This window comes from Phyllostomus discolor, chromosome 4, assembly GCF_004126475.2.
Source record: "Phyllostomus discolor isolate MPI-MPIP mPhyDis1 chromosome 4, mPhyDis1.pri.v3, whole genome shotgun sequence".
Taxonomy (NCBI): Eukaryota; Metazoa; Chordata; class Mammalia; order Chiroptera; family Phyllostomidae; genus Phyllostomus; species Phyllostomus discolor.
The window spans coordinates 63,962,880-64,107,058 of NC_040906.2; the positions used below are offsets into that span (position 1 = coordinate 63,962,880).

General features: G+C 37.2%; 2 protein-coding genes across 2 annotated transcripts; one reads left to right on the forward strand and one right to left on the reverse strand.

The window, feature by feature from the left end:
* The first annotated feature begins 10,944 nt into the window (after nt 1-10,944).
* ERMN (ermin) lies at nt 10,945-18,431 on the forward strand. The gene is made up of 3 exons (XM_028510535.2): nt 10,945-11,536; nt 12,191-12,283; nt 15,852-18,431. Exons 1-3 carry the CDS (start codon nt 11,296-11,298, stop codon nt 16,346-16,348), a joined length of 831 nt encoding a protein of 276 aa, XP_028366336.1. The 5' UTR covers nt 10,945-11,295; the 3' UTR covers nt 16,349-18,431.
* A 332-nt stretch (nt 18,432-18,763) lies between these two features.
* GALNT5 (polypeptide N-acetylgalactosaminyltransferase 5) lies at nt 18,764-67,918 on the reverse strand. Its single transcript, XM_028509408.2, has 10 exons — nt 65,827-67,918; nt 54,123-54,289; nt 51,766-51,885; nt 45,868-46,003; nt 39,377-39,496; nt 37,673-37,790; nt 36,395-36,718; nt 31,710-31,790; nt 28,646-28,807; nt 18,764-24,889 (listed from the first exon to the last, which is right to left on the reverse strand). Exons 1-10 carry the CDS (start codon nt 67,275-67,277, stop codon nt 24,749-24,751), a joined length of 2,820 nt encoding a protein of 939 aa, XP_028365209.1. The 5' UTR covers nt 67,278-67,918; the 3' UTR covers nt 18,764-24,748.
* Nucleotides 67,919-144,179: the final 76,261 nt, after the last annotated feature.

The window sequence follows — 144,179 nt, forward strand, 5'->3', positions numbered from 1 at the left end:
GAAAAATATTTTAGAATAATTGATGTGCTCATGATTTTCCAAGAGGATAAAGAACCTGTAGCATTTCTCAAATTTATTTGATTACCAACCTGTTTTTTAATTCTAACTCTGCCATTTAAGAGTTGTGAAACAATAGGCAAGATATGTAACCCCTGAGGATCTTAGTTTTCTCATTTATGGAACAGGAATAATGATGAGTACTCCGTAGTAATGCTATGGCAAGTACACGAAAATAATGCTTGGGAACACTTGCCATAGTGCTAGGCACAGAAGTGCTGAATAAGTGTTTGTTTTAAAAATTTTTTTCTAGGCATTACCTTTAAAAAGACGCTTAAGAATGGATCATATTTAAAGTACTGAACAATTGATATGATTTGATCAATTACTAATCAACAAGATATTGGTCTAAGACCAACCCTTGGTTATCAGTTTTAGAGATGTTGGGAGGGTCCAGGTGTGGTGTGAGGGAAATGGCAGGCACTGACAGAGGGACTTGGAACAATGTTTTTTTTTTTATCAATAATAGTGAAAATATTTCAATATTTTAATGCACAGTGTGTTTATAATAGTATATAGCTGCTTACTCTTAACTATGAACCTAGACAAATAAGAATATGTTCAGAGAGGAATGTTAAACAGTATATACATCCCAGTACAGTGTTACGTGAGGAACAGCTAAAGGAACCAGAGGTATTTGTCCCAGAAGGCAGGGAAAGGAGGAGGGCCTGAAAGCTGTCTTCAAATATCCGCAGGATTGCCAGATGGAAAACAAATTAGACTTGTTCTGTGTGGCTCCACAGGCTTCAATCAAGAACAATCAGTCTGTATTATATAAAGGAAAGTTGCTAAGAAAGTAAATCCTATGAGTTCTCATTGCAAAAAATGTTTTTCCTTGTTTTCTTTCTTTTCTTTTTATTGTACGTATATGAGAAATGAATCTAGTTAAACCTAGTGTGGTAATCATTTCACAATATATGTAAATTAAACCATCATGCTGTAAAAACCTTAAACTTATACAATGATGTATGGGGGTTAGGAAGCATAGTATTGCTTATGAGGCCGTGTACCAGAATCACCTAGATTTTTATTTTTAATGCATATTCTGTGCCTAAACCAAATCAGAATATCTGGGAGTGTGGTCTAGAAACCTGTGGGGTTTTTTTTCAGTTTTCAATCAAGCTTTTAATGAAAAGATCATAAAGTAACAGCTTCTTATCACCGTACATTAAGAATGTGCACTTCTGAATGGAGAGATCAGTCTTTGGTAAATTGCTTTTCTATGACACTTGAGGGCTGCAAATTTGCAGCTCTGACCTGAATTTACCCAAACTGTCAAGGGAAGTGAACTCAAAGTGATGACTGACAGAGGCAGTGGCCAGTAAGGAGTGTAATCAGAGTCCCTCCCCCTTTCTGGGAAGGACATAAAGTAGAACACGATCCCTTTTCCAGTTCCAATTACACAAAACAGCTATAACCCAACCTTCCCCTCGAGGTATTTAGGAATGGGCCAGTGCCCAACCTGGGGTCCCCCAAGGGTAAATCAAGTGATGGGTAGGTACAGAGAGGGTCCCCTCAGCACCTGGCCCCACAGGGCTCCATCAAGTGGAGAGTCTCCCCCTTTACTAGAAACTTGTGTTTCCAATGAGTCACCCTGGGGGTTCAAGGCCAACTGTAGTTTAAAGACAACTGAGTAAAGCAAGAAAAAGCCCACTTTTCCTTATCAGAGCAATGGGTTCATTTCTAGGGCATATATTTTTAGACACCAGCCATTGAGCTCTGAAGAGGATCATCGTTCACAAGGGCCCTGAGAGGGCAGTTTCTATCATGGTTTCAGTTTCTCAGATTAGGAATTATAGCTTTCATGGGTTCAATGATTTGCCCAAGTTCTCATGGTGAGGGGTGCACCAAGGGATGGGATGGGGTCTTCCTGGCCAGAATTGTGGTGTGTTCCAAAACAGGTCAAACAAGTCGCTTCCTGTCTAAGCACATACTTCTTTGCTGAGGCTTTCTGTTCTGGTAAACCTCTAAGTTAGTCAGAGCTGATGTAGAAATCCCTCTCCATAAAGAGTATATTAGCAAGTGTATACAAGTATTCTACTGAGAGGACGTGTCCGGAGGGTGGGTGAAAAACAGAACACTTTGAGAACAGTTTCTGTGGGTCTGTGGAGCTGTGTTCATTTATTTTTCTGACTTAAATTCTTCCTATCTACCAGTAGGTGGCATCTTCCATATCTATACCACAATTCTACAGTGTGGAAAACACCACCACTTTGATCTTGAATCCCTAATATTTAATTAAAATAGATTTAAATAGATTTATAAAGGAAGGATGAAAAATGGGGTCAGGAGTATGTTCAAATGAATTTCACTATCACATTCTATTGCCAGAAACCTCTGTTGTTAACTCAAATCGTATGTATACAGCCTAGTACCAAATTAGGTGCTATGCTTGTCTCCACAAAATTGCAAAAATTAGTCACACAAAGTTTTCAAGGAAGGACACAAAAATATATTAATAAATAGCATTATTACTACTGCTCAGCTCTCAGTATATGTCAGACACTGTAACAGTTGATTATAAGACATACCTAGGTTTTAGAGGAGGAAAATAGGGAAAATTTTTGAGACAAAAAATGTGGTAAAATATTTAATAACTTGTGACTGTGCTCCACTGCTGCCTTCACACAGTGAGCCAGGTAAGCTACATTCAGACTGTAAGACGCATCCCCTTTCCTCACAAATTTGGGGGGAAAGTGCATCTTATAGTCTGAAAAGTACGGTATGTATATTTTGTTGTGCAATTTAATAAAAACTTCTGTGAGACAGGCATTTTCCACATGCTGTAAGATTCTGAAAGTTAAGTAATTTGCCCAGCTTTTCAGTGGCAGGACAAAGATTTAAACTGGGGTCTTTAAATTACAACATAAGCTTTTCTGATAATTAGGTAAGACAGTTGCCTAAATAATGCAAGGAAACATGAAAAAACATAAATTGCTAAGGTGCTCAAAGAAAAGTAACAGTAGAGCATTTGGGTCAAAGTATCATACAATACTTTGTAGCGGACGTAATACTTGAGATGGGGCTCTGCCTTTGCAGAGAGAGTGAGGAGAATGCTAGGTGATGTGGGGAAGCAGGTGTTCCAGACATAGGGAAAAGAATAAGCTAAGACATGGGCATGGAAAATTATGTCTGGTAATATGGAATAGTTGTCTGTGGCATGGGGAAAAAAAGAACTGGGTACTTTGGGTGACAAGCCTGAAAAGTCACTGGATCATATTATAAGGAGTTTGTACTTAATACGACAGCAATGGAGTGATGGCAAAAGCTGAGTTTGTGTGTGTGTGTATGTAGGAGATGTTGGCAAATCTTTTAAAATTAATTTTTTTCATTGGACGTTTACTATGACCATGTGATGCACTATAGGATTTACAATATTATCTCAGTTTGGGAGTGGGGAGCAGAGGATTGGAGACTGAAGGTGGGAGACTGGTTTGAAGACTATTCCAATGGCCCACACAGACAATTCCAAGAGGGTGAATTCACTTTATTGTGTGGACTGCATTGTGTGAGTGTGTGTGTGCTCTACTCCCCACATTTCTCTGAGTTGCAAGACGCTTAAAGTACATTTCCTGTCTGGCTTTGAGTTCTTGGGGATGAGTAAGCTAATCAATAAATAGAGCTTTAAAGTCATTTCTTTCCTCATCTAAAGGTCAGGAGTACAGCTGTCCGATATTCCTTTTTTGGACTCAACAGGAAGTCTTTATGAGAGATTCTAATATATCTGCAGATTTATTTCCATCACTGAAAGCATGTGAATTTTTTCTGCTTTCCCTCAGTCAAAGTTTATGGAGCTAAATTATCAGAGGCATCTTAGGAGAAATTGTATTTGCTCGTGATCACATCATTCACACCTTCTTACAAAGTCAGAGAGGACTTGTTTTTAATTTGTTCCTTACGGAAATATGTGTTTAATTATTTTGTTGTGTTTCTTCACTGAAAAATATGTTGCCTTAAACTCCTAGTGACATTCAAAATAGTTTAGGAAGAAGGCTACTAACGGTGATATTACTTCCACTCAGCTCTGCTTCCCCAGGAGGATGATAAATGTTTTCAAACTACCAAAGAGTATGCACACGCATACAGTGCAAAATTCTCTCTCTGTGCTTTTATAAACACCAGCACCAATTCCATTCCTATCTAGCTAACACTTATAGAGTCCCCGTGAACAGAGAGACTGTTCTTTCCATTGAAATGTATTAAGAAAAATCCCACTGTAAGTAAAACAGAATTATAATTGCTTGGCTTAAACATCCAGAAAGCCTAGTCCCTAGGGGGAGCACTCTTACATCTGCTCTCTAAGTTATGACCAAGAGAGGGAGATTATTTTATTTTGTGGGGCTTCCCACTTGCTTACTTGTGCAATTGCTCTGTAATGGTCTCATACACAATTCATTCTTTGCTCTATGGATTCCTGTGAGAGAGGGATCAATGGGACAAGGTCTACAGAGTCACCCTGTTATCTCACACTTTGTTAGCATCAATTTGCACAAAGCCAATGCACTGGGATGTTTGTAGCGGCCACACTACACTAATTAGTCACACACTAATCCTAATACAAGGGAAGGAGGATGAAGCCATAGTACTCACCCATGTTGTGTATTATTAGATAAAGCAGATGCCACCATTGTGCATCCCCTGCAACAAGCCATTCTAAAGGATGCCATTGCTGAGGGTTTCCTGAGGACTGCAGGAAGGAATAGGACTGAAGCCACATTAGGTCTAAACTCCACTATGTGCACCCTCTCAGGAGCAGGCACGTCACAGTCCCCACATGGCTCCTACTGAGTTAAAAAAAGAAGCTTTCAATTATCTAACTTCACCTGTCTCAGAAGTAATTTCAGAGTTTGGCTTGTTATTTAAAAATCCATGCATATGTAGATGAGATATGCCCTGTTTTTCCTGGAGACTTTCCTTCTCAGACAACAGTAAAACCATGTCCAGTCTTCACGGAGGAGCGATGAGAAGCAGTGAGAATCCTTTAGCCCTTATCATGAAGCTGGCCGTCATTGCTGTCAACTGTCCCCTTGAGTCTTGATTTAGACCATTTCTGACTGAAGACTGAATGTTAAGAGATTCGGTAGAAAAATATCAGGATGCTAGAGTGTTTGTAATTTTCTTACAGTTCTTTATAACCTGCTACAAGCTTCAGTCAAATTTGGAGTGTCTGAAAGATGAAAGAGAAGCAAATACAACCTTATTAGCAGAGGTATTTTTGGCCAGTAAGAAGCAATTCATGATAGTTAAATACCAAAATACTTACCCCACAAATGGTTGAAAGAGCTGAATTTTCTGCCCCTAGCCAGTCAATGAAAATCCAGCCAGAGGATCACGAAATGCAGTGTATTGGTTTCCTGTTACTGCTATGACAAATTACCACAAATTTAAAGACTTAAACAGTCCAAATTTATTTTTTCCAATTCTGGAGGTTTGGAGTCTAAAATCAAGGTGTTGGCAAGGCCGTATTCCATTCGGATGCTCCAAGGGAGGACCTGTTTTCCCGCCTTTTCCAGCTTTCACCAGCCGCCTGTGTCTCTGGATCCCCTGCTCGTGTCCCTCCGCCCTCCTGCTGTGGGGTCACAACCAGCACCACTCTCTTCAACCTCGCGCCCCTTCATCAGGACCTGCGGGATTATTACCTTGGATTTGATCTGATAATCCAAGATCATCTCATTTTAAGAGTTTTATTTTAATCGTATCTACAAAATCCCTTTCATCACGTACGGCAACATTCACAGGTTATGGGAATTAGGACTTGGCTGCCTTTGGGCTGGTCATCATTCAGCTGGGGACTTAAAGAAAGACTGGACGCTCAGGTCCATACCTCCTAATAGTCACCTTCCTTGTAATCAAGAGAGAAAGGTTACGTGTGACATTGTTTAAATCCTTGGATCCAAATACGTACGAAGCCAACTCGGGATTTTCTGCAATGCGTACAGGCCTTACTCGAGGTACCAGAACAGCAAAGCTGGGATTTCACTCCAGGTCATCCAGTACCTGAGTATGGACTCAGGAGCCTCTTGACCACTCTAGGGGTCACTGATGATAATGTTCATTTGTCCTCTGTTTAAGAGGGCCTCTTAATTCTTGCTTAGTGCTATCCCTCCTCCTCCCTCACCTCTGCTTGTCTGGGCCACAGGGACTTACACCGGCTCCTTCAGAGCTCTGCTCTCCGCTAATCCTCACCAAATCGTCAGCCTTTTTCTTCCAGTGCTTTCTTGATGTGCAGTGACTCCCTGGATTCTAGGACCACAAACAGATACACTGTTCCTGGGTCTAAGAAAGGCTTTGTTTTAGAGAAATGATTGACAACCTCCCCTACCCCACGCATATACCCCTACATTGAAAAAGCATGCTGAATTTCAAATTCTGTCACATTAAATTATTCAAACTGATGTGCTATTCATTGGCTTCTCGGAGAAATTGCTCTTTACTCTGAGATCTTGTATCACCAAAACGACAGCTGTTGCTTTGCACTGGGCATAAGTATAAACATGAGGTACTGCAATGGCACAAGGCAATCAATTAATTTAATTTATACTAAGTGGCAGGCAGTTATTGTTTCTAAACTAAAATACATGATTGATTTCATTGTATTATGACACTTTATATTTCTGTCTTTTCAATTTGTATATGTTAATCCCTTGAGTGAACCATTTCAGATTATCCTATCTCCTGAGGGACATTCAGGGTTACACACTTCCTTGAAGCATTACTCTGTTTCCTATGGAAGACTCTATGGATTACTGTGGAGAAAGGTGGGCTAAAAGGGGCATTTGTGGGTGAGAATGGGAGGATGAAATGAAGCAGCAGCTATTTTGCAGCTCACACAGGCTGTCTCTGGTCTATCTGCTGGTTCACCTGTGCATGGGGCCACACTGGGCCTGCACGTGCTCCCCCCTTCCCCGCATCTTCCTTCAGCTTCTCTGAGTCTGGGCTCCAGACAAGGGGATGACTTCTCCTGGAGGACTCTGATGCCACCAAGGTCAGAGGCAGTGAGAAATGACACAACACAACGTTTAGTCTGACCTTGTGTGTCCCGGCTTGTTCTTCTCGCTCCAGGTTGCTCTTGCCCTAAACATCCATTTTTCCTTCCTACTTCCTGCCCTGTAGACTTTCAGTTCTGACACCAGACTTGACAACAGACTTAAGAAGACAACTTAAGCAGCAGCCACAATTGTGTAAGATCAAATCCCTTAGGAGAGATAGATCTCTTAGTGGTTCTACCTTTCTGTGTCAACCCTGCTGGATACAATAACCCTGTCTCAACTCTGCAAATATCTGCTTGTGTAAACATTGGCTCCAAGCTGCCAGGATAAAAAAGCCCATCTTTTAAATACATTTCAGGTTTGTAACTCAGTGCTTATTGGCTACATAAACTATAACACTCACTTGTGGCTTGACTTCTCACATATTATTAAAGGTCAGGAGCTTATGACTTTTCCTCAAATCTCGTTTCTGGACCTCATATAGCCTTAACATCAATCATTTCGAGTTTGACAAGTGGAATGTAGATATTTACATACTTTTATTTTGATACTTCACATTCCCACATGAAAATCCTACCATTATCATATTTTGTTATACATTTGATAATTCTTACATGGCAGGATGCCCTTCACTGTTAAGTATAATAACTAGAAAAAAAATTCAGTAAAGCATCTAAAAAAGTCATGATTCACACAGTGGAGATTATGCAATGGTGTTTGAATTAAGGATCATTAGTGCAAATTCTAATATACGTTACAGGTAATGGGTTCTTATAAACAATGGGTGGTAACTTACCTCTTTGTAGATAAAATGCCCTATGTTTTATTTTTTAGCTATGTAGACTCATCGTGGTGCTAAATGTATCTCCTGTTGCCAACTACTTGCAGGAAAAATAGTACATGTTGTGAACCAGTCACCTGACCCCCATTGTTCTGCAGGACAGCGTAGCAACACTGGTTTTTATAGAGGGGAACACCCTGGTTAGCTGATGCTGCTGATATATGAGTCATTTCTCTATTTTTCAAAATATAAAATAATTCTAATGCCAGGAAAAACATGTCAAAGCATGACATGAAAAAAGAAGATACTTAAAAAGTTAAACTCCCATAAACTCTAAGCCAGAGGTATAAATTGCAGGCTGCTATAAGGTCACAGAAATCTAGGTGTGGGAGAGATAAACTAAACCTGTGCACCCTGCTGTGTGCTGGAATTGGAGTGCTTGGCAGTCTCTAGGGAAACGAGAGGGACTGGAGACAGGTCTTTAAGGCTACTATGAGCATTTCTCTGCATGTTGTTGCTGGGCATTGGGTAGGACTGGTGTCACTTCCTGTTCTTAAGGTTCTCACAATCTAGTATTCCTGGCTTTGATGTTGGTTTCTGTATTTTTCCATCTAATTCCAAGCAGTATTTTCTTTACTGCCTTAGACCCTGGGCTGTTTCCATTCCATGTCAGTGGGATGGATTGACCTGGCCTTCAAGCTTCAGATTCTGATCTTTGCATTAACAGATTAATCTTTTTATTTCTGGTGATAGGAAACTCCCTGGCCCTCCCAACACGGTCCTTGGCAGCTTGAACTTCTATCTTGGGAAGGGCTTGCTGCCACCCCAGGCACTCTGCTAACTTCTCCTGGCCACAACTGCTTCTGGAACACTTTGCTTCCAAGGTGGTTAATTCATCAAGCTGGAGCTCAGTGGGACTTACATAAGCATCCAGGCTAGATGGCACCATGCTGCAAGTGCTCACTGGTAGTCTTTCTAGCTGTGTGAATTGAACAATTTCCTTAATCTCTCTCTGCTTTACTTTTCTAGTCTGTTAAAGGGGATAATAATAGTACCTACTTTACAGGGATTTACAAAGATCAAAAGTGTTATTATTTGTGAAGCACTTTGAATAGTACCTGGCATATAATAAGTTCTGTATAAGTGCTTGTCAAACAAATTAAGAACAAATGAATGAAGGATAACAGGCTATGCCACCCAACCAAAATATATCTCTTCGGCATAAGGATTATGTTGAGTTAATTGATTTTGAGAAACAGCAGGCACTGGGGAAGTTCTGAAAACAAAGCCAGGGGTTTAAGAACGTCCCCCTTTTGTGGGGGAAATGAACATTTACAAAGAAACTCTCTATAAGTGTGTCTCCCTCTCTGTACCAGCGAAAGAACAGTGACCCTAAACCACAAGAGGACCTAATCAGTGGAGAAGGCATAACAAAGTGCGTAACACACCTGGCCCTGTTCACTCTGCTTTTCCTGGTGATCCCCCCACCCTCCTCCTAAAACCTCTCTTCCTTTCGTCTTTAGTTGAAAGTGGCATTTCAGTTGGTAGTAGCTTGAGACGTCTCAGGAAGTTGCTTGGTTTCCCTGGGTATCTCCTATGCATATGTGAAGTGTACATGTTAATAAACTTCTGTTCCTTTTTCTCTTGTTTTTCTGTCTTTTATTACAGGGCCTCAGCCAAGAACTTAGAGGAGCAGAGTGAAAATTATTTTCCCTCTCCTACACAAACAAATAATTAGCATGTTGGGGAGAAAAGAGCTGGTGATGACAAGGGAGAGACATCTAGGATCTATTAGAGATGTCTTGCAGGTTCTTGGGAGAAGGAAGGGACAGAGTCATGTATTTGTCATTCTTGACATAGACTTTAATGAGCTCAGCCTAGATACAATTTTAAAGGTGATAAATTTACAATTACTATCCAGACTTTCTTCTACTCTAGAAAAGAACTGAAATGTATTCTCTTGGGAGTAAAATTTATTTGATAGTATATATATTTTTTATTGAGTACTTACCTACTTCAAGGCAGATGCTACAGAGTGGGGACACGTGTAATAAAAGTACACATGGTTCCTGCTCAGACAAAGCTTCCATCTAGTTGGTGAAACAGGCACTATAGCTAATTGTGCCATCACTAGTTTAGTAACATGTAAGGAGTACTCTGGAGGACAAAGACAGTGCATACAAGAGTCCTGTCTTAAATCTGTGGATCAGGGAAAGTGTTAAAAAAGTGTTATTTCATCCTCAGAGCTGAGACTTCAAGGAGCTGGTTAAGACAGGGGTTTGACCGTGAGGACGAGAAGGCTTTCCAAGGAGGTGGGGGCTGGGTTTGGGAGAGGGAGCATGGCAAAGGCTCTGGGATCACTTTGTACTATATGTGATCCCCCCCAAAAGAAAGAAAGACAGAAAGAAAGAAAGAAAGAAAGAAAGAAAGAAAGAAAGAAAGAAAGAAAGAAAGAAAGAAAGGGAAAAGAATTGATGTCTTCTTGTAAAAGGGAGGTGTGGTGGTGGCAGATGTTTTACATTATCACCTGTTTCCCCAAAGGGCAGGCTGTGTTGGTGTTATGGCATTTTACCAGCATCGTGCAGTATCGGTAGGGAGAGTATTTCTGATCGAGGGAGGTGAAACTTTATGGAGGGAATTATGTTAGGGTTTTAAAGGATGAGTTGGGCTTCAATAGATATAAATAAACTACAGAATAAGAAGCTATAGACCAAATGAATTACTATAAAATTGTAACATTTTGGTATTAGCAAGATGGCAGAACTTTTTGTTTGTTTTTTGTTAAACCTTTTCTCTGGGCTCCTGAAAGCAGACCAGGGGAACCTGCTACCAGAACCACTTCTAATAAAGCTGTCTTGTTTACAGGTTTTTGATAAGCTGTCTTATTCTTGAATAAATAAGAAACGATGCCATTGTTCCCTACAAAATAGCTGAGGTTTTACTTGAACAAAATCTGTTTGGAAATGTTAAGCTGGTTACACAGAACTAATATGCCTCAAGGTGGTCATTCTCTCTGGATTAAAGCTGTGGAACAATGGTGGCTCCTGTTACAAGGAAAATGACAAAGGACCATTATGAAGAGGGACAAAAATCTCTGTTCCCAGAGGGGGGCTGACAAGCTGAGAGTTCCCCTCTACACACCAACACAAAAGCCTGATTGCCTCAGATTGTTTGTTTATGTAAATCAAAAGGCAGCCATTAATTCTGCAAGTGGGACTGCTAAGCAACAAAGAAAGTGGCGGTTGGCCGATTAGTGGGCTGGTGGCAAATCTGACAAATCCTATTGCCTTTGTTCCAAGTTCCATCTGGGCACCTGTAGAAAAAAGAAGCTTGTTATTATGCACTAAAGAAAATGTTCTTGGAGTAGGAGTTGGAACTACAGGACTTGAAGGCAACAAAGCGTATCATCAAGGATCTGTTTACTCAGTTTCCTCAAAGATCTCTCTAAGTTGGACTCAACTGTACATCATGACAGATGCTCCAGTGACATTCAGTCAGGTGGAGTGTAATGGAGATATACCACCTGAAAATGGTAAACCACTGATCACTGAGGCCAATGAGGCAGTCAGTGATGTGGAGAGCACCCCACCCTACTTCAGGGCAGAACCCAGTCTTGCAGACTCGCCCACAGAAGGAAATCAGGAGAAAAGTGAAAAACTACAAGGGAAGAGAATGCTGAACTGGTCCATGGATGAGAAGATTCTAAAAGGTAAAACATTTTCCTTCTCTTCAATTTGCTTGATTTGATTTGTAAGCTCACTCTGGATTCTTTTGATAAACTGTTAGGACAGGAATAAGCTGTACATTTTCCCATTCCCATCCTTGCCCAAATGTGGTCCCTTTTCACAAGGGGTTGCTTAGCACAAGGACTAAACCTGTGCCACAGATCCAATCCAGACTTATGTATTTCATAACTCTGGGACCCTGGACAACCGTCCTAGCCTCCTGAAGACTTAGTTTTCTCAGTAGAAGCCAGAAGAATGGTGCCAACATTTGTTGGGTTGTGAAAATTGGTTAAATGTTAACTACTGTTATTTACTAGTATTACGGACAGCTCCATTATTATTTGAGGAATAATTTCAAGTTTAATTTCAAAAGGAATTCAGAATTTCAAGTTTTTCTTCTAAATATACCTTAACATGTTTGCATGATGGTTATATACTTTAAATATTAAAGGAAGATTATCATTATGTATACAATTAGAAAGGAACAAATGAAGAAATGAGGCAATAGAGTAAAATCATTATTTTAAGTGACAATTAAAAATCAATGAATCTCCCTAGTTACAATCTAAAATTATATTTAGTTAACCCTGAACTACTTAAATATTAAAATATTAATCTTTGTGGTTTTTTTTTTTCAGAAAAACCAGAAGAGAATCTCTTTATTGTTCATAGGGCCATCACAGATCTTTCTCTCGAAGAAACAAGTGTTGATGAAATGGCACTCAGAGAAGGTAAGAGGAACCTGTCTCCACTATGTACACAGCACTTGTTTGACTGGCTATGGATGACAGTTTTGGCAAGGGATGGTGCATGAGTGTGGTGTTGAGAACACAGTCCAGGCAATACCTTTCATCCCTCAAAGCCACAATAGGTGGATAGGGGAATCTTCATTATCTGGGGTTCCACCTTACAGAGTATTCTAGAAGCTTCAAGACTGACAATGTATCTGTCTCTTACTAAGCTAGTCCACTAAATCAACCTTTCTTTTTGATTTAGTGTCTCCAAATCTGCATCAGGCACCTTGTGTAAATGTAAATGTTAATCCTAAAAGTTTGCCATTAACATACAATTTAAAATAATCTTATAAACTTATTTGATCTAAAAGAAAATTCCAGTCCTCTGATCTAAGCACAAAATGGTTACCTAATTCTTGTTAAAGAAATCTCCCAGGTGATAAAGTTTATTTTAATTGTGTTTTTCAGAGAGTATGAGAATAAAAGGAACACTGATTTTTAAAAAAAATTTTTTTTAAACAGTCATTTTTTTAAGATGTTATTTATTTATTTTTAGAGAGGGAAGGGAGGGAGATAGAGAGAGAGAGAGAGAGACAGAGAAACTTAAATGTGCGGTTGCTGGGGGTTATGGCCTGCAACCCAGGCATGTACCCTGGCTGGGAATCGAACCTGGGACACTTTGGTTCCCAGCCCGCGCTCAATCCACTGAGCTACGCCAGCCAGGGGAACACTGGTTTTTAAGTGACTGTATTATGTTGCAAATAAAGTCAAGAGACTAAGAGATATACAATCTTTTAGACTTCTCTTCTAAGGAAACACCTACATTCAAGCAATTTCCAAATACAATGAAGGATAAGAATCTATTAATTAATTATTTACTTCCTCTCTTACAGCCATAACTGTCTTATTTCAAAATTGAAGTCAGCTTGTTAGACCTAAGCAATTTAGTTTAGTTAGCACCTTAACAGGAAAAATATTATAGGCATTATTGGTTGAATTATTAGAGCATCACATAAAAAGTAGATGCCAAGGAAGACACAAATGTGGCTGGCAGTTTCCTGGATTTGTCCACATTTCCTGGACACCTGTCAGACTGCCCACCATCCACATGCAGTGGTCCACTGTGTGGGCACAAGGAAGAACGTAGTAAGCAACAGGCATTGTCAACAAGCTCTTACATTATCACAGATAATTTATCAGGCTTAAGCCCCAGTGAAATGGCTAAACCTCTTTGCCCTAGTCTTTCTGCTCCCAATTAGTTCTTGGAGGCAGGATCACGATCTTCCACCTAGAGCCCTTTTCAAATTTCTAATCAGAAGTCCAATGGAGACCAGTTTTTTTAAAGGATCTTTCATTTTTATTAAATAGGAAACAAAAGCAGTCTGGATTTAAGGTAGTGGGTCTCAGTGTGAATTGTTCCATGAATGAATCCTTCTATGTTTGGAGGAACATATGTTTTTCCTGTAAGCTAGAGGTATGTATACATTTCGTTGTCTTTTATTTTCACAATGGCAAATAGCTATAAAGTCTTCAAAGAGAATACTCCTAGTTCAAAAAATAGAAAGATGCTAAAAATATTGAGGAAAAACTACAATTTAAATTCAAGAAGTGATTTTATATGTGACGACTCTATGCCCGAGTCATGAATATGAGTGAAAAGAACAGTTTCTTTAGTTCTTGTGGAAAAGAAGAACACAAAACAAAGCTCAAGATGACAGCAAACATCCTAATGCATACTTATTTACAGTGTAAAGAACATGACTGGGTACCTATGTACACCTAGTCAGAAGTGATAATCCATCTTTAAGTCCATTTTTGTAAGTTTGCAATTTGATTCCTATAGTTGGGGAACAAATAGAAAAATAAAAGAGGAATGAAAAAAAAATTTTTAAAGATTTTATTTATTTATTTTTTAGAGAGGGAAGGGAGGGAGATAGAGAGAGAGAAACATCAATGTGCTGGGGGTCGTGGCCTGCAACCCAGGCATGTACCCTGACTGGGAATTGAACCTGTGACACTTTGGTTCACAGCCCGCACTCAATCTACTGAGCTACGCCAGCCAGGGCTACTGAGCTATGCCAGCCAGGGCTGAAAAAATTTTGATGGAAATGAACTTGTGAATATCTTTCAGCGAAAATAGATAATCGTGGAAGGGAATGGCAAAGAGAAACCTCATCTGTCACTTTTGTTAAAAACTCTTACAGTGTTGAGAGGGATCAGCGAATCCAGGCCTGACAAGGGACTCTGCTCAGGCCATGTTTCTGAGTCACGCACTTTACACACCGCAGCTTCCCACACAAGTCCCCTAGGAGTGAAAGCTCCAAGAACTACCTCTACTCTCATAATTGATTCTTTTTTCCATTCATAGTAAATATTGTTGAGAACACCCTCTTATGATCTGTTTGTAAAGTGAAGTGTGGAGTGGATTAAACTCCTTAAAAGTCAGAGAAATGGACATCACATGGAGGGTTTTCAGTGGGGGGGGGGGAAGGGAGGAATAGGGGGAAAGGTACAGGGAAGAGGAAGCATAATTGGTAGACATAAAATAGATGGGGAGAGGTCAAAAATGGTATAGGAAACAGAGAACTCAAAGGACTTATATGTACAACCCATGGATGTGAACTAAGGTCAGGGAATGCTGGAGGGTTGGAGTGTGCAGGGTGGATAGGGGAGAAGGGGGTAAAATTGAGAAAACTGTAATAGCATAATCAATAAAATACACTTAAAAATAAAAAAAAATAAAAGTCATGACACAATACCAGACAACTTGAATTAATTAGTTGTCTTTAGGGACATGTTTAAAACAATAGGCTAATCTAGCACTATGTAGATACGACCTCAAAATTATTTTTAAATCTTGGCTGTCTAGGAATTAATGGCAGGAATATTAGACTAAAGCGTGCCTGGTTTGGTGGGTTTGGTGTTTCAGTCAGCTGTAGCTCCTGACTTTGGACCATCTGTGCTCCTCCATTCCCCCCTTCACACCTGGCACTTTAGGCCAGCTCTGAGAAGCGTGGTGGCAGGTACTAAATGTGCTCCTGTGAGCATGGCCAGAAGTGGGCGGTCATTGTTTTTACTATTGGAAGAAATCCATTTTTTCTCCATGAGATACCTAATTTTTCTCGAAGTGTGTGTGTGCCTGTGTGCGTAGATAGAGGTTCAAATGTTTATTTTATATATTCACATCCCATCATGACAGTCTAAACAAAATTTTTAGAAGTGTGTCTCAGGGAGTACCAATTTCACTCAGTACTGTAGCCCACAACAACAAAAAATCCATAGTCAAATTAAATTAAGTTGTCAACTTTCTTGGAAATCTACAATGTTTATTAGCATGGCGTGAATAAATTCTGAAGAAAATTTCTTAACTGTGTTTAATTCAGTGTTTTCCAAACTAATTGAATGGTATAGTCCATCTTATTATATGAAATATATTAGTAACCCATAACATAATATTTCATAAAAAATATGTGGGGAAATGATTGTCCAGAAATATAATTTGGAGAATAATTTGGAGGATTTTGGAACCTCTGCACATCTCAACTACCAATTGATTTTGCTACAGGGCATCAGTGGGAGAAGATTCCTCTGAGCAGCAGTAACAAGGAAACAAGTGGACAAAAGGAAAGAATTGTTGAGCAACCTCTAGAAGAAAGAGAAGATGAGGGTAGGAAGGACATAGCTTACCAGGAAACTGAAATTGAATGGCTGGGATTTCGAAAGCCTCGCCAAGTTGACGTGGTACCTGAAGAGGAGCAAGAGGTTTGGGATGAAGAAATTAACAATGAAGACGATGATGAAGATGAAGTTCGAGTGATAGAATTCAAGAAAAAAAATGAAGAGTGTCCTCCCTTAAAGGAGGAAGGTGATCCAAGTGAGGACTCCCCACTGAGCAGCTCCAGTTCCCAGCCAGTGACACCCGATGAGCAGCCAGCTTTTGGGAAGAAGAGTGATATTTCCAGAAGTTCTTATTCAAGATACAATACAATATCCTATCGAAAAATCAGGAAGGGGAATACCAAGCAAAGAATTGATGAATTTGAGTCTATGATGCATTTATAAACTAACTGAATCTGAGAAGTTCTCAGGCCCACTAATGCAAAAGCTAATTCTATTTTCTTGAGATGTATCTTTGTGTGCCTTATTCCACTTATAAGCTTTAAAGCTGTGGAAACTTACTTTCTGTTTTTCTGTAGAATAATGTGAAAATAACCCAAGACAAAATTCAGTCTGGCAACTTGAAATCAAAACCTTTACATTTATTTGTGGACATTTGCTTTTTAAAATTTCACTAACATAGCATTATGGGATAAGCCCTAAACAACCAGAACCCTGGGGAATCTGGCATAATTTGGCTTTAAAAGGACCAGTGCTGGGAAATGTATTCATTGAATGAAGAGACCTATTTGAAATGGTTCCTACATTTCTTCTGGGGTCTTACTGTAACTTGAAGCTTATAGAAAGTCTGTTGTTAACTCTTTCTTAACTTTTAAACATTATTTTATAGACTCTGGCAATAAACTTTTGAAAATACTTTGCCTTTCCTATTATCTTCGAAAAAAATTGAAATGGTTTCCTTGGTATCCACAGAGTGAAAATTCTGTATGGGCCTTCTTCCTCAGTGTTACCATTCACTGAATTTTCTCACTAGAGGAGCTGAGCAATTGTTAGGAGACTTCTGTGTACTAAATGTTGCCTTTATGCTCTCAAGATGAATTCAACCCATTGTGAAGTAGACATAGGGAGGGGCTATAAAATTGATGGGCAATAGACTAGGGTTTTATCAGATAATTTTATTTCTGTGATGGAAAATAAAATCTTGCCTACCAAAATTAATGTCATTAAAAATGAAAATGAGAACTTTATCACATTTTAAGGAAAATACTCTCCCCTTATTATCATGCTTTTCTTTATTAATAATATGTCAGAATAATTTTCTTTCCTAAGAAACTCATAAAACTCTAGTCATAACTGTACCAGTTACTATGAAAATGGAAGTAATTAGCTTAGAATATTCTCAAAGTAGAGTGTGAGTATATATTTTTAGTGAGAAAGCTCTGATAGTTGTTGGGAATATATAATTTACTGGACCTCAGCCCAAATCAGATGCTTAAAATTGTGCCTATGGAGTTTAATCATCCAGTGTGTCAAATAATGTATTGAATATTTATGAAAATGGAGAGTCTATATTTATATAGATTTCTTAGAGAGTTTCATAATTTTTTTATTTCATGCCTCCATATATATTACCCTGTACTTTCTGTCACTCCAGATAAAGATATTTTTTGGCCCTGCAAATAAAAAGACAATTCCTTATTGTCTGAATGTAATACAGTCTCCATTGTACTATTCAACCCTTTGTTCATTTCTTTTTCATTTTGTAAAAAAAACCCAGTTTAGCTCTTCTTAGATTATTGCTTATTTATGTGTAACAAATCCCACACATTTTAATGGCAATTTCTTTAATTCTTCCTGGTCATATAATATATTTCCATAGTATCATATACTATTATTTAGTGTTTACAAGACTCACTTTTGAATTAAGATTGCAGTGTTCTTTTTATTCTTTCAAATACTTTGCAACTTGATCATATAAAAGTTCTGCCAGCCTTAGACTGTAGAACCTGTAGATTTCATTCTTGACAAGGCAAGTTTTCAAAATAAAGCTAGGAAAATCAGGTCTTTATTGAAAAAACTTAGGTAGAAAAGTGATATACTAGGATAATTTCCTGTTTATTTAGATCCTCTAAATCTGTCCATCTGGACAACCTATTTTATTTTCTGGATTACTGATGACTTCTGCAATTTTCTACCTAAATTTAAAGCTCAGTGCTGTGTTATCCTTCATAGAACAGGGGCATATTGTTAATCTACCATTAGCAGAGCTCGTATTTTAAATTATTCCAGGGGAGGTGATGATGCAGTGGTGGGCTATAACCATGTGATATGGCCAAGCAACTAGCTCTCCTGGGGAATGCATATAGATGACAGATAGATGATAGATAGATAGATAGTAACGCTGGCCTTTTTACTTTTGTACTCTTTAACCAGATGATTAACCAATCATGAAAAATTTTGTCAACAAAACATTTTTCAGCGTATATTCAAAGAATAAATACTTAATGCTCATGGGTGAGGCAATGTACGTGCAAAAGAAAAACTGTTCTTTGTCATTGCCTTATGCCACTGTCTTACACTAAGGCCATGGAGTTAAGTGACCACTAGTAACACGACACTGATGGGTGGTTGTTTGGTTCTTTGTAACCTAGGAAGGACACGGGTCTAGTTCAGATTGCATGAGGCATATTATCATATTTGAAACTCACATGAGACATATTAAAATACAAACTGCTAACTACGCAAGAAAGTTTACTACTTCTGTGATTCAAGGTTCAGAGTTGGAAGAAGGACTCTAGTACCTCAGGAAGGAGAATTAATTTATTGTGGGAATGCTGATATTTCTTACATGATTTTTTATTTTCCTTAGTTGCTGGGTGAACAAGAATTAATAATAGCTCTATTTCTTTGTCAATATAAAATTTACCTTTAATATAGTGCTAACTTTGAAGACACAGAATATGTCAGAATCTATCTATCATCTATCTATCTGTTAACAAATAAATTAAAGAACTTCTGTGTCTGACTTGTTCTCAATAAAAGTTTGTGTCCTTCTTTTTGGTGCCTAGGTTTTATTTTCTTTAGCTGCCCTTTAAGATTGAGTAAAAACATTTGCATATCAACAACTATTAATATGATCAATAAATGCTGCTTCAGAAAGCAAGAGAACACATTATTTTAATTCATTTGTATTAGTATATCAGAAGGTATTAAGATGATTGTACATGAAATTGCAAGAAATTTGTAATGGGTTCATGAAAAGTTTCCATTACTTTTATAGGAACTGGGCTATTGTTTTAGATGCATTACTCCAATAGTCGAAAAACATATCTTTGTAGTCATTAGGTAATACATGTAAACTACACCGGCATTTGTACAATAGTTGTTTCTGCATATTTACATAGGGTAGTATTTTTTGAAACACTTTCAAATGGCAAATGGACATTGAAGTTTTTCAAAGTGATAGAAAAAGAAACATTTAAAATAAGTAATAGTAGAGAATAATGTGAAAAGATGAAGCACCAGAGTATCATAAAGAAGAAATACGTTTGACAATATGAGAAAAGCAACTACTTATTTTAAAGCCTGAACTTGCATTGTTCAATAGGAAAAAAAAGGACTACAAAAAGTAAGGTCAGAAGTTATAGCAAACATTTAACAATATTAAAATATCGGACTGTAACATAATAAATACGAATACCAAAACATGTACGCCTCGCATGAAGAACACAAGGTGACCAGGCCATACACCCAGCACAAACGCAATGACATAGGCAGAAGTCAGCTGCAGACATCACTCAGATACATGACAAACTGTAACTCAAATGAGGGTGTCTAGTAATTATTTGGCAGTTAGAGAACTTTCTGGAAATGAATTTGAAAAGTAATTTAAATTTGTATGTAGAAACTTAAAAATTAAACATCACATGTTTGAGACCTTCTTTACAATACCTTCAGTTGGTCAGAGGCAGAAACATTGGGTATTTAAAATGTTCAGATTAATTATAAATTCTTTTATACTCCATAATGTTAATCTAGTTCTCCCATTAACAAATGTTTTCAAAAACAAAATTCACTATATTGACCTTTGCCTTCTCTTGTTTTTATGTTCACCTCTTATAGTTAATAGGTATAAAACTAGCAACATTTGGGCCGTTGGTTGAAAGAGAAGAACTAAGGTATGTATATAACCCTAACTTGAATAAGTGGCATTTTGAATTTAAAGTTTGATTATTCCTTTCAGGTATGAAAAACTGAAAGTGAGAGTGAGAGGTCAACCTGAACTTCTGTCCAGAAGGCCAGATGAAGACAAAGCTATGCATTTAAGAAGAGTTAAAAATGTCCAAAAGTATTTCTTAATTTTCTTTATTTTAAGTAGAAACTCTTGGTTTTACTATTTCCCAATTAAAAACATAAAATATAGAGACTCATATATACATACATAAGCTTATAAATAAATATATGTGCATATATGTATATGTGGACATATACAAATATACACATATATTTACAAAGATTGATGTGTTTTTGAATGGTAAAATACAGACAATCTATGCTTTATTTATATAGAGATTTATGATGACCAATATTCTTAAACTGGAAAATATCTATCAACTGATAATAAAATAGAAAACCTCTGTTTTAAAAGAAAATATTTCTTATTTGATGGCAACTGTCATCATTAGGAACTAAGCATATTAAAAGTTGCTGTATTTGCTGGAAAATGAGAATTTCATGTGTGTTTTTGCAAAGCAAAGTTTCACATAAGTTTGCAAAAAGAGCCTAGTGGGAGTGGTAACTCTTAGGTGACTCATTAGGTTGAAAACAGAGACAGTAAGTTTGCTTAGTGTATGGTAATTTTCATTTCCTTTCTTGTAGACACAGGCACCATGAACACCTAACATACCACCCATCAAAGCTCATCAGGAGTATATAATACATTACATGGTTTATTCAAACCCATCCACGAAATGGCTATTTGCCAAAAATAAATATTTTCTACATTAGCTTTGGTTAGTGATCCTGTTCTCTTTGCAAGGCATCTTAGCTTGCAGCAATTGTTGAACAACCTATGCAAAAGTGGTTGCAAAAGCAGTATGGTGACAACACAATGAAAAAAAGTTACAAGTCTTGGTTTGTGTTTTAAGTCGAAGGATTCTTCAACTTTTCATTTCCCACCTGTGTTCAGATCTGTCAGCTGTGATTAACAGTTGGGGGAAGAAAAAGCTGGCAATATTATTCACAGAGAAGCAATCTCTCTATGTCCACCTCTTCCCCTCATGTTTGTTCCTGGAAATGGAAAGGATTGTGTCCAGCATGAAGTCAAATAAGTAGACCACTGCAAGGCACGTGGGGTTGCTCTCCTTAAGTCTACACTTCAGTTGTTTAACAGAAAAGGGCGTAGCTTCTATTTCCTTTCTGTACAACGTTGATGAGAGAAAACAAAGTGGTTTCATTCCACAACCAAGGGATTTTAACAGAGCCCCACTGAGCTGACTGCCTACTTAGAAAAATATAATCATAGCAGTATGGTGTAGGGGAGAAGACTCTCTCTCTTTTTCCTTTTTTTTTTCATTTTTTTGATCCAGATAGGATAGAAACTGGGTTCTTATCTCTCACAAAGTGGGATGACGGGATGGCACTAGACAATCCCTCTTAGCTATCCTCTTATCTTCATGATGAGGAGAACCAGACCCACTTCACTGAGTTGTGCACAACAGTGAGATGGGGTACAAACTGTGCCTAGCACACCATAGGTACTTAACCGTAATTAGTTCCCATTTTTTCTTTTTACTCCTTGTCATTTCCTTGCTTTAATCCAAGATATTGGGGTCTTCATCTGAGGCATAATTTATTTCCTGTGTTTGAACATAGAAATTAAAGATGTTAAAACAAATAAAGATGGTACTATCTGGTGTTCCTCAACCCCATTCTCTTGCAGGAGAGCCCCTTGGAAATCATTCTAAGTTACTCATGAAATCAAGGTTGACTAGGGAAATTGACTTCCTACATTATAACTATATCTTTGCCCCTCTACAATCCCTATTAGAAGCAAGGCATTTAAATATCTAAATAATGTTTCCAGATTAGTGCAGAGAAGCTGACACTATGCTGTGACCATGACACATGGTGGATTTGGCCTGGTGAGTGACGGCTGATGAAATGTCAGCAAGCAGAACTGTGGAGACTCGATGCTGGTGATAAAACATGGTTGTAGCAACAACAGCTGTGCCATCCTTTGGGGAGGGGAGGGTGGAAGCTTTGGGTAGTTGTTGAAAAAGAGAAAGAACTGGGCAAACTGAAAGGCTCAGAAGCACTCAGATGGTTTGGTAAGTTAGTTTTTGGTTGAATGAGTTCTGTTAACTATTGACATAACCACACTTGTGTTTAAGTTAATGAGACACATAGACATTTCTCTAAGAAGGGCAATAAGTCAAGCCAATCAGGGGAAAACTGTGAAGTACCCAATAACACAGCCCTCTAAGGAAAAATTCAGGGCTGATAAAGACCCTAAGGTGCCCCATCCAAAGGTTTCTTATTAGAAGTACCAGAAGACCTTGAGGCATTTGTATCTTTACTACAGTCTTCTGAAAACAAAATTTAGGGGGCAATGCTAAAAAAATCTTGGTAGTAGATTTCAAAATTAGTCAAAACTGTTAAGCTTAGGCCTATAAAACTCTTAACTAGTGATTAGTTTTTTTGTGTCGTAGAATAACTGAGCAAATATATGCTAAAAGTTGTTTTTAAAATTCTACCCAAGAACAACTATGTGATATATGAAAAAAACCCTTTGTTATATTGACAATATATATTCAAATATATCTTCATATAGTGCATACGTCAAGGTAAAGTCAGGAAGTGCATACACTGAACAGACCATAAGAAGGTTTTCTGAGAAAAACATTGAAACTTCTTCTGCTCTTATACCCAAAGTGAAGTGTATCCAAAACATAATTCATCCTTTTATGACAAGAGGTGGAGTTTTTGGTATAACAATAGAGTCTTTAGACTGGGGGACAATAAACCTGCAACATTTCTCTGTTTGTGAAGAATTGCATGAAGCACTCAGCATACTCAGTTTGGTCGGCAGTTCAGTAAGGCATCTGGCAACCACCTTGTGTTTTATGGCCTGCATGGCTCTGTGTGGAGAGAGTTATCTCATAATCTAGTCATTCTCTGATCTCATCCGCAATGTCAATTATTTGTAAAATGCATCCCAAATATGATGTAAAAAAGTAAAATTTGCCCCCTTCTGATTCTTGTTTATTGGTCTGCTCTTATGAAATTAGCTGAGAATTAAAAATGAACTTTAAATTGGAAGGCAGAACTAAAGATGCTCAGGTTTATCATCAGCTCAGCTGAACAAAGGTGGGTATTTTTTTGTTGTTGTTTTGCTTTTTTTTTTTTTTTTAGATATTAGCAGGCATATAGTATGATTACCCTCCAGGACCCAACTCAGGCAAAATGGTGTGTGTGTCTCTTTCAGAGAAATGCTGTGGCACAGATTTGTTCAGGCCAGTGCTCTGGGGCACGAGATTGAGCCTTGTCTCTGGAGATTCACGTTCTAATCCTGATTCTCTCACTAACCGGCCTGGGATTTCAGACAAGTAACAAGTCTTCTAGGTATCAATTTTCTTATCAGAATGAATGTAAAGGATATCAGGATTTCTAAGATCTTCTCTGATATGCCTAAGTGTTCACATGCCTAACATTAGGGGCTCAGTTCAAATCAAAGGAATATTGAACTTGCCCCCAGTGTTATCATTAGCTCCTTATCTGAGGCTTTATTATCCTCCATTATTTTTGCCAGGTCTAAAGCGTTTTCTTACCCTTTTTCCTGAAGATTGCTTACCTCATTTTATTCCCCTTATTTTGTTTTCTTCACTTTATTTCCTTTTTAAAATCTTTAGAGCCCATTTTTAGCATATTTATCCCCTAAATGCTGCTAAATATAAGGCAGTATTTTATATAAAAGAACCTTAATATTTTTGCATGCCCTATTTCTCTTTCATTTCAACTCCTCTTACTTGGTCCTGCATTAGTGTGTTCAGTGATTAAATGTATTTCCGGTTACTACAATGTGTTGTGATCAAGCCTCTTTTACTTTGCCATTTTTGTTTCCTTTTTAATATTCACGTGAATCTACGAAGTTAAGTGTAGTTTTAAAAGCACAAAATAAACTGAAGCTATGTTCACATCTAGATGGAATAAGTATTTGACTCCCCACTTAAACAATTTTCCATTGACTCATCTTGGTAAAGAGCACTATGTAGTAGTGTAGATCAAATGCTGCCGTCAAGGAGTATGATATCAATACTATCACAGACTGTAAGGTAAACCTGCATGTAGCCTGGGGAGTTTCGCCAAGTGATAGCTGTGTGTTTCTGCGGTCTTCCAGCCATTGTAACTAATCTGTTTTTTTTTTTATGAAAAAATAGTAAATAAAGGACCAATTTCTCACTGGTTTTAACCTACTTTGTGGCCAAAAGAGCTGATTATTACCCAACACAGTCATTATGATTATGATTGTACTTCCCCAAGTACTTCTGTCTTTATTCGCGGGTGCTTGGCGGGTTGCTTGGGGAAACTTAAAGGCTGATACTAGCCCAGGGCAGGAAGCAGGCAGTTCAAAAGGGTTCCTGGTGCTGAAGAAGGACTCCAATTCAATGTAGGACTGTTTCCCTGAGTTAACATTTGGTATCTCAAATATGATTTTTAAAAATCTTCCATTCAAGTGTTATTCATTTTGAAAATTTAAATTACTGTGGACAAACATAGTCACTGAGTTCACTATCTTTTTCACAGTGTTTGATGGCCTCACTAGACAAAAACATCAATTCCTTTTCAGTCTTCAAAATACTTTTCAAATTTCCACTTTTGATATGGCTTCTTTGGGTCACAAGGAGCAACTTTCAGGGTCTTCTGAGAAAAATTTCCTTCCAAGCATAATAGCTGATGATAGTTTGCAAAAACAATGTGATTTACCTGCAGAGAAAGAGGATCTGGGAATGAGCCACAGACTGAATTTGACCAGTGAGATGTAAAGAAATGGAAACCAATAAAAAAATAGGTATTTACATTTTTGATTATTTAGGAATTATCCTAACTAAATTAATAACATAAACACAGGCTTTAGACACTATTAATTTTGTCTCTCTCTCAAGCTAAGTTCTCATACTTCAAAGATGAATTTTCTGATCATATGGCTGATTACTATATTATTTAAAGAAAATATTACCAGATGGCATTTGCTATATTTGATGGATGATGGCCCATCACTGATGGTAGGAAAGAAAAAAACACATAACATGACAAATAGTGAGTTAGTTCATTTCTTAATTAAATCCATGCCTTAGAATGCAAATTTAAAATACAAAGTGCTAGAAAAAATGATATATTTAATTTACAAGATCCCCACCATAATCCCTGAGTACATAATGCCTGATGTCCAGAAAATTCAGATGTAATTAGGAAAAATATCAAAGGTACTTCAGGGTTCTATTATTGCTTAATATTTATTGATATGCTAGGAATATCAATAATCTACTTAGAACTTGCTCATGGCTTTATAATTTTTTTTACCTATCATACTTCTCAATTATCCAGGACTATGACAAAAATAATTTTAAATATATATATGTATATTATGTAATACTTTGTAGTCGACCATCCTGAGTGGCGTGGGCCCAGCCCCAATGGCAAACATTTACTGCAAAATAGCTTCCTAAAAACCATGCTAAACCTTCCAAGGATGAGTGTAACCAGTTCAACTACTTTTGCCTTTTCATTTGCAAATATCCCTCTTCTGTGATGTGATTAGCAGCATTGGCTCCTTTGTTTTCTGTGAAAGGTAACTACCTAAGTGAACCTGTGTATGGTAAATGAGGACCATCATGTAATGGGCGGAGAAACCCAATAAAGGGCTGTCATGGTGGAGGCCAAGGCTTTTGCTCCCCTTGAGAGAAAAGCCATGCTGTCCCTTTCCCTCTACTGGACTCAGGGTCCGTGTGAATGTCTCATGTCATCCATAATGATGTGGACACTGCGAGGCAGTGTCTGCATCAATACCTTAAAAATATTATCAAATGGGGGGGGGCTTAAAAATAATTTATTTTACAGATACTCCTACAAAAATATGTTAGAAAAAAATAGACCTCTGGTAAAATCATTCTAAATGCTTTTATCTACTGGAGCATTTGGGATGTAACTGATTTAACTTAGATTACCAAGTGTGACCTCTGCACTTATAGGGTGCCCCCTGTACCATCATGGGCATCACCTGGGAGCTAGATGGGAATGCTGAGTCTCAGTCCCACCATGGACATATTGAATGAGAATCTGCATCATAGCAAACTCCCTTGTGGAACTTTGGAAATATGGTGTTTATATAAGCTCAAGGTCTTTGTGAAGGAGTTAGGCTTGAGCAAAATTATTCTGAATTATCTACAATATTCTGCTGGTGGATTGTAAAGAGGTAACTAAATAACTGGTCCCCAGCCCAAAGACACTTGCTGTGAGGACTAGTGGTAGAGAGGTTTTATATTTCCCAAATCCTAGAAGCCACCCATGAAACTATTCACTTTTATGTGGCCATAACCTGAAGCATTTGGGGAAGGCTCACCTAGAGAAGATCTTTTAAATGCTGATTAATAAATGTATAACTTGAATAACTCATTGGTATCCAGAGTCAAGCTTACTATTACTATTCCTCCTTCCATGAAGCTCCTAACTCCTAATGCTTTCTGAAAGGAGAGAGATGCTCCTGCCATTCATAGTCTTATTTCCACTGCTTTTGTTTTTTAAGACTTTTATGTCTTGGGGGACTTAGAAGTTTAAGTATGAAAACTACCAAAATACTGAAAAAAGAATGACAGCTTTCAAGATACTCATCTCCATGACATCTAGCAGCATGAGAAGGGGAACCCAAGGCGGAAGGTAGCTATATACTGTGTTACAAGTCACAGTCACAAACAAGGTAGCAGAATAGCTGTCTAATTTCTGCCATCTTAATTAAATCACCTTCTTTATAAATTGGCTTACTGTTTCAGGAGGCTGAAATTAAACTTATGTAAAAATCAGTTAGCTCTGGCCAGGTGACTCAGTTGATTGGAGTGTTATCCCACGCACCAAAAGGTTGATGGTTCAATCCCCAGTTAGGGCATATACCTAGGTTGCAGGTTTGATCCCGGGACATGTATGGGGACTGTCTGATCTACATATCTCCTTTCTCACAATGATGTCTCTCTCTCTCTCTCTCTCTTTCTCTCACTTTCTCTTTCTCCCCTTCTATCTAAAATCCATGAACATATTTTTGGGTGGGAATTCAAAAATAAAATTAATCAGCTAATAAGCCTGAAGTTTCTCAGTGGGGCTAACCCAGTTGGTAAATAGCCCTATGTGACTTAAGGATGGACTGTTTCTAAATATTTCCTCACCAGCCTAAAATATTTTCTATTTTCAGATTCACTTCTGGAGATAAGGATTTTGTTCTCCTTCCTATATTCTCTCTCTCTTTTTCTTTTTCCTTTTCTTCTTTCTCTGCCCCCCCCCCCCTTTTTCTTGCTCCCTTCCTCCTTTGGCACAGAGTTAGGGAAGCAAGAGGTAAGATGTAATTTATTTGGTATATATTTATAGAGTTTTCCAACACTATAAAACATAAAAATAGCAGTTTATACACTAGTAATTCCTCATTTTTTAAAATAATAATAACTATTGTCACTAAAGTGAAAAAAATCTTCAGGAGGGATTAAAATGTAACAGAGAAAATCTAAATGGAGATAAACTGGAGAATGTGTGGCTCAGGCCCTGATTTGGATCCTGGGCAGGAAAGAAAACATCCTGAAGAGAGTAGTCACTGGCTGTGATATCACAAGGAATAGAGGCACTCCAAGTAAAACAGCATGCTTACTTTGGGGCCAGCCCTGAGCAAAATGATGGTCTCCATATCTCACTGCATTTAGTGGATTTGGTGGCTACCTTCTACTGAGATAGTGGAGAACTTGAGAAGGCAGGCCTGACAGTATTTCTGCCACTCCAAGATCCTACATGAATGCGTCTGACTTTGTACCCTGTTAAAATAGAATTGGGAAAAGCTGAGAGGATTTTGTATGAATAGGGTATTACAGGGGTATTCTGGTAAATATTAATCACTGGACCTCTGGAAAAATACCCCCTGACTTGTAGCATGGATATAAATACTCCCATCATGGCTGCTTTCAAGTTACTAAAGCAGTATCACTGCATGTGCGCTTGGTAAGCAGGTAGGAGCTGACTCCAGCACCCCCAGAGAGCCCAGGCCTCTGGAAACTGAGTGCATGAGATGTGTTCCTGTTGGCAAGAGGCAGAATGTGCATCCAGATGCATACTGAAATGCAGGGCTTATGAGGAGCACACTGCTTCTTGCTTTCCCCATATACTCTCCCAATAAGGCTTTCTGGTAAACAGTGCAAACCCATTCTCACCTATAAGCCTGCCTTTTGACATTGTTAACTGACTGAAGCAATGGCTTTTAGAACCAGATCATGAGAACTACATTAACCAACAAAACCTGGTGACTACTATTTAAAATAACTGATTTTAAATAAATTTGTAAAAGAAAAAAAGAATTTGATGATTTACAAAAAATGTGTTTATCTCTCTGTAAGAACTTTTACATTGCTTTTGTTGTCACATACTCTCTTGTGTCACATTTCCTTTAAAGTTGGATTTGTGGTAAAGAAGGGATACAAAGATTGTGCTTACCAGTCCCGAATGAAAGACAGATGTTGACTTATGCAGCCATTTCAGCCCTTTGTTTCTGTTGTCACAAGGGTGCAGCCTCAGGGCTCCCTTATCAGGGACAGGAGCCAAGCACCATTCTTCGTGTTTGATGAGTCTTAACCAGGTGTAATTAAATTGTTGTAGCTGTGGAAGAAGTGAGTAAGAGAAAAGTCACTTCAAGCAGAAAACACAAGTTGGTTAGTTAGTTGCAATAATTCAACTTAGTACAGTTAGTACATTCATGTACATAAGTGTCATTTCAGGTGCTCTGGGTCCCAGACAATGCTGGTGCTTGAAGTACTGGAGCATGCAAGCACCACAGGATTATGGCCTTGAGCCACTGGGGCTACAGGGAGATCTAAATCACAGCTCTAAATCACTTTGGCAGGAATTACTACGTTTCTTTGTTTAATACTATCTAGACAATTGGACTCTTAGAGGGAGTGCTAAGAATCTTCCTTGTGCTTCCCAGCACAAGGGGTCAACAGGTTGCTGCTGTGTGAGTGCCCCCAGTTCATAGAAACTGCTCTTGAAGAAGTCTGGTTTTGGGGAGTCACCAAGGTCTAAAATAAAAACTGATTCAGGTAATAGAACCACTTTTCAATTTCCACATATTTTCTCCAGTTATCTACAACTTAGTACTATCTGCCTGTTTGATATACTATAAGGCTCTGGTTCTGTGGGAAATTGTTTTACACCAATGTAAACATATTAGGGAAAAATAGGCTAAATGTTTTTATCTCCTGAAGTATTTGGGATGTAGCTGATATTTAACTTAGATTACCAAGTGTCCAGGTGTGTCCTCTGCACTGACAGGGTGCCCCCTGGACCATCAGCACCATCACCTGGGAGCTAGTTGGGAATGCTACATCTCAGCCCCACCATGGACATATTGAATCAGAATCTGCATTGTAACAAACTCCTCAGGTGATTTGTGGGCACATCAATTTTGAGAATGTGGAAGAAAATGGGGTTTTATGGAAAATAACCTTGCAGGGTGATCTGATCATAAATTCCCCACTGGGCAGATCATGGTGGGTATTCACCCCTGTCCATTTTTCTGTTAGCACACCTTTGAGATATTCCTTTAAAGACCCTTTCTTCTAAATGTGACCACTGTTTCAGACCTCTGTTTCTAAGGCGTGAGAGCACATGATCTGAACTATCCTGTAATCCAATCCCCTCCTTGCTTTCTCCCACATATAATCTTCCTCACATATCCCCCTTAATCTCAAATTCATAAAAGAAACTGCAAAATGGTTATTCTCTGGAGCATTTGAGATCTTATTCCCTGGCATATGCCATCAGTTTGGCTCAAATAAAGTCATAAAAATTCTCTATAGGTTTGGATATTACTTACATTGACAAGAAGCATGGACATATGTCATAATACAAGGAAGCTATGTAGCTACTAAGAGAAGCTGGATAGTACCTTGCAGAGCAACATCTTGACTGGTTGAAAAGTTAACTAAAGACTTTTTAGGTAAGATGAAATATGGGGCTTGATGTTTCAATCCTAGGGTTTTATATCTTTTGCACTTTTTTTTTTGATATATGCTGTAGTCATGGGCTTGATATTAAGTCTCATTAATTCTGGCAAAAATAAGTTAATTTCCACCTTTTCTTTTTGTTAATTTACAAAAGGTAAAGTTCCTTTACCTTTTATTACTCAAACAAACCACAAGAAGCAGGAAGTGAAAAAAAAGTTACAAGACAAAAAGGGAGACGGGCATTTGGGGGAGGCAGGGGTTGCATAATTCATACCTTTTCCTCTTAGCATCCGCCTGAGAGACTCAGTGGTTATTGAGACCAGACTTTGGGTTTTCAGATAAAATACTGATTAATAAATCAGACCCAGAAAGTCACTAAGTGATGAGTCTTGAAGGATTGCATTATTTAATATTTTGTTTTCATATAATTTGGACTAATTGTTGTTTTTGTTTTACAATGTGTGAATTATTTCCTCTTTGAATCATTAATACACACAAGTTATTTCTTTTAGTTGATTTTGACACTTCTTTTTCATGTCTCCTTGTCTTTCCCAATTAAGAAAGAGTTCCCTTAGCTGCATGTTTACAATCCATAGCTGGATTATAGCCACAGAGATGACAAAAATGCGTTTTCTTCTAATAGCAGCTTAAGAGGTAGAGATGGGATGTGCTTGAAAATAAAAGCAGTATCTCTAAGTCAAATCAAAGCAGTAAGTTTCAGCAAGCCTATATTATCATCTTACAAATAATTTCTCTAACAAAGTCACGGACACTTTTGGGGGACTGACTTCTACTGATGAATGGATATTCTTGTGAGTTCTATTTGGCACCCAAACCAGAAACTGTCCCCACAGAACAAGAAGGGATAGGGACCACACGATGGAGAGGAAGGTGCCGTCTCCCGGAGCAGTGGAGTCCCTGCTCTCTTCTCCTTCTCCCAACCATTGTGCTTGAGTCTGTGGGAGTCTGCTGTAGGATTTCCCACCATGGGTCATGGATTTTGTGATTTACATTATTTTCTTAAGATATAAAATAATGGGGGCAGGGGATAGAAGTAGAGAATGAAATTGCTCCCTGAGATTAATTCTTTAAAAATATGTCCTGTCTTTTTTTATTACTTTATCTTTATATGTAATAGGTTATTTTTCACTTTTTTTGTTTCTGTTATAGTAGTGAACATTTGTGGAGCATTAAATGTTAGGTATTATTCTACATCCTTCAAAATATTGCCTAATTCAATCCTCACACTAGCTTTAGGGTAGGCACTCTTGTCACTGCCATTTAGCCAAGGTTTAAGAGACTTACACAATTAGCACTCTTTGCAAGCGATGGAGCCAGAAACTGTGTTCCTGGTGAGCTGACTTCAGTACCCACATCTTTACATTTAGTGGTGGAGCTTCTCATCACCACCCTCATGATTATATAAAAATTAACTATAGTTTCTATAGGAAAAAATAAATTTCTAGGGATCTGATGAATGTGTCACACCCTCCATCATCAACCACTCCAGTGTTATCAGCTGCACCTGTGGTGAGAGAGACCCCAGCTTGGCCTACCTCGCTGCCTCCGTCACAGTCTCCTAGGGTGGCTGTGGCATTCTCAATGGAAATGCATTTTCCCAAGGCCACGTTAATAAGCTGGGAAGCAAAATATAAGATGTACATTAAGAAAAAATATTTTAAATTAGAGCAAGACATTGAGAAAACACAGAATATACAACTACCATAGGGTTAAATGATAGTTAAGTTAATAGCTTAGCAGTACTTAGCACTATAAGATTTTAGTGGTTGCTATCTCTAACAGAGACATAATGTGATCTTGCTAAAGTACAGCTTCAATCTGTCAATTTAGGCCTGTGATTTAGCCACAGAGCCAACAAACAGAAGCTTTTAATTAACCCTTGCCTGCAATGCTGAATAGGGAATGAGCAAAAGGTATGGGAAGGAGTTATTTTCTTGACTCAAGTTTGGTGCATATATTAAAAGTCATTGCATATACTTACAATTTAATCAAACCAAGAGTCACAGGCTTTCTTGCCAGGCTGACCCCTCCAAGCTCTCTGACTGCTTAGGCAGTGAATCACAGATAAATTGAGTCCTTCAAGAACAGCAGATTTCCAGCTGATTCCCTGTCAGAATCTTCCTAATGACTCAGGCAAGCTACAATTGATTACAGGAAAGTCACGAAAGCTAATACAGAGCCAAGCTTAAAGGCAGTTCCTGGCAGGCCCCCAGATTTTTAATGGATTTGCAGGGTCAAATATGGAGGCAGCTTTCTATAAGTCACCATTTAACGCAGAAAAATGTTGATTATCTTGCTCCCTTTGACATCCTGGGCAGGGCTAATGAGATGGTGGGTCAATAGTGCAATTTAGACTTCTCCGATTTGTAGAAATGCTGTGTAGAAACATGTTTCTACTCTGGAAAGCCTGCTGACGTGGGAGGCAGTGAGGTGCTAGTTGCCAGGGACACTGTTAGTGTGCTTCCCAGTTCAAGGTGCCGAGCACAGAGCTTCCAACTCTGGGGTGCGCGTGACGCAGGCTGTGTAGCTCACAGAATTGCCAGCATTCTTAACCCGGTGCTCAGTGGGTTGTCCTCACTTTTACATGCATAGCTTAGCTGGCCAGAAAGTGAGGGGCACTTTCAGGATCCAGAAAAGACAGAGTTAAAAAAAAAAAAAAAACCTGAAAACTAAAAGCAAATGGAAAGACTGCAAATAATGTAAGTAAGGGACTGACATTTTAAGGACAGGAGAAAACTTGGCCATGGATAAGTCAGAGAGGTAGAATTGTGGTCTTCCATATACAGATGAAAAACCAGAGTAAGACCGTCAGTGGAGTGATGTCCTGGGAAAACAATTTACCCATTAAGGGAGTGAACAGAGAGGCACAGGGAGACCACAGGGAGGCTAGGCTCTGCCTGGGCTAAAATCTTACAGTGGCCTTCATTTGGGTTTGAGATGCACATTTATACTACTTGTATCGCATATGAACCCTGATAGAGCTCAAGACACAGAAACAACATAAAAATAGTACCGAGTCGGTTAGTTCTGGGGCGGCTGGAATACAAAAACCATTCTAGAAGGACAGGAACTCTGTCCGAAATCCTCAAAGAAAGCCCCATTCACACTTCAAAATGGCAAAAATGGAGAAAACCATCCACCATCAGTAAATGGGAGCAGTCATAATGCACAGGAGTCAACCACTGTGAACTGCAGAGAAGAGAGTTAACAGAGATGCACGAAGGTAGAATAATCCTGGAGATTAAAGAAAGGAAGTGCTTTCTCAACTGTTCTTTGGATCTTAACAGAGATAAATATGAACTCCTGTACTTGTGGATTGTTTAAAAAATATTCTGTCTTCGAGGGGGTTTGGAAAACTGGCTGCAATGCAACTGCACAGGTGGTTTTCCTCCCGAACTTCCCAGAGCCTTCAGTGCGTTCATGTTGCTGCTCTGAGAGGGAATTTCTACGAGTGGTTGCCAAATGTATTTGACCAAGGATTCCTATTTTTAGCAGCACAACTAATAACATTGCCCCGAACAGTATTTAAAAACCCCAGGTTCAACAGATTTCTTTGTATTTATTTTGTATAATTTCTTCCAACACTGAAAGGCATTAGAAGGTAAGCGAAATCTTTTCTATCTTTGCCCCCCCTTCCCCAGTTCACCTGAAGATCTGTTTCCCTTCCCTCTTATCCTCTTATCAGAGATTACTGGAGAAATTTCCTGGAGACACTGCTTTTCTTCATAACAAATAGTCCATAAATTGGTAATAAATTCTTATTGTGTATTCATTATGAATGACTTTTAAAATGGAGTCTTTATTTTATTTTTAGAGAATTGTACACATGACTTTGTGATAAACCATTTAAATCTCTTGTTTAAAACATCAGGTACTATATTAATTTTAAACTTTTCATTTTGAATTATTTTACTGCCTAATTTAGAAATGGGAGTTACTCCCACAGTTTATCACAGAATTGTTAAGCATTACGCTATAGGCCATTTGCTAAGAGTTTTATCCACTATAAATACACACTATTGGTGAGGGTATTTTATTTATGCCAAATATTTTCAGTTTAATAAGAAATGATTTGTTCTCATTTTTAAAAAATAACTTCACTGGATTTAATTCCTAAATATATAGGTTGAAAGAAGAGCAAATGTGAAGCAAGTAACAAAAAGTTGTGGAGTTCATTTTCTTGGAACTTTTTAAGATTGTCTATCCAAAACAATGGTCTAGTTAATCTTACTCTGTGTTGCTTGGAGAAAGGTCCTATTTTTTTTTTTTTTTTATGGTAATAATGCTCCCTACTGGTTGCTTCAGGAGGAAGCAAATGGCATCTTTGTTAAAATTTGTCTAAGAAAAGCAACAAATAGTGAGGAAAAATAGAAGAAAACAATTTGTTAAAATCATTTAAAATATTTTTCTTTTGCATTTGATATATAATAACTCCGGCATCAGCAGATGGCTGTTTCTTTAGGAGAGTTCTTCAAAAATTTTGTAGGCAGGCAAACCAGGCAGCCTGGCAGAGGAGGCAAAAGACAGTTTTTTAGTTCCCTCTTGTGGTTAAAGTTAAGTAATACTCTTGCTGAGATTTTGTGTTAGGACCAGAAAAATTACTATGGTAGCATTTTTTTTTTTTCTTTTCTGCTTAAGAGATAGAATTTAAAAATATATAAATTTATTTTACAGACATAAAAGTTTTAAAACAATTTTATTTATTTATTTTTAGAGAGAAGGTAAGGGAGGGAGAAGGAAAGGAAGAGAAACATCAATGTGAGATAGAAACTTCGATTGTTTGCTCCTCGTATGTGCCCCAAGCAGGGACCAAACCTACAACCCAGGCATGCACCCTGACCAGGAATCAAACTAGCAACCTTTTGCTCTGCAGCACAAAGCCCAATCAACTGAGCCACACATATCGTTTGAATAGCGTATAAATCCAGGTCATTTTTCCTAATGATTTCTCTAAGAGAAAACATCGTATTGAACCACCTCAAGTAGTGCTATTCTATTTTGACCTATAGAGATGGAAATTTTATAATATATTACATACAAACAAGTCATATGTACCCATTTGTCAGTTGAATTTTATAAAATCAGAACAAATTTTCATACTAGTTTCCTCTCTTTCAAATTCTTCCAGGATCTCCCTGTACCAACCAGGAGAATGGCTTTACTAAGTCCTTGTCATCAGGAAATTTGTTAGGAAGAGAGTGGTTGGATTGCAAAATCTACTTTCTAGGAAGAACTGGAAAAAGTTGGCTTTGTTTTCTCTCTTCCTTGATTTTTTCTTAGCTTTGTACTCTATCCAACCTATCTAGCTTGGTTTCTTCCCTTCAGTACATTACATTGTGCCTTGGAATTTTCTTTGCTATTGTCTAACAATTTTTTATTTTCAACCCATGTTGGAAACCTATCAAACTCTGATTAAATCATGTCATCCCATTACTTAACCCTACTCAATAACTTACCATTACATTCAGAAGAAAAGGAAGGGAGGGAGGGAGGGAGGGAGGAAGGAAGGAAGGAAGGAAGGAAGGAAGGAAGGAAGAAAGGAAGGAAGGAAGGAAGGAAGAATTCTTACTCTGCCTACAAAGGCCTAAATAATCTGACTCCGTCCTGCCTCTTCAATTTCACCAGGTGCCATTCTTCCCTCCTTCACACCCTGACAACAACATTCGTCTTTTCCCAGTCCTTGAATGCCTCAGACAGTCACCTGTCTTAGAGTTTCTGCACAAGGGTACCCTCTGCCTGGGGCTCTCTTTAGAGCTTGGCTGACAGTTGGCCTTTCAGGCCCAGCCTTCAATGCCTCCTCAGAGCTGACCACTCTAACTTAGAAGAATTTTCATTTGTTTCTGGTTCCCTAAATGAGAGCTATTATATTTATTTATACTTCATTTTCTTGTTTGTTTATAATCTTTTTCTCTTCTCAACTTGAAGCTCCACAAAGAAGAGGTCAAGCCTACATTATTCATCTCCTTATTACCCAGTTTTGAAATATTGCTTTGTTTATTGATACTCAATAGATATTTGCTGAATTAATCATCAACATGGCTGCCTGGAAGCCTTCCTCAACTTTCCCTTTATTTACTCCTCACCTCTGCTTTGTCTCATCTGTATTCGTACTTGCTATTTATTCATAATCTACTAATATTATTCTTTCCTACACATTTTCAAAAGTGTTTTGGCACTTTATTTGTATGGAGTCAGACTTTAAATTGCTGCTTGAACTTACCACACCACAAGCCCTCACAATGGGAGCCTTCAAGTCAGGAAAAACATTTTCCAAGTACCATTTGAAACTTTTGCACTTTAGTTTCTGTCGAAGTTCTCGTTGCTGAGTGAGGTTTCCAACATCAAGGCCTTGGTCTATGAGGTGATCCCCATGGCCGTAGAACAGCTCCTTGTACTCATCAAGCCAGACCTCAGCCACTCGCACCAAGTTGCGTTCCACTGTCTTCATCCGGTCTTTGGGGAAGGAATACGGATTGTCATTTCGGAATATGTGGCCCACTCTGGAGCAGGGAACGATCTCAATTTCACCACCACACATCCATACCTGGAACAGTTTAATGATAAGCATCAATTACCAAGTTATTGTCCACAAATTAAGGACAATTAATGACAAGAAACCTCCTGACGACTCCCCTCCTCTACCTTGTGTGAAGTAGTTGTCTCACCTTCTAAAATCTTCAATAGAAAATTAAACTCAACAAATGTATTGACTTCTGTATATTGCTGTGGACCATTTTAGGATTAGTTAAATATACTTTTTTCCTTCCCTGCAATGTAGATTTCTTTTTCCTAAAGAAATCCTCACAGAATCTCAAAATGTAAAATGAGTTCCTGCTTTAGTTGAATCAGGGAAAGGAGTATATATTTATGTTTTTTGAAAAACACAACTCGAAAACCATTCTTTTTGTTCAGGAGTTCAACGTAATATCATTTTTTACTATTTATCACCCCACTCCCTAGGAAAACAGTTGCTTTTTGGATGCTCTTTACTAAGGCTGTTTCCATGGCTTTCTTAGATATCAATCAATGGTTACATAATTACCCAGAGTTGTCTGATATGTCCAAAGTTGCTGCACTGTGGCCTTTGGTGGCATGCCCTAGGGTCACTTTTTGTACTTCTGTCACTTGTGCTCTCCAAGATGAGCCATCAATGAATGATTTAATTACTTCTAATGTATTAGAAAAATTTTATAGAAGAGTTATTTTATATTAAGTATGAATCCTACAGCATTTACACTGAATGGCAGACAATTATTTCCCTCATATTCAGATGCAGAAACAGTGCTGGGAAATATTAGGAAACTTTCATACATTTCATGCGTGCTATTGATTCTTCCAAATTCAATCTTGGATATGAAAATATTAATCTAGAGGCCCTAAAATTTCTGTGAAATTTCCTTCCAGGGGCAATAACATATCTGATTGTATTAGTAAAAAGAAACCATAAAAATGATAAACTCTTAATTGGAAAGAGAATTTGAGAAACCCTTTGTAATACCTTGAATGACAGCTCCATATTTTCTCCACCCCAAACATCAAGTCCAGGGTCATATGTTCCAAGCTCAAAAAAGTAATTTTTATCGATAGAAAATAATCCGCCTGCCATGACAGGGCACCTACAAAAAGAAAAGTTTGTTTTTTCACACTTGCATGTCATAGGAGCTTGACTGTTAGCATAGATCCTCTGTACAGTTGTGATGGACTTAGGGGGCATTTCAGAATGGCTACCACATGTGAGGTCTCGGAATGGAGTCACAAACAGCACCTAAGGATCGAGTTCCCTGGTTCATGCTGGTACAGCTTAATTAGAGTCAGCAAAGGTGGGGCGTGGAACTCGGATTGTCTGTATTCCAGATTATTCCAAATACATTCTCTTCCTAACATCATGTGGAGTATAATCTGAACTCTGACACTACACTGACCCTCAAAATGGGAGTCTGAAAAAGGCAAAGAAATTCTTTAGGAGCAGGATCAGAGCAAGAGCATTAAATTCAGGCAGATCACACCTAGTTATGAATCCCACTTTCTTCTGTTACTCTCCATACATCCCTGGAAAAATTTCTTTACTCTTTTAAGTCTTAATTTTCTCATTTCTATGATGGGAATGCTACCACCTCTCTTCTACAGTTATAGACTGGGTTAAACACATAGAGCTTGATGAATATAGTACTCCTTTTTCCCTGGCTAGGAATGTCAGTCCTGAAAGCACACACCTGACAAGGCATGCATGTGTTGTGTTAAGGATTAAGCTCAGGGAAAGCATGCTGCAATGCATGGACTGGTCCTGGACTTTCTCTTGGAACTTGCTGCCTGCAGTCTACATAGGTTTTCTCTTCAACAGGGAAAGCTCCGGGCTCCCACCACACAACCTGAGGCTGACTGCCTGCTTGTCCCCAGGACTCCTTGGGGGAAGTGTCAGGAAGCCTCCATTTTGGCTTCAGGTATAAGTTGTGTTCTTCAATCCAGCTTTTCCAGCTATAAAACCCCAATTTTAATTCATATCCAGCTTCTCTGTCTATTTACTAATTCATTCACAGGAGTCGGCACCTGTCCCATGGAAAGGGTAAGGCTAGACTAAAAAGAAAAAAATCCTAACAGTAGCCATTACTATTATAATGATACTTCTATTGCTATTATTTACTCTTTTAATTTTTACTCATGTTGACTTTAATATTATGTATATTTATGTAGCATTTATGCAGCATACTCAACTAGCTTAACGTTCTTTTAGGTTGTAAATTCCAGAGAACAAAAATCATGTTCATGAATTTCTCTACATTCAGGGCTGACTAGGGTGCAATTGACCATTTAAAAAATGAGCTTTGGTAGTGGGAAATTAATTTCTCAGGAAAATTTTGTTTACTTTTGGTAATCTATTGGCTACAACTGCAAATCCTTTTTTATTGATTGATTTTAGAGAGAGAGAAAGTGAAAGAATGAGAGAGAGAAACATCAGTTTGTTGTCTTACTTGTTTATGCATTCACTGGTTGATTTTTGTGTGCCCCCTGACCAGGGATCGAACTCACAACCTTGGCATATTGGGATGATGCTTTAACCAATAAAGCTACTTGGCCAGGACTACAAATGTAAATTCTCAATGTCCTATAGAATGACAGGACATGCTTCTTTTGTGAAATGGCTTCCTATACCTTTAGAAAAAGACACATGACAGCTTTTTAATCTTAAATTTCACACACTTACCTTATTATATCAGTTTCTTTGATCTTGTTTTTTGCAACAACGTCTGGAGGAATTGTTCTCCAACCAAAGTTCATGGGCCACACAAAGATGCCTCTTTGAAAGTTGTCCACTGTCATGTAACTAGTCCAGGGGAAAACCAAAAGCGCTACTTTAGATCATACATGTACACTTAATCGACCTGACACCATGTCTTGTGTAATGAATAAAATAAGTGTTTCTGTGGATGATTTTAGATCATTACAAACTTTCTTTTTTTTTTTTTTTTGGCTTTTTTTTTTTTATTTCAATCATTGTTCAAGTACAGTTTTCTCCCACCTAGTCCCGTTCCAGCCCCTCCACCCAACCCTCCCCCCTTCCCCCATTACTCCCCACCCCTGGTTTTTGTCCATGTGTCCTCCAAATTTGTTCCTGTAATCCCTACCCATTCCCCCCTGAAATTCCCTCTTCTCTCCCCTCTGGCCACTGTCAGACTATCCCCTATTTCAGTGTCTTTGGTTATATTTTGCTAGTTTTTTGTTTTGTTTTGTTTTGTTGTTTAGATTCCTGTTAAAGGTGATATCATGTGGTATTTGTCTTTCACTGCCTGGCTTGTTTCACTTAGCATAATGCTTTCCAGCTCCATCCATGCTGTTGCAAAGGGTATGAGCTCGTTCTTTCTTTCTGCTGCATAGAATTCCATTGTGTAAATGTACCATAGTTTTTTGATCCATTCATTTACTGATGGGCATCTAGGTTGCTTCCAGCACCTAGCTATTGTAAATTGTGCTGCTATGAACATCGGGGTGCAAAGGTTCTTTTGTATTGGTGTTTTAGTGTTCTTAGGATAGAGTCCCAGCAATGGAATTGCTGGGCCAAAAGGCAGATCCATTTTTAGTTTTCTGAGGAAGTTCCAAACTGCTTTCCATAATGGTTGTACCAGTCTGCAGTCCCACCGACAGTGCACTAGGGACCCCCTTTTTCCACATCCTCTCCAACACTTGTTGTTTGTTGCTTTGTTTATGATGGCCATTCTGACTGGTGTGAAGTGGTATCTCATTGTGGTTTTAATCTGCATCTCTCTGATGGCTAGCGATATTGAGCATCGCTTCATGTGTCTTTGGATTTTCTGTATGTCCTCCTTGGAGAAGTGTCTGTTCAAGTCCTTTGCCCATTTTTTTATTGGGTTACTTGTCTTCTTAGAGTGGAGTCGTGTAAGTTCTTTATATATTTTGGAGATTAAACCCTTGTCTGAGGTATCATTAGCAAATATGTTTTCCCATACAGTTGGTTCTCTTTTTATTTTGATACTGTTTTCCTTAGCTGTGCAAAAGCTTTTAATTTTGATGAGGTCCCATTTGTTTATTCTTTCCTTTATGTCCCTTGCTCTAGGAGACAAGTCAGTAAAAAAGTTTCTGCATGAAATATCTGAGATTTTCCTACGTACGTTCTCTTCTAGGACTTTAATGGCGTCACGCTTTATATTTAAGTCTTTTATCCACCTTGAATCTATTTTTGTATAAGGTGTAAGTTGGTGCTCGAGTTTCATTTTTTTGCACGTAGCTGTCCAGTTCTCCCAACACCATTTCTTGAAGAGGCTATTTTTATTCCATTTTATGTTGCTGCTTCCTTTGTCAAATATTAATTGACCGTAGAGGCTTGGGTTTATTTCTGGGCTCTCTGTTCTGTTCCATTGGTCTATGTGCCTGTTTTTATGCCAGTACAAGGCTGTTTTGATTACAGTGGCCTTGTAGTATAGTTTAGTGTCAGGTATTGTGATTCCTCCTACTTTACTCTTCTTTCTCAAAATTGCAGCAGCTATTCGGGGTCGTTTATGGTTCCATATAAATTGTTGAAGTGTTTGTTCTATGTCTGTGAAATATGCCATTGGTACTTTAATAGGTATTGCATTGAATGTGTAAATTGCTTTTGGTAGTATGGACATTTTAATGATATTAATTCTTCCAATCCATGAACACGGTATATGTTTCCATTTGTTTGTGTCTTCCTTGATTTCTCTCCTCAGTGTTATGTAGTTTTCTGAATACAGGTCTTTTACCTCTTTGGTTAGGTTTATTCCTAGGTATTTTATTTTCCTTTTTGCTATTTCAAATGGGATTTTTTTCTTGATTTCTGCTTCTGCTGTTTCATTGTTGGTGTACAGAAATGCCTTTGATTTCTGGATATTGACTTTGTATCCCGCTGTTTTACCAAATTCATTTATTAGGTCAAGCAGTTTTTTGGTGGAGTCTATAGGATTTTCTATGTACACTATCATGTCATCTGCAAACAGTGACAGTTTTGTTTCCTCCTTTCCGATTTGGATTCCTTTTATTTCTTTTTCTTGTCTGATTGCTGTGGCTAGAACCTCCAGTACTATATTGAATAGAAGTGGTGAAAGTGGACATCCTTGTCTTGTTCCTGTTCTTAGTGGAAAAGATTTTAATTTTTGCCCATTGAGTATAATGTTGGCTGTAGGTTTCTCATATATGGCCTTTATTATGTTGAGGAATGCTCCCTCTATTCCCACTTTACTGAGTGTTTTTATCATAAATGGGTGCTGTACCTTATCAAATGCTTTTTCTGCATCTATCGATATGATCATGTGGTTTTTGTCTTTGCTTTTGTTTATGTGATGTATTACATTTACTGATTTGCGTATATTGTACCATCCTTGCATACCTGGAATGAATCCAACTTGGTCATGGTGTATGATCTTCTTAATGTACTGTTGGATGCGGTTTGCCAGTATCTTGTTGAGGATTTTAGCGTCAATGTTCATCAGCGATATTGGCCTGTAGTTTTCTTTCTTTGTTGTGTCTTTATCTGGTTTTGGGATTAAGATGATGTTGGCCTCATAAAAAGAGTTTGGTAGTCTTCCATCTTTTTGGATTTTTTGAAATAGTCTGTGAAGGATAGGTGTTAGTTCTTCCTTAAATGCTTTGTAGAATTCTCCTGTGAAACCATCTGGTCCAGGGCTTTTGTGTGTTGGGAGTTTTTGGATTACTGCTTCAATTTCTTTTGCTGTTATTGGTTTGTTCAGGCTTTCTACTTCCATTTTATTGAGTTTTGGAAGGTTATATTTTTCTAGAAATTTGTCCATTTCATCTAGGTTTTCAAATTTCTTGGCATACAGCTCTTTGTAGTAATTTGTTACAATCCTTTGTATTTCTGTGGTATCTGTTGTAATCTCTCCTTTTTCATTTCTGATTGTGTTTATTTGGGTTTTCTCTCTTTTTTTCTTGATGAGTCTGCTTAAAGGCTTGTCAATTTTGTTTATCTTTTCAAAGAACCAACTCTTGGATTCATTGATCTTTAGAATTGTGCTTTTAGTCTCTATGTCATTTAATTCTGCTCTGATCTTGGTTATTTCCTTCCTTCTGCTTGCTCTAGGCTGTCTTTGTTGTCGTTCCTCGAGTTCTTGTAGACGTGGGGTTAGGTTGTTTGTTTGAAATGTTTCTAACTTTTTTAGGTGGGCCTGTATCGCTATGATCTTCCCTCTCAGGACTGCCTTGGCTGTGTCCCATAAGTTTTGGGTTGTTGTGAGTTCGTTTTCATTTGTTTCCAAAAACCGTTTGATTTCTTCCCTAATATCATTCTTGACCCATTCATTGTTTAATAGCATGCTGTTTAATCTCCATGAATTTGAGTGTTTTGGGTTTTCTTCCTTGGGGTTGGTTTCTAGTTTCAGTCCCTTGTGATCCGAGAAATTGCTTGGTATGATTTCAATTTTTTTGAAATTGTTGAGGCTTGTTTTGTGTCCTATCGTGTGGTCAATCTTTGAAAATGTTCCATGTACATTTGAAAAAAATGTGTATTTAGCTTCTTTGGGATGGAGGGTTCTGTAAATATCAGTAAAGCCCAGTTCGTCTAGGGTATTGTTCAATGCCACAATATCTTTGTTGATGTTTTGTTTGGAAGATCTGTCCATTTTTGATAGAGGGGTGTTAAAATCCCCCACAATAATTGTGTTGCTGTCCATATCTTTCTTGAAGTCCTCTAAGATTTTCTTTATGTATTTAGGTGCTCCTATGTTGGGTGCATATATATTTACTATGTTTATGTCTTCTTGGTGAATTCTTCCCTTGAGTATTATGAAATGACCTTCTGGGTCTCTCTTTATGGATCTTCTTTGGAAGTCTATTTTGTCAGATATGAGTATTGCTACCCCGGCTTTTTTCTCCTGTCCATTTGCTTGGAAAATTTGTTTCCAGCCCTTCACTTTCAACCTGTGCAGATCTTTTATCCTGAGGTGGGTCTCTTGTAGACAGCATATGTGTGGGTCATGTTTTCTTATCCAATCAGCTATTCTATGTCTTTTGATTGGAGCGTTTAGTCCATTTACGTTTAAGGTTATTATTGATAGGTACTTATTCATTGCCTTTTATGTACGTGTGATCCTCTCTCACTCTCTCTTTTCCTTTCTTTCCTTAAAGCAGTCCCTTCAGCATCTCTTGCAGAGCTGGTTTAGTGGAGGTGTATTCTTTTAGACTTCTTTTGTCTGAGAAGCTTCTTATTTGGCCTTCTATCTTAATTGAGAGCCTTGTTGGGTAAAGTAGTCGTGGTTGCAGGCCTCTGGTTCTCATTACTTGGATTATTTCTTGCCATTCTCTTCTGGCTTGGAGTGTTTCCATTGAGAAGTCAGCTGTTAGCCTTATTGGGGCCCCCTTGTATGTTACTTCCTTCTTCTCCCTTGCTGCCTTTAAGATTCTCTCTTTGTCTTGAAATTTTGCCATTTTAATTATGATGTGTCTTGAGGTGGGCCTCCTTGGGTTCCTCTTGATTGGGACTCTCTGTGTTTCCTGTATTTGTGTGACTTTTTGTCTCATCAAATTAGGGAAGTTTTCCATCATCACTTGTTCAACTAGGTTTTCTATCCCTTGTTCTTCTTCTTCTCCTTCTGGTATCCCTATTATACGGATATTATTACGTTTCATATTGTCTTGCATTTCTCTTAATCCCTCTTCATTCTTTCTGAGCCTCTTTTCCCTTTCTTGCTCTTTCTGGGTGTTTTCTTCTATTTTGTCCTCTAGCTCACTGGTCCGATCTTCTGCTTCATCGATCCTGCTTTTCATTCCTTCTACTGTGTTCTTCATTTCAGAGATTGTATTCTTCATTTCCTCTTGGCCCTTGTTGAGAGTTTCTATTTTCTTTTTTATGCTGATGTAGTTTTCATTGAGTTCATTGTAGCTTCCCTGTAGTTTCTCATAGCTCATTGTGAGCTCATTGAGCTTCCTGACAATCACTGCTTTGAATTCAATATCTGATAGTTGAATTGCCTCTGTTTCATTTAGCATTCTTTTTGAGGCTTCCTCCTTTCCTTTCATTTGGGGAGTATTTCTTTGTCTTCCCATTGTTTGTGAGACTCTTCTTGTTCACCTCAGCTTCTTATATTGATCTGTTCTGGCTCCCTCGGTTTATGATGTGAACTTCTTTAGTAGAGTAGCAGTGAGTTTCAGTGGTGCTGTTTCCTTGACCCCCCAAGCTCGCTGGTCTTGGGCTGTTGTTTAAGTTGGCTTTGTGTTTGCCTTTGGGTTTTGATTGTTGTTGAGTCTTTCTTTGGTGGTTCCTTCCCGCCAGCTGGTTAAATGTGGGTCACTCTGTCCACCACCTTCTGTATTTTGTTGTGCTGGTGAGGGCAGGTTGTGTTGAGGCTGGTTCTTCTGTGTGTACAAGGTTTAAAGAAATCTTGTTCAGTTGTTTGTATTGGGTACTGTCTCTACTGTTTAGTTGTATTTCCAGATAAGCCCTGGATTGAGGTTTGTGTGGTTACTACTCCCTCCTTCACCTTCTTCTGCTGTTATCTGTTAGTGGTTCCTTAGTTGTTGGGTTTCCTCTTCCAGTGGGTATCCTGGTGTTCACCTCCTCCACCTATTCTCGATGCAGCACTCCGCCTAGGATCTGTTCTTTGTTCTTTCGGTTCTGCCACAATCCTTGGTCCTCCGTTCTCAAAAATGCTGAAATATGCTGGTCGCTTGCCTTTGTACTCCAAAGATCCATCAGGACTCTCTCCCCTGAGCAGAGGAAAGCCAAATCTGCTCCTTCCTACTCCGACGCCATCTTAGATTCCTCCAGATCATTACAAACTTTCAAAAGCCATTTCAAGAAAATTTTAAGTACAATTTACTTTAGTGACCAATTGGCTAACTTGATTATTTTTAACTTAAATAATATTATAGCCATTTTGAGGGAAAAACCCCCAATGTACAGGCATGATTTTTTTTACCACAAAAAATCTAATCTTAAGAAAAATAAATATTTTTCAGTTCAGTTGAATAGAAAGAGGAAATGACTGGACAATGGTGTTTAGAGTTATGAATTTATGATAATCAAATAATCAGATTTGCCCACTTTGATCCTAAGATATATACTATGTATTTCCATTTATTTAAATTGATACACTGTATATTTCTTAGATTTGCAAAAATGCACGCATGAGGAGTATGACCAGTACTTTCTGTTGTTGTTGGCTAAAGACCCACTTAGAAGTATCTTGTAGAACATGACAATATTACCTCATATCCTTATCATTGATGACTTCAATTACTGGACAGGCTACTTTCTTTCTACTTAAATAAACTCTTTCCAGAAGAGGTTCCAACCAACCAATGTTACATTCCACGTGAGAATCTAAGAATGTCAACACATCACCTAAAGAGCCAGAAAAAAAAAAATCCATTTGAAAATGTGATATCAGGTCTTAGATATTGTTTCCGAAGTGTGGTTGCAAAGGCATTAATCTTTTCTTCTCACTGAATTCCTTATTCCTATAATTTCATTTTATAGTGAAATAACAGAAATTTTGTTTCTTATAGTCGTGTGGGGCAAGTACCATTTTTGCTTGGAAAAATTGCTCAGCCACTTAGAATGGGTAGCCAGGACTCTGCAGGGGATACTCAGCATTAGAGCTGGTTGCTTACGTCCTTTCTAAGGAGATGTGTCCCACTAACTCTGGGAGTGGAGACCTGGGACTTTGTTTTTCAGAACAACAGAAGTTTGAGATTCCAAGTGTGACTATAGGAATGATAAAAAGGAAAAACTGTTCCACATAATAGGGGTACAAATAAGTTGAAGTGGAAGAACCAGGAGGACTAGGAGGTAGTGTTCAAAAGGTTCTAGGGAAGGGAGGAGGACTGGGGAGTTGTTTAGTGGCTACAGAGCCTGAGTTTTGGAAGATGAAGAGAGTTCTGGAGATTGGTTGCACAACAGTGTGAACACGCTTCACAGTACAGAACAATGATACACTTAAACATAGTTAAGATGGTAACTTTTATGTTATGTATATTTTATCATAATTTAAAAAGAGTTGCAAGAGAAAACAATCTTAGAGGCCAGAAATATTTATTAAGATTTATTTTTTTAAAATTGGTTGTGTGAAGCAACACACCTTCTCTTCTCTGAAAATCTCAGCAGCATCTAAATTGTTACAAATGGAGTGTGTGTGTGCATATGAGTGTGCGTGTGTGAATGTTAACAACAGGATAAATCTGGCTCCTGGCCAGAATCCTACTTTAATCTTTGTGGCTCTACCACAGGCAATGACAAAGGCTTTACCCAGTAGACATCATGAAGGAAGCCACCCTCCCCAGGCCAGACTTGGAGCACAGCTGGTCACGACAGTGTCTGAAGGGAACTGCAGTCCAGGACTCGGGCCTTCCCTCTCCCTCAGCTGGACACACTTTTATGCATATCTACCTTCTCAGGCTGGGTTTTTCCATTTGGAGGCCTCTCTCTCAGACCAATATCTCTGCCCCACCTTATGGGAGGTGGATGGATCTTGAAGACATTTTTCTGCATTCTGACTCACTATTCAGTACTCATCCCCTCCCAGCCCTTCCCCTTCTCTCCCACCCTGCCCCCCACTCCAGGGCTGTAAAATAGAAGGGAACTTTTATTCTGGACTCCTGGCTCAGTGAGATTACCATCTGCTCTTTTCCACCGACTTAGCACTGTTGCACGGGGAAAAAATGGAACACTGAGGGAGGCAGCCAGTGCTTTCTTCTCATTTAGCTTCTTTCCTTACACAATTGCAGTGAGTGATTAAAGGCTTGACTCTACTTTCCTGTTGGATTATTGCAGATAATTGATCACTCTGACATCTGGCTGCTCTTCTCTGCTCTTGCAAACCTATAATAACATCATTTATCATCTATTAAGTGCTTACTTTATGCCAGGCACTGTTCTAACCATTATATATTGTTACCCTATTTAATCCTCACAATAAACCTGAAGTGTAGGTTTAATTTTTATTCCCATTTAAGAGAGAAGAAAACTGAGGAACAAGGAACCTAGGTAACCTTTTCAAGGTTGCACAGCAAAGTAGCAGCATAATATTAGAAAGTAGTTCATTCCATAGCCTGAGTTAAAAAAAAATGGCACAATAAAGCAGAACTTTGAGTACAGGAAGACTTAAAGTAAATGCAGGAGACAGTAGTGGGCAAAGAACAAGATGAAAATAGATATCTGGGTGATGGATCTTTATCCACTAAAATCTATAAGCTACCTCTCAAGCTACCACTGAAATTAATCCAGTATATTATTAATTACCTGATCAACAATGGCATTTTGACATGAAGGTAAAGAGCCTATCTTAGCCAAAGTCTTGCTGGGGCATGTTCTTAAAAAGGCTCTTCAGACCAGACCTGGCTAGTCAGAAGCCCTGCATCCCTGTCAGGTCCTCTGCTCTTGGAGACAGCAGTTATGTGTCCTGATCATGCTGGGAGTGTCTTGTCTTCAGGGAATTATAGCTTGTTTCATAACAAAAGGCTGTTTCTCCTAAGGGTATCCTCTTGCACAGGCCTTTCCCTGTTGTGGAAAGATTTGTGGGGGCCATCTGGGTGTGTAAAGCATGTAAGCATGGTCTGCGAAGGCCCTGCTGGCTAGTGACATGGTAGTAGAAGTTGTAGAGATTTACAGGACGATTGCTCTTCAGGAGTCCTCAAAGTTGGCCAGGAGCTAATGTCACTTCTTAATGTTAGCCAACTGATTGTTTGGAATGCAGGCAGCAATGTCAAGTATGTTGCTAAAGGCTGTGAAGGAAATGAAAATCTGATCTGACTGGTACTGAGTGTCTCCATCTTCTCAGCACTCCTACTTCCATTCATTCAGAACCACAGCTTAAAGAACAGTCTCTGGTAGGCCGTGTCCCTATCTCCACAGCAGGCTTAGAGAGTCAAAGAGGCTTGGATCGACTTCCTCAGTCCCCAGTGGCAGCACAATGAGTCCCCAAACTTGTATTCAATTCCTGCCTGCCCCAGATCCCCACAAAGCTTCCCATTCACTTGCTGTCAGGACCCATGGGAAGTAGCATCTAGCTAAATCATAGGTTGAAATTCTATATTGTATTTCAGGAGAGAAGAGAATCCTACCATGCAAGAATGTCATTGCTCCATATTCAGACATTTTATTAAATAAGATCTCAGGAATCAGCACAAGGAGCTGTGTAGCTACCTTGGGTGGGATTTCTAATTGTCCTGGATATTGTCAGTGGACATTTTACACACTGTTCCTGACTCTGAGAGGCTGCAAAGCAGAGTGAAATGAACATAGGATTGAAGTTACACAGAACTGCCTTTATCCCAGTGCTGCTGCTGCTCTTAGCCACATTAGATAAGTTAATTTTAACCTTTTTGAGCTTTACCTTATGGGAATATTTCTAAGATCTACCCAATACCTAACTTCTTAATAAATGGTATTATTAACATTTTTTCAATGAGTGTTTAAGCTACAGCTCAGAATAATTAATTTGGTCTTGATTGCCACCTGGCAGGTTGTTGTTTCCTAAGAGTATGTCCCAGGAATGCTGGAGTGTTTGTGTGTGGGTTTTGTTGTAATTTATTTATTTATTTATTTATTTATTTATTTATTGGACAGTCCACAGCTGCTCCATGTGCCCAGCAGCTTTGGCTCCTTTTGGAGCACGGACTCCCACTTATATTTAGCTGACCAGCTTATATTTAGCTGCCAGCACCAATTAGTGCTGGAGAGCTGTGTTTAGGATTCCTGAAGGAATGTGTACCTGGCTGGCCATTTGATTTTACAAAATGATTTATAAGTGATGTTAAAGAAATAACCTGATTTAACTTCAGCAGAAACAAGTTGTGGAAATTCACAGGACTGTTGCTCTTCAGGAGACTTGATGTCACTTCTTAAAGTTAGCCAACTAATTATTTGGAATGCAAGCAGCAATGTTAAGTATGTCGCTAAAGAAGACCATGAAGGAAATGAAAATCTGATCTCTACTCCGACTCTCTGGAGTGTACTGCTGAACTTGCCTGACTACAGGCTCTTCCTGGCAGGGCAATAGGCCACTGAACCAGCTTGTTAGTTTATTTCCTTCAACCTCAACTACCCCATCTCTTCTTACTTCAGTTGCTTGTGTATACGGGTCTTTCCCTAGAGACTCATTGACCATGGCCTGCTCTTTACATTTTGAAATTCTGCTTGGCCTCTCTAACTCCTCATTCCCAGTAGACAACTGATTAGATCTGATCTTTTTTCCTGAATCAGATTCAGATGATGAACCTATCAAGCCCTGGAACTTGAATGTGTAGTAGCCATTGCTAGTGACCAGAGAGTCAGTGCTTTGCCTTTATTATTTTGTAGAAGGCTCTGTCACAGTTCCGTACAGTGATGATAGTCTGTACTGAAAGGGGCCACTTGACTTCTGTTTCTTCAGGTCCTTGATTCTCCAATCTCATCCTTGCCTGTGGTTTTCCTTCCCTTTTCTCAAAATTCTAAAGGGTAAATCTGTAGGTAATAGTAGGTGTCAAGACCTGTCAAATTCTGGATTCATGTTCTCGTTTGATCTCTCTGTTTAGCTAAGGCATTCTAGAGAAAATTTCTTCCCTGCAACCTTTGCTGATCTCTGATTACAGAGACTCTTTAGACCTAGAGAGGCCTCCTGCCAGTGTGCTACTTGTGAGGTTGGGGGGTGGCCGAGAAAGGGGCGGGGGTGACTGGGAGGACTCAGGAGGCCGTATATCTTCACTCAAGGCTGGTCCCTGGGTGGTACCTGAATCATACCCTTGGCTAAAGCTGATACAGGATATTAAATCCCATCAAATTCTTCATGGGATTCCGGCAGTTGGATATATCCTTACACAAGGTTGTCACTAACTTTATCCAGACACACCTTTCTGTTTTCTTCCAAACTCAGGCATTATCTCTTCACTCATGCTACTAAAAGTGTGGGCCATGAACCCTGCCATCTACAGGAAGATAGAAATAGAAATTGAGAACAAGTGTTTTGAAACCTTATAGTAGTTTGCCAGAGTAATTTATTAATACATTATCTGTGGACAATTTCATATATATATATACATATATACATATCATAGATATTATATATACAAATATACATGTATATATAATATATATGATAAAATTATGCATATATAATACATAATAAAATTATTTATATATCAATATACATAGTGGTGGAGGCATGAGAGGAGAGGAGAAAGGAGGAAGGGAAGGAGGAGAAGAGAGAGAGAAATTGCTTATTTTAAAAAGTGAATGCCAGTTAATAAAAAATAAAATGATAGAATTAGAAAAATAAGTTTGCAGGTCAGTGATAATTGATTCAAGGATTCAAGCAGTGATCATCACTGAATGTTAAACCATTAGATGAAGTCTTAGAAGGAAAACAGGATACTTGCATGGATCAAAGTATCGCCCTACATTTTACTTCTCACTACCAAAGGAAACCTCTAGCTGCCAATATCTTAACCAAGAGCTCAATATTTGTATCTCCAGCAGCAGGACAACTTGACATCATGTGCATCTTGATTTGAAGCAATAAGTACACAATTCCTATCACCTATATAGTTCAATTCTATGTAGTATTGATACCAAAAAGTATTTATCCTGTAGGTAACATGAGGAAAGAGAAAACTTTAGAATGTGTTCAATTATACAAAACAAATGACCTATACCCCAAGTCAATGGAAGTAAATAATGCTTCAGTGTGGTGGCACTGTCTCTTCTCCATCGACAGACTAAGGAGGCCAAACAGCCAAATGTAGTGCATGAAATTGAATTACACCTCAAATATTAAAAGAAAAAACAGCTACATAAAATATTTTGGGAGCAATGAGAAAATTTGAAAAGATAACACATTTGGTGATTTTTTTTTAGGTACGAAAGTTATCCTTATATAAGAGAATGTCTCTGTTTTTCAGAGATGGCTACTGAGGTACTTAATGTAAATTCCTTTTCAAAAGTTCAGGAAAAAAGGCATGCATATATAGACATGTGTCTGTGTATGTGTGTGACGAAGCATGCGTGTGTCATTGCAAAAAATGACAGATATTAGGGTATGCACTGTGCTATTGTTTTACATTTGATGTATATTTTTTAAAAATTAAAATAAAACACAATGTAACCAAACAAAACAATTAGCCGCTTCTTACCTGTTGCATTCTGTGCCCCTGCCAGTCTGGCTCTTATTAAGCCATGTCTTTCTTTGAGGCGAAGAATCCGAACTTTTGGAAACTGAGACATGTATTTATCCAAATTATCTTTTAGGTAATCTAAATGAAAGTTTAAGGAGAGACAAGAAATAATTTAACTAGATCAGGATAATACCAGAAATAGTGCCTCCTCAATATCAAACTCCAAAAACTATAATATTTAAATTAAAAAAATTCAATCACCATTGACATACAATATTATATTAGTTTCATGTGTAAACCGTAGTGATTAGACATTTATATAATTTACAAAGTGATCTCCCAATAAGTCAGGTACCCATCTGACATCATACATTATTACAATATTATTGACTATATTCCTGTGCTCTACTTTATATCCCTGTGACTGCTTTTAGAGCTGGCAATTTGCACTTAATCCCTTCATATTTTTCACCCACTTCCCAACATTCCTCCCATCTGGCAATCATCAATTTGTTTTCTGTAGCTATTATTTTTTCTGTTTTTTTTTGCTCATTTGTTTTGTTTTGTTTTGTTTTGTTTTTAGATACCATATATGAGTGAAGTCATATGGTATTTGTCTTTCTCTCTCTGACTTACTCCACTTAGCCAAATACCCTCTAGGTCTAGGTCCAGGTCCAGCCATGCTGTCATAAATAAAATATTTTATTCCTTGGGCCATGATTTTATTTTCTGATGTCATTTTCTTGGATGAATTTTTGTCTGGATTCAATACTCTAAACTGCCGTTATCTTAAATCCCATATTCTTTTTAGTGTTGCCAAATCACACAGAGGAGGGTTCACCTCTTCTGAGTGTTTGTGGATACAGGAGAAACTTTAATCTTGAAATAAATGAAATTTGTACAGCCCTTCCCCCTTACAAAAGTCCATTCTAAAGCCCAGGAAAGAGACTGAGCATTATATGCAAACTGAAAAATTTGCAAAAGAAAGATATCACAACTGTCATTGGTTAAGGACACTGTTACTTCTCAGTGTGACATCCCTGCCTAGTCAGTCATACCCACTCTGTTTTGTTGGATGGCCAAATGGATCCATCTAAAGAAACGTTTTTTGCATGTGGTTTTATGAAGTATTTTCATGTGCCTTGCTATCAATTCTAAGTGTAGTTAAACTATTGAAAGATATCCCAGGGAGGAATGGCCATTAAGAATGCTTCTGCTACTCACTTTCCTACCAAAGTCATGTTGTTTTTCCTAAAGAGACTCCATAGAAGCTTCAGGTACCACAAGATCTGGATATGCCATTCCTAAAGAGATTACCATCTGCTTAGTAACTACACACTATTTCTGTTTATGCTTTCTTAAAGTTTTCAAGTAGTTTTCCTCAGGCATCTCACTGCTCTTGGGGCTCCATGTGATTCTGAGGCCAAGGAAGAAAACTGGCTGTCATTGTGGTCATGATTGAGATTCAGCTGTTCTATTAAGGTTTGCCACCTCTTCATTATTTTCTAAAAGTGGGTTGCATTTTGGGAATTCACAATGTGGAAGTCATGAGAGCGCTGATAGTCATGAGACCACTTACATACACAAATTCTTTGACAATCCAAAGAGAGAGATTCTTCTCTGTAATAAAGAAAACAGATGTAGCAGATCTGCCCTACCATGGTGGATTCTGCTTTTGAATGGTTAGAGCCTTGTCTCTCTCATCCCATTGGGCATGTGTCTCTGAACACTTACCTGAAAACATCATATGTTTTGCCCTTGAAGAAAAAGTCACAGGCCTTCCATTTCCTTGTTTTCCATGAAGTCTAACTCAAGTTCAGGACAGTCAAACTCATTTTCACTGGGGGCCACATCAGCCTTGCTATTGCCTCCAAAGGGTCGAGTGTAATTTTAGGACTGTATAAATATAACTATTCCTTAACTAGGGACAAGGAGCTCAGCACTGCTGCCAGGTAGAAACAAGGTGCTGGGTCAGATAAAACAAGGTGGAGGGCTGGATTCGGTCTGTAGGCCTTGTGTTTACCACCTGTACTCTAGTTATAGGAAAGGCATCCCATTAATTGTGGGACATTTGCTTATTAGATCCCATGATATTTGTGCAATCATAGAGAACATCTGGTTGTCTGTATCACTTCTACATGACAGAGAAGTCACAGCTAAAAGGAAGTTTGAGGAAGCCAACTAAACAGGGTCCTGGATACTAGTTAGAGCTGGCTTTCTGTATCCCATAGATACTTGGTAAGGCACCAAACAAAACAGTGATTTGGTATTTATAAAATATATATGCTTTTTCAAATTACCCTGTAATGTTGCCATCTATCCAAACTATAATTGTCTTATATCAAACCTTATTTTTTCAGGATTGGTCTTCTTACCTTTGGTGCTAAAGTCATCCACCAGCAGGATCTCCTTGATGAGATGTGGAGGAGAGCGATTGAGGACACTATGAACGGACCTCAGGAGAGTGGACCATACCTCATCCACAAAGCACATGATGACACTGGTGGTTGGGAGGTTATTGTGAACTAGCTGCTTTGCACACCTGGGCCAGGACACAAGCAGAGCACATGTGATGTGCTAATAAGATCCACAAGATGGTTTTAAAAGTTATAGAGTGCAATTGTGTGTAAATATGCATACCTATCTATTTATCTATTCATCCATTCATCCAAATCTATGTATATCAAAGAGAATACTATTGTGTGTTTTTTCTTAGGGAGGAATACAAAAAATAAATGAGCAAAGAAAGAATGGTCAGGAACAGCATTTCTGTAAAAAGGCCAACAGGGCAAGACATGAGCACGTCCTGTGGAGGCAACACACTGAGGTGGAAAGGACATAGGCTTTGCAGACCGTTAGACACTATTTTGAATCCCACCACCAATATTTCTAAGATCTTTATTCTCTGATACCTTATTTAATCTCTGTGTGCCTCAGTTTTCTCCTGTGTAAGATGAGGTAACGTTCCTTACAGAACAGAGGTTTACAGCCTAATGAGAATGTATATAAAATGTCTAGCACAGTTCTTGGCACAGAAATTCACCAAATGGGAGCTATTGTTATTCTAATTAGATTATGTACCACAAGGGAACATTTGGAATTATATAATGCTATCAAGGAGTTTATGATTGTCCTTCCAACTGGCCTTCTGCTAATGGCCAGAGAAAATATCTTTCTTCTACTCTGCATGTAAATGCATTAACACCAAATTACATATATGTGTGTGTATATATGATATATATAATAATTAGACTCTTTATCTTTTTTATCTTTTTTATCTGTTTGCTGAGACTCTGTCTGCTAAAGATGAGCCACAATTGAAATCTGTTCGCTGGCACGGAAATGGGAAGAAGGCCACGGTGGGAGTTGGTATTCAGGTGGGCCATAATTGGTCTTGGTGTTTTTTCATGCTGTGCACTGCATACTGCCTCACTGCTGGCATTTTTCCTTCTTCTGCCTGTGTTACTATTCATGGGATGGTGCCCAGTGGAATCTCACAAAGAGGATGTGCTATCCTTTAACACAACTACTGTTAGAAATGCAATAATTATGAAGATCATAAGTGAATACTATAGGCACTCTGTGTTATTTCTATTTAAACCCTGAACCAATGGCATATCTTTCTCTTTTTATAGGTAAATAATTGAAATCATGGGGAGACTAGTCCATGATTATACTCTTAGTAAATGGCAGAGTGGGGGCTCTGCTTTGCTTACTATAGTACCTCAAGCATAATAATTCTTTGATAATTATGAATTCAATGGATTGAATGAATGGAGTTAGAATGGAGCTTAAATCAAAAGTTTATAAGGTAGAAAATTATATTTTCCTTCGAGATAGAAAGAGAAAAGATGATACTATATACTGACAAAATTTAAATATTTGGGATGAGAAGTTGAAAGTATTTGGAGCTCATGCTGGATGAAAGGTTATTTGCTTATGTAGTAGGGTAGAAACTTGAGGATGACAGAGAATATGTGGGGTAGACGGTATGAACAATGGGAGACTGTGCTGGCTGGCTACATATATACACACAGACACACACAGTTCTGAGGGGCATTGAGCACTTTCCTGCATTTTGATATCCCAGAATTTTGGTAAAAATACAGTGTGGTTTTCTCAACCAGTGTCTGGCAGCCTAGATATAGGAGAAGATAAAGTAGATAGTTGGATTAATCCAAGTTTAGGGGTCACCAGAACAAGTGAATTAGAAAGAGAAGTGGCAAAAGATTTTGAGGGTACTGATGTAGCATGGTTAAATGGTTCATCGTGGACTCTCCTCTGGGACAGAGGAAGTAAAGTTAGAGGAGTAGAAAATGTCAGGGAGGGTAGAAAAGACATCAGCGACTTCCTATGACTTTTTAACTGCATAATGTAAATTAATGAGAAATGCACATTTCACACTTAAATATTCTTTATAAGATTTGGTGCTGAAAAATAAATCAGTTCTAAAAAGGAAGCGTCAGCTGCACAAATTCTGCATGAGCCATCCAGAACAAACAAGCTTAGCTGTGAAGTCCTGAGAATTGTGTTATGGCTGAAACTTGGTTGCCTATAGGGACATCTAGTAACATTGGGAAGAATTAACTAAGAACACTAATACAGGTGAAACTTCTTATATTCTGAAATCAGTAGATTTTGGTCTCTTTTAGAAGGGAGTTCTAAGAAGTGTTATAATGCTAGCAGGTCTGACATTGGAGGTAGGAAAAGCCCTCTGAGATCTGAGAGATTTGGGGAAGGCATTGCCACTCACAATGTATCTGATCCTCCATTTGTGGCTGCCGGTCATGGTGCCTTAACTTCATCATGGAAACATACACAGATAGATTATGAATGACTCCACCAGATGCTGTTACCTCCGAAATAAGTAGAACTTCTCTTAATTATTGAACAGAAGTCTTTAGATGTATTTAAGGGATCACCTTGAAGAAGACTTTGTGAAGGCTTATACTGTACAGATCATACTGGTGCCTGCAAACAGGGGCAGCATTAAATGATGGGGAAGTGCACCACAGAAGGAGATGTGAGAGGGTTCGAACACAAAGTTTCAGAGTGTGCCTTGGTTTGGGTGGCTGAGATGTCAGGCCACTCTTACGTTTTTATATGTACATGGTTTCCTGCATTGCCAAACAGGTTCAACATGTCTTCAGGTATCTAGAGAAACTGGCCTGCTGTCTTGTTCAAAGATGCTGTGGGTCAGACCACAAAGGCTTTCAGCATTTTTAGCTCTTGCACCATTTTTACATAAGGACAGTTATCTAGTTTTCACAGGTTGTAAAAACTACTTCTAGTATTCCTACACTGACCCAAATGAAGTAAATTTCCTTTCTTCCCATTTGCCCATTGGAAATCTTGCTTTCTGCTATACTTGGGTGAGGAGTCACAGCTAAAGTCAAGTCTAATTTAAATGCAAGATATGGGTTGGTAACCCATTATTATCAATAAATACTATTGATATCAATGGTAAATATATTATATTATCAATAAAACCATGGTTTACCAGAAATGGACTGGTAATATTTTTTTGAGAATTAGAAATTATATTTTTATTCTATATGTCCATTTATTAAAAAATTAGGTATTTAGAGTCTTCAGTCCCTACGCTATTCTTAAAAATTAATCCAATCTATTTTGTTTGGTAACAGTCTAGACTTTGATTGCTGTAGCCAATCCAATACTGAAAACAAATGGGGACACTAATTCGGGGGTTTCACTGCGCTGCACAAAGTTAATACACTGCTGTGGTGGGACAGGAAGACTCTGGACTCGAACAAGATGATGAAGGACTGAGTTTTGAGTCCTTTTTGACACAATTGTCTGCATGACCATGGGCAAATCCCGTGACTTTCCAGAACCTCAGTTTCCTCACTTTTAGGATGATTACAATGCTTTCATCACAGAAAGTCCGTGAAGATTTGATGAGATCATGAATATGAAAACACTTTTAAGCTCCATGGTAGAACACCTGTGTGAGGACCGATGATTACCCACAATGCAAATACATACATTTGGCCTGGGTGTGCTGCCCTTTTCTCAGGCAGTCCTTCAATCCAAACCTATCTAGGGCTCATCATTTACCAAGAGACTCAAAGGGTGATATGTTTCACCTTCTTGGCTTGTGTGCTGAGTCCTCAGCCACTAACTTGATTTGAATGCAGCCTATCAAATAAAAAAGGTTTCAAATCAGAAGATTGAGGGAATGATAACATTCTCTCATGTCTATGAATTTTTCATTTTATTCCAAGACAGTCAAAATGTACTATTGTAGGTCAAGTCTCAGTGTTCTCAGATTTGAACAGAAGGTCGAGGAGAATATTTTCTCAGTTTCTATTTGCAATTCAACTACTGCCTCGTGTGAGCCTTTGGGGGCTCACTCCCCAAGCTCTGCTATCTTCAGGATGATCAGAAGGAGAATTGAGCATCAGGCTGAGGAGCTTTGTCTGGAATTATATTATTTTCTCCAAGACCTTAGAATTATTGGGGCTTCTTTTCCCTCACTGTAAAAAAGTATAGTTATATAAAAATTTTACTTTTATGCTGTGTTATTTCTATGGCAGACTACTCCTGACATTCAGTCAGAATCAGCTGACTACTCATTGAGAAGATTTTAGTCAAACTTACCACCTGTACTCCAAAGGCCTTAGCCAGCTGAAGCTGTGGTTCCTGAGGTAACTGTATATCAATGCTACTGAGCTAAGGCTTAGACATATAAACCACCAACATCAACATTCATCACTTCAACAATAGTCTATTTTGAGCAGGCAGCTGTCAGAGTGAAATTGGGAGGGGAGGGAGGAGAGCAGGAGGTGGTGTGATGTAGCAGAAATAGTTCTGGGTGGAGGTTAGGGCACCAGTTCTGCCCCACAGTGCATGACCTTGGATGAGTCACTTCCTTCCTCAGACTTCTCTGTATATAAGAGACTGACTAGGTTGCTTTTGAAGTTTCATCTAGTATTAACATTCTCTGATTCTCTATTCAGCATCAGTCGCATTCACCCATAAGAGCTTTGCTTTTCTCTGGGTCATGAGACCTCTGAAAAAAGGTAATTAAATTGTTCTCTCTATGACTTTAAATTTTTCAATGTTTTCCACTGGCCCTTAAAAGAACATAAGGCCCTGAGTAATGAGGGCTCTTCTTATTTCTATGGTTTCAATCCATGTCAGATTTTCTACACTTCCTCAAAGATTACTCCTTGTACCCCTTTTCCCCTTTTCTCTAACTCCCTATCTTTCCGGTCAGAGCTCAGATGCTTCTGCCTTCTTGCAGGCCAGATTTGGCTATTCTTTTGCTTACTCCTTTAGTGAGTCAGGAAATTTTCTTTTGTATCCCAAATGTGCTATTGGCTTGCCAGGATAGCAGATGTATCATTTGGCTTTTAGAGCCTCACTTTTCTCCTCTGCAAATCATATAAAAGAAATCATATGTCTTTCATAGTGCTGCTGTGAGGACTGATCAGAATAAAAGCATATACATGTAAAATGCAGCACGCTCACACACACTGCTGCCTGGCACCTAAATAAGCACTTTTTTTGGTGAGCCTCAGCAAGGGAGAGAGTCCCCTGATTCAGACAGCTTTGGCAAAACCAGGAGAGGGGGAGGTGAAGATGGTCATGATGAGGGAAGAGTGGCTGAGGTCTGGGGTTGGGGGAGAACTAGTTGGTGTAGTAGATTATTACTGAGAGAGGTAGAATCGGAAGGCCAAGGGTGGAGGCCAAGGGTTGAGGCCAATCCTGCCATTTGTGAGCTGTGGGCACTTGAGCAGCTTATGTTTCCCTGGGGTTTTTCCCTCATCTGCTAATGAGGAGAGGTAACTCTTCACCCACCTGACAAGCTGTTGTCAGGACCAAACTAGCTGACATGAAGGATGAAAGGTCCCAGTTGCCTGGTATGGTTGCCTAGCTTGTGACAGTCAATGAGCAAGTAGCCCATGGAATGAAATGAATTGCCACCCTCTGAATTGTCTGTCACAATGTGAAACCTCAGTTTCCTCTGGAAGTCTCAGCTTCTTTGTAGGTAAAGCTGGGATAATGATAGCACCTGCTTTGAGGAATGGTTTTAAGGATAAAATGAGAAGGCAAGTCATAAAGGTCCTTGCAAATATGGACCTTTCTCTGTATTGCTTTTTTTCACACATGTCTGTATACCAACATTTTAAAAGCAGGGCCAATTTAGAAGATGATATAGTTTGGAATAATACAGACTTTTGAATTTCTTTTTTAATTGAATTTTATTGGGGTGACATTGGTTAATAAAGTTATATAGGTTTCAGGTGTACAATTCTGTAACACATCTGTATATTGTATTATGTGTTCACCACCCCAAGTGAAGTCTCCTTCCCTCACCATTTATTTCCTCCTTTACCCTCTTGTTTCTCCCCTTACACCCTTTTCCTCTGGTAATCACCACACTGTTGTCTGTGTCTGTGAGGTTTTTTGTTGTTGTTTTCCTAGAGGAGACTCTACAAAGCTTCTTTCATTTTGAAAGCAAACAACACAGAACCTCTAAACATTGTTATTTTTCCCTAATTTTCTGACCCTTGAGAAAAAAATGTTTCCTTCTTAAAAGGCTCTTGTTCTGAATGGGTCAGCCAGGACAGCCCAATGGGAAGTTATTTTCTGGTACAAGAGTACCTGTGGTGATATTATGGCAAGAAGCTGATAAAATTAAGCTGATGGTTAAATTGGGATTAAACTGGGCCCTGAATTAGATGTGTAAAAAAGAAGTGTAAACAGGTTTGAATTTTTACCTTTACTAATTAATTGCTCCAGGTCTTTGGCAGTATTTAGGAGAAAAAGTCACTGATTTGATTTAACATTGCTCAGTTTTACATTAGTTAGACAGTGTTTAACTGTTTTCTTCTCTTTGAATTAGTAGCAGCAATGTGTTTTGCATTCCTCCCCTCTGGTCATCTTTCTCCTTATTATTCCCCTAGTTACGGGGAAAGTGTGGCAGATAAAAGTATCAAAAGGCTCTATAGTCATCTTTTAGCCTCATTCAACCTTTGTTATATTATGTTCTAGCCTGTACCTTTTAAACAAACTCTGCTTTTTATTTCCTACTCCCTATATGACTTTTTAGTGAAATAGTGTACTGTTCTGTAACATATGCAAGCATGCAAATATGTCCAGGTACACATGCACACACACACATGCACATGCACACGAATGTGCATACTTCAAAGGCACCACTGCACTGTGTTGATCCATAAAGGTGAAAGCCAGAAAGAACCATTCAAACCTGTCTTGTGAGATTCCTTCCCCCTGCCCCTGTTTGGATTTTCGGGTAGGTCTCATAGCTTTCCCGAATAATTTTATTAGAGAGAATGTTCTCCAGTCATTACTAGGTACAAAAGCAGTTTTGTGTCATCAATTAAAATACTCATTCCACATAAAAAATAAAAGAATCGGAACTCCATTTAACATTAAAGTTTCTCTTTTCTCCAAGGCTGATAAACGTTTAAGGGCCTGAAGTTTAGAAGAATATGTGTGGTCAGTTTATTTTCTCTCTCCTAGCTGCTCCTTCTCTTCCTTTCCACCTCCAGAAATTCATTAGTTATGGCTTTTGACCTCACAAGGGTGGAAAGGGAATGGGAGGATGGAAAGCAAGTTTCCAGAAAGGTTTTTCTTTCCCCTCAGTAATTTAGACTGGTTTGTGGCGAATGCATGGTGCTATCTTTCGCTTTTCATATGTGCCAGAAGAAAAGTCTCTTTAGCTGTGTAGGAAGGAATCAAATTATTGGTTGACAGTCCCAGCTCTGGGCTAAGATACTAAAGACCAATTTGGATAATTTTATAGAGAAGTTTGCCAGAGCTCTGTAGGAAAAGCAAGCATTGAGTGAAGCGATCGAATAAAGTCACGACACAGCAGCAGCGGAGGAGCGTGCTGTAATTCTTAGTGTACTTCAAAAACTAAATGCTGGCAGCAAAAACTTTTTGAGTCATTTCTCTCTAAATACAGATTCAGGAAGTGCACTTGTAAAATGAGTTCATTTGTTTGTAGTTTCATCTCAACTATAGCTGCCAGCTAAAAGAGAGACTTGAAGTAGAATTGCCCTGCATTTTCAGGAGACAGGACCATGCTTTAACAATACTTGTATGGTGTACCAGTTATCACTGACTGAAACAAACTTTAATAATTAACAGCAAGAACTATAAGGATTCACTTTTTATAAAGAATTGATTCAATATGGGACTTCAAAATGACTGTCAAAAACAGTTTATTTTCAACTTACTTTAGAGGCAAAAGTGAAATTATATTTTACTTACTGACATTAAACATTCTTGTAAATAAAGTCAAGAGATTTTCCTCCCTTGACAGTGAAAACACTATAATTAAAAACCAAAACAATAATGAATATATGCACTAAAGAATAAACGTGAGTTAATGAGTGTATCATAATGTTGGAATAGGTGTTTACCTTTAATCTGATACTCACATATTCCATATATTCAAAATGAAAAATTAGGATGTCATTATTAATTTATAAAAGGACTCATTGCAAGCTTTATTTGAATAGTTACCTTTCATTTACTTTATTTCCTTAGGCCTGGCCTGGGAAAGCAGGATTCCCCACATCAATCAGTAGGACCTTATTTACTTGTTAAAAAAAGTATTGACTTTAAACAATAATCTTAGAGAAATATCTTTTAAAATGATATTTGATAAACTTGTATCTTTTGAGTGTACAATGATGTGATCAGGGCTAAGGAGTATAAAATAAAGTGAAGGACAGTTTCCCTCAAAAGCTTATAATTTCACTAAGAAGGCAAAATAGACTCTGAAGGCTCGAGTTAGTGGAAAGCATATAACAAGGAGTGTTTCAGTGACCCTGAGAGCAGTAAGGGCCATGTGGAGGCAGAGGTCCCAGCCAAGTCGTGGCCCAGGTGCAGATAAGCTGCAGTTGGATTTTGAGCAGTGTCAGAGCAGAAAGAAGGGTGAGGACCATGCAAGGTGAGGGTGGTGGGTGGCTGTGGGAAGGGACTAGTTAATAAAAGCATCAGTGGATGGTAATGAGCATAAAATGCAGGAAAGGGTATTGAGACTAACTTTTCTCATGCTGAGGGCCCACATAGGAGAGAATGTCACATCCAGAAAGCTACAGCTATACTGCAAGGGGCAGATATGTAGGCGACAGAGAAAAAGACAGTGAGAAAAATGCTGGTAAGAGAAAGAGTACTTGTGCTTTTGGAAAAGGCCATGATTGCATCTTAACATCTTAGAGGTGGGTTTTTGGATTCAGGAGAAAGGAAGCAAAAAGCAGGCTAGGAAAAGAGAGTCTGATTTTAGAGCTAGAGCAGGTGAGGTTGTCCTGTGTGCCTTTTCTCCTTCTCAATGCCAAGCTTCTAGTGTACCTGTTACATCATTCTCAGGTAAGAAGGTAACTGGTTATTATTGTCATTACTGAAGGGAATTGAATTTAAGTAAGCCTATGGTTTTTATCTTTTTTTGGTTAATTTATATTCAATTGGTACTTATGATAGACCAGTAACTGTGTTAATCAATCTGTAATGGTGGCTTTGGGGAAAATGTAGAGGGCATTAAGGGAGATATTCCCCAGAGCTCTTAAGATATAAAGGTGTCAGTGGGCTGCTGCTGTGGCTAATTTTAAGGGCAGCCCTCCTGTGTTTCTCTCTCTCTCTCTCACTCACACACTTTCTTATTATATTCTATGACAATTTTCTCTTATGTTTACTTTTAAATTTTATTATCTTAAAAATCTTAATGTGCCATCTCAAATACTTTTTGAACAAGGCTGAAAACAAATACAATCAAAGTAAGAAAACTTCACTTCAGTTCCTGCCAACCTGATGAATCCAATATTTTTCATTTCTATTTTCTGCCAACGTCTATCCATGTGAATAGATATTTTGCACATATTTGTAGTCAGTGTGTTTGAGTAAAAGAATAAAGAACCATTTGTCCTCTTTCAAGGAAGAATGGCACAAGAGGGCTGTACATACTTCAGGGGTCCCATCCGTAGAATACTTGGGGCTAAACTGCCACGTCCTCCCTGTCCATGGGCTGCAGCAGCAGGTAGGCGGTGTGTAGGGAGCAGCTATGTTTAGCCAAGGTGGGTTGTGTGATAAGAGGGAGGCGACCCGGCCACATGCCGTCTGACTCATCCTCTCAAGCACACGTGTCAGTGGCTCCCACAGTCTGGACAGCCTCCTTCCTGAGACAGAGCGTGACTGTAAAAGCAACTTCCCTGGGCTGCCACCCTTAACCTCCATGCACCAAATTTTAGAAACTAATAAGTGTTGGGAGTCAGCAAGCTTTCCATAAATCACATGCATAAGAACATCATTATTACTTGCTTTTGGCCCTCACACAATCGCCCTTTCTCTGGTTTGGAACTGCAGCTGTGCCTCTGTGCAGTGTCTGATTCTTCCCCAGGATCCATAGCAATCTGCTGGGGTGCCAAAGGGATGCTGAAATGGAGCGACTTTAAGTACTACTTCAAAGCTGGCACAAATATAACTCATGTAAAATATATGTGACATATAATATGTAATATACAGAATTTCAGATCAGAGCTGGTCCAATATAATTTTTGGGATTATTTGAGGGGAAGAGTGTAATCAGCAGGAGATGAAAGATAAACACACAGCACAATTTTGAGCACAGATTGAAACCAATTCTTTATAATTACTGGCTCTATGACCACAGACAATTCCATTTCCTAGGTCCTCAGTTTCTTTGTCTTTATTTTGGGTATATTTGTGTGCTCCACAAGGTTGGTGAGTTTTGCCAGAGGGAGGAACATGAATGGCACAGTGGCTGGTCTTGCAAGTAATCAGTGCATGTCTAACAGGCATTTGCCAAAGGCTAAGAGAGTGGAAAATGGCCTCTTTGTAGCTGACATCAGGGGCTCCTCTTCCTAATACGAATACAGGCTCATTTATATCTGCCTTTCTCCTGGTAACACCGACTACCTGGATCACAAAAAGGTGTTTTCTACAGAAGCCAAACAAAGCCCTTGTTCACACACTATGTGTGCTAAGTTTGAATCTTAATGTTCCCTAATTCCAAGTTCCAAGCAAACATTGTTTGGCTCAGGGACGTGAATACCAAGGCATACATGGGGCTTTGATATTACTGGGTAGTGACAATATGGCTACAAAGTACCCTAACTTATGAAAGGATTAAAAAGAGGTGGGGACCCAACTGTATTTGACCCAGAGCATATAGTTGTGACTTAATACACCTTCTGCTGATGCAGTGACAGGAATTTAATTCCCTGAAGCCCTGGTTCATGAAGGCTCATTGGGCAGCTTTAGAGCTTTGCTACTTTGGGAGAGTGATACAACTTCTGAGCACTTCATCTGTTAATTTGAACCCATAATATCTGCATCCTCTTTTCTAGGGCACTTATGAGGTTCATTTGGTGTGTATGCAGACTCATTGTAAATGGTGCAATTCTAGAAATATAAGCAGGCATTACTATACTCTTGTATAGGTTTTTGCGAGTTATTGACCAATTGACTTTTTCTAACATTGTTATTCCTGCATAACTGAACTCCTGAATTCCAAAACATATTAAATTTCAGGGGGAAAACTCACTTCTTCACTTGCTATTATGGTGATCATTATTCATGATTAGGCAGAATTTTGCTGGTTAAGATACAATTTTAGAGGGGCCTAGAAGGACCCTTCTCTGTGCTCCATTCCCAAATATATTTGTGACAAACTTGCTAACACTGTAAAGTTTTGAAATTAGTAATTCACTTCACTGTTACTCTTTAAATTGAATTACATTTTAAGTTCTACCATTTACACATACCTTATTAGGAATCAAGTTGATCTAATCATTTTATGTTTTTAATAGAGGAAATGAAATGTAACATAAGCTAATGGGAGCGGGGCCAGAGACTCAGAAATAAGAGCAGAAAGGGAACACAGTGAGTATGCAGATGTTGGAATTTTTCTTTTGGTGGGTGGTAGACTATGTGCACTGTATATAATAATTAATATTGCTTTAGTTTGAGAGGTGACAAGAAATCATACAAAGTTATCTAGAAATAAAACCTTCTCTACATCAGTATGTGGTATGGAAGAAGAAGAAGAGAAATGGGTCTTACCCAATAGGTCTTGTGTCTTCAATGGCTCTGTCCACCGGGATCAAATCGCTGAGGTAGACATTGAAGTTTCCTTCTTTCCATCTTCTTTCTGCCTCCTTCTCCTTTCCAGGGGGAACAACTATAGGACGTCCAAACTGACCTGGAGCTTTAGGGTCCCTTGGAGAAAGTGTCATATCAATGCTTAATACCTGGTGCATTTGATGGTCTTCAGGTAGAAGGGCTTTTGCATGCTTTTGGTTGAGTTCTTTATGCTGGACCTTGGCAGTTAAGCTGATTCTTGCTGGCTTTGGTCCCCCAGCTAAGACTTGATTGGTTTGAGACACTGTTGCTCTCTGCAGTGCAAGTGCAGAGAAAGATGCCTCAGTTCTATTCCTGGAACTGTGTTTCCCTTGGCTTTTATCCAATACTAAAGGAAATACAGTTTTGGTTTTAGGATTGGGGACCTGTTTGGTGTCTGTCTTTAGCTCCTCCTCCTTGGTTATAATCACAACATGGCTTTCAGAGAAATTGAGTTTCTTCCCAACAGCCACTTTGGCTCCATCATTCTTTGGCAAGCCTCCCAACAGTGTCTCATTAATAGATTGCTTCTTTAAGTGATTTGAATTGGCAATGATCTTGGAAAAGGGACGGTTATTGGCTTTGTGATTATATGCATTTAGTTCTTTGCTTTGAGACTCAGTTTTATTTAAGGCTATGGCTTCCCTAGATTTGGGCACTGGTGGGCCAACAGTGTATATCCCCTCACTTGCTACTGCCTGTGATTGCTGCTTTGATCTGTCGCTATTAAGCCTGATGGTCACATTCAGGTTCCTTTCAGCTACTTGTTTGGATGTGTCATTGCTGTGACTATGTCTCTTCTGGACCTCCTGGTTTAAACCAATGGGTCCTGTGTATACAGATATTTGGGGCAATGATGTTCCTCTTGCTGCTATGAATGTGGTCTCCCGAGCTCCCTGAACTGTCATTTGCTTTGGTGTCACAGAACGAGAGTAGGCTTCAGGTTCGATGTCACGTTCCTCTGTCATCAGCTTGGTAAAAGTCATAAGGAGGGTCTGCAGATGTACAGGAGGCCACAGAGGTGCAATCTTGACACTTCCTGGAGCATTCTGCATTTTTCTTTCCTTCTGGGTTTGGTCCAAATCATCTTCAATCTTGAGCACATGCCCCTCAGTTTTTCTAAAGGTCTCTTTGCCCCATATGCCCTTCCCGTGTCCCCTTAGTGGCCGCTTCATCTCTTTTATGCTGCTGTAAAGGATCTTCATTTGGTCTGGCTGAACCCTGAACCCTATCCTTTCCTTTTTGATGATGTCTTCCTTCAGGACCCCAGTGTTGATCTCACTGAATGAGAGGCGGAGAGCTGCCATGTCAAAGAGCAGCCAGATGACAGAAGCTATAAATATAAATGCCAGGACTCGCCCACTTCCTCGGAAAAACTTTCGGATCTTGTTCATGGTACAAAAGCGTCCCTTGCAGCCTACCCTCCCTTTGAGCCTGCTTACCTTGAGTGGAGAAGGAGCTGAAGTAGCAGCAGCAGCAGCAGCAGCAACAGCAACAGCAGCAGAATTGCCAGAAAGTGCCCCCCTCCCCTGAACACAGCAGGAAATAGCAGTCCAAGGGGAAAGCTCAGCTCCTACTGCTTGTCAGTCTCTGCCAGCGTGGCATTTCACAGCAGAGCATCTGTGCCTGCTAGGCTGGCCCCTGGCTAAACCCTGATAAACACTGTCCTTAGGTCACTCTGGGAACAGTCAATTCCAGCTGCCAGATAGTTCAACATATCACTCGTTTTGTCTCTGGAAGCCCATGTCCACTTTCCTACAAGCCCAAGAAAAGGTGGGGGCCGGGCTGGAGCTGCTGCTTCTCTCCTCCCCGGTTTTCAGCCTGCACGCTGTAACTCAACACCACTTCTCATAAGGAAAACATTTCAAGCCATTACCCAGAAAACTTCATTCAGCTCTCACCTTCTGTGTTATGTGAGAGTGTGTATGTTTTCAGGGCAATTAAAGGGAATGAAAGCTATCTCACTTGGAGGGCATGTGTTCCTGGTTTGTAACCCCACCTACCCCATTCCTGCTTGTTAACCCTGTTGTACCCAGGTCTTTCAATGATCTGCCTGAGCAATTAATCACCGGCCTTAACGTTTCAGCTTTAAGAGATAGCAGCTGAAAGAAGGCGCCTAACATAACCTCAAAACCAGAGGCGGTTGTGTAATGAAGCCTTCCTTGAGGGGCTATCAAAATGTTTCTTTGTAAGTCAGCCTTTATTTTAAACTAGTCCATCTATTTTTATTATTTGATTTAATAGATGTAAATGCAACTTGTCACATTGGTATAAAAGTTTCTAAAAACTCACTCAGTTTCTGTACCCATCTCATTACAGACCAGAGCAGTTTGCTGATCGCACTGAACTTGGACCAGACTGTGAGTGGCGCTTGTAGATGGGTATAAGAGTGGTCCCCACATAGGCTTTGCCTTAAAATCACTCTGAAGAAGTTTTCCCTATGTGATTAATTTGTGAGGGGAGAGGGTAGAGATGACAGTTCATCTGGTATTTTGTTTTTAAGAAGTTTCCCAGGTCTTTCTAATGTAAACCCAAAGTCTACCATAAAATGCCTCAGTGTTATTTTCTGTTTGTTTTTGAATACTGCCTACAGCTTTTGTGAAATTCCTTCTCAGACAGAATAAAACTTTATAAAAGCTATACATTCCCAGGACAACTGAATCAGAATCTGCATTTTAACATCACCTATGATAAACATTGCCCATAAAGTGTGAGCAGCACTGCCCCGGAGAACTATTTTCTGAGGAGCTCTGACTTTTTTTAAAAAAGATTTTATTTAGTTATTTATTTTTAGAGAGGAAAAGGGAAGGAGAAAGAGAAAGAGAGAAACATCAATGTGTGGTTGCCTCTTGTGTGTCCCCTACTGAGGACCTAGCCCGTAACCCAGGCATGTGCCCTGACTGGGAATAGAACTAGTCACCCTTTGGTTCACAGGCCAGCGCTCAATCTCCTAAGTCACACCAGCCAGGGTGGAGCTCTGATTTATCTGTGTTAGGAGGGCTATAGTGTCACCGACTTGAGACTATCTTAGATTCCCAAAAACTTGGGAAAGGAAGAAGGAAAGATTCTGAATTCTTTATACTTATGCCATTGCCTTGCATTTGGCTTTTAAATTTATACTTGGCCTCAAGGGAAGGAACTCTGGTAAATGTAGCTAAGGTAACATGTTTCTTACATCCCTGATTCTCCCCTTTATTCAGTAACTGCTCACTCTGATTTGAAATACTTACATGAGGATTAGCGTGGGTAGCTTCACCATTTCCCCCATGCACTTTTTCTTGCTCCATTGATATTTCCAATGTTTGTTGAGTGTTTTCTGTGGCTCAGGCCCTATATTTGGTGTTGAGGGGTATTGAATAAAAGGATTTGGTTCTTGTCTTTGAGATTTCACAGTTAGGTAATTAGATACAAACAGGTAGGTCCATATATAATTCAAAACAAGTAATATGAGAGAATAATACCTCAGATTCTGTGGGGATGTAGTTTAGTTTTAGAATGCATGGGCAACTTTTGAAGAAGATATCCTTAGACTTTAGGGATGAATAAGAACGTAATGATCTCTGCTTATACTGTGGTCCAAGAAAATAAATATTAGCTGGATGGTGAAAGGTAGATAAATTAGCCAAAGCATGGAAGTGAAGAGAGAGTATTGTACCTTATGGGAAGCACAAGTTTTGGAGAACCAGCCGGATTAGAAATATAGGCCTTGATATTAACTTATGTGCGTGTGTGTACACATCCCCAACACTTTGATAAGCTCTTTCCATTAAGTATCTCAGTCTTCACAAAAATGAGAAAGATACACTTATAACTATATAGTGGCACCTGGGTACTTGTCAGCTTCAGAATTCAACAAACATGGTACTGGTCACATTTTGACAAAAAAATTGTTTCAGCACTTTGCACTTGCTCACCTCTCACTGCACCTGCTGGAACTTGTATGAGCAATGATGCCACCCTGCAAGAGAAAATGATTCATCGATCATCACTCACTTTCCACTCATCAGAATGAATTAATGATGAGTACTGAGGAGGTACCACTGTACTCTGTAATCGATGAAACAAACTCTTAGGGAGGTGAAGCAACTTGTGGAAGAGATTAGAGGAATTGGATCTTGAGTAAATGACTGCATGATGCTATAATCCATGTGCTGAAATACCACAGAGTACTGCTTTTTTAGCTCTATGACTTTACAAGTTGGTTAATTATATGTGTTTTCTTAGCAATAAAAAAGAAAATTTCGGCTTTTCAGGTTAATGTGGACATTACAGAGCATGATTTAAAGTTCTTGTTATACATAAGGCAGTCTATAAATGATAGTTACTGTCATTAATACTGCTGCTGGTGTTTTGTTGTGATTGGAATGTGGGGTACAGTGGAATACAGTATACCAGCTCGTCCCAAAACTCAGATAGAAGGCTGATAATTGACATGATATTGGCAATGGGTCAAGTACATCTGTGTATTTTATTTTATTTTTGCTCTTCCTATTTTATTTTCTTACGGATTTAATCAATGAACAGTTATTCACAGAGAACTAACTACATGATCAAAACATGAAATAGGTGACATCACTTTTGCCGCTAATAATCTTAAAACTCACTGAATAGAATACCTTCAATACAAAACATAGCACAACTATTAAGGATCCATGTTCTAAAATAAAGTGAGATTTTTCAGTGTCAGGGATAAGTGTTTTGCATTATAATATTGTTTTAAATTTAAAAATAGAGCATTTGCAAATATTTTACTATAAAAGATTTGTCTTGCCCAACTATGTTTCCATTACAAATGGCAGCTGAAATCACTCAAACTCCTGTGAGAATAGTTAACGCTTGTTGCATCCTTATTATACTTGACTGCTTGGAAAATATTCTGAGTTTTCTATATTCATTTGATCTAAGAACAATGATCTCTCTCTCTCTCTGTCTCTTATCTATGATCAGTCCTTAATAGTAAAAACATAAGTTACTTTAAACAGAAGGGAAAAATGTTAAGAAAAATAAAGGAGAGTTTTGACTTTAATTTGGGGAAAGTTACTTATTACCTCTGGCTGAGTCTTTAGTTTTAGTAGACATAGAATTTAGAATAAGACATAACAGTACATAAGAGAGGAAAGAAGCATCATTTAAGTCCCCCACAAAAAGAGGAGTGGATTGATAGATAGTTAGACCTAGTCTAAAGTACTGACTTGGTTCCTCAAAAGTTGTCCTAACCTCTTCTTCCCCAGTGAGTCCCCAGCAGATAAACATCTCTCCTTTTTTTCCTCTTTTGTCTGGACATATATGATGTTCAGCCCATTAACAAAGTACGGAAAAAAAATAGAAAAAAAAATAAATTAAGAAATTTTACCTTTGCCCTGGCTGGTGTAGCTCAATGGATTGAGTGCAGGCCTGCAAACCAAAGAGTTGCCTGTTTGATTCCCAGTCAGGGCACATGCCTGGGTTGCAGGCCAGGTCCCCAGTAGGGGGTGTGTGAGAAGCAACCACACATTGATGTTTTTCTTCCTCTCTCCTTCCCTTCCCTTCTCTCTAAAAATAAATAACTAAAATCTTTAAAAAAAGAAATTTTACCATAATAGAGGTCAAAACACATTATCCAACAGGAGACTTTTCATAGGTAAGTTCTGCTGTTTTTTATTTTAGTTGCATTAATGTCCACGTTGCCAGCAAAAAACTAAATACATAATTTTAATTTGGGCTATTTCAAGTTATCTAACTGTCATCTCAAATTGTACCTTTGGCCAGTCAAATTTTTCAAGAATCTCCACATACTAAGTTGAAATGGATATCAGCCTGAAAATCTAGCTATGGGGTGCTCTTTGGGAGGCTTTAGAGGGGTTATTCTCATTCTCAGTTTGAATCTACCTGTATAGCAAAAATTAAAAATATATTTTGAGTTCGTTCTTTGTAATATGAGTATATTAGTGGGAGAACATTCTCTTTACTCTACTTCATCGATTGTCAACTTGTATGCCATAAGAATTTTTAAAACATGCAATACCTGACTATTTAGTCAGTGGCACTGACCTCTTTACCCTTAGATTGTCAAATAAAAAAAAAATAGCCCTGGCTGGTGTAGCTCAGTGGATTGAGCACAGGCTGCAAATCAAAGAGTTGTAGGTTTGATTCCTGGTCAAGGTACATGCCTGGGTTGCGGGCCAAGTTTCCAGTGGGGGCCACGTGAGAGGCAACCACACATTGATGTTTCTCTCCCTCTCTTTCTCCCTCCCTTCCACCTCTTTTTCCTTCCCTTCCCCTCTCTCTAAAAATAAATAAATAAAATATTTTTTTAAAAAGAAAGACTTAAAAAAAATAGGGTGAGGCTCAATGGTTGAGTGCCAGCCTGTGAATCAAAGGGTCACCTGTTCAATTTCCAGTCTAGGGCACATGCCTGGGTCGTGGGCCAGGTCCCCAGTAGTGGGTAAGCCTGCAACCCAGACATGAGAGGCAACCACACAGTGGTGTTTCTTTCCCTCTCTCCATTCCTTCCTCTTTCTAAAAATAAATAAATACAATCTTTAAAAAACAACAACAACAGCCAACACAAAAATAGCCATCCTGTGTGAATGTGGCAAAATTATACCTATTTTTTGTCAAATTGTCAAAAAACATATTTTTGATATGTTGCAGAATTATGGTAATTAGTTTATGTGTGCCATGAGATAAAGAAAAGTTCAAAGGATAATCATATTAATAACAACCATTTATTGAGAATTTACTGAGTGCCTGCCACTACATTCTTCCAGACTAGATTATGAACCATTCAGCAGGAGAGCTCTGTACACAGTGGGATCTGTATGCTTGTTCTGCTTTCACTGCACGTACCTCTGAATCATCCTCATTAGTGATCAGTAGGAGTTCAATAAACATGTTTTTATTCCTATTTTTAAATTTCCCCAGTGGGAATAGAGAATCTCAGAAGAATTGATTCCAGTTCTTTGACTTTGCATCAGATGTTACACTCTCAGGGTACATGAAGGTCTCTTGACTATGTGAATGTAGTGTAAGTGTTAACTAATGGCTATTGTCTTTTACAATATTTACTCAATAGCTTACCCTAATCATAAAGAATATAAAGAAAAATATGGTTAAACATATATTGTGAAGAGAATAATGGTAATCTATAGATGCATCACTGACTTTGAATTTAGGTTTAAATTTGGGGATTCCAGTTAAAGTCTGCATAAGATGAGGACATTTGAATGAGAAAACTGAGTAAATATTAAATATCACTTTATTGTCTTATTTTAATATGGCCACTTTTTCCTTTAAAGTTTTTTTGAGAAGAAAGAAATTATACTCAACAGGATAACACTATCCTGTGGACAAAATCTACACACACACCAAAAAGAAATATTAAAATAGAAATTTAAAGACTAGAGTTATTGCAAAATTCATGGCTAGCATAAAAATACAAGTGAGTAGGTCAGGAATGGAGTTCCAGAATTTGGGCTTATAACTAGTTTCCTAACGAAGCTAACGGTGCTAGTCCCAGGACCACACTTTGTGAAACATTGGCTTTGGCTGAGCATAAGGAACCTGGATGAGAAGTGTTTGTGGAGGATGATGACAATTTTGATTGTTATATTGAGTTTGAATTGTCAGTGATGTATTTGATTAGCAATATCCTTTTTAAAAAAAAATTGGCTTAGATTTTAGGAAAGAACCCAGGGCTGAAAGCCTTTGTGGAAAAGTGAGCATGTATTTGATACTGCATGCATAAGGTTACTCAGATACCACACAGATCACAAAATGAGAAAATGGTGGGGAAACTGGTATGAAGAAGGTAGAGAAGTATATAATAAGAAAGAGACTGAGAAAGAACAGTTAGAGAAAGCAAAGGCTGGTAAAGAATAATGCCATAAAATTCCAGAGAGGAGAAAATGGAAAATGTTCAACAGCATCAGATGTTTCTAAGAAGTTAAACAAAATATGTAAAAGTAGTCCTTTAGGCACAGGCAAATTATTTAACTCATTTTAGATATGACTGGGAGCTCGTTTCACTCTGAAATTGTACCTGTGCCTAAATAAATGAATGCTGTTTTAATAAATAAAATCCTCTCTTATACATAAATAATTTTGTATATTTTTCTTTAAATATGGAGAAATAAAAGGGATAAGTTGGTACCTTGATGAGCTGCCTTTTATATGAGGATGGGCAAAACCTGAATGCTTTTGAAGACTAAGGCATAGAGGTGATAATATTGAAGATTAAGTATGAATAAGACCTTCTCAGACTAAAGTGAGGCCCCAGAAGAGACAGGAAACCAGTTTAAGAACACAGGCAAATTATTTAATTCATTTTAGATATGATTGGGTGCTCGTTTCCTTCTGAAATTATACCTGTTCCAGGGCAGATAAGGATGAGTGGAGATGAAAAGAAGGGAAGTTCAGGGAGTTCGTGGTCATTGTTTTAGGTATGTACGAGGCAGACAGTGAGAAGGGGGGGGTGGAAAGGGGATCAATGTACTTGGTAAAGATTGGAGTCACTTGTTATGAAGAGACAGAAATGCTGCTGACTCAGAACAAGAATATGGACTGTTAGACAGTTTTGAGAATCCTGTTGACATTTAAATCAATGTCTCTAATCTTGGGAAGAACACATTGAGTCACACTAGAACAGTGGGGATCTGGACAGTCCCACAGCACCCATGAGGCAGGGTGTTCACAGGTGATAGGGCAGCAGGCAGGAGCGATGATTTCTAATCAGCTTGGTAGGGAGCCAGATGTCATGGAAAACTTCTTGAAGGAAGTGGAATGGTTGGATCTTGAAACCTTGATAGAACTCTTATAGTTCAGTGTAGGAAGTAGGTACTAGGGTTTGCTTTTATTCTTATGTTTTGCTTGTCTTTGTTCATTTGTTCGTGTGTGTGTGTATGTGTGTGTGTGTGTAAGGAAATATTCTTCAATGACCACAGGGATGTCAGGGGCTTTGTCTTTTGAAAATGTATCACTAATCATATAAAAATCCTTCATTGTATCTTTTGGCAGAAACTGGATTAGTTTTCAGCTGCTCTCTGACATCATTCACTTAAAAGTTCCAATGATTCATACGCAAGGCTTGGGCTGAAAAAAAAAAAGACCTGGGTGAGACTCTTTAGGGTGTGGCCAGAGCCAAATTTTCAGGTGGAGTAGAAGGACTGATTGGTGTCCAACCCTCTGTCCTGGCCTCCCAGGAGCTCCACCTGCCTAATGTGAGCCACCTCCATGGTATTCCAGGTGCTATACCAGTAATGCCCTCAGAATGTGTCCTGACTCCTCTTCCTCTTCTCATCTTTCCTACCCTGAAATCTGACTATTCTCTCTATAATCTTCATTTCAACAAAGAGAATAGAAGGAAGAGGAGAGGAGTAGAAAAATAAGTGTTGCGGGAGGAGCAGACTGCAGGAACTTTGGAGGACATTTGAGGGCACTTCTCACGTGCTGTGAAGAAGTGGGATGAAATGAAAACCTTTCAGAAAGGGCTAGATGCTGCCTCATATCTCTCCCCACCACCACCACCTCAGTTTCTGCCCCAAGCGGGAAGATCAAAATAACTTTCTGTGGGGTGAAATGATGACAATGACCTTGGATCCAATTACGTTATCATAACCTGGAAATAACCCTTGCTGAGGTACTTTGCAGGCTTGCTGAGGTGGTGAACTGTGAAACTCACAATGTGAGAGATGAAAGAGGTTTGAACTCAGGGCCCTTTGGACATTTCCCTCAATATCAAAGAAGGATTTTTATTTCTCCTCTCTGAAAATAGGATATGAATAAGACAAGTGATAATCTAACTGAGAAATGGTGGAAACAATAACTAATTGGAAATGAAACTAAAAGAGGAAAGGAAAAATGGGTTCAGATTAATGTCAGGCTTGCAGTTATCAAGGGATCTGAATTTGTTTACATTATCACATATTTTCAGGATTACAGAATAATGTGAAGTGTCTAAGTGTTTTTGTTATCCCTGGGAGTTGAGGATTAAGTAACTTTTCAAGGCTGGGCACACAGCAGACAGGAGTATGCAAAGGTCCACTCATGGTTGGGCTGAGAAATTGTAAATATAGCTTTAAAGTCCCCCACTTCCTTTCCAGAAGTATGAAATAATCCTGGAAATAGTTAAACTCTCTCCATGAATTTGGGCTGGATTGGAGCCATGCAAAGAAGGAGCATGTGAGAAAGAAGAAAAGATGAGCAATGTGTATATTTTACATGTGCACACATATGTGACTATACATTTATATGCAGACACACAAGCTGCATGTGTGGTTTATGTTTGTGTGTGCATGTAGATATTTACACAAATACTATGCATAGAGTTCACAGAGCACACCCAAACAAACACACACCAGATGTGCTGGTTTTGAGGTCTGTAAGAAAGAGAGAGAAATGAAATGGCTTTTGAGGACATTGGTCATACTATCAGATATACTGCTTTTTGGAGGACATATAATGTGTTTTGTGCATGTTTATTTTGGGTAAGAGGAGACTCAGGGGCAACAAAATAACTGCTTCAAAATTTTGGATATCGTGTGAAAAAAGGATGTAGCTCATTCCATATGGTTCCGTCGGGTAGAAAGGAGCCTGAGGCATAGCAGATTTCTGTTCTAAATGAGAACAACTTTCTAACAATTAGTACTATACAAAAGAGACATGTATTCCTTCTAAAAGTAGATAATGATCTGCCTGCTCTTGGAAATGACATGTGGCAGAGGCTGCATGGCCATCTGTCACGAAAGTTGCAGGGGGCATTTTTCCACTTGGTGGGGTCTGGACTGCAGTTGGTGGTTGTGCCATCTCCGTTCGGAAATTCCACGGTTGTCTCAATCAAACACATAAGCACATTTTAAGGAAAGTCAAGTCATATAATGGTTTTGGTTTTCTGACTGGTTTTATTTTATTCAGTAACTTATGAGCAGCTAACTCCTATCTCAATAGGTTATAGAAGTAGCAATTTTTCTGCCTTTTACTTGATTTCTGTTCTCCCCACTTCTTTTCCTCACCTTTAATTTCTGTGTTTTTTGTTCTTTTTTCCTTGTTTTTCTTTATTTTTCCTGTGCCCTACATACATAAGGGATGGAATGAAGGCAATGTTCACTGAGAAAGTAAGATGAGAAAGAAAAGTGTTTGAGTCAGTTAACTTTTATTTTCACTTCAAATCCTGGCTGTGTCTAAGTATGTGAATATGTGTATGCACACTTGAGCATGCATGTGTGTGTGTAGATCCTCAGTGAGCTGTGGAATTGCCTGGAAAATAAGGCTTGTAGTATTTTTAACTGAGGTAGTTCATTTCCGAAATAAATGTTTACAAGAGTTGGGGGTTGGGAACTTTTGATCGTCACAATGCCTGGGGCTGCTACTGGCATTTAAGGGGAGAAAGGAAGCAATGCTCAGTGTTCTGAAAGCTTTGAGACAGTCCATCCAATCAAGTATTATGCCACCCAAATGACAGCACAGCTACATTGAGGAATACTAGATAAAGGCTTTAAAGATAGATTATCTGGGTTTGAATGTGTTTCTACCAATTTTAGCTCTGTGATCTTGGACAAGTATTTGAATCTCTCTGGGCTTTTGTTTTCTTATCTGTAACATGGAGGGTAATAAGAACACCCACTTCATAGTATTGTTGGGAAGATTAAATAAATGAATAACATAAGTGCTTAGAGGAGCACAGATAATAAAACACTCAAAAAGTGTCAGCAACAATTTTTATTCTTTGTAGTGGGTATTTGGATTCATTTATATATTGAGTATATGAGAGTTTCTTTTATTGCATATGCTTTAAACAGTTTTTGGGAATCAGAAGCCAATGAACCAACATGTAAAAACTGTGGTCTGCAGACTCCTTGAAGTTAGGAAGCTGCTGTGATATCACCATGGTAAGTATGCAGTAACCCTTGATGAGATAAAGTTAGTCTGCCTTTCCTTCTCCTCCTCTCACGTATATGTACCCAACTATTTCCTTAGTGCACACACAGTTCTAATTAATAAAATATGCATTCATTTAAAGAACCAGGGTTTTTTTCAGTATGTATTTGTTCAATAAGTAGATACAAAAATGCACTTACAATATGTAGGGACTATAGAATTTTCAAGAGTGTTTTTTTCTTTATTATGCTTGAAAAGCGTGTGATTCATACTACAGACCATTCCTAATCCTACAATAATAATGAAGACTATTTTATCCTTTTAAAGACTGACTCAGATGGCATTTCAAGATTTGTTACTTTTCAAGGTCACATTCATGGACTCTAATGATAATTCTGTTACAGTTCTAGAGGGCACATTTGATTAAGTGGAATCTGTTAAAACTATGTAATACCATAGAAATTGCTTTTAGAAAAAAATCCATTACATTTAGTTTACCTTTCATTTTTAATCTATTTTATTAAAATAGAGTCAAGATTCTTCATAATGGTGTACACTTTGATATGATAACAATACTTCCAGTTGATTTTGTCCTATCTGTTTAAATAATTTCCCTATACTTTTTTGACTGGCTTATTTGGAGAGAAACACAAATACGTATGACAGTGTGTGAATTGAACATGTTCCTCCATGATATGACTATTGTATTTTTTATGAATATACAATGAGAGGTGTTAAACCTTTTCCTGCCTTTCCTGAATGCACTTTTTTCTCTCCCTCTGGTGCAGGTGACCTGCATATACCGGATGCCCCAAATTCCGTGGAGAAAATGGAGACATTTTATAGTTTATTAAAATATGCATGCTTACCTATTTTCATTATTTATTATGAGGATTAAATGACTTCTTACAGGTCAAATGCTTAGAAAAGCACAGACAAGTTAAACACATTCAGTAAGTGTCAGCTACAATTTTGATTCTTCTGAAATAGCAGGGAATGGGCTATTTGAGTTCATCATATATGTTGAGTATATATAAAAATTCCTGTAGCCAGTTTTTAGCAAACTGGAACAGGATGAACTAGGATTCAACAAATTCTATGGTGAGGATAGAGGTGTCTTACACTTTATTAAAATAAGAGGACTCCATGTATCACTCTGGCACAAGACCTTGACGGTGGGGGAGGCTATGCATGTGTGGGGGCCAATAGTACAATATATGGGAACTCTGCACTTTCAGCTCCATTTTACTATGAAAGTAAAACTCCTTTTAAAAAAAGCCTATTAAGCACTCAAAATACTATTGAGATTAAGATTTGAATTGTAAAACATTATTGCAAACAATAATGTTTGAGTAATTAGGCATTTTTAGTACCAAAAATTTAAATTACTTCTTTTCTGTCATGTATACTCATACTCCCAACTCCACTGGGGGTTACAAAAATTTGACATCATGAGGAATTGCACTTACTGATTTGTATTTGCCTGCCTCTGAGGAAGCTCAGTCTAGAGAGGAAAACTGATGAGCAGGTATCTTTATGGCTGTATGACTGGCCTGCTTAGGGTACTGCTGGTTGGTCTGCAGTGCTCATGGTCCACTGTTTTACATAGCTGTGATCTGGGTATAGTTTGCATTATTTTCTTTCATCTTTACAATTCTGTTTGTGCTTTTGTGAATTAAAGGTTTGATTACATTCAAAATGTGACTACTAACCCATTATTCATTGTTTTAGTGAGGAAACAGAAACATTAAATAGAACACTTCATGCACAAAAATAAGTTCTCTATAGGGAGACAGCCTGGTATAGTGAAGAGCAGACAGGGTTTGAGGTCACCAAGTCTCAAAGTCATATTTCAGCACTGCCATTTTTAGTGATGGAACTTTGGCACCTCAGTATCCTCATTGACCTTACTCATGGGAAAGCTGTGAATTTTGATGCCTCTTTGATGGAGTTGTGAGAATTGGAGCAGGAAGGTGAAAGGTAAGCAGAATTATGTAGGAATGCAGACTGGTGCAGCCACCGTAGAAAACAGTATGGAATTCCCTCAGAAAACTAAAAATTGAACTGCCTTTTGACCCAGCAATTCCACTGCTGGGTTTAAACCCTAAGATTCTGAAACATCAACTCAAAAGAACCTATGCACCCCAATGTTCATAGCAGAACAATTTACAATAGCCAAGTGCTGGAAGCAACTTAAGTAAATGAATGGATCAAAAAACTGTGGTACATTTACATGATAGAATACTACACACCAGAAAGAAGAAGGAGCTCCTACTGTTTTCGCCAATGGATTGAACTGGAAAGCACTATGCTAAGTGAAACAAGGGAGGCAGTGAAAGAGAAATACCGCATGATCTCACCTGTAAGTGGAACCTAATCAACAAAACAAAGAAGCAGGCAAAGTACAACCAGAGACATTGAAATAAAGAACAATTTGATGGTAACCAGAGAGGAGTGGGGAGGGGGATAATAGGGGATAATGGGGGGGCATCAAGGAACATGTATGAAGGACACATGGACAAAGCCAAAGGGTGTGTGTTTGAGGGTGGGAAGTGGGGATGAGTGGAACAGGGGAGGATGGTGGGGTGAAAATGGAGACAATTGTACTTGAACAACAATATAAATAAATAAATACTTAAAAATAAAAGGTAAGCAGAATTACGAGGAGAGTAAAAACACCTATCTCTGTGTCTGGCACATAGTAGATGCTTATTAAATGCTAAGGTATCAATTATTGGCAATTATTATTATTATCATTATGGTAGAATTTCTGATAAATGAGTTTTGTTAAAGTATTGTCACTTGTAGAATTTCTGATAAATGAGTTTTGTTAAAGTATTGTCTACAGTGTGACACTGTAGAGTGGTGCCTTAACAGCAACAACAACAACAAAGGATTGGAGACTAAGCTCAACAATTGGCTAAGTAAATATGCAGAAGTCTACAGTCCCCAGACAATATTACACAAAGGCTTTAGGGATAAGATACAAGAACTACTCCATGTGACCCAAGTGTACAAATAACTCCTTAGCATTCATGAGATTAGAGTGTGCTTGAAAATTTCCAAGAAATAATCCATATTGGACTATGATTTGATGTGGGTAATCAAAGGTCTAATTTACAATCAGTAGGAGCTGACTAAACTATAATAAGAATAAATGATAAACCAGGACATTATAAATTTATTTATCAGTGATTCATTCCACAGTGTTATGTGATAGGCTTTGTGTTATGTGCTGAAAGTGAGGGTACAAAAATTTATAAGATGTTGTCATTAAAATCAAGTTTCTTAGGCTAATAAGCTAGCATCTATAACACAGATAAATGAAAATATTACAGAGAATTTTATGCCACAGTTTGTACACAAAAGCATATTTGGTTAACTTGGAACGGTCAGGGTAAATAATTATTGGGATGAGGAATAAAGATTGAATAAGAACTGTCAAGAAAGACAAAAGGAATGGATAGTTCCAGTTAGAAGGGACAGTGTGTGCAAAGACAAAGTGATGGAAGCAGCATGTGGCACAGGTGGTTGATCAGGGAAAATGCAGAAAATAAACCTGGAGGCGGAAGCAGGGACCATGATGATATTGTTCATGTGCTATATTAAGATGCAAAAGAAGAGACCCAACAATCAACAGTAGTAGGGAGGAGTTTCTTAGCTGCCACTCTTGGTCAGCGAGCTAAACTTCTTAGGGTCCCACATCACCTGGGTTTTTATTACAGGTTTTCTCTGAGTTTCTTTTTCCCTGACCTGACTCTGCTCCCCAAGGGAATCAATCACATACCTTGTGGTCACACCGATCACCAATGCTACAGAGCATTTTTGTGCCTTATGTGGAAGATATAAGAGTTCTTAGGAGTGGAGTTTTTGGTAGAAGAACAAAAATTATGGTAATATGGTAAAAAAATCTGTTGGTGAGATTATAAAAACAGAGTCTGTTCTATAAAATGATCCTGGTATCTCCTCACCCACCAATCCATATCCCTGTTTTACTAGTTTTACTAGCTTGATTCTCCCAATTGTTAAATTCATTTCAGGATTTAAGAGACTGCTAGATATTTTAAAACTCTCCTTCTGTGATTTCTCATTTGAGACTGTTCTTGTGGGATTGGTTCCCACATAATGGATTTCCCCAATCTCTCTCAATCTTCTTAGACTCAAGCAAAATCGTCCTGCATATCTAGTGACTAGCCAGATCATCTGACCAACTAGTTTATTCTCCAGTATTAATGGCTTATCATGGTTCAATAGTTTTACTTTACCAAAGAAGAGTATGCTTAATGTCTTCAACATGATGTTCCCATTGTCTCACCTTTCTTGCCTACACCCAATTTAGGCTCTTGGGCAATACTTCATGAATGGGAAATCAGTTTTTCATAAACCTTGTTTTTAATAATCTCCCATATAACCCTTTTCCCCACCCACATCTGATACATAGCTTCCTCCATTATCAACAACCCCCACCAGAGTAATACATTAGTTATAATCAATGAACCTGCACTGATACCTTGTCATTGACCAGAGTCCATAGTTTACATTATAGTTTACTTTTGGTGTTGTATATTCTATGAGTTTGGACAGATGTATAATGACATGTATCTATTATTGTGCTATCGTATAGAAATGTAATATTACAAAATCATATTTTCAGTGCCCTAAAATCCTCTTTCCTCTTTTTATTCATCCTTCCTTTCATCCATCCCCTCACAGCCACTTATTTTTTTACTGTCTCCATAGTTTTACCTTTCCCAGAATGTCATACAGTTGGAATAATACATTATATAGACTTTTCAGATTGGCTTTTTTCACTTAGTAATATGCATATAAGTTTATTCCATGTCTTTTCATGGATTGATAGCTCATTTTTATTGTTGAATAATATTACATTGCCTGGATGTACCACTGTTTATCTATTCACCTACTGAAGAACAACTTAGTTACTTCTGAGTTTTTGAAATTATAAATAAAGCTCCTATAAAAATCTTGGTGCAAAACTCAACATAAAAAAAAAATTGAAAAACAGGCAAAAGACCTGAATAGACACTACTCCAAAGAGGACATATAGATAACCAACAGACACATGAAAAGATGCTCAATATCACTAATCATCAAAGAAACACAAATTAAAACCATAATGAGATATCACCTCACACCTGTCAGAATTGCTATCATCAATAAATCAACAAACAACAAGCTCTGGCAAGGATGTAGATAAAGGGGAATCTTTTTGCACTGTTGGTGGGAATGTAGACAGGTGTAGCCACTGTGTAAAGCAGTATGGAGATACCTCAAAAAATTAAAAATGGATCTGCCTTTTGATCTAGTGATCTCACTTTTGGGAACATATCTGAAGGAACTTGAAACACTACTTCAAAGAATAAGCACCCCTGTGTTCACTGCAGCATGATTTACAATCACCAAGATATGGAAATAGCCCAATTGTCCATCAGCAGATGAGTAGATAAAATATCCATGGGACATTTACACAATGGAATACTACTCAGCCATAAAAAGGGGAAGTTTTACCCTTTGTGACAGCATGGGCAGACCTGGATAACATTACGCTAAGTGAAATAAGTCTGTCAGAGAAAGACAAATACCATCTAACTTCACTCATATGTGGGATCTAATGAACAAACAGAACTAACAAGAAAAATAGAGATAGGCGCATAGGCAGAGAGCAGGATGAGACCTAAGGAGGGGAGGAACTAAGCAAAAAGGAAAAAGGACTCATGGACATGGACAACAATGTAGTGATTGAGGGGGGAGGAAATTATAAGGGGACCAAGTAGTGATGGAAAAAGTACAATAAATAATGCAAACAAAGTATGTGTGAAGGTTTTTTTGTATGTGGATGTAAATCATTTCTGAACTTTTTCTATTTTTTGAAGCAATCCCATTGAAGTAAATAAAGAATGAGTAAAACAATATCTTTACTATCAAAGAATTCTTTAATGTTGAAGTTCAGATAGGTTTCCATAAGTGGAATGACATCATAGAAGGCTGACCTGGGTGATACTTGTGGAGAGAGGTCTTTAGTTTTCAAATCACTTGGTCCTAAAAGGTCACAATTCTGCTATATTGAGGTTTTGTGGGGTTTTTTTTTGCTAAAATTCAGTGATTCTCTTCCTTTTCAATCTCAGAGCTATCAAATTTAGTGGTCTATTCAAAGGAATTATAAGAGCTACACTTGCAATGGACAAATCAACAGTTCCTACTTCAGTTAGACAATATTTAATGTATGCCTTGAACAGCAACTATAATGAAAGAACTCTTGACTTTGTCATGATTCAACTCTTTCCTGTGAGATGGAACATTTACTGTCTTAAATATGATTTCACATATTGTCAGCAGGCAAAGTTCTTTGAGGAAATGCATTATTTTTCTGGAGAGCACCACTATTTTATTCTTTGAGAACGGTGGCCTTAGAGCTGTGCAATACTGCCAGACTGCATGGTGGTTAATCACACAATGTTTGTGTAACTTAGGCTTGACTGTTGCTTTATCCTTCCTTGACCTGTTCTTTTGACTAACTCCTTATACATCCTGCTCAGCTTAATGTTCATCTGATGATCCACAGTAATATTGTCCATATTAATTAGAATAAAGTTAGATCTTGTTCTGGACTTAGGGTCAATCTCCGCACTGAGTTCTAGAGGGTTGAGTGTTGAGGGTTGAGATGGAGAGTGTTGTGACTATTTGTCCTTACATAATTTTGTCCTGATTACATGCTTTCACTTGTAGCAAAAGTACATTTTACATGTAGATTAAAAGTCACCCACATTAACTTTTACGTCTTTTAAACAGAGTGACCCTACTTGTACTCAGACAATTTATACACAGATATTTGTACAAAGAACTTATCAACATAGCCATCAAAGTTTATAAGCCCTTTAAATTGAGAGACTTGATTTCTTTCTTTGTTCCCCTTGTATTGCATAAAGTATTGGGTCACCACTTTGATTTCCTTTTAGTCATTAGCTGGAGGAGCTTCCTAGTCACACAGAATAATTTGTCTTATTCTACTATTATCACTACTTTGAAGAGTCTCTTAATACTTAAATGAGGAACTCTTCATCTTTGAGTGTTGAAAATATAGCCCTTCATGCTATTTTTAAAGTTGCAGAGATATGGACTTAACAATTTGTTCACACAAACATGACTATTTTCTCAAGGGAGAAAATGCTGTTCAAATAGACAGAAATATAGTTGTAGAGAAACTCAGTCTATAGTACTTCCAGTTAGAAGCTAAAAGAAAATAATTTGGCCAGGCTAATAGAAATAATTTTAGAGGTCAGACCAAGAGCACAAAGTTTAAAAGTATAGAAGATTGTCTTGGGAATTCCTTATGAGAAACCCTAGATGACCTGCTATTCAATTGAGCTGTGTGAAATAACAGACTTGATTTTTTCCAAAAACTTCCCTCAACTTCCTCCATTCTTTTAAAAATGATAATTTATTAAAATGAAAAAGATAGTGAATAACAACTAATTACTATTGGAAATTTAATAGAGACTTTATAATTGTCATAAATGTTCATTTTTCTCTTTTTATTTTTAAAGTTTTATTTTAATATAAAAATATACATAGTATTTAATATCCACATATTTCAGAAATTGTCCTGAGCCTAGATTTAAGCCTGTAGTCCCTGCATATACCACCACTCAAGAAGAGAAGAATTTGTAGAAGGAAACCACTTCATGATCCTCAAGTATCTAAAGAATCTTCTTTTTTTTCATTTTGCATTTATTCATCCATAGTATCCATGTACCTCACATGGTGCTAAATGCTTAGGATATCAAATGAAATAAGGTTTTGTCCTAGCAATCCAAAAGTTCTCTAATAATGGCAAAAAGCAAATATATAAAAATACCTAACTAAATATCAGTGAAACTGAGCATCCATGGAACTACTGACAAAGGAAAGGTGGACTGTGTCTGAATATCTAAATTTACCTTTCTGCTTACTCTTTGACCAAGGGCTGCTTCATCATCTTCGATTGTGAATTTTCCACAGGCTTTTCCATGAGTGCTGCCCTCGCATTGTGAATCCTGGCTTCTAACACATCATCCTCTATTATCCACCCATTGCACAAATCTTAGCCAGATGTTAGCACACGAAATGCAGTGGTCTAGTTTTCATTTGCTTAGCCAAGATCCAATAAAGCAAATAGTGAACTGACTGAATCTATGGATCAAATTTTAAAAAAAGAAATGTAGAATACTAGCGAAGAGTTAAAGCTCTGGAAAAAAATGTGTAGTCTAAGAATCACTTTTTCAATACTTATGTCTCATTCATAGACCATGAACCTTGAGGTGAGATGAATTGGTTTATAATTTGTTATAACCAAGTATTTTTGGTTTTTGTGGAGAAGAAATAAGATAATTATGTAAAAAATATAGCATGTTACTAGTTATAAAGTAAGTGTTCAATAATTGTAGGCTTCTACGTTTTCCTGATTAGCATCATTGTATTCCTGTTTCTGCTGCTAAAGGATGGCCCTTCTGCTCAGGGATAAACCTGGGGGTACTTAGGTGTTGTGATTTGAGGGCCAGCGGAAAGAAACATGTCAAAATATTCTCCCACAAGTCTATAATATTTTGAAGTTGTAATAATGTTTGCATAATTAATTAACTCTAAATTAAAACTTTCCCCATATTCTAATCTATTAACATCCTTATATGCAGAGGCAAAAGAAGACTGGTTTGAGACCCAGGGGTTTTCCTCTATCTTCCTCTATCATAATTGACAAAAATTACTGGGAACTTGGGGAGAGAATCCAAAAAGGCACTAAAGGCAGACTTCACCTATTTTAATTTCATGAAAAGATGAAATTTCTTTGCCTCTGCTTCTTCAATTTATAGGTATTAGATCTACACCCCCCCCCCCCCCCCCCACAAATCCAGGGTATCAACCAAAAAATACTATTCAGATGGTTTTCAGTTACCTACATGTATGTCTGCTCAAAGTTTGAGAAGAATGATTCAGCCTGTGGGAATGTATCATAATTAGTCTAGTACATACTGTAGGCACTGGATAATGGTGAATGAGATGTATCAATCCATCCTCCTGTTGAGAACAGCTAGAAAATTGGATATAAGGTAAACACAAAACATTCACTTGAATTCTTTAGAATTAACAGGACCAAGAGAAATCTTTGCAATCTCCTTGTCACCCATAATGAATTCTATCAACTAGTTTGAAAAGAAATACATGCATTTAGATCAATTCTACCACAAAATAAAGAAAGAACACTCATTAACTGTTTTATGTAGCAAGCATAACCTTAATACTAAAGCCTCATAAGGATACTCTGAGACAGTACAGGACAATCTTACTCATGAACACAGATACAAAAACCTTAAACAGTATTGGCAAACCTAATACAGCAATACCCAAAAAGGATATATTATGATTAAGTTACACTTATTATAAGAACGCATAATTAGCTTATAATTAAAACAACCAGTGTATTTCACAAACAAATGAGAACAATCATGCAGCCTATCTCAACAGCTGGAGAAAAAGTTTATGATAGAATTCAGTTCTGATCAAATACCTTAGCAAACTATGAAAACAAGGGGACTCTTAATTTGATAATGGGTATCTATAAAGACTTCCAGAAATGCCATCCTTAATGTGGAATGCTGAAAGTTTTCCTCTTGATTTGAGGAAAGGAAAAATGTGACTAAATATTCACTTCTTTTCAAATTGTCTTGAAGAGCCTAACCAATGCTGTCAGTCAAGAAAAAGGAATGATGAGAATTGGGAAAGAAGAAATACAATGGCAATTATATTTCAGATGATATGATTGCATAAATAAAAATGTCTGAGGCATCTATGTATAAATTATAAGAATTTGTAAGTTAATTTAGCAAGATTGCTGTGTAAGAGGGCAATGGAAAAAGTATCAATTGCATTCTTATATAGTATACACTGTAGAAACTGAAATGGACTTCAAAGATAAGTATTACCTACTCCACCTAGCCAAAACAAAATTTTAGATAAGATCAGAAGTAGTAATCTGAATCTGTGGAAGGATTTTATTCCAAATGTCTTTAACATTCCCTTTTTTTTTAAATTGGGGGACCTCCCGAAACCCTGGAATTATCTTCTGGAGGGCAGGCCCCTTGTAGTACAGCCTTCCCAGCTAGGTGAGTGTTTTAGGAACCCTTCTGTATCAGTGTATCAGCTGCTGTTGTGAGAGGCTGTGTTTGGCTTCAGTGAATTTTTTGAAGATTCTTTCAACATCATTGCTCATTTCACAATGGGTGATTTACAAGTGCACCTGCCCACACTACACTGAGTGACCAGCAGTTTTTGACCCAAAACGGCATGACCCCCATGTCCTACCCTCCCTAGTTACCAGATCTGGCCCCTAGTGCCTTTTTTTTGTTTTCCTGAATGAACAAAGTCCTCAAAGGGAAGAGTTTTGACAAGGTGGAAGAGGTGAAACAAAACATAGCAGAAGTATTAAAAGACATCAAAATCAACAAATTCGAAAACTGTTTTGAGCAGTGGTAAAAGTCTCAGTAGGTGTATTGATCAAATGAAAAGTACTTTGATGGTAACTGAAGTTTAAACATATAAGAATAAATACACAATTTTTTTTATAAATTTAAAAAAAATTTTTTAAAGATTTTATTTATTTATTTTTAGAGAGGGAAGGGAGGGAGATAGAGAGAAAGAGAGAGAAACATCAATGTGCGGTTGCTGGGGGCCGTGGCCTGCAACCCAGGCATGTACCCTGGCTGGGAATCGAACCTGGGACACTTTGGTTCCCAGCCGCGCTCAATCCACTGAGCTATGCCAGCCAGGGCTTAAATACACAATTTTTTATAAATAAATTCTGTTTTTTGAGAGGGGGTCTCCCTTGTATAGTCTTTTTTTGCAGCAGAATCCCACAGAAATGTGATAGTGAAAGAATAACTTCAAATAAAAGAAGTTACTTAAAGAAACAGCCAATTCTTTGATCTGGGCATATCAATATCTGTTAACGTCTTCCAAGATAGCAATGACTAGTAAAATCTCAAGGCCATCATCAACAGTTAAGTGGGATTTTGTTCTGCTGCATTTCCTTGCTGCTTTCTTCCCAAGTGTCAGTGTTTCCTCGTAATCAGCTTCTCTCTTTCCAAGCTCTTCCTGTGGTGAACCCAAATGTTGTTTATCAGGTGGGTGTAATTCAACCCACTAAAATGCATCCTTGCCAATGGGTTTCATGCTATAAACTCTAACCCCCTCTACCTAGTGGCATGCGTGTGTTGTTCTCAAATCTGCGTCATGAAGATGTGTAGGCAGATGTAGGTGGTACCAAATAGATGCAAACTTTTTTTGAGTTTTTCCTTTGTCATTTGGCACAATAGTAGAAAACCAATCATTCGTTAGTTACAAGGATTTAGACAGTTAACGGTTGGGCCTATTCCCTAACCTTGTCCTGCCCTGTGTTTTCTTCCAGATCTTAGCAGGGGAAAAAAAGCATATAAGCCTTGTGTTCTGCAGCTTATTTTAGTCCGCTCACACTTTGTTGTGTTTCTACACATACCTAACTAGGAATAAGGGCGTGAGGTGCCTGAATAGAATCTGGACCTGTAAACATATCATTTACTTTCACTTTTATATTAATAAAAAATGTAATTGATATTATTTGCTTCTAACATTGAAACATTTGAAATTGACTTCTAATACTCAGAAAATGTAAACATGTTTTATTAATTTAGCAATCCTTTGTAGATTTAGTAGACATTTAAGAAATATGAGAAGAGAAAATGAGAATATTATTCTTTTTTAGGTACTCATTTTGTAATTTAAAAAGTTTTATTTTAAAAGCACACATATCAATATTAACAAATGTATGGAATATCTTTAGAAGTATCATGAGAAACTGGTAACAGTGGCAAACTTTGTAGAATTGGGTGGCATAACAGCAGAGAGTCAGGTATATTTTCACTGTATCCCCTTCCATATCTTTTGAATACTGCACCATATTTAGTATCTATTTATTTGTTTTTATTTTTTAAAAGATTTTATTCATGTATTTTTAGAGAGGGAAGGAAGGGAGATAGAGAGAGAGAGTAACATCAATGTGCTGTTGCTGGGGGTTATGGCCTGCAACCCAGGCATGCACCCTGGCTGGGAATCAAACCTGCGGCACTTTGGTTCGCAGCCTGTGCTCAATCCACTGAGCTATGCCAGCCAGGGCTTGGTATCTATTTAAACGCAAATGGTTTTTAAAAAACCACAATGATGGGAAACATGACAGACGTTTAAATTTTTCCATATTTAACTCTTCCCACATCCATTAATAAAAAATTTCTTTTAAAAAATATCCCCTCTTTCATCAGGAAGAGCAGGAAACTCCCTATGTTTGGAGATTGGAAAAATCCTGGTTTAGTTAAATTCTAAATTAAAAAACCAACTCCAAATATATGACCTATGTTCTTTTCTCTTATTTTTTTCTAAACTTGTTTAAGGTGAATTTCAAGGTCACTTGAAGACACTTTTCAGTTGGATATTTCAGAGGTTGTTTTCAAAAGGTCATTCATAGTAGTTTAAATAAACTTAAAAGACTTTGAAAACAAGATTGCCTTGTTACATCTGAGCAAGATCATTTTAGAAATCAAAATTGTGACATTTGAGAAGGATTTAAACTTGGCAGAATTGCATCTAGAAAAGGAACAGTAGATCTTGAAAGTATTGGAAGGCATGTGGTTTATAATGAAAGATTTCTCCACATTATCAAATCACTTGTTTAAACTCAAAATCTTTCCCCTGCTTCTAAATAATGTGCAGTTTCATCTCTTCCTGTTTGCAGATTTGTAACTGAACACCGGTCCAGCTTCAGAAGTATTGCTTTTAAATTTTGTTTAAAAATATCAGCTTTGGAATGTCTTGTGAATTACACAGTGGATTCATTGTATTAAATCAGAAGGGCTACTTTTAGAAAGGAGAGAGATATTCACACTTAGTATTCTGATTGAACCTGGTATAAATCTGCAGGTTTTCACTGTCTGTCTGTGGATGAGTAAGGATGGCCACCTCGGTGGGTCCTTGACTTTTAGTTGTAATAGTCTACCACTTTGGGAATGTTAACAAGAATACCATGTTATTTCTAGGGGACCTCCTCAATATCTATTTTCAAATGGCCAAGTTATTTTTTAAAATATCTTCACTTGTTAACATTAAATCAAGGACTTATTTAATTAAGTTAAAAATGACTTAAGACTTTCATACGCATGTTTCCCTCTTTTCACTGCACAGCCTTCCAAGCCATAACAGACATAGACTATTGATAGTACTAAATATACCAGGATTCTTTAACTCATGATTTTTGTATCATTTTAAGCATAAGCCTGCTTCCACAGCAAAAATCATAGATTTTTTTCAAGATTTATATTGTAGCATTGGTCATGACTCACTATTTGATATTCATACTAAATATTGGTATTTGGAGTTTATAAACTCTTTTAGCAAATGGTTGTCTGCCCCTTATCTGGAACACATGATGGTTTTGTTGAGAGCCTGCCCCCTTTCCCCAGCACAGCAGTGGGCTCCATCTCACCTCCTTTACTTCCTGACCCAGGGCAACACCTCACTTAGCCCCTTCAACCCAGAAGGCAGCCATCTGGCGTAGAATCCCACTGACTTGCTTTGAGCACAGCTGCTTCAAGAGATGACTGCTTGCTCAAGGAGACCTAGGTTTTCAGAGCCCACCAACTGCTGAAAGGACAGGTTGATCTCACAGCTGAGCTGCCTCCTCTGACAACACACCCAAGTCCTTGCTTTCAAAATCTACTGAGCTGGAGGCAGATGTTAATCTTTTTGTTCATCTATGGTCCTGGTGTCCATGGGGATGGCATATAGTTTTAGTTCTGTCATTGGGTTATTGAGAAATTGCAGGATTGTGATCACTGTGCCTTTCTTTCAGTAAGTAGGCACTCGATTTAAGTGTGAATGTGCTTAAGATGAAAATCAGGATAACAATGACAGCTTTATTTTTTTAAGAGTTAAATTAATATAAATACAGTTGATGAAACAATTTAGTGATAAAGTGACTTTAGTGAATCCTAGGCTGAGTGGAATTATTCTACTCTGACTTGAAGAAGGCAATATTTTTCAGTTTTACTGCCTCTTTTGGTTTTATAGGATTTTCAACCTGATTGTTTTCATTAAAGCAATGGAGTATCTATTGTAAAGTGAAAGATATTTATGCAACAAAAATGGGTGTATTTAAAGGAAATGAGACTACTATATAGCATTGTTTTGAGCTTAAATTATAAGCATTTTGAGCTTAAATTAGTATGAATTCATTCTTTTCCATCATTTTCCCAAGAATTTAATTCCAGTTTTTTAAATTATTTTTATTTTTCTTCTCTGGGTTATTTAAATTCTGTATTATTTCTACCTTTGTCACAAACTGAACTATATCAATATCCAGGATGGGGCAAAAGTAGGTTTACAGTTGTGAGTATGCAAAACTGAGTTTATTCTTGTATTATTATTTATTAATTATATTATTTTTCCTATGAACAACTGTAAACCTACTTTTGTCCCTACTTGTATATTTATTTTTATAAATGATAATATAGATCAGAATTGTAAAAGTAATTCATCAGATTTTTGTTTAGGTGTTCTCAATAATTTGGTTTTAAATTTTTTAGGCAGGAAAGGACAAAAATAATCTGAAAGTTTGGTGAGGAGAAGGAAAGTGTCAACGAACAACTGGTGAACTGGGTATAGACAGTACTAGCTATATATCTAGTCAAGTTGCTATGCAACTTAATGATTACACTTTGATTTTTACGATCCTAACCCGAACTCTTCATACTTTAATGAAGTATGGGGGTAAATGAGATAAAATGCTCATTTCACTTGTGGAACTGAACTAGAGATAACCTGAATGGTGGATTCCCCATTTGCTCTCACCAATGCTTAGCTTCTGCCCTTGAACCAAATTGGTGCTCTCTGTCTGTCCTCTGTTAGAATGCATTGCTTCTAAAAATTCTCTTATGTCCTTTTTTTTAACAGATCTTTAGTCAGTCCACTTAGTCAGTCCTTCAATTGTGTCCAGCCTTGATGTATCTGAGTCAGAGAATGAGCCTAGCTTAGTGTAGGATGCCGATAATACTCTAAATGCATCTATTTTATGATTCATTAAAATTACTAATTAACTTGTTACTTAGTTCACTTGGAAACTTGGCATAAGTTTTTATTATCACCACTTCCCATATATTTTCTTATTCATGTAATTCACTATTAATCAGGAAAAACATTTTGAAAATTTCTGGTTTAGATCTATGTTATCCAAACAAGTTAATGAAGGAATAATGTGTAGGGTCATTTATGTATTTTACAGCTTTGTAAAGATGTCCTGAATATATCATGATATCCAGGATTCCCCTCCCCATAACTGCATTTTAATTGAAGATATGGAAGGAGAATGTAGTGGTCACCATAGAATAGAGTGCAGTTTTGAACATGGATCAGCACATGTGTACAGCTGTGTATTTAAATGAGGGTAGTGGCTAAACAGTGGGATATTTAGTGTTGACAAGATAAATGTTTAGCATGTAGTGTGTATATTATGAAAACATATATTTAAAAGGTGTTAATGTGTTTTTCCTTATTGGTTTTATCTGAATTACCATGAAAACAAAGCCCAAATCCTTGGCAATGTCAAATGATATTTCATATTTTTCATTTGGCTAAGTGTTGCCAGTTCCATCAAGGTATTGTAGAGGATTAAATAGGTTCAATACTACATTGCCCCCCAAGGCCATTAAAATTTGGGGGATTTTGAGCATTGGTTTATTCAAGATATTTACAAATTAATCTCATTAAAAAATTAAGATCATGGTATGCGTGTGTTTTTGTGCCTGACCATTCTCTGAACTAGCACAAAAACTGGGTTATAACACAGTGTGCTTCTGTGTGCACCCCACAGTGTGAACAAGTCCAGTGAACTTCAGAATGTACATGAAAGTGAAACTAAGGCTCCATAATTTGCAAAGAGGTTGTGTTTCATCAATATGTGTCTTATATACACAGTTAGGATGTAAAAATAGATAGTAAATATGGCCAAGAGTTTAAAATTATGAATTATATATAAAGTGTATGCTAAATTAATTAAAGAATTAATTAAGAAGCTTAAGTTAAGAAGAAAACTCATTGATGTTGGACAATATTGGATAATGGTAGTCATTTTCTACAATTGGTTAATATAATTTGACTCATAATGTTGTCCTTTGGTAAATTGTTACAACACTGTGTGATATATGTAGCTTATTAACAGTTTGATTAATTGCTATTAGTGGGAAAGCTATGAAAGCCAGTATACGTAGGAACAAATGTGGAGGCAGATGGTTGAAATCAGTGAAACGTGAGCAGTTGCTGAACTAGTGTACACAATGAGCTTTTTCCATCAGAATAGTTGAAATGAACTTGTCATATTGTCTTCTGAAAATTGAGATTCAGGGAACAATCATATTATATTAAAAAATATACACATCAAATAACTGTGGGTCCTGACCCATGACTATTAGCTTGTTCTGTACTGAGTCTGCTTAGAATGAGTGGGACCTTCCCCGTTAGGGAAGACCACCTGCCCGGACATCTTTTCACTGCCTGTAGTGGGGACAACCAAGGGAAAGTTGGCTACTGACCACAAAAGTTTCTTGATGCTGTTACTTCTTGTGAATGATTCTCAGAGCAGGTGAAACAGACTTTTGAAATAATCTCATAAAATAGTTTCATCTTCAGTGAGAATACAGAAAATTCTAATCATCAAAAAATTATAATAATTTCTATGCTTAGGCCATTTCTAGCCATATTCCTGGGAAGGAAAGAAGGGGAATCAATTTTTTTAGATACTTATCTTTGGTCAATTCTTATTGATTTGAGTTTGGCACTAATAAAACAAGTAGTTAAAGATGGTAGAAGTATTGATTGAAACATGGTTCATATATTGGAAAAAATGATGATATTCTGAATTGTTTAAGGGGGTTCTCTAAATTTTGGTTGAGCATTATACAATTTATGTCTGCTGAGGTTTATATAATTTTGGAACACTTTATTATGCCTTCTGACAGTAATGTTTTACTTTTCTCTGTATTTTAAGACACATTTTTTAACTTTGTAGCAGAAGTGAATAACTAAGCTATTCATATGTAAAATGTTCCATGATATAGTCTTTATTTTTTAAGAGGTGGGGAAATGAATATTTATTTATTTATTTCCTAATTTTTTAAAGATTTTATTTATTTATTTTTAGAGAGAGAAGGGAGGGAGAAAGAGAGAGAGAGAAACATCAATGTGCAGTTGCTGGGGGCCATGGTCTGCAACCCAGGCATGTGCCCTGACTGGGAATAGAACCTGCGATGCTTTGGTTCATGAATATTTATTGAATGCCTACTATGCGTTTCATCCTATGCTAGGTCACATTAGAAGTGAGCTCTGGGTGATGTGTTTACTGATAAAAATCTGAATGACAACTATAAACAAGTATGACTCATTAATGACATAGTTACCCTTTCTGCTGTTAGGATATACTATGAATTTCTTTCTGTTAGTGTTAGCTTATAAATTGTTTGATTTAGAAACTACAGAGCAGCTGCTTCTAATGGTTTGGCCTTTGTCATCTTCCGTGCCTTTTTTCATCACCCTTGGACTTAGGAAAGAAGTTAGAGTAAGATCATTTTATTCATAACACATTTACTGTCACTATGCCAAACACCTTTGAATTTTTGAGGTCCCAGAGAATGCATACTGAACTGTTAAAAATTATCTTATAATATGAAATCTAATAATAAAAAATTGAAGTAAGTTCTTACATATCTATAATGTATAATTAAAAATAATCAATTGTTATTTTACTGAACTCTTAAATAGTAATATATAAATAATACTTATTCTGGAAAGTGGGTCCATTTTTTATATGTTTGCTATGAGAAAAACTTTAATATAAAATACAGTCAATCCTTATTAAACTACATTTCAATTTCCATGTTTACATGTAGCAAAAAAAAATTAGTTACATTAAACCACTAAAGGCCATCATATTTGAGCCCCCAATTTAATACTCTTCATAAAAGATGGGAAGATATTAAGCATGATGCTAGCTCATTAGAATTTAAGAATAAAGTTTAGTAATACTAAGATAATCATTCAAGAAATGAAGGAGTTTGCCTTGTTGGGGGGTGATTCAGTTGGTTGGAGCATCATTTCACACATAAAAGATGTCATGTGTGATCCCAAATTGGGGTATCTACAGGAGTGTTCCTCTCTCTTTCTCTCCTCTCCCCTTCCCCTCCACTTTCTCTTCTCCTTCTTCTCTCACTAAAATCAATAAACACATCCTTTGATACGGATTTAAAAATTTTTAAAAAAGAAAAGAAGCTTAATGATAACAGGTATAAGACAAAGAATGCTATTACAAATACTCTACATGTGGAAAATCTAGAGATGAAGGTATACCACAAACTAAGTAATCAGGCCAATGGTACTACTATTTTTAATATTGAGCAACATTGGACTGGCTCTCCAAGCAAAATTGGAATCAGTATTGTTAGTTATATTTGTACATTATAACATAGTTTGGTGACTTGAACTCTTAGCTTAAATTATTCTCACTGAACTTTTAGTATTATTTGTTATACACTCATCCTACACCATGCACTAGAGCTGTAATGCCTTAAGAATAGAGATATTACAACATTGCTCATTTTTCCAGTCATTGTGAAAAACAAATTGCTATGTGCTCAAAGAATGTCTTGATTCAAAAGCTTTTGCTCTGAATGTTAGGTGTATTGAGAAAGCTGCTTCTAATTTAGATATAGATCACTCCTACTCTAACAGCAAAAATATGAAATAATCTACAAAACTGTAACTTATTTGTATTCCTCAGAGAGACTGCAATGCAATCTTTGAATTCCAAAGAATGACAAATTTTTACATGGAGAGGAGGGTTACACAAAATTTGCCTTTGGTAGAGCACAGTAAAAAGAGGAAGCATCCACCATGGTCACTGTGGCTCAGTTTTGGAGTGTCATCCCATAAACCATAGGTTTCAGGTTCAATTCCCAGTCAGGGCACATATCTAGGTTGCAGGTCCATCCCCAGTTGTGGCATGTGTGATAGACAACCAATCAATGTTTCCCTCTTACATTGAGGTTTCTCTCCCTCTCTTTCTCCCTTCCCCCCTCTCTAAAATCAATGAGCGTGTCCTCAGGTGAGGCTTAAAAAAATAATATATGTGAAATATCCATAAAATCAGGAAAGAAGAAAATAAGTATGTGATTGTTAGTTCTATTTGTCAACTTGACTGGACCATGGAACACTTAGATATTTTGTTAGACATTATTTATTATTACTGAATTTTGTTATTATTAACGTTATTTTTGGATGTGCCTATGTAGATGTTTCTGGATGAGATTAACATTTCAATAGGAAGATTTAGTAAAGTAGGTTGCCCTTCTTGATATAAGTGGGCCTCATCCATTCCATGATGGCCTGAATAAAATAAAAGGCTGAGTAAGGAAGAATTTGTCTATCTGTAAGGAAGGAATTAAGCTGAGACGTTAATTGTCTCCCTGCCTTCAGACTTGGACTTAGACTGGATTGTACACCATTGGCTCTCCAGCTTCTTGGGCCTTCAGTGTTGGGAACTGCCCTGCCTGCTATCAGAAGCTGTAACCCTGCTAAGGCTACGGCTGAGGGAGTGGCCTTGGACCGTAAGCCAGCAAGGAAACAAAAGATTATCTCCCTGGCAGGAGTGCTGCTTCTGCTGCTTCATTCGTAACTGAACCCCAAAGCTTGGTCGGTTAGCCAATGATGGGTAAGATTCCCCAAGGGGAGAACTATCTAAGACAGGCACGATCATGTGGGAGGACCCCAAGAAAGGACTTTGGGGGCTACAGCAAAAGGGGGTGAAGGACCCTCACTCCTAGGCTGTGATATAGCCTGAGTTCTCATCATCTAGGACAAAATCTCCTTATCTCTTGGCTGCCTTACTTCCCTTGCTCCACCTAAGCCTGAAACAATGACAGGGTGGTGCCACTCTGTGCTGAAGGGTTCCCTGGGCGGGTTCCCTAGGTGATCAGGCCTAAGAAAGAATATGTAAGATCCTGTGAAACCTGCTTTGTTTAGAATGCTCTCAGTTGAATGATGAGGGTCCAGGGAAGAAGTAAGTTTGTTCCTCAAAGTTTTATATCTGTCTGACCCTGACTCAGAATAAGCCCTCAGACTTCCTTATTATCTATCATTTGATCCTTACTCCCCGGCAGTGTTTAAAGAGCTTTTACCTGAATTCTTACTCAAACAAAACCAATAAAAAGCCTCTCCAGAGGGGGAATCCGGCTCTCTCTTCACCAGAGTGGCCATTCTGTTCTTACTTCCCCATAGGACTCGGTTGTCTCTGTGTATGTTTTTCTCACGTATTGACAAGGCATCCACAGCATTCTGCAGTCACTACCAGCTGGTGATCGTGACACTTCAGATTTGAACTAGAACTTATACCATCAGTGTTCTTCTTCACAATATATGCAAATAAAACCACCATACTGTATGCCTTAATCTTATATGGTGATATATATATCAATTATTTATCAATAAAACTGAACAAAAATTTAGTTTCAAAAGCAAAAATCAACACTATTGTTGATTTGTAATGTAATTATGGATAAAACATATAAAAGCAATAAAAGAAGGAATGAATGGAAGGAAATAAGGTTGTGTGGTTATTGCAACATATTGAAGAGATATATTTTTAGAAAGTAGGTTGTGAGAAGTTAAAGATGTATTTTGTAAACCCTACAGAAAATACTAAAAAGTAAGACAAAGAGCTGTAACTAATAGACCTGTAAGGGAGATAAAAGTGGATCAGAAAAAAATAGTAATTTAACCCAAAAGCAGGGCAGAGAAGAGAAAATATACAGAATCTATGACACATTTAGAGAACAAAGAATAAAAAGGTAGATTTAAATCTAAATATATTGGTATTATATTAAATGTAAATGGTGTAAACATGTCAGTTAAAAGCTAGATATTGTCAAATTGAGTATGATACAGCTATATTTTGTCCATAATAAGCTAATTTTAAATATAAAAATATAGATATATTAAAAATAAAGTAATGGAAAAAGATACACCATGTAAACACCATCAAATGAAGCTGAAGCCAGTGTATTAGCATTAGACAAAGCAAACTTCAGAGCAAGAAATATTACAAGAGACACAAAGGACATTACATGATAGTCATTTAATCCATAAACTATAACAATCCTAATTATGTATTCTTCAAATAATAGATGGTCAAAATACATAAAGAAAAATCCTGATAGAACTGAAATGATACAGAAACAAATACACAATTATGGATAGAAAATTGAAAATTTCTTTCTTTACAAATGATACTCATAGGCAAGAAAGTCAGGAAGAAGACTTGGGCAGCACTATTAATGACTCCTACCACACTGACATTTATAGAGTACTCCAACAAACAATAGCAAATTGTATTTTTAAGTGCACATAAAACATTAATGAAGATAAAACATTTTCTGGGCCATTGGAAATGCCACAAATAATAAATAATAGAAATCATGGGGAATATGATGTTCAGATAAAAATACAACCAAATTAAAATTTAATATTAGAAAGACATCTGGAAAATCCCTAAATATTTAGAAATTAAAGAATATTCTTCTAAATGTCCAATAGTTTAAAAATATATCACAAGGAAATTAGAACTATTTTAAACTGAATAAAAATGAAAATATGACATTAAATTTTGGGAGACACAGCCAAAGAGCTTCTAAAATGCAAATTATAGCATCAAATTCTTATACTAGAAAAAAGAGGCAATGACTTTTTTTGGATATAACAACAAAAGCCAAAAATTCAAAAGCAAAAATTAATTGAGACTACATCAAGCCAAAAAGCTCTGCACAGCAAGATAAACAATTAACACAATAAAAAGAAAACCTACAGAACGGGAGAAGATATTTGCAAATGATATATTTGATAAAGTTCAATATCAAAATATATAAAAGATTTATATAACTCAATAGCAACCATTCCCCCAATCTCTCCAAACAATTTGATTTTAAAACAGGAAGAGGACTTGAATACCATATTTTTTGGACTATAAGACTCACTCCACCCCTCAAATTTGGGAGGAAAAGTGGGGTGTGTCTTATAGTCAAATTTAGCTTACTTGGTTCACTGTGGGGAGGCAGTGGTCTATGTTATTTATGTTATTAAATATTTTACCACATTTTTTGCTTCAAAATTTTTTTTCCTATTTTCCTCCTCTAAAACCTAAGTGTGTCTTATGGTCTGGTGTGCCTTATAGTCCTAAAAATATGGTAAATATTTTTCCAAAGAAGAAATACAAATGGCAACAAGTACATACAAGATGCTCAACATCATTAATCATCAAAGAAATACAAGTCAAAGCCAAAACCATCTCACATCTGTCAGAATTGCTATTATCAAAGGATAAGTGATAAAAGTTGGTGAGGATGTGGAGAAAAGGCAGCCCTTTTGCACTGTTGGTGGGAAAGGAAACTGGCGCAGCCTACATGGAAAACTGTATGCAGGTTCCTCAAAAGGTTAAGAGTAGAACTACCGTATAATCTAGGAATACCACTTCTGGATATTAATCTGAAGAAGATAAAGTTACTTCTTTGAAACTATAGCCTTACATCCATGTTCACCGAAGCATTATTCTCAATAGCCACGACATGGGAAAAATTTATGTCTATAAACACATGAATGCATTTAAAAATGTGATATGCAGGAGGTCTTTCCAGAAGGTATCCAGCCTTGTAATATGAAAAATAGAGACATTTATTGAAGAAGATACAAGATATAAGAAACATTATATATAGGACAATGATGCTTCAGTCCCCTTCAGAGTAGGCACTTTGGGACCTCACACAGTTCTCCCAATCGCCATCAACTGCTCCATCGTACTTTCCTGAATGTCATTGATGGTCTGAAATCTCTTCCCTTTCAAAGGTGATTGTAGTTTTGGAAAAAGCCAGAAATCTCAGGGCACCAAATCTGGGGCTATAGGAATTATTTGAGGTTTCACCAAAAAACTGCACAAGACATGATGCATGAGCAGGTGCATTGTCATGATAAAGGTGCCAATCACCAGTTGCCCAAAGCTGTGGCCTTCTGAATCATCCAAATAGTTTCTGTAGAGGAACGTTCAAGCTTATTGCAAAATCTGATGCAGATTAATTGCTCTGCTCACTCAGTCATTTTGAATGGGATGGCCACACAGCACACATGCTCACTCAACTGGCATATACCACCCCTACTGACTAGTACAGTAAAGTCATCATTTTTCATACATGTGCATTCCAGTGCACTCTTCTTGGCTACCAGGTTACATCACACTCAAACCATTCTCATTGTATTAATAATAGCTGAACTGTCTTTGGACAGACCTGTGTGTGTGTGTGTGTGTGTGTGTGTGTGTGTGAATTTTAGCCATAAAAAGAAGGGAAGAAGGTGGCTCAGTTGGTTAGAGCATTGTCCTGACACACTAAGGTTGCAGGTTTGATTCCCAGTCAAGGCACATACAAGAATCAACCAATGAATGCATAAACAAGTGGAACAACAACAAATTGATGCCTCTCTTTCTCCCTTTCCCCCTTCCTCTCTCTCTCTCAAACCAATAAATATGATTTTTAAAAAGAAGGAAATCCTGTTGTTATGACAACACGGATGAACATTGAGGGCATTATGTTAAGTAATATAAGTCAGAGAAAAACAAATATTGTATGATCTCACTTATATGTGGAATGTAAAAAAGTCACATTCATAAAAGTAGAGAGTAGAATGATGAGTGCCAGAAGCTGGGAGGTAAGGGAAAGGGGAAAATGTCAGTCAAAGAATGCAAACTCTCAGTTACAAGATGAATAAGTTCAAGTGTCTAATGTACAACCTGGTGACTACATGTGGTTAATAATACTATATTGTATATTTGAAAGTTAGAAGAGTAGAGATTTAATGTTTTTACCATAACAAAAACAGCAAAATGTTTTGTGAGGTAAACAATGTGTTTTGTTAACAAACCTTTTTGTGATCAATGTTTTGTAATATACAGGGTCCAGCAGAAGAACACCTGCTTGAGAGTGGTTGGTAGGATAATAATATGGGTGTAATCATTTACAGTTTTAACTCGAATATTTCACCTAATATGTCATATGGTGTGCTTGAGTGTGATATTGTTATGGTGCAGAATTACATGCTTATTATTTTGTAATAAAAATTGTGTAATAAAAAGGGGACATTCTTTGTGCTGGACCCTTATATATGTCAATTTATCCCATTGTGTACCTTAAACTTACACAATGTTTTATGTCAATTGTAACTCAATAAATCCAAACATGTAAGCTTCCACTTAAGACTCTATAAAACACCTATACTGAATGAAACTACAGATGTGAAAATATTAGACCACAAGTGAACATGATAAATACTGAAATTTCTCCTTTGCAAACAAATAAATAATTAACATTAAGAACACTCTGTAAAAACAAGAGGGCATTGAAAGTAAATAAACAGAAGAAAGAAAATAGTAAATATGAGTAAAATCAATAACATAAAAAAGAAAGCTAATAAAGAAAACTGATAAAACTAAAGTCTGGTTCTTTGAAAAGATTAACAAAATTAATAAGCATTTAGCTAGACTAGGGGGAAAAATAGAGAATTTAGAAATTTCCCATATCAGAAATAAAAATGATTACATTACTACAGACCCTCTAGACATTAATAATGAGAAAATATTAGGAGTAATTTTATGGTCATGAATTCGACCACGTAGATGAAAGGGAAATTTTTCTTAAAAAACAGAAAATGCCAAACTTGATTGAAGAAGTAATATACAACATGGGGCAAAAGTAAGTTTACAGTTTTGATTACATAAAATACAGAGGTTTTTTTATTATTATAAATTATTGTATTATTTTCAATGTGAACAACTATAAACCTACTTTTGTCCCACCCTGTATAATCTAAATAGCCCTATGTCTATTAAGGATATTTAATTTGTAGTACTTACTGTTAAAAAATCTTTCAATAATGACAATTCAAAACCCACTTGATCTCACTGCTAAAGTCTATTAAACATGTAAGGAGGAAATGATACCAACCTTTTACAAATTCCTCCAGGAAAACAAGAGAGGATAGAATCTCACAGATTTTATCAAGTTCTATTATCTTGATATAAAACTATACAAAGACATTACAATATAGGAAACTACTGCCTAATGTTTTCCATAATTATATGCTTAATAATATGTCAATAATAAGAAAAGTGTTTACCAATATATTAGTAGATCAAATCTAGCAATGTAGAAAATAGTAGTACATAATTACAAACCTGGATTTATCCCAGAAATGCAAGTTCGTTGATCATCTAAACAGCCATTGATGTGCTTTACTATGTTAAAAAACTAAAAAAGAATATGAACATAACATTATATGAATGGATATAAAAAAATGAAATATCACATAAAAGAATCAATTGTATTTCTATACTTGAGACATAAACACCTAGAAATTGAAGTAAAAAATACCATTTACAATAGCATAAAAATTCATGAAATACTTGGGAATAAAATTTTAAAAATATTTCTGCAAGTCCACCATAATAAAAGTCACAAAAAATTATTGACAGAAATTAATAAAAATATGTATAACTGGAGAGAATACTGTGTTTATGATTCAGAAAATTGATAAATGTCAGTTCTCAATATTGATAAAATGTCAGTTCTCCCCAAATCAATCTATCAAAAATCTCAGCAGGTTTATTTTTTTCTAGATATTGAGAAACTGATTCCAAAATATATCAAAATCAAAGGGACCTAGATCACCTAGGGTCCTAGGGACCCAAACAATTTAAAATATCCAAAAATTGGAAGACTCACACTACCTGATTTCAAAACTTACTATGACATTACCCTAAACAAAACTATGTATTATTTATTTAAGTATTGACACATTGAACAATGGAACAGAGTTGGGACTAGAAAACAGACCCACACATATATGGTCAATTTGCTTTTGATAAAGATGCCAAGGTAATTTACTGGATAATGGATATTTTTTTTAAACATATGAGATTGAAACAATTGGGATCTAGATGCAAAATAATGAAATTTAACACTTATCTTAGATAACAGTAGGAAAAAGGGCTTGAAGTAATTATAGACTGAAATGTAAGGACTAAACCCACAATAATATCTCTAAGAAAAAATAAGAGAAAATAAATTTTACCTCAAATTTGGCAAAGATATGTTAGCACACATGCACACAAATCATGAATCATATAAGGAAAACAAATTGATAATACTGCCTTATAACTTTCAAAAAGTTACCTGCTTATTATCACCCTTATTTATCTTATCTGCAAACTAAGATAATTTAAACACGTGTGGTTCCTACTGGAAATTAGGGCAAAGCTCTGAACAAGGGCATAGAGGTGAACATTTTTGACATGAAATGTGTAACCACATAGAATAATAAATATTACAAATTGACTTTTAGAGATGAAATATTTTTGTTTTTTGAAATATGCCCTGTGTTAAGACATTGGTGAATATTTTGACAAATCAGTGACCCAGCCTTCCTTTTCTTCACTTAAAGAGCCTAAAGGGCTAATAACATTTTTATTTTGGCTCCTTATTGATTATATAATTCTAACAAGTGAACAGAAGGGCTTATTGTTTTAGAAATTCAGCTGAACAGCTTGCTGCACATTTAATCAAAACAAGTTTTTATTCAGACCAAGCTTGTCACTCTTGTGATGTGAGGTGACAATAGACAAAGGCCTTCGTAGGGTTTTGGAGGTGAGGCTTGACTAAAAGAAGGGGTATTTATTTGGGAGGCTCCTTTAAGGTTTTTTGTTTGAAAACTGTGTTTTTCTGATGTCTTATGGGGAACTGATCAGTTTTTGTGATCTTCAAAGCTATCCTTGAAAACAACGTAAGTCTTATTTATATCAATTAGCCTATGGCAAAATTGGTTTCATTATACAGAGTGGGGCAAAAGTAGGTTTGCAGTTGTGAGTATACAAAACAGAGTTTATTCTTGTATTACTATTTATTAATTATTGTATAATTTTCCATGTAAACAACTGTAAACTCACTTTTGCCCAATGTATATTGGTTCACTTAAAGTCACAGAACCTATCAATGATGTTTAGTGAGAACTAACTGTAGTTTGTTGTTACTGGATGATGTGGCCTGTAGATGTCAATTAGATTCAGTTGTTTGATGGTGTTGTTCAGTTCAACTATGTCTTTACTGATTTTCTGCTTGTGGGATCTATACATTTCTGATAGAGGCATGTTATAGTTCTAGCTGTTTTGCTTCACATATTTTGCTCCCTCTTTATCACTGATACTTTCCTTGCTCCAAAGTCTCTTCTGTCTGGAGTTAATGTAGCTATTCCCACATTCTTTTGATGAGGTTAGCATAGTATATCTTTCTCTCCATATTAGTTTTTAATCAATATTTGTGTTGTATTCAATGTGGGTCTCTTGTAGACAACATACAGTTGGGTCTTGATTTTTGATCCTCTCTGACAATCTGTCTTTTAATTGGTTTATTTTGACCATTAATATTTAAAATGATTATTGATATATTTGGATTAATATTTACCATATTTGTAACTGTTTCATTTTTGTGGCTTCTATTTTTTTGGCTTCTACTTTTTCCTGCTTTTTGTAGTTTTAACTAAACATTCTATATGATTTTATTTTCTCTCCTTTCTAAGCATATCAGTTGTACTTTTTTTATCTGTAACATTTTTTAGTGGTTGTCCTAGAATTTGCAATATACATTTACAGCTAATCCAAGCCCACTTTCTGATACCACTGTACCACTTCACAGGTAGTGCAAGTAGCTTGTGATAACAAAACATCCCTAATTCCTTCCTTCCATCACTTGCATCATTGTTGTCATCTGTTTTACTTAAACATAAGCATACACAAGCATATGTGTATATGCATATTTACAAATAACTGCTAATATTTTTGAACAAATGGTTATCCATTAGAAAAATTAAGAATAGACTTCTGGCAAGATGGAGGCATAGGTGGACTCACTGTACCACGACCCACAACCAAGATTAGAACAACAACAATTTAGAGGCAGAATAACACCCAGAACTGACAGAGAATTTATCTGAAAGGAAGTTGGACAGCCAAGAAGTTGAAGTAGACCCGTTCATCCAGACTGGTAGGAGGGGCAGAGAGGAGGAGCCGGGCTCGCAGAGATTGGGGAGAACTGGGAGCATCAGCAACCGGGAGCGTGCAAGCTATCTGGGGCATGCAAGATCACAGCTGGGCCCTGAGTACGCAAGCGGCAGCTGGCGGACCCAGTGAGGCGGCATTGTGGACCAGTGTAGAGCGCACAACCTAGGATCCCAGGGAGGGTACTGAGGTCCCAGGAGAGCGGAGCTACTGCCATTGTTCCCCCCGCCCAAGCCCCTGCCCCCACATACAACGTCACAATCTAGTGACTGGGGTGCCCAGCCCCAGTGAACACCTAAGGCTCCACTCCTCACCATAACAAGAGCGACCAGACCAAAAAAAAAAAGGAGAGAGAGAGATATGTCTCCAACAGCAGAACAGAAGAACAGATCAATGCCCCAGGACTCATCCTTTTGAGTGACCAAGACACAGCCAATCTATCAGATGCACAGTTCAAAATACTGGTGATCAGGAAGCTCACGGAATTGGTTGATTCTGGGCGCAAATTACATGAAAAAATGCAAGTTACCATAAAAGAGATGAAGGAAGATGCACAGAGAACCAATAGTGAAAGGAAGGAAACTGGGACTCAAAACAATAGAGTGGACCAGAAGGAAGAAAAAAACAACCAACCAGGAAAGAATGAAGAGATAAGAATTCAAAAAAAAAAAAAAAACTAGGAGAAGCTTAGGAACCTCCAGGACATCTTTAAATGTTCCAACATCCAAATTATGGGGTACCAGAGGGGAAGAGGAAAAGCAACAGATAGAGCATGTATTTGAACAAATAATAAAGGAGAACTTCCCCATTCTGGCAAAGGAAATAGACTTCCAAGAAACCCAGGAAGTTCAGAGAGCCCCAAAGAAGTTGGACCCAAGAAGAAACACACCAAGGCACATCATCATTACATTACCCAAGGTAAAAATGAAGGAGAGAATCCTAGAAGCAGCAAGAGATAAGGGGACAGTAACCCACAAAGGAGTTCCCATCAGACTGTCAGCTGATTTCTCAAAAGAGACCTTTCAGGCAAGAAGGGGCTGGAAAGAAATATTCCAAGTCATGAAAGACAAGGACCTCCATCCCAGATTGCTCTATCCAGCAAAGCTCTCATTTAGAATGGAAGGGCAGATAAAATGCTTCTCAGATAAAGTCAAGTTAAAGGAGTTAACTTCACCAAGCCCTTATTTTATGAAATGTTAAAGGGACTTATCTAAGAAAAGAAGATAAAGAAAAAACATGTATAGTAAAAGGACAGCAAACTCACAATTATTAACAACCACACCTAAAGCAAAATCAAAAGAAACTAAGCAAACAACTAGAACAGGAACAGAACCACAGAAATGGAGATCACATGGAGGGTTAGCAACAGGGGAGTGGGAGGAGGAAAGAGGGGGAAAAGGTGGAGAGAATAAGTAGCATAGATTGTAGGTTGAAAATAGATAGGGAGAGGGTAAGAATAGTATGGCAAATGTAGAAGCTAAAGAACTTATGACACATGGACATGACTAAAGGGGGGGATATGGGTGGGAGAGGGTGTACAGGGTGGAGGGGAGTGAAGAGGGAAAATGGGACAACTGTAATAGCATAATCAATAAAATATTAAAAAAAGAAAAATTAAGAATAATACAAATTAAAGATCTTATTTTACTTTCATTAATACATTTGTCAATGCTTTGCCTTTCTTTACGTAGATTTGAGTTTCTGACCCACATAATTTTCTTTCTTTCCGAAGAATTTCTTTTAACATTTCTTGCAAGTCAAGTCTACAACTTGGTTTGTGATAATAGCACTATGATTAGATATAAAAAAGGAACATTTGATTTTTAGAGACATATGTTGAAGTATTTATGAATGAAATAAAATTACTTCTGATACTTTCTTTTTTAAAATTTATTTATTTATTTTTAGAGAGATGAGAAGGGAGGGAAAAAGAGAGCAAGAGAAACATTGATGTGGGAAAGATACATCCACTGGTTACCTGGTCCACAACCCAGAGAAACTGGGAGTCAAGTTGACGACATTTTGGTTCACAGGCCAGCACTCAGTTCACTGAGCCACACCAGCCAGGGTAAGATTTTCTTATAATAAACCAGAAGGATAAAAGAGAAAAATAAGAAAGTATTCTAGAGTTTATTTAGTCTAAAATTTTCATTTTAATGATAAAGGGACACACCCAGAGAGGTTAAGGAGCTTATCCATTGAGATCAAGTACAGTTAATAGCAAAGCTGAAACTAAAATTAATTACTGACTTCAATTCCAGTACTTTAAAAACCAGATATTAAAAATATCTTTATATAATCTCAATTAAATTGATTTGTTTAACTAAACAAAAATTAAGGAAAATTAAAAATAATGCCTAGCTGAATAATGATAAAACTTTAAGCAACTGAGTTATGTGCTAATGACATTTTACTTACGTTGAATGAAATGCAAACTATAAAAGGCCTAAACTTTTCTTTCCTTTTATTATATTTCTTTTAGGGAAGCAGAATTTCTACAAAATTATGTGTCTTAGCACTTTAGCCCCATTTCAGTGTTGCTCTGTTTCCATTTGAACTCCTTGTCATATTTGTAGGCTGTTATACCTCCTCGCTGTGGCCTTTCCTAGGTGTTGGCGATTTTCCGTACATCTGACTGTATAGACTTCCATTTTCTTTACTCTGATACCTTCAGAACCTGATTTTTTTCTCAGTAGCTTCTTGAAAATGACTAGCTAATATGGTAAAGTAATTTCTGTTGAAATGCTAATGCATGATAACAACTTGGTTTGCATATGTTTTTGTTTTGAAATGTTTGAGTTATATGGAAATGTTATGAACTAAAAGGGTTCATTTGCCTGTATGAATCAAAGCCCAATCAAATGTGAAAGGAGTTTATAGCACAGAAAATAAAGGTTCATTTTGAAGGAAATGGCACCAAACCCAGAGTCACAGGTGAGCTGTTACTCCTAAAACTTGGTTTCTGGGGGTGGATTACGTAAAGGAAAATCATTATTAATCATGGAGGAGTTAGGGTGTGGTCTCTCTTGATTGGTCGGTGCTGGTATTGGGGGGTTAATCATTGCATCTGGTCCTGACCCTCAGCCATGGTGTGGCTCTGTCCGGCTCCACAAGTGTGTGGTGGGAGGATTTGTTCCGTTTTTCTGGGCCTGGAGCTGAAACACAGCTGAGTCCTAGATGCTATCTCTAGTTTGACTAAAACTACCTCTGGTCAACAGACCTGAGGCTTTTTTCCTTAGATTATTTGATGCTGACAAGAACTTCATTGTCCTGAAAACTTAATGATTAAGGGAGTAGATGTGCAAGTGAGAGGGAGATGAGTGAGTCAGGGTGCTCCCAGACTGGCCAAGCCCAGTTGGATTCAGAAGAAAAAAAGGAGTAAAGAAATGCAGTGTCTCTGTGGTTAGAGAAATTTAGGCACCATGATAGACTGGTGAAGACTAGGAATATTTTTCAATGGTGGGTGGGAAAACATTCATGTTCCTCTCATAGTATTACATATAGCACCTAATCTTGTGATACTTAAGTTCATTCTTAATCCTGCCTGCTTCAATATTTAATTATTATTCAGTATTTTTTACTTTAGTGCCAGAAATAATCAAATTATGATTCCAATAATTCAGATGATTATATTGGTGTGTTAATATTTACTTCCTTTTGCTGTCCATTAAATACTGACAAGAATAAATTTTGGTTAATTTCCTTCAAAGATATCTCCCATTAATCTTTTTAAAATTTGAATGTACAATACATTTATTAAAACAACTTTCCATAACCAATTATAATGCAGATACAATGTTATATTTACCATTAACACTCAGAAAGTTTATATTTTCCACTGCACATAAGTGGGAAAAGATTAAAGTCTTATAACTAATGCTTAAGTGCTCTTTCATTTAAAAATCTTATTCTTTTTGGAAATTTACATGTACTTTAGAAAATTTGAGTCAAATTGAATTCTTTTCAATTGAGAAAAAATTGAATTCTCTTTTACATTACCTTTTTTTAAAATTTATCTTTCTTACTATTCATTTACCTCTCCTATTGCTGGGTGAATTTTTTAAAATGTTATGTTTGCCTTTTGTTCTAGAGTTCATAAACTTCCTGCTGTTTTAGATATATAGTTGATATGTAAGTCCAAAAGAGAATCTTAGAATTAGAATGTTTTTTAAACCAATTATTTCTTTGTTAAAACTAGTTTAAGTTAATTTTTAAAGGCTAGCTTGAAATTAAATGCAAAGTTAGCATTAATTAAATTTCTTTTTGTCAGGTAACAAAATGTCAAGCATGCATTTATGCTAAAATTATGTATCAGATATTATGGATGATTTTGGAAGAAAAAGGACACAAAATTGAAATTACAAGAGAAGATTGAAACTTCACACATAAATATGGTTGAAAAATGTTTTAAGGCAATATATAAGCAAGAGCTCATTAACATTGCTCAGGCGGTCAGTGTACATAGGTCATTCAGCATCTGAACAAGAGTACTGACTGGAACTGAAGAGAGCTGGGTTTGAATCATAGCTTGCCTTTTTTTTCCTAAAAGATTTAGGATAAATTAAACACTTAGATTACAAAGTTTCTTTTTCTAAAAACTGTGAATAACCAGAGGTATGCTGAAACCTTTTCAAACTGGTTTACAAGAATTGTTAAAATTTTAGGAACTTGGAAATCTGATTACTAAACACTGTCATTAAAAATTAAATTCTATAAACTTTTCAATAAACACTGTTAGAACCAAAGGTAATATATACTTAAAACTTAATAGTTATTAATTATTTTGCTATGTTTTAGTATTACTTATGCTTTTGAGGTTATTCATATCAATGATATCTGTAGAGTGAAAATATATATAATAGTATATTCACATACTGATGACAAAAATTAGGGCTTAATTTGTTGGTTTGTTGATTTCTAGATTTAAAAAAGTGATGGCAAATGTTAACATTGCAGCTTAAATCTCAAAGTGTATCAGCTTATAGCTGAATAGCACAAAAAATACCTGAGGAATTATTTTTCTAGTATTGGAAGTAACCAATTAGCAAAAAGTTACTCACTCATTGATGAATGGATGAAGTCCAACATATGTCTCCTTTTTCGTTTTATCTTACACAATACCCTAAATGAAATACCAACTTACATTTATGTTGAACTACTCTTGCTTCTCAGTTGCAACCAAGGTTGGTTACAGGTAGAAGAGATGGACAAAAATCAATGAAAACATTCTGTGAGAATCAGTTAGCTGTCTGGAATTTACATTAAAGATTTTAGCATGTTCTGTCTTCATTTAAACATGACAAAATATCTAGAGCATTCAGAATATCTGCTACATAGGTGGTCATTGTTGACGTTATTGTACTTTTAAGTATGTTTGTATAGTGAAGGAGAAATTGAGGAGTTGAATTTATCAGGAAAAGTGTTTAGAATAGCACTGTTTCATGGTAGACTCATTGCAGCATTATTAACAATCACCAAGACATGGAGGCAGCCTAAGTGTCCGTCAGCAGATGAGTGGATAAAACAACTATGGAACATTTACATGATGGAATACTATCTGGCCATAAAAAAGAAAAAAATTTTACCCTTTGCAACAGTATGGATGGATGTGGAAAACATTATGCTAAGGGAAATAAGCCAGTCAGAGAAAGACAAATTCCACTCATATGTGGAATCTAAGGAACAAATTGATCTAACAAAACAGAGACAGACTCATAGAAGGAGAGCAGTGACAGCTATGCAGGAGAGTTTAGAGGATAGAGGGGCTGAGGAAAAAGGACTCATGGACATAGACAACAATGTGGTGATTGATTGTTGGGGAAAGGGGTTATAGCAGAACTGAATGGTAATGGAAAAAAGTACATTAAAGATTTAAAAACAGTGGAATTATGAATTGAGATAACCTCTGGCTGATATAACTACAATAAAGAGAATTCATTGATGTTCAATTTTGTCTTTGTTTAATTATTTTGCCTTTTATCTTTAGCTTATATAGGATGGTTCCCTCACTAGCATCACAGGGCATGGTTTAAACATACAAATTCTTGGGCTTTAGAGCCAATGGACTAAATCAGAATTTTCAGAGACTGGGAATTTATCCCTTATGATTCTGGTGCAGCCAGCCCAGCTACACCTGAGGTCTGGGGCTTGAAAAACACTAGAAAATAAGGAGGTGCACCCTGAGTTCTTGATTTTAACTCTGCTTCTGCTTTTTCCCAGGGTGCACCCTGAGTTCTTGATTTTAACTCTGCTTCCTTTAAAGTGGGAGCAATGATAACATAGTAATGAAGTTGCAGTGTATAAGAGGATGGAAGATATATAGTATTGTTAAAAGAGAAAGATATTCTATGATTTTTGTGTTTTGTATTTTTAAAAATTTTGTCAACATATCTGTAACTGCTTGAGTCATTATTTCATCCCCTCTTTTTTTCCCCACAAATGAAATTTGTCATATATAAATACTAATATTTTGAAAATTTAATTTGTATTAATCCTATGATAAAAATTGCCACTTCCTACTGAACAAATAACTTACTACTAACTTAAAATGATCTATATGAAAAGTTTTATTAATAAAATACAAAGACTAAATTTTCTGTTTGTTAAAAGTAAATTCTATTTTTATTTCAGATTTGACTAAGGAAGTTTAATCTCGTTGGCTATTATGTGCTGGGATTTTTAATCCTGAATCATATCTGTATACAAATGTGTTAAAGATATATTCAATTCTAAATTGTATTAAATCAGTTAGCCATCTGTTTTAGAGAAAGTTACCAAGTGTTTAAAATTAAACTTGACAAATATTTCATGAAAAGTATGTGTGAAAAAAAGTTGACTCAGATTGGCTTGAAGTACTTTTTCCTTTCAGCCACGAGATGGTGCTTTTGCACTCTGCATTTCCATTGAGAAAGCAAAAAATATCTTTAAAATGGTTGACAAAAGACTTTAATTTTATAAGAATCATTAGAGTTCAAAGTGCTTGTTATCATTTCCAAAAAACCACTCCTCACTACCCTTGGGTAAGAAATGTTAATATAAATGTGTAAATGAAAAGCATTTTTTTAATCCATGGGGACAATTCATTTTATCTGTTTTAAAGCTGGGCTGTGACTCTGAGCGTATTTGTTATTTCTGTTCATAACTGAGGAAAGTCCCTCCAAGTAACCAACATCTGTATATTACTACATAATTCCCAACATATCATTTACCCATTTTAAGATGCCCAAATTAGAACTTGTGAAATGCTAGTCACAGAGAATGGTTCCCTAAATGTGGTTGGGTTTAAACATGAAAAGGTGAAAAGAGCGAATCCTCTAAAAATAGAAGTGTTGTGCTTCATACCCAAAATGTCTTACTTTCTTTTGTCTGTATGCCATTTCTTCATTTTTTTTTGCTCTTTTATCTTGAAAGGACTCTTCTTAGCTTGTATCGTATTGAGATTAATCTTTCCACACAACAGTCAAAATCTGGGAGTTGGGGAACCTGTAAATACCCTTCCTTCAACCCCTGAGCTGAGGAAGGCATTCTCTGTATACCATATCTTGATCTTCCAACTGCTGCGCCATCAACAACAACATTTCGGTGATGCCTTTTATTTTTGGGAGGGGGGTCAAATGCTCTGCTTATTTTTTATTGTTGTTATTTGCTTTAAAAAAAATCTGATGACCTCATTCAGACTTTACTCCCTTAAGAGAGTTTCATGGAGATCGAATATCTCATAGTTTTACTGTATCTTGTCTTTTAAAATATAAGCCACTAGAACAAATTATGTTTCAAAAGAAAATCACCATCTACATGCCTGACAGGTTTTTTGGAGACATTGTATCCCAGGTTTTTTCATGAAGATTTGAGGAAACTTGTTACCATTAGGAAAACAATTAACCCAGAGCTCTCACCCAGGAAAGACTATGCTTTCACCTAACTTCAAATTTCAACTTCACAGCATTTTGAAGGTGGTTGTTCTCTGCTGACCAGTCTTTTGCCTGCTGTCCCCATTGGCAGTACATGAGAAACAACGCTGTCTCTGTGAAGCATAGTCTTTTTTTTTCATTCAAGAATCATTATTTTTTAAATAAAATTTCAGTTGCATATCTCAATTTCTCTCCTATCGCAAGTTCTTCAAAGCCTTCATGAGAATGAGGGCACAGACTAAAGGGAGTCAAGCCAAGGGGAGGTAAAGGAGGAGGATATGGGCTTGCCTAACAGATACGGAGGCAGCTAGGAGACAGGTGCATAAAGGACTCACCTCTATAAGTAGCTTCCTGTCTTAAGCAGCTACTTATAGTCTCCCAAAGTCTCCAGAACAATTTTGTTTGACCTTTTGTTAAAGACCGCCTCTACAAAGCAACCGATTTTCCTGTTCCCAAGGGTGGAGGGCTGAGACATGTGTTTCTACTGCTATATATAAAATATGTATCAAATCATGTGGTTCCTGTGTAGAACCAAGGACTCCTCAGTAATCTAAAAGTGGTAGAGACAGTTATAATTCTCAACTCAAGAATTACGTTATCTCCTTGTGATTACCACCATCTTGAGTAATATTATTTCTTGAATGCGTTACTCCTAAGAGAAGATTGAAAAGTGAGAGTGCTCCTGTGTAAAAACAAAGGGATGTTTCAGGGCAGTGTCAGTAAAGGAAATGTTGAATTGTGATCAGCATGCATGTCAGCTTACTAATGCCTAAAGTGCATTAGTTACTTAGGGTGACATGTCAATGAGAGGGGTGCTCCCATGCCCTGCCACTTGAGCGGACAAAAGAACTCTTTGTTGCACATTGCTGAGGTAAAAATTATTCAGGTGGCTTTTGTCTTCCAAGTCTTCCATGTCCATTGTTTTGTCAAAATTGAGAAGAAAATATCTGCCATACAGTGAAATATATTTTTATAAATGCCATATTAAATTTCTGTGGGATAGTATACTGAACTCCTCTCCTCAGGGGCATGGCAGCTGTTATGATGTGAGAGTAAGAAAGTGATTCTCCGTACGGCATCACCTAGAGTCACACCTGTTATATTCTTATGCTCCTTCAGGCTCCAATGTGACTCTAAGCAAAAAAGTGCCCAACCTAATCAGATTTTCAATGTTTTTTTCCTATTACCAAAGTCTTTGTCATAGTTATACTTGCCTTTTTCTTTTCTTCCTCAAGTAACTTCAAGTGGCCCAGTTTATTGTTTGCAAAAGGAAGGATGACTGGTCTCTGGGATGGGATCGGATTTCCTGTCCAATTTAAAGCATGGAGGAGGAAACCTTCCAGGTAGTGCTTCCCACCTACCTCTAACTTGTCAGTCATTTTGTCAAGTATGATCACCTGACCTGAGTAAAGAGCATGACGGAAGAGGACAACAAACACCTGGGAAGTCTCTTCCTTTGCCAAGGATGGAGATAGATGACAAGAAGCTGTCCTGGTGTTTTGAAGCCATAAACAGGATCAGAATTAGGCTGAGCAAGGCAGTTCAGTATCTTGAGTTAGTCAATACTCAGGCGCATCCTTGTGGTATTCAATTTGAAGAAAAGGAAAAGCTGGTGTAGGAATTTGGGGGTGAGGTGGGGAAGGTAGGATGGCTGGGGGAGCCTGTAGGCAGGGTAGTGTGACTTCAATGGCTCACCACCCATTGGGGCATCTTCCAAATTCTACATAAAAATCTTGCCACTGGTAGCTTTTTATAATGAATGTGACCATTGATATCAATTCGAACTGCAGTTTTTTCTAACATCTGACTAAGTTTGTCAGAGGATAATTATTTACCATTTTGATGAGTCCAGGCGGTCCGCTAATTAATTCTTCAGTGGGATGCTTGCCATCCTTTTCGTTCCTTAACACTGCATACTGAGGGTTGTGCATAGCCAGGATTGGCACGGGGCCCACCATAATGATTATACACGTTGAACGTTTGGTGCCAAGTGCTATTTAATTCAGTTTCCCTGAGGTTAGGAGGGAGAGCTTCTGCTGTGCCATGTATTTACAATTTTTAGAAGAGTAAGTGAAAATGTGGTGTTATATTGGGCAGTTAAAAAATTCTTAATCCAGTAAATATTGGAAAATAACTAGGACTAGGTACAAATATATTACAAATCTGGAAATTAGTATTAAATGCACTGGTTGGACTGAGAATCCAGCAACATATTTAATATTTCTATCTGTAAACTTGACCATGGCACAAGAAATATCTCTGATTCTTTCTAGATAAGGACATAGGAAAGAAGTAAATGAAGTGCAAGGTCATGACATCTTACTAATCAGAAAATAAATGAGGAGTCAAGTTAACATATTTTAAGCAAGTCATTTTAAAAGATGGGGCTGGAAATGATAATCAGATTTGCCTACCAGTGCAAGACTAATGAAAATGTTTAATTGACAAAGTTTGTTGATTAGTTATGTTTTCTTGTAATCTGTGCTAGAACACTCAGACCTGGAGGTATATTATTCAGTTTCATTTTCTATACACTGCCTTTTTAAAAAATTCCAACTTATTTTATGTTAAACTGCATTGGAGATGCAAGTTATGAGCAATATTTCACTTAGGACAGACACCCAATTAAGTTGACCTTGTCATTAAGAGAATCATGTGTTTCATTGCTGAATTTAAAGCTTTGATAATCATTTTAATGGTGCTTCAAAATGACCAGAAATCTCTAGCAACAGGGATTACAAATTCTCACATTTCCCCAGGCAAATAAAGGACAAGACAGGCCACCTAGTCATGTTCCAAAAGGCTTTTTCCCTTCTTTACCAGATGAGTATTTATGGCAGACAAGCTACCTCTAGGCTTTATCAATGATGATGATAAACTGAGAAGGAATGACAGCTGAAGGAGAGAGGAAAACCACGAAGGCGAGCATGAACTGTCGACCAGGGTGTCAGTGTGCATCAGAGAAAGGCACAAAGTGACCCAGGGAACGCGGGGCTCAGGAGAGGAGGCGTGCCACGGACTGACTCAGGATCAGCCATTCAGAGCTTTACAAATTCCAGGAAGTTGAAGAAAGCTGACAAACTTTCAGTTTCCACAACTGATACTTCCTAAAACTTGGGCCATATTTATAATTCAGATAGTTCTTTGGCATTATTATTCCTGTCCCTTTTTGGAATGCTGCAATTTTTTTTTTAGCATTGTTATAATAACACAAATATGGGTCACGTAGTTCTAGAACTCAAGCTGTGACTCTCTGGCGAGGAACACCAAGTCCTCTGCAGCTGCTTTCTTCCTCCACCACCATCTCTTAGAGTCCAGGGTGACTGTGGAAGGATTTAGTGGTTGTTTCCTACGATGTGTATGAGAAGGTTTACCTTCTGCAACTCACACTTGTCTGAGCTACCTTCACTTCCTAGTCTGCTAAGACAGAATTTAGAATTTTCATTTTATTTCAACTCAGGAATTAAGTTAATACCATATCTGTAGTTTACTCAACATTTAAAAATCATTGCTATAATTAATTTAATGAAAAAAAATTAAAATAGGAACAAGGGGCAATGCCTTTCAGTTCTGGATTTTCATGGTCAATGTGTGACAGATAGTGTCATGGAGATTTCACTGATGTGCCAGTGTAGGTTTTGTTGCTCTCTCGTTGCTAGGGGCTATAGACACTGTGACCTGTGCACTCTATTTAATATGCATAATAGCTGCTTGCTTTCCCAATCCAAGTGAAAATCCAGTTTACCTTGTTCTTTGGAAACTTGTGGCTCTTCCTCATGATTTCCGGAGAGAGGCAGATCCACAAGATATTTGCTTGGGAGATGTGCACACACCCCTGCTCATTTTCTTCTCACCAAACACTTTCAAGTGTTCCAGACTCTTTGCAAAGAAATATCTACCACCCATATGCTAACTTGCATAATCATCTCTGTTATCCATCCTACAATATTCTATATTAAAATTCCGTTTTACAGGTGTCAGCAGTGATTGCAACAACCATTCTCCTTACCCAATGCGCTTTCCTATACTTAAATTGTTACTTGTGTGTTGAATGACTCCTTAAGCACCCCATTACAGAACAAGGGGTCTCCATCAGTAATAGATCTTTTGAGCATGCACTTACCCCCAGACTATGCATAGTTATTTACTTAGTAGATTATATGTATTAAAACTATACTATATATTATATTATTAATATAATACCTATTATGTTGTATATTTAGCAATAATATAGTAGTGATATTAACATTGTATGTTAAAAACTAATATGTTTATACAGGCTAGTCCAAAATAATATGTAGTATATTATAAAATAGTATTGTTTACATTATATTATATATACACAAAATGTAGGAAACAAAGAGCTTGATATAAGAAAGTAAATATAAATATAAGTGCTTTCTTTCCAAACTTAATTGGTCATCTTATAATACCCTAGAGTTCATGCATTGCCTTTGCTGAAAGCTATCTTATTCTAGCAAGGAATTTTATGGAATTGTTACTACAAAAAATGTAATTTAAAATTATTTTATATTATGTGGCTTGCTGATTTACTCTTTGACTTCACTTAGCAATCCTTAAGATAACATTGGAAGTAATTTGCATCTCCTGATGGGGTACTCATGAAGTAGTGAATAGGATATCCTGAGTGGTAATGGAAAATGGCTTGAGATTAAGAATTTTCTCTGAATAGATTTAAGAATAAATAATTTACAAATGTTTGACTTTATGGGGAAAAATAGACATATGAGGACTTAGCATCTTTCTAAGATTCATGGAGTAAATGCCTAAGGCAAAAGTAGAAACAGAAAATAAGTCCCCAGGCCTCGGTGTTCTGAAAAATACTTTGGTACTTTTGATACTTATAATTTCTACAGTTAAAGAATGCACTTACATCCCTGTGAACTTATGTAGACATTTTTTTTTTGGTTTTATTTATTTATTTTTAGAGAGAAAGGGAGGGAGATAGAGAGAGAGAGAGAAACATCAATGTGCAGTTGCTGGGGGTTATGGCCTGCAACTCAGGAATGTACCCTGGCTGGGAATCGAACCTGGGACACTTTGGTTCCCAGCCCACGCTCAATCCACTGAGCTATGCCAGCCAGGGCTAGACATTTTTAATAATATGATAATTTCACTATATGTTAAAGTCATTAGTTAAAGCCTTCTATGTACATCACATGTCCAAAATTCTTCTCATTTAGATAACCTTTCACAAAGAAAGATATAGTCAAGAATGGGAATGTATATCAGAGAGATTATATTATATTAAAATGTTAGCTGGCATTTTAAAATATTTGAATTGATATAGAACATTGACCAACTTGTAAGTTAATGATGACTGACAATTCCTTTTTTAATATTGCCTATAGCTTAGGCACATATACAGTACATTGCCTTTCATGCCAAATATCATTTCAAAAGTCTTTCCTTTTTGACCTGTGCAAACAAATTGTTTTAAAAACATTTGTTTGTTTTTAATATTTTAAAAAATGCAATACTTTCAAAACTTCACGAAAATTATTAGCTCTCTTTCCCAAACAATACACATATTTAGCAAATGACATCGAGTTAAGACCCCTGTCCTAGTATGATTACAGTATAAAAAATTTCTTTCACATGCCTCAATTCATAGGAAAATTATTTTTAATAAAGTTATATACAAAGTAAAATTTATTATTTTCTTATGAACTTAATAGATGAAATTGTAGATGTGCCTCTGAGATAGCAGCTTAAAAGAACAGGATAAGGAAACAGAAAAGAGGGGAAAAAAGGTAAGGGGAAATCTTCCCCTACTGTGATTGACATTTTTATTCTTTGGGGATGACTGGGTCAGTGACAATGTCAAGAGAATTCCCAAAACCATGAGGTTGATTACAGAATTTGTTGGGTAGAGTCTCAGCTACTTCTGGGGCTCTGAGGAGAACATTTGCCATAGTGGTATGAAGACAGGTGGACCTTATAATTTGGGGTTGAGGTCTGAAACAGGGAATGTGAGAACAGAGCCCAAGAGTCAGAACAATTCGGAAAGAGGAAGGGCAGTCCTGTATGAATCAGGAACTAGAAGAAACTCATGAACCAGCAAGAGTTCTAAGTGCCAAACCACACTGAAGGTGGGTCTAGGTATAGGTCTGTCTGAGAAGAAAAAGTAGGACTTCCTTAAAGCCTGAAGGAATAGTCCCTACTTATTAATAAATATATCAGTCCTGACAGAGATTACAGCATTTACCACATTTACGGAATTTAGGTTTTATTGAGTGGTAAATAGAGAATACTTGGGAATTATATTACATTGAGTATGGAAAATTACTCCAATGTTTCCTTTATTTTATTGAGTGTCTTCCATCAAATTATATATTATTTTGCCACATCCTGAGAACTATTTATAGACAATAAGTGCTTTTAAATACTTTCTTGCCCCAGAGTCTTTCACATGTGCTTTCTCTGTTCTCCACTTTCCTGTGACTTTGTATGGCCCCCTTACTCACCTCCTTTGGTTTTTACTTGAATGACATACTTTCTGTGAGGTCACTTTGTACCATCTTATTTAAAACCATGGCCCTCCTTTAAGATTCCTTATCTCTTTGCCTTGCTTTATTTTTCTCATTATTTCACATCAATGATATCTTTCTTATTTTTTATATTTACTTTCTGTCTCCTCCCAATACAATATAACATCTTGATGGAAGAGCCCACACTTCTTGTTCACTGTTATATCTCAAGTGGCTGGAACATCGCACATATGAGGCATTTGATAAATATTCATTAAATCAATAAATGAATATGGAAAAATAGGTAGTTTCATTTATTCATCCAACAAATATTTATGCCGTAGCTTTTACTTGCAGATCACCGTAGTAGTCACTTGGGCTCTGATAGCACAAAATTGCATAGTCTCTGCTCAGAAGCAGCTTATAGTCTGTCCAGGAAGATAGAGCCATAAGTAAACACATATAACACAATGATATAAATGCCATAAAGTATTGACAGAATGCAGGACAGGGAGCAGTTAACTCTTTCTGGGGCATCAGAGTTTGCTGAGCTGTGAACTTTGAACTGTATTCTTAAGGATCAGTAGAAATTCATTAGAGTGAAAAGGGAGGGCAAGTTTCTTTTCATGTGCAAGACTATGTGGTTATAGTCAAAGAGGCTGCTGTTGGGCAATTATTTTCAGGCATGTGACTACCTGGAGAAAAGAATACCTGTCAGCCCTTTTGCACTGAGCACCTCTGAAAATGATCTTTGGCTAGCAGCATGGACTTCCAGGTACAACATTTCTATCCTTGTGGTCTTCTTTGCCTCTTCGCCAGTGTTATGCTTTTGCTCAAAAAGAGCCACCTCATTCTCTGATTGTTTTATGCCAAGTTGGTGTGTTGCCTGTGATTGTTTCCCAGCATTCCACAGCTTGACGTTTGCTTTAGTGTATCCTTATGGTGTTTCTTATGCCTGCCCTGCTTGCAGGCTACATATGTTGTACCATTTTACACTTGGAGACCTTCCAAAATGTGTGAGGGAGAATGAGACCAAAGTGGTTGCCTTTAACCAGAAGTGGGTATACAGGCAAAAAATCCTGGATTCCCAGAATCAAAGAGTTGAAACAAACTTGAGAAGTCTACTAGTTAATTTTCTGGACTCTTGGTAAGATTGCAGTAAGCCAGTCCTGGAATACCACTACTATTTGCTCACATATGACTAAATAAATCAATTCTAAGTAACAACTGAGTATTAAAAATTGAGCATTGAATGCACAACCATCACTGGTTAAGATAATACAAGTTTCCATTTTTGGTAATGTGTTCATTCATTCAAATGACAAGGTACTATGATGTAAAAAATGAAGTAACTTTCATAACAGCCTTTCATTTCCTGGTCAAAGTAAACAAACTATTAAGAAATTAAACAACTTTTTCTGTTTTGTAAAACCTGATGTTTGGAAGGAATTCCTCTCTGAGAGGTCTGTTACCGACATGGAATCCTTTTACCTTTACATTGACTCTGACCTTTCTGAGTGATGCAAATAGTCGGCATTGGTTAGAAGGTAACCTTGTGTAAAGTAATCACACCCGACTCTGTAACTGGGGTCTTACTACAGTCTATACTCTTAAGAAAAGTCACCCCTAAAAGGTACAGAATATAGTAGTGGCAAAAAGAGAGATTACTGGAGACTTATCAAGGCCAGTATCACTCAACAAATATGGAAGGTATTACAACACACAGTGAAAATTTAAGACATGATCTATCTCCTCAAAGGATTCTTGTGCTAATTGAGAAGATTGCATATACACACTGGAAAATAGTACATGGTGCCTGCTGAATATTCTGACAGTGAATGTGACAACAGTGTTGCTGAGCATTATAAACAAGTGGTATATTGGCAAGTACTCCAGAATTTAGTGGTAGAAGAAATTGCAGTGGGTTGAAGTAGGCAGAGATACATAGGATACAAGTGGAACCTGAGATGGGCTTGAAGGTAGGTTTTGCATGAATAGAAAAAACAAGGACATCTTGTATTAGGAAACAAAACAAAACAAACAAAATACAACACATGACTAATACATAAAATGTTCAAGAATAGAGCATACACAGCCAAATTGGAAGATTCAGGTTGGAGGGTTTGATAGAGGCCAGGATATATTTGGAGTCTATTGAATGCCAAGATGACAATCTGGATTTTATTCTTTTGGAAATGCAGAGCTGTAGAGGTCTGATCAAAGAAGAAGCAACAGGAAAGCAGTGCTTTAAACATGAGCCTTAGTCCTTTAGCTATTATATTAAGAAGAATTGGTCAAGAGTGTGTGTTAGAATCACTTAACATGGGCAGAGCAGTGGTAAAGAATAATAGTTTTGAAAATACTAGCTTAGTTTGAATTCTGGCATCACCACTAGCTTGCTGTGACCTTGGATAAATTAGTTAACTTTTTAGTGCTTTCTTTTTCTCCTTTGTAAATTATGGAGATTGACAGGGATTACCTCATAACTTTGCAGATGAGCAGATGTGAAGAAGGTTTTTAGAACAGCACACAGTAAGAGTTTAATGAATGCTAGCTTTTGTTAGAGAACAGTTCTGAATGGTTTCCATAAAAAGAGTATCGATCAGATTTCTATACACATCTGCAACAGAAATCATGATAATGCCTTCATTGCAGAGGTGTGGTCATGATCAAGAAACAATCCTTGTAATGTTGTCTGCCACGGAACATGCATTAATCATTATTACTTGGTTAATTTATGGCCCCACCCCAGGTTACAATTTACATCTGACATCTTTAAGTTCAGAGGCACTCGTTTAGTAAAACTGGTAAAAGTCCCTGTGCTCTCTGGACTCAGAAGTCAAACTCAGATCAAATAACCTTATTTGGGTTTCCTGTAGAATGACGAAGACACAAAGACATGAAGAAAGGCCTTTGTTTGGAGAAACTTGATACTTTTCTGTTATTGCCAAAACAAACTCATTTGGACAAATAAAAATTGATTTGGAAATTTTAAAATAAAAATTGCAAACCAAACAGGATGTAACTCGGTCAGGGAGGAAATGATTCACTGGGTTAATGTAATGAACGAGCTCTATTTGTGCAAGACTTAATTACTCAGTTCTTTCTTCAATACTTAGTCCTGCTGCTTCTGCCCAGCCCTGGTCTATTCTAGGTGCAAAATGAGAAGCAGGGGAAGAAAGCACACACATTCTCTGTGTGTGTACATGTGTGCTTGCTGGCTATCAACTTTTCTTACAACTGTGCTTCCAAATGATTTTTAAGTTTTAGTGTGTTTTTGGCAGAGGAGAGATTTCCTCATTTTGAATAAAAGGTATTGAGATCAAAGGCACTAAGTAGAAACTGTCTACAAGTAAAAGGGGTAGTACTGTTCAAGATCTCTCTCCTTTTCCCTTTGCTGTAAGAGAGAGGTTAGAGAGTGGCATGTGGTTAGAGGAGCTGTAGCCACATGATGGAGGATGAGAGAGCTGTCACCTGCTTTGCTACACAGGGTGCCCAGCTTAACCCATCTTTCTTTGGCAACTGTGCCCCAGTGAGAAAAGCTAGCAGTCCATATGTTGAGTAGGCACCATGCCATTTTGACAGGCGTGAGTGTCGGCAAGAAGGGGACCATGTATGAGCATCAAATGTGTTTGTTGTGGGAAGGATTCTAGGCCAGGAATATTAAAATAACTGTCTGTCCTTAGCTCTAGCACATATGGTTAAGGAGATATGCTATGATGACTCACATTAACGTTGGAAAAAATATATATAGAATACACAACTATGCTATGTTAAGTTTCTGGTGTTGATAAATTGAGTCTGGAGTCTTCACAAAGGAAGGTTGTAGAGAGACATACATAGCAATAATACTCTTTTCTATCTATCAAATAGAATTGACTAAAGACTAAGTTTACATCCAATTTTAGTTCCACTGGATTGATGAACAGACCAAAGTATCCTGTTAAATTTTTGCTGAGAGGTCCTCGGGTATTTTCTAACACTATTTGAAAAATAAATGGGATATAATGGATTCATTTAATATTTCAATTCGAAGGAAATTAAATTAATTTTAGCAATGTTAGTTCAACTATTTTCCTGTTATGGGGATCATTTGTTTTAAAATCATGAGAGTTTTAAACGACATTGCTCTAATATTTGGTGTGATTAAATTAAGGGAATTAGTATAAAGTCACTTTATCTCTCTTTTGCTTTCTAAATGAACTGTAATTTTCCTATGTAGGAGAAAGGAATTATTGAGATATTTTTGTATTTATAGCCATTTCTATATGTGTGTTTGTTGACTGTATAAATGTTTAGGCATGGAAATGCTTCACGTGACAATTGTGTCCCTTCAGAGTTTTCACGAGGCTTGCTTAACTCCTTGGAAAGGCAGCATTATATAGTGCAAAACTAGAGGACTCAGAATTAAAAGAGATATGTGTAAGATTTGGCAGTTGTCCACATGGTGTTTAAACTTATAACTACCTATACTCACACACACACATGCACGTGCACACACACACACACACACACTTCCCCCTTCAAACCCACATGAGTTTACCATTTGTCACTTTGAAGCCAAGGACGGCACATCTAGGTTTTCTCTAGCTCCAGTAGTTTGGCCTCCTAGAGAAATGCCCTGGTAACAATCTAAATATATATTCGAGTTGCATCTCACTAAGGAATGTGTTGTTTCCTAAGAATATTTTTCTCAAAGATGAAAAACATCTTTGTACCTACTATATAATTCTCTTATATATCATGTTTATTGCTTATTGATTGCTTTCCCTGACTAAAATATAATCCAAAAGGAAGGACTTTTGTGTGTGCTTTTATTATCATCATTACTGTGGCCCAAGCACCTAGCTAGAACAATGTCTGGTACATACTCATAACTCAATAAATATTTTGTGGAATGAATGAATCAATAAACTAGGCTTTTCTATAGTGATGGCTAAAAGGCAGATACGCGGACTCCATTCAGTGTCAGTGCCAAGGGCAGTAACCACCCTGATCTCCACCAGCTCCTTCCATCCTCAAACAAAAATATCACTTTTAATATGGCCAATTGAATCATTGTTGTATAAAGTGTAACTAAAAGTATATTTAGAAAACTTTAATATTGATATTGCTCTGTAACATACACACTAAGTTAAAAAGAGTGTGCTTGCTTTGCAAACATAGCCTCGTGGCAAAGCTCCCAGCTTCCTCTTCAAACCAGATGGCCTCCCCTAAGCCCTACCCTCCATAGAATTTTGGAGATGGAGCTGGCCCTACCCCAGATCCAAATCAGGGTATCTGCGGTGGGACCAGGAATCAGCATTTTTACAAGCTGCTTAAGTGAGTCTTATGAAACACTAAAGTTTGGCAATACACACAGTCTTGGAACTTCCTTTTCTTACATGGTTTCTTTACTCCTGCTCTCATCCATAGCTCTCATAACACTCACTGACTTAACCAGTGGTGGCCACAAATCCCAGTTTTACGGCTGCCTGAAATTTAGTCAAGATAATTTTATTTTCCCTCATGTGACATCTAGAGAAAGAAGGTTTACATCACAAACTTGGACTGGGCAATAAATAGGTATGCTACTTTGCAGACTTCCAGTTTTGCACAAATTATAGGACTATCTTTGGGGAACAAAACAAAACAAAGCTTAACCTTGTAAAGCACTTGCCTTTAAAAAAAAATTCCTTCCTGGGATGCACACATGCAGAGTCTTTACAGCAATGTACAGTCCTCAATGCAGAATGGAGAAAAGTGCTTCTCTGCAGTGGAGAAATCAGGAAGAGGTGTCCCCAGTGGGTGTACCAGTTACAAAAAAGTGTCCATTCCTCAGATTGACTCAGGTTGGCTGAGAGGAGTCAAAGCTAGGTTTTCTACTACTCTCATGTCTTTCTTGGCTGATGACAGGAAGTTGTAATTATTACGTTTGCTTTTGAAAAACTTGTAAATCGGAGAGTTCATTTACATAAGGGTAGGGACAAGATCTTATAGTGGGGCCAGAATGAATTATTTGGCAGCTGGACAAGAGATTAAAGAGAAAATGCTTACTTTTGAATCCAGTAGTGATAGGGAGCCTGAACTTGCAGATCTCTAGCTCTGCTACATGCTGGTTACATGATTGGGACAAGTCATGTCACTAAACTAACATCCATTTCTTAAGTGTTGCAGAATGACTTATTTAGTGCTTATACATTGACAAGTGGTAATATTGGTGATTATTTTGGATGGTATATATTATCTTGACAAGTTTTGTCAAGTTTTGACATTGACAAGTTTTCAATGCTTTCTAAAGGCATGTGTATATTACAGATTTCAAAGAAACAAATGTACATCTTTACGACTTGAATATTTGTGTTGCTTCCTTTTCTTAAATGACTTTCCTGAGAAACTCTACTCTAAAAATATTTTTGTAGTATTATGTCAATGTAGTGAATGTGGTGAAATACAGAGGATATCACAAAGAGAATACAATTCTAATCTCTGTCAATCTAACATCAAAGATTATGGGAAGATTAAGGGATTTTTTTATAATAAAATGTAAGAGTCTCAATGGGTCAAAAAGGGGTATGTTTAAAAAAGTAAGAAAAAGAAGATAGAAAACATATATAGTAAAATGACAGCAAATGCACAATTATTAACAATCACACCTAAAACAAAAACAAAACCAAAAACAAACTAAGCAAACAACTAGAACAGAAACAGAACCACAGAAATGGAGATCACACGGAGGGTTAACAATGGAGGAGGGAAGAGGGGAAAAGGTACAGAGAATAAGTAGCATAGATGGTAGGTAGAAAATAGACAGGGGAGGGCACGAATAGTATGGGAAATGTAGAAACTAAAGAATTTATGACGCATGGACATAAACTAAAGTTGGGGAATGTGGGTGGGAGAGGGTGTGCAGGGTGGAAGGGAATAAAGGGGGGGACAATGGGACAACTGTAATAGCATGATTAATAAAATATATTAAAAAATAAAATAAAAATAAATATTTCTCGAAAGAGGTAATCTGACTGGATGGGACTATTTGTGAATCTCAAATTTTGGAGTCCATTAGTATACATTAGAATCATATGTGGTCTCATTTGAAACATCATTCTTGGACTCCAGTCCCAGAGATTCTGATTCAAAAGATCAGGGATGGGGTCTCGGAATCTGAATTTTCATAAGTACTTGATATGGGCTAGCTGAGGACCACACTTGGAGAAATGCTAAAGGAGGTGATCTTAAAGGTCAACCTGTACTTTAGTTTCCTTGAGTCATTTATTTACATTGAAAGTATTTTCCTGAATCCTTGCCAGGAATATGAACAAAGTAATTTTTTAATGATTCACATACTTATAAACAAGAAAATCTTCATGAAATCTTCTCTGGATTTCTTCTATGATTTCAAATTTGGAAAAAACTTTGATGTTTAAATAAATATTCAGTATCTAGAATGCTATAAGTAATTGTTTGAAAGTTATCCTATTATGCCAAGAACAATTTGAGGGTCTTAAAAAATACATACAGAGTGTAGAAATATGTTATACTTACCTGGAACATTGCTGAAGCTTCACCCAAAGAAAGAGCAATATAACTCTGAGATTTCCACTGAGATAATTTGAAGTACTGTGCCATAACCTGGGCTGCAATTAAAATCATCTAGGAACTTTAACAAATCACATACATCTAAATTACAACTAAGACTAATTAAAAATGAATTTGTGAGGATTGGGAGGAGGTAATTCTGTTGTTCTACTAAAGCTAAGAGTCATTGATTAAATTAAAATATATTCATTAATATAATTTCTAGTTTTATATGTCTTTCCTTTATTTCACATATGATTAAGAAAATTTGTTTCATTTCTGATCTCAGTAAAATGAGACCAGATCAGGAGGGAGACAACATTAATTGCATTAACAAATATTTATAAATGTGATTTCTGACCTCATGGAACTTACTAATGAACAGAAATAAATAGCCTTCACAACAAGAAGATGACAGCTGCAGTTCTCAGGCTTCCACTCACTGGCTAAGGTTGAAAGTTGGTAGCCTAGGCTGTTTAAGCTCCTTTTAGACATAATGACTACATTTGATCACAAGAAAATTAGTGGTAACTGGGCCGTAGTCATTGGGTCTAAATTTATTGGTTTCCCATAGGCAGAATTAAAAGAATGAACAAATACACTGAATGATTTAAAATTCTACAAACATTTATTAATTATTTAGTATGTAAAAACTATAGTTTATTAGTTAGAATGATTTTCACCATAAGTAACAAAATCTAACAATAATAATATGGTGATATATTATCACACAAACTAAAAAAAAAACAAGATGTTTGGTGACTTCTATGTAATTCATTCATTTCATGAAGAACCTCATTTTTTTCTGACCTCCTGTGCTGTCTTAAGTATAAACTTTATCCTGAGTCTGGTCCTCCTTGTAGTTTGCAAGGGGAAGTTGGTTTCCTGTGTCAATTCACACTATAGGCCTGCTTTCCAACCAGACAAATCTTTTACAGCAAGTATAGGGAGCAAGTCTTTCTCTTTAGTCTGATTGTGCCAGCTTGGGTCATGTGCCTATCTCTAAATCATCTAGCATTTGTCTCTGAACTCAGAATGAACTCATCTTCTTTTTCACAATAGGAAGAGGTGCACGGCCAAACAAAATTAAGCTTCTGAAAGAAAGAAAAAAGAGAGGAGATGGAAGCTGGCTAGTTTACCTAAAGATTTCAGAATGATAAATGATGTTGATTTAAATGAAAAAGATACTTTTATCTGCCTTCAATAAACATATATTTTTTGCAGGCTCCTGTTCCTTTTATAAATAAAACTAATTATGTATAAGTATTAGACAAAGTATTATTAACCAATTCCAAATTACTCACATAAAGAATGACTTGGTATATATCAAGGCAAGATATTTAAAATCATTTAATGCATGAAAAGAAGGGATACATACCTAACTTCCAAGGGTTATCATGCACTGTTTAGAGTAAACCTGAATTTTCTTTTAAGTTTGAAAAAGAAATCTTTGCACAAAATTGCTTGGGGTGGTCTTTTGCAGTCAGAAGAGAGTACCTCTCCTCTTTCTTGAAATGCCTTTTCCAATTCCAAAAACTTTATCACTTGGAACATATTCAAATATTGATTTGAATATACCTTATGTTTTGATTTAGTGTAATGATAAAGACTTCAGACACCAGAGGCAGGCAGCCTTTGTTTAAATCCTGTTCTGCCTCCATACATTCCTTTATTATTTGTGTGATCTTAAATATGTTAATCAGCCATACTCAGCTTGTTTCTTTATGTACCAGGTGGGGTTAAAAATAGGATGTATTTCATAGGATTATTGAAAATATTAGAACTAGAATTGCACCTGTTATTTGGTAAGGGCTCAACAAGTATTAGTTAATATTATTAATTTTCTAAATAATCTATATAGGTTTATTATAAAAATGATCATGGAAATTATACTGGTATGAATAGTCAGCACTTACTAATTTCTTAATATGTGCTAGGAACTATGTAATTATTTAAATCATGTAAACTGCACATTATGTTCTTATAATAACAACATGAAGCAAATATCATTATCCCCATTTCGGAAGCTGAAGTTTAGAGAGCTCCTCTAGTTCCCACAGCTACTGGATGGCTCAGGCTAGATTTGAGCTTATAGCAATCTAGCATTAAAGGCCTCTCCTCCTTCCCTGCTTCATAAAGCAAAATCATTCTCTTACCATCTGTAGACTTGTGATGGAGTCTTACTGATTTTTACAAGCATCTGAGCTCCATTTTTTTTCTTCAAAATATTTAAAACACCTTTAAAGGAAATAATAGGAAGTAAAGCTATGGGTGAAATGCTGCAAACTTGGCGGCACAGGCCGAATCTGGCCTACAAATGTCTGTGTTGGGCTTCTACCATATTTACATTTTTCTGAAGTAATTGCCAACATTTAGAACTGGAAGATTTTATGTAATGATAAAGATTTCTGGCTTGTATTCAAGTTCTGAAAGTTCTGACAACTCTGGTTCATGTGCTCCTGTAAAAACCATTGAACTGCACCTAAATAGGGCCAGCCTCCTTTAAGATTGGGTGTACAATCTAGTTTGATCACTCCCTCTTGTTCAATCACTTATTTTATTTATATTTTTAAAGATTTTATTTATTCATTTTAGAGAGGGGAAAGGAGGGAGAAAGAGAGGGAAAGAAACATCAATGTGCAGTTGCCTCTTGCGGGCCCCCCATTGGGGACCTGGCCCATAACCCAGGCATGTGCTCTGAATGGGAATCGCACCAGCAATGTCTTGGTTCGCAGGCTGGCACTCAATCCACTGAGCCACATCACTCAATCACTTATTTTAGTTATCAAACTCCCCCTGGAGGCATTTTAATTTGTGATTTCCTGTAGGCAGTAAAAGTGCCCCCCCCCCACCCCAGTATGGTTTATTCCTCTTGGAGGAAAATAATTGAATTATATGGTTGTCACTAAAAGTCAACTCCCCAACTTTGATATGAGAGCTGATGTACCACTCAGAAATTTGAGTCTCAGAAAAGATCTTCAAAAGGCAATACTGCCATGCCCTCTGTTTGCCTAATAAAGGATTTTCTGATTCTGGGTTAAACAAGGACAAACAACAAACCTTAGAAACATGTCCCTAAAACAGCACATTTCATTGACGTCAGATCAGGTTTTCAAGCCATTAGGTCCTTGATTCAGCTGGTATTTAAGATCTTATCTCATGAATCATTCACAGAGAAGGAAAGAGCCTGTGGAATGTCTTCCTCTGGGGCAGGCATACAGATGAGATGTGGTATTGGAGAGTGTCCAAAACTCAGATTTCCAGAGAGCTTGGCAAGAATGTAGAAAGAGGGATTAAGAAGTAGGAGGTTCTTTTAAAGCTTAAAGCATCTGTGCCAATGGGACAAAAACACCATTACTTTTATATTTGTGGTCCCTAAACTAAGGAAGTTCTGTGGTTGTTTATTCTGGAAACATAGGTGTTTCTCCCTTTAGAGAAATTTCAAATTCAAGAATCCACGTTTACCAAAAGGGATTGCAGATTTAGATCACAGAATACTGTCCTTTACTGAATGATTTCTTTCTATAGACTTTTTTTCTTAGTAATAATCTTCCCTGGGACATTTATACCATAGCTGTAGTTATAAAAATTATAAGCAGATGAGAAAATGAGGACTTAGAGAAGTTGCCAAGTTTTCACAGTCTCCCTAGGTTTATCTGATTGGAGAGTAAAAATCAAGCACTATGTCTTATTCTGCTACATTTCAGTCCCCCTCACTGCCAGTGCACTATATTTTCACAAAATAAGTTCACCAAAATTTAGGATTTGTAGTTAAGATTCTGAATACCCATTCTGTGAAGCCCAGTAAATGCTGTTCTATATAGTATAGATTTTTTACTTAAAAACAAAGAAGAAGATACTTGAGAATTATTAGTAGTCACATGTTGGCATCTTTATTCACTGAATTGTTGGGAAATCATTCAAATGAATAGCAGATGTGGAAAGGAAAATAACAATAAAGCTTCTGTAAATGGAAAAATCCACACTATCTTTCAAACATTTTCCAGAAGACTGAACTTTTGTACAATCTTTGCTCTTTTAAAATGTGCTCATTTGTTTGGATACTTATTCATAATGAGATAAGTGATATTCATGCCAATGTATGAGTATCATTTTGAATCCAGGAAAATAAAACAAAAGGGAAATTTCACATGAGATAGTCTTTCAGTTTCTATCTACTACTGAAGTATCTTCTATAAAGATCATCTCTGAAAGGAAAAAAATACCTTTAGTAGTTGCCTACTTTATAATATAAAATAGTCAATTGCTTCAGAAGTTCGAGGAGGCACAGATGCGTGAAAATGCTTAATCAAATTATGGCTTGACGTAAAATGAAAAGTGTTTGGATTGTTTATTCTTAAATTTGAGAAGTTATTTTAAAACATTATTTTTAGAAACTTATTTGGTAAAGGGGTCAGGGCTTATGAGTACAAATTCTTTCAGATATGGCCACTGAATGGTGATCACTTTTATTCTTGAGGAGTAGGAGGTAAAGAGAGAATAGAAAGCATGAGTTGATGGTAGATAATTCTCTGTGTTCCACCAGCAGCAATCATTTCTATAGCCATATTTAAATTGCTGCATCATATTTGCCAAACATCCAACCATGGGCAATGGACAATTTGATATATTTAAATTTTGCTTTTTGATTCATGGAGACAAAGAGCCAGTACCTTGATGCAAGGACAGAAGCTCTTCATTAAAACCAGCAGCATGCCAGGAAGGGGTTTTCATTTTTATTTATTCATTTGGCTGAAAGTGAAAAGACTTATAATAAAGAAATCAGGACTTCTGTCAAGATGGAGGCATAGGTAGATGTGCTGTGCCTCCTTGCACAACCACATACAAGAATTATAATTAAATCTCAAAACAAATGACACCCAGAACTGTCAGAAAATTGAACTGTATGGAAATCCAACAACCAAGGATTTAAAGAAGTCACATTCATCCAGATGGGCAGGAGGGATGGAGACATGGAGTCTGAGCAGAGAAGTGAGGAGACATGGTGTGGTGCAGAGAGGTGATGGTGGCAACAGAATGGGCCGAGCAGTCCCACATTCATGTGAGGTATAAAAATTGGGAGGGACACCTTGGGAGTGAGCAATCTCAGCCTCAAGCTAGACTGCACAGCCCAGGTACCAGGTCAGAAGATAAATCCCTATAACTCTTAGCTGTAAAAAGCAGTGGAGGTTGGGATGACAGAAGAAACTGCTAGATTTTCAGGAGACTCTGCTTAAAGGGCTCCACAGTCTTAGAACATACACAAGCTCACTCAATCTAGGACTCAGCAGCAGGGCAAAAGCTGGTAGGGTGCCAGTTGCACATGGGGAATGAGTGAAGTGACTGGCAATAGGGCAAGTGCTGGGCAAACACCCAGAAGCCAGGCAGTGGCACAGTCCTCTCTCCCTTGCTGCTCTGAGCTCTCCTCCCGTGTAGAGCCACAAAGTGATGAAATGGGTTGCCTCATCCTGGCGATTACCTAAGGCTCTGCCTCACACAGGTGCATTTCTACAATAGGCTATGCTACTAAGATAGGGAGTCAAAGCAGCTTTACCTTATAGCTCTACCTAATACACAGAAACAAACACAGGGAGGCTGCCAAATTGGAGAGATAAAGAAATGTGGACCAAATGAAAGAACAGAACAAAACCCCAGAAAAGAACTAAATGAAACAGAGATAACTAACTTATCAGGGGCAGAGTTCAAAACACTGGTGATCAGGATGCTCAAAGAACCCATTGAGCACAGCAACAACATAAAGGGAGAAATGAAGGTTATACTAAGCAAAAGAAAGAAAAAAATCTACAGGGACCCTACAGTGAAGGGAAGGAAGACAAGATTCAAATAAAAGATTTGGAACACAAGGAAGAAATAAACATTTAACCAGAATAAAATGAAGAAAGAAGAATAAGAAAAAAAGATAGCATAAAAAGAATCTGGGAAATCTCCAGTCATACCAAAATCTGAATCATAGGGATGCCAGAAAGAGAGGAGGAAGAGCAAGAAATTGAAAAGTTATTTGAAAAAATAATGAAAGGAAACTTCCTTAATTTGGTGAAGGAAATAGACATACAGGTCCAGGAAGCACAGAGAATCCCAAACAAGGTGGACTCAAAGAAGACCACTCCAAGACACATCATAATTAAAATACCAAAGGTTAAAGATAAAGAGAGAATTTTAAAAACAGCAAGAGTGACTAGCAAGAAGTATTCAAAGTGATGAAAAGCAAGGACCTACAACCAAGATTACTCTATCCAGCAAAGCTATCATTTAGAATGGAAGGAAAGATAAGGTGCTTTCCACACAAGGTAAAGGTGAAGGAGTTCATCATCACCAAGCCCTTATTACATAAAATGTTAAAGGAAATTATTTAGGGAAAAGAAGATCAAAACTATGAATATTAAAAAGGCAACAAATTCACAACTATTAACAACTGAATCTAAACAAACAAACAAGCAAACAAACTAAGCAAACAACTAGAACAGGAACAGAATCATAGGTATGGAGGTCACTTAGAGGGTTTATCAGATGGGAGGGGGGAGGGGAAAATGGGGAAAAGGTGTGAGAATTATAAAACATAATTTGTAGGTACAAAATAGGCAATGGGTTGTTAAGAATAGTATAGGAACCTGGCTGGCATAGCTCAGTGGATTGAGCTCGGGCTGCGAACCAAAGTGTCGCAGGTTCGATTCCCAGTCAGGGTACATGCTTGGGTTGCAGGCCATGACCCCCAGCAACCGCACATTGATGTTTCGCTCTGTCTCTCTTTCTCCCTCCCTTCCCTCTCTAAAAATAAATAATAAAATAAAATAAAATCTTAAAAAAAAGAATAGTATAGGAAATGATGAAGCCAAAGATCTTATTTGCATGACCCATGGACATTAACTAAGGGGGCAATTGCTGGAGTGAATGGGGGTACTAGGCAGAGTGTGGTAAAGTGGGAAAAATTGGGACAACTGTAATAACATAATCAATAAAATATACTAAAAAATGAAATCAAGTAGAGTAAATGTAAATAATTTCATCAGCAAATTATAAATATGGGATATTTTAAAATTTCAGACAACATATTAAAAATAAATTGTAAATAATATTATAAATAAATTTAAAATTTGTTTCTAAATAAAAATATTTAACCTCTGGATCAGCACAGATAACCTTTCTTAGATTGGTTATTATGCAGGCATAATTGCATAAACTGTGCACTTAGGAATATTTTCATTATTTGTTTTATGTGGCATGCATGTTTTATATTGATTCACACTATTGGTTGTAACTCCCACACTTCCTCTGTGATTATCCATGTCCTTCTTTGCCCAATAGATTTGTAACAATCTTGAGGCAACTGATTCCTTGAAAAACACTCTCAGCTTTCTATTTTCTCCTTCTTTTTTCTCAGCTTTCAACACTAAAATATACTCAGGCTAGCATGCTGAATTATAAAGTCAAAGAATCTAGTCACTCTTATGACAATAGCCAGCTAAGCGAGTGCACCTAACCTAGACTAGCCTGAGAAATTAGATCTGCTGACCTAAAGGCTTGTAAGCTGAGTAAATGCTTATTATTTTAAATCACTGAGTTTTAGGGTTGTTGTATCATACAGCATTATTACACAGCAGAATGAAATACTTTATTTTTATCTATGGGTTGAATCCAAGAAGAAATACATTTATAATAAAGATGTCAAAAAATAGATGTAAATAGCTTTGTTCATTGCAATTGATACATAAGGAGTTTTTTAAAGTGTCAGTCATGGAAAATATACAATTAGATGGCATCTGAATTCTAGTTATTATTAAAAGGAAATATTTGATTAGTTGACTAGCAAAGATCAATGAACTATTTATTTCTTTATCAGATAGATTGTTATACATACATGATACATTTCTTGGCTATGTAGGCATGTTTTATTTCATTGTTTTATAAATGTGGCATGAATATGTTTTATATTGTTCATGCTATTCTTTGTGTGTGTCTTTCTTCACTTTATAGTAAAGCTCTCCACAATTGGACTGATATGAAAATTGGAACATCTTTAAAATTCCTGACATAAAATCAAGGAGAAAGCAATCTAAAGAAAATATGTAGAGGTAAAACAAAATTTAGGTTTTATATCAAAACATTTATATCAGCAAACTGTTGTGATAAGGATTTACCCAGATGGGCAAGTATCAATCTTATTGAAAATGCAGTTTATTTGATTATTTCCACTCAAATAACATATCACAAATCAACAGTGTATTTTGAAAGGAACATGATGTAATTTGAATCATATCTTAGTCTTCCAGCAAATGTAAATTGTCAACTGTGAGGTGCTTTGGAAATGGGTGAATAACATTAAATTTTATTGGATTAAATATTTATCTTTAAACTGAGGAAATTTTAGACCTTTTTTAAGAGATACCATGATTTCATTCTATTACTGTAGCTGGTCTCAGTGCAGAGATCTGGATAAGCTTGTACTTAAAAAAAAATACTTTAATTTTTTAGAGTAGTTTTAGGCTCACAGCAAAATTCAGAGAAAGGTGCAGATTTCCCATATACCCTCTACCCCAATATATGCAGATCCTCCCTCGTTAACAACATGCCCACCAGAGGGGTCATTTGTTACAGTTGATGGACCTACAATGACACATCGAAATCAGAGGTAGTCTAATAGTTTACATTAGCATTTAGAAAGTCTAAGAGTTTACATTAGCATTCATTCAGTATTGTACATTCTATGGGTTTGGACAAATGTATAATGACATACATCCATCATTACAGTATCATACAGAATATTTTCACTGCCTTAAAAATCTGTGCTTCAACTAGGAATCCCTCCCCACTCCAGACCCTGGCAATTATTAATATGTTTACTATTTCCATTGTTTTGCCTCTTCCATAATGATACATAGTTGAAATTATACAGTATTTTTAGATTGGCTTGTTTCACTTAGTAATGTACATTTAAGGTCTTCCATGTCTTTTCAAAGCTAGAGAGCTCATTTCTTTCTAGCACCTAATTATATTCCATTATTTGGATGTACCACAGTTTATTTATTCATTCATCTACTGAAGGACATCTTTCATACCTCCAAATGTTGCCAATTATGAAAAAGCCACTTTGAACATCTGTGTGCAGGTATTTGGGCAGACATAAACACCAAGGAGCATGACTGCTGAATTACATGGTAAGAGCATATTTGGTTTTGAAGGAAGATACCAGACTTTCAAGAATGAAAGTTTCTTTCAAGGAATGAGAGTTTCTATTGTTCCACTTCCTCATTTGCATTTGGTGTTGTCAGTATTTTGGATTTTGACTGTTCTAACAGGCATGTAACAGTATCTCATTGTTTTAATTTGCATATGATTTGGAGCATCTTTTCACATGTTTACTTGCCCTAAGTATACCTTTTTTTGGTGAGGTGTCTGTTAAGATATTTGGCCATTTTAAAATCAGACTGTTCATTTTCTTATTGTTAAACTTTGAGAGTTCTTTGTGTATTTTGAATAAAGTGCTTTATCAGGTGTGTCTTATTAGTATTTTCTCCCAATCTGTGGCTTGTCTTCTTATTCTTTTGACATAATCTTTCTCAGGAAAGTTTTTAATGTTAATGGAGCCTGTCTTATTAATTTTTCTTTCATGAATATTGCCTTTGCATCCTACACTATGCACTTGTCAATTTGGAAAAGATTTTCTACTACAGTCCCACATTAGTATAGGACTCTATTGAAAATGACCCTACAGACTTTGATTTGCCCTTTTCAGTGACTGACAACTCAGACTTCATGAGGCAGTCCTTAATTTTTATTTATTGGGAGGTTCCTATTTTGTGTTTATTCATAATCTGATTCTATTTCTCACCAGAATACAACATAAGATGCGTCTGTTTCTTCTTCAGTGTAACCACTATCTCAATAGTCAAGATGGTTCTCATTTTCTTTTCTTTCACTTTTTTCTTTTCTTTTTTTTTCATCCTCAACCAAGGACATGCTTATTGATTTGATAGAGGAATGGAGAGAGAAAGAGAGGAACAGAAAAACTGATGTGAGAGAGAAACATTATTTGGTTGCCTTTTGTATGCAGCCCAACTGGGACTGAACTTGTAACCCAGGCATATGCCCCTATTAGGAAGCGAACCCACGACCTCTCAGTTTGCAGAATGATGACCAACCAACTGAGCCACACTGGCCAGGTCAAGGTGATTCTTATATCATCAAGTAAGTCCTTTTATTTCATTTCATGTAATGAGGTTCCTCTATCCTTCATTATCAGAGTCAGTCTCACTGTGGACACTGTTTTAACATATTCTTAAAATGAACTAAAGGAAAGAATCTAAGTGTCATTTAATCATTGTTGAACACTGGGACTACTGCTTCTCTTCATCTAGCCTATTTCATCGATTCATCGGTATTTCTCAAATTGATTTAGCCTTTTTGTCAGAATACAATGAGAAAATTAAAAACTACCTTAGATATTTTAAACAGAAAATTTTTAATACAAACAATTGGTTATACTAGTAATGGTCAAGTTAAGTAAATGAGAGTAACCATTTGTGCATCTATAGGGCTTCGGTTATGAAAACAGGAGGTAGTGTAACATAGTTCAAGGTCTGAGTTCACCTGGCAGAAGGTGGGGACACTATGGGAGGGACTTTCCAGCAGGACCTGGAGCCATAGAAGAAAAATGTGCTCTGCTGGGGATGTCACTTATAACAGAGCGGATCAGGGAGATGGAGAAAGAAAGAAGATGAAGATGAAGAAGAAGAAGAAGAAGCAACACCCTCGCTTGTCCTATCTTTGCACAACCTTTAGTTTAGGTACAAAGAATGTCCAGGGAGAGATTACAGAAGAAAATCGGAGTTTACTTTTAGACATCCAAATTTGAAGAGCCTGTGGATTATCCAAAGGAAGATATCTGATAAATATTTTATAGATAGGGAAATGTGGGCTGGAGCTACATCTTTGTGAATCATTATTATATAAGTTGCAATTGAAGATATAGAGTGTATAAGATCAAGGGATTGCATAGAATAAAAAAAAAGAATTGAGGGCAAAAGATGAAATCAAAGGAACCCCAATGTAAGAATGCACAAAGGAAGAAGGACCTATAGAGGAGACCAAGAAGGGGGAGCTAAGGAAGCATACGAAAAACTAGGAGAATGTGACAGTATGAGATGGAGATAAATTAGAAAAAAACAGTTAAAAGTATCCATTGATTTTCATTTTGGTTATGGCTGGGAAGTCAGTGAAGATATGGAAAGGAAGATCAATTACAGCTTATTGAATCATGGAAAGAAAGGAAAGTGGCACATGAGTGTAGATAACTCATGTAAGAAATTTGACTGTGATTAAAAAGAAAAATATATCTAATAGCTATTGGTTAGTATGTAGTAACGAACTGGATGTCAGAATAAATGTTGTAAGTTCTGGTATAAAGAACAATTCCAGACCTCTCCCTGTGTACTTCTTCATCTGGGCATTCATCTGTATCCTTTCTCATATTGTTTATTATTTAATGCCCTGATAAACGTGTTTCTTTGCATTCTGTGAGCTGTTATAACAAATGAATGAACCCAAGGAGAGGGTTATGGGAACTTCCAATTTGTAGCCAACTCAGACAGAAGGTATGAGGAACCTGAGAACCTGCCATTGAGACTGGCATTTGAAGTTGGGGGACAGAACCTTAACCTCTAGGGTCCTCAGTAACTTCCATGTCAGTGTCAGAATTGCATGGTGTGGGTGAGCCCACACATCAGAAGTACTGTGGGTGTGAGAGTAAAAGAAGGAAACTAATTTTTCTCTAATATCTAATAACAAATTCTTCTCAATACAGAAAGTACTACTATTTGAATTTTACATGAATTAGAGCAAAGCCTACCCAGAGGGTGTGTGTAGTATATGTGCATCTGTATCTATGTCTATATGTGTACATCTTCACCTGTACCAATATACCTGTGTGTGTATCTGTATCTATATCTATATCTATATCTATATCTATATCTATTTATCTATATCTATTATCTATCTATATGTACACCTATACCTATCTATCTTTTTCTATATATATACAGGATCCAGCACAAAATCTTTTATTACAAAATCATGAGCATGTAATTCTGTACCATGACAATGTCACTCTCAAACACACCATATGACATTTTGGGTGAAATGTTCAAATTAAAACTATAAATTATTACACCCATATTATTATCCTCAACCACACTCGAGCAAGCCTTACCTCTGCTAGACCCTGTATATATAATGCTAAAAACTGAAACCAGTGAAACCAGATTTAGTGACAGAAACAGCTCACCATGGTATTGGGTCTTTCAGATTCATGACTATACACTTAATCTTTATGTCTTCTTTCCTAAATCAAGCCTTTATGTGTTAACTGCAACATTCTCTCCATTCTTGTCTCTGGCTTCCTCAAATCAAGTCTCTCACTTCCTACCTAACACACACATTTACATGATGAATCTACCATAAACTCCACTTTGATCATATCACTCCCTTGTTCAAACAATAAAGTATCTCCTACTACATCCAATAGCTCTTTGGCTATTCATTTTATTTATTAAAATAAAAAGTACAATAGTTCAGTACATTTGGGAAACACTGAATTTTCCTCTTGCTTTATTTCTTAGAAAAGGAACCCCTATTTGCATGGCATAGAGGAGTAGTGTTTTATAGAAAAATTCATTTGGGAAATCTTACCATGATGCAGGCACAGACAAATATTCACTTTAGGGAACATTCCCTGATCACAGAAAACCTGATAAGAAATAGAATGGCACAGGTTAGTAACACAAATAAAACCTAGAATAAATTCTCTGGAATAATGCTGTACATGGAGACCCATATTCCTGTTTGCAGTGCTACCATTCTTAATTCATGACTTGCCTATTGTAATTATCTAAGCAGATTTAGTTTTGATTTTCTTTAATATTTTCTATTTTTCTTGGGTGCTTTCACAATGACTTCCAAAGCCTTATTTATATTGCTAAATTAATGGCTTGTGTAAGGAAATGGGACCTAGCAGTGAAAGAAGAAAGTAAGCACTCAAAAATGAGTCCATAAATGAATTTCAGAGTAATGTTTGCTGACAAAATGGTGTTGTGATTTTCCTTCCTCCTAGTTTTCCGTTCATAGATAACCATGCCATACATTTGTTTTGTGGTCTTTGTCTTTTATAGGGTCTGATAAGCAATTTGAAGTCTGAAAATAAAGATCAACTTTTTGTATTTCTAGGGTGATATTAGGACTTTGTGGTTGTTTGCACAGTTCCACTTAAAGATCACAATCATAGGTACATTGATGAATAAAAATGTGTTTTCTCCGTGCCTATGGAGATAAAGTAAACTTGCAAGTCCTGAATGGTAGAGTTGCAGCAAAGGACATCACACAATTCTGGCCTTTAAGTACAATTATGTATGAACACAAATGCATTTATCTAATATGGGGAAATGTGCAATTACATGGACACGTGGATGTGGTGTGGCCTGATACTTAAGCATGCCCAAGTACAATGGACAGAAAAATGCCCCCAAAGATGTCTATGCTCTAATCTTCAGATCCTGTGAATATGTTGCCTTACAAAGAAAAAGAGATTTTGCAGATGTGATCAATGTTAAGGACTTTAAAATGGGAAGATTATCCTATATTACGTAAGTGGACCCAGAAGGCATCACATTTTGTTTGGGAAGTCGTAGCAGTCAATCAATGGGAAGAGCTTCCTGATAAGCCACAGAACCACCTAAGATAGCCAGTGCCAGTAGGTGAGACAACACTTCCCACCATCTAGTGATACCCCTTGTTTATATGGGGCTAGAAACTTCTTGAGAAAGATTTTGAATTCTGACCTCACAACAAATGACATACAGAAATGCCTGTCACTTTAGTTGAATTGGGATGAGGAACAAATTTATAGACATTTGACTGAAACTCCTAGGAAAAAAATTTCTTAGAGGCAAAATGATGACTAGCCAGAAATTCCAGAGTCACCCATAGGGCTTAGGAATTAGGAAGGAAGAATATGTGACTCTGAGGAGAGCCATGATGATCCAAACCCCTGCTGAGTAGTATAGTGATTAAGAGTACAAGATTCAGAACAAGGACTGAATCCTGGATTTTCTGCTTAGTAACTGGGTATCCTTGGGTAAGTTACTTCTTGTACTTTGGTTTAATCAACTGCAAAATGGAAATAATAGTATTTCTGTTATAGAGCTTTTGTAAAGATGATGGGTCACTACATCCAGAGTGCTTAGAAAAGTTTCAGACATATTTAACATTGCATAAGTGTAGCTACTATTAATATCCTTGGGATGAAGGAGTATGGGGCTTTGCTTAAGGAGTAGAACACAAAGACAAGCCACTTTTCTATATGTACATGTACATGCATGTGCACACACATATGTATATGTACATGTATAGCCACACGTGCATGCACATGTGCATGTACATGTATATGAGAGGGACCTGGTGAGCAGTAGGAACTTCATTTGGTGGCTGGGAGGTGAGAGGCAGAAAGAAAGGCAGGGCCCAGCCTGGAATGCACTAGCAGTGCTGGTACAGACACGAAACCTCATTAACTGAACAGCAGCTGAGAGCTGTGGTGGTGTGGAAGCAGCAAGCCAGAGAGCATTAGTGACTGAGGACACAGTGATCCAAGTTGGAGGCATACTGGACTGCACTGAGGTAGTAACCCAAGCAGAAAGGGCTGAGCATATAGCCTGCAGTATAGTGACATGGGAGATTGCTATGAGACAGGAGTTGAGAAGAAGATGTTCTTGGGTATAATCCCAGCAGAAGAATTGCTGGGTCAAAAGGCAATTCCATTTTTAGTTTTTTTGAGGAAATTCCATACTGTTTTCCATAGTGAATTCCATACTGTTTTCCATAGGGAATGCAGACTGGTGCATTCCCACCAATAGTGTACAAGGGTTTCCTTCTCTCCACAACCTCGCCAGCATTTGTTGCTTATTGATTTGTTTATGACGGCTATTCTGGCTGGTGTGAATTGTTATCTCATTGTGGTTTTAATTTGCATCTCTCTGAAGGCTAGTGATGCTGAGCATCCTTTCATATGTTTATGAGCCCTCTGTATGCACCCCTATGCTCATAGTAGTGTTATTTACAATAGCCGAGGGCTAGAAACAGCCTAAGTGCCCATCAGTGAATGAGTGGATCAAAAAACTGTAGTACATTTACACAATGGAATACTACACAGCAAAAAGAAAGAAGGAAGTCCTACCTTTCTTGACAGCATGGATAGAACTGGAGAGTATTATGTTAAATGAAATAAGCCAGAAGTAAAAGACAAATACCATGTGATCTCACCTATAAGAGGAACCTAATCAACAAAACAAGCAAGTAAAATAGAACCAGAGACATGGAAATAAAGAACAAACTGACAGTGAATGGAGAGGAGGGGGAAAGAGGATAATGGGGGAAAGAAGGGGAAGCGTCAAGCCAAGGAACATGTATAAAGGACCCATGGACAAAGTCAATGGTGGAGAGGGTTGAATGTGGGAGGGGGGTTGAGCAGAGCAGGGGAGAGTAATTGGGGGGAAATGGGGACTAGTATAATTTAACAGCTATAAAATATTAAATAAAAAATATAAGAAAAAAAAAGAAGGTGGTCTGAGCTGGATACAGCTAATTACAGTGGGTTTGCCTATTGTGGAAGCACCTGTAGGTGGGCAGTCTCCAGTAGGGATTCCCATGGAGGCTCTAGAGGGAGTTCTGTTAAGGGGATGGGGCAGAGGCTCTGCATTGGGAAGGTGGGGCTTCCAAACCAATAGGCTTTGTGTCTTTTAACATGACCTTATGTGTGCCCACAATAAGGTAAGAACTGGGGAAACTTCAGGTGGCACAAACTACACATTATATAATGCAATAGGTCCTCTCTAAGAGAAGAATCAAGGGGGAGCCCAGAGGAGGGAACATGCTTGACCTCAACACAATGAAAAAAGAATGATTTAGAGAAAAGTTAAAATAAAATGTGCTGAGAAGAAAATTTAATTAATTTCTGTGGGGTTTTCTTTTGCATTCTACTTGTTACTGCTTCAACCTAAATTTGTGTGCCTTTATTTGGATGCTGTGAAACTGAATAGTATTGAATTGGTCTTTGACCTCTGATTCTTTATAAACAGATTATGCTGATAGCTTTTGTCAATCACTTACATTAATTGTGCATACTTTGTATACCTGACCCTTTAACAAGCAGTGAGGAGG

Bases quoted from the DNA above. Each gene is read 5' to 3' on its own strand.
- ERMN (XM_028510535.2), top strand. From the start codon at position 11,296: ATGACAGATGCTCCAGTGACATTCAGTCAGGTGGAGTGTAATGGAGAT. The intron at 11,537-12,190 runs GTAAAACATTTT...TTTTTTTTTCAG, and splicing joins GGATGAGAAGATTCTAAAAG to AAAAACCAGAAGAGAATCTC. The intron at 12,284-15,851 runs GTAAGAGGAACC...ATTTTGCTACAG, and splicing joins TGAAATGGCACTCAGAGAAG to GGCATCAGTGGGAGAAGATT.
- GALNT5 (XM_028509408.2), bottom strand. From the start codon at position 67,277: ATGAACAAGATCCGAAAGTTTTTCCGAGGAAGTGGGCGAGTCCTGGCA. The intron at 54,290-65,826 runs GTAAGACCCATT...GTCCTGGCCCAG, and splicing joins GAAGACACAAGACCTATTGG to GTGTGCAAAGCAGCTAGTTC. The intron at 46,004-51,765 runs GTAAGAAGCGGC...CTGGCTCTTTAG, and splicing joins AGGGGCACAGAATGCAACAG to GTGATGTGTTGACATTCTTA.